We start from the raw sequence: 144,179 nt of genomic DNA, 5'->3' as shown, positions 1-144,179 counted from the left end.
GCAGCAGCTTTGACCACAGGACAGTCTGTGGCGAGATTTAGGATGGGGTCTTCAACTGTGCCACATTGGTTCCAACCTCAGGGGAAAGTGGAGACTGAGGAAGACTAGAAGTCAGTTCTGCCCAGGGGGGCAGCAGGTGATTGCTAATAAAAATGTGAACCCCAAAAGTGTAGTGAGCTGACTGGCTGGCAACACTGTGCACACATCACACCCGGGGTGGGGGGTGGGTAATGTCCCCACAGGGGAGAACAACTAGAGATCTGCCTTGGGACCCCTTCTTTGCCCTGGGAAGATTTCTACTTGTATCCTTTCTCTGCTGGAGAAGGAAATGGCAACCCATTCCAGTATTCTTGCCTGGAAAATCCCATGGATGGAGGAACCTGGTAGGCTACAGTCCATGAGGTCACAAAGAGTCAGACACGACTAAGCGACTTCACTCCACTTCACTTCCTTTCTCTGCAGCACACCAGTGAACACAATAACTTTCTGAGTCCTTCACAAGCTGTCACATATGAGAGACAGTCTGTGTACTTGATCTTGCAGTTTGACTCAGTACTCAAACAGGAGGCTGGACTACCAGTACCGGCTGGCCAGGAGAAGCAGGACCAAGGTGACAGTCTGAGGAGCGACTGCCACCTTAAAGGCCAAGATGGGGTCCAGGAGTACCCATCACCTGCAGGACAAGGACCAGACCCTACTGGAAGAAGGCTCAGACGGACCCCAGGAGGCCCCCACCTTCACTGTCTGCAGGGTGTGGTGTGACCATAATTCTCAATGTCAGAGGATGCTCCTTGGGGCGGCACCAACATAACTCTGGAAATCTACTCCTTAGCGCTTACTAAGGTTCCTGATGCTGTGCCCAGATAACTTACTGAGGCCTGCTCCCAGGAACTCGCTGAGATTAACTCTGGCTCGCCCGGTCACTCCTTCCGTGGGGTTGGCTCAGGGAAGCGGCCGCTCCGTCCCGGACAGGTCCAGGCCCCGCGGAAGCTGGAGCCTGCGGGGAAGGAACTGGAGAGGCCCCAGGCTGCAGGCGGCCGGATGTGCAGCACCCCCCTGGACCACAAACCACGGGCAGGTGCGAAGCCTTTCCTTCTATCTACGCGCTCTCCAGCGCCCTCTGCCGACCACCTCGCGGTCGTGCCAGCCGGAGGAGGAAAAGGACCCAAGGCCTCCACGCGGTTCGTCAAGGAGGCGGAGACCGTCTGTCCTGACGCACGCCGGTGAAGCAGCCTGGCCGTCCGCTACCTCCGCTGCTTGGTGGCCCCTGCAGCCATGGCCAGGACCTCTTTCCACAAGGGTCCATGTTTTAGCTTTCCTTGAATTAGACACTATTCTTTTAATTCATGCAATATGTGATTATTTGTGCTTTCTTTTTTTCTTTTATTTACGTGCTCTTTCTCTACCATGTTTCCTGAATGCCACTCTTCAGGTCTTGAGTAACATTCCTGCTTGTTGGCAGTACCTCAAGGATTAGTTCTCTCGGTGAGGGTCAGTGAGGGGAAAACCCCACAGTATCTGCCAGGGGAAGTGTTTGCTCTTACTTCTGAAGGGCTGTTTAGCTTTGAAGAGTTTGAAGTTTGAAGTTTGAAGAGTTTGAAGTCCACCACTATTTTCCCTCAGCACATAAAAAATACTACTGCATTGTATTCAGATGTGTATTGCACCTAATGAGAAGTTTATGATTATACTAATTTGACTTTTTGTATAAACACTTTAATTTCTCTTTTAGAAACTAGTTTTGTGTCTTAAATATTCTGTCACTTTACCATGATTGTTTCTGTGAGGACTTGTTTTAATTAACTTGTGTACAACTGAGTATGCTTTTTCATTCTGGAATTCATATCTTTCTTTAATACTGGAAAATTCTCAACTTTTTTTTCTCACTGATGAACTGTTTATTGAATTTTGAATGGGGTATGTATGGGGTGTCTCATTATATCTTAGGATCTCAGGATTCAGAGAGGTGGTAAAGTGGCAATGGTGAATTTGGGAATCTGGTCTCCCAGAAGTACCTGCCGCTCTACCCCTGGTTCTGCAATGGCTGCCAGGCGGATCACCCCTCCACTAGAGCCATCCCGCTCCATTGCCAAAGCGAGAGCATTGGCAGTGAACTGCAGGCATTCTTCCTTGGTCATGCCTTCCCGGTAGGTAGCATCCACATAGCCATAGATATAGGAGCTCCCAGAGCCCCCGATGGCAAAGGGCTGTCGTACCATCATACCCCCCATGGGCACCGAGTACACCTGTCCCCCTTCTTGGGGGTCCCAGCCAGCAATGATGATTCCTGCCATCAGGTCTTCTCGGTATCGGTAACACATCTCCTTAAAGAGACTGGCCGCTGTGTGCACCAGCGGAGGCTCATTCAGCTCAATGCTGTGGAAACCAAGCTGATAAGTGACCGCATCAGCTACTGCTTGGATATCAGCTGCTGAGCCTGAGCGGCAGCAGAAAATACTGTCGTGAATAGGGGTCAGCTTGTCAGTCACTCGATTGGCAATGTACGACCCAGTGGTTGTTCTGGAGTCGGCTCCGAGAACCACGCCCCCATCAAATTGTACGGCCATGATAGTGGTCCCTGTGGAAACTTCCCGGTTCTCCCAGTCGGGGGCAATAGCCTCAGGCCCCCAAGCTGGTGCCGGCCTGGTTCCCCAAGCTGCTACTAGGGTGGCCGCCATCTTCCTCGAGCATCAACTATTTAAAAAAATTCTAATTATCCCTAATTTTTCCTTTTGGAACTCTTAACAGACATGGACACAACTCCTATTAAATTTTTTTAAATTGTGGTAAAATACATATAACATAAAATTTACGTTTATATTTTGGCCACGCCCCAGCAGTGAAAATCTAGAGTCTGAACCACTGGACCACCAGGGGATTCCCCAAATTTGCCTTTTTTAGGTGTACAGTTCAGTGGTGTTAAGTACATTCATACTGTTGTGAATGTACATCACCACCATCCTGCCAGTATTTCAAAATCTTGTTAAACTGAAACTCTGCCCTCATTAAACATAATCTGTCCAATCTCCCCTCCCCCAGCTCCTGGCAACCACTATTCACTTTCTGTCTTTATGATTTTGACATATAAATGGAATTTATGGAATCTGTCTTTTTGTAACTGGCTGACTTCACCTAGCATAATGTCCTCAAGGTTCATCCATGCCTTACTTTTTTACTTTTTCTTGCCTAATTTATCTGGAAATTTGGGAAAAGAACAGTCTTTTCAACAAGTGATTTTTGGACTACTATCTATGTGGATATCTATGTGGAAAGCAATGAACTTTGTACATTTTTACAAGTGGTTTATACACAAAAAGAGATCTCTTCAAGAAAATTAGAGATAACAAGGGACCATTTCATGGAAAGATGGGCTGGATAAAGGACAGAAATGGTATGGACCTAACAGAAGCAGAAGATATTAAGAAGAGGTGGCAAGAATACTTGGAAGAACTGTACAAAAAAGATCTTCCCGACCCAGATAATCATGATGATGTGATCACTAATCTAGAGCCAGACATCTTGGAATGTGAAGTCACATGGGCCTTAGAAAGCATCACTACGAACAAAGCTAGTGGAGGTGATGGAATTCCAGTTGAGCTGTTTCAAATCCTGAAAGATGATGCTGTGAAAGTGCTGCACTCAATATGCCAGCAAATTTGGAAAACTCAGCAGTGGCCACAGGACTGGAAAAGGGCAGTTTTCATTCCAATCCCAAAGAAAGCCAATGCCAAAGAATGCTCAAACTGCTGCACAATTGCACTCATCTCACATGCTAGTAAAGTAATGCTCAAAATTCTCCAAGCCAGGCTTCAGCAATATGTGAACCGTGTACTCCCTGATGTTCAAGCTGGTTTTAGAAAAGGCAGAGGAACCAGAAATCCAATTGCCAACATCTGCTGGATCGTGGAAAAAGCAAGAGAGTTCCAGAAAAACATCTATTTCTGCTTTATTGACTATGCCAAAGCCTTTGACTGTGTGGATCACAAGAAACTGTGGAAAATTCTGAAAGAGATGGGAATAACAGACCACCTAATCTGCCTCTTAAGAAATCTGTATGCAGGTCAGGAAGCAACAGTTAGAACTGCACATGGAACAACAGACTGGTTCCAAATAAGAAAAGAAGTAGGTCTAGGCTGTATATTGTCACCCTGCTTATTTAACTTATATGCAGCGTACATCATGAGAAACACTGGACTGGATGAAGCACAAGCTGGAATCAAGATTGCCAGGAGAAATATCAATAACCTCAGAGATGCAGATGACACCACCCTTATGGCAGAAAGAGGAGCTAAAAAGCCTCTTGATGAAAGTGAAAGAGGAGAGTGAAAAAGTTGGCTTAAAGCTCAATATTCAGAAAATGAAGATCATGGCACGTGGTCCCATCACTTCATGGGAAATAGATGGGGAAACAGTAGAAACAGTGTCAGACTTTATTTTTGGGGGCTCCAAAATCACTGCAGATGGTGACTGCAGCCATGATATTAAAAGATGCTTACTGCTTGGAAGAAAAGTTATGACCAAACTAGATAGTATATTCAAAAGCAGAGATATTACTTTGCCGACTAAGGTCCGTCTAGTCAAGGCTATGGTTTTTCCTTTGGTCATGTAGGAAGTGAGAGTTGGACTGTGAAGAAGGCTGAGTGCCGAAGAATTGATGCTTTTGAACTGTGGTGTTGGAGAAGACTCTTGAGAGTCCCTTGGACTGCAAGGAGATCTAACCAGTCCATTCTGAAGGAGATCAGACCTGTGATTTCTTTGGAAGAAATGATGCTAAAGCTGAAACTCCAGTACTTTGGCCACCTCATGCAAAGAGTTGACTCACTAGAAAAGACTCTGATGCTGGGAGGGATTGGCGGCAGGAGGAGACGGGGACAACTGAGGATGAGATGGCTGGATGGCATCACGGACTCGATGGACGTGAGTCTGAGTGAACTCCGGGAGTTGGTGATGAACAGGGAGGCCTGGCGTGCTGCGATTCATGGGGTCACAAAGAGTCGGACACAACTGAGCGACTGAACTGAACTGATATACAAAAATTAACTAAAAAAACAAACTCACAAAAAGGGATTAATGACTTAAATGAAAAAGCTAAAACTCTAAAACTCTCAGAAGAAAACATAGAGTAAATTTTCATGACCTTGGATTTGCCAAGGATTTCTGAGCAATGAACAATTAAATAATTTGAACTTCATCAAAGTTAAATACTTGCATATCAAAGGCAATTACCAAGAAAGTGAAAAGACAGCCCACAGAATTCGAGAAAATAGTTGCAAATCATATATCTAATAAAGTCTAGTATCCAGAATATATGAAAAACTCTTAAAATTTGACCATCAAAAAGACTCTTGAATCCATCAAACAAGATCACTTCTTTTTATAAGAGCTACCAGCTTAATTAACTTATATGCAGAGTACATCATGAGAAACGCTGGACTGGAGGAAACACAGCTGGAATCAAGATTGCCAGGAGAAATATCAATAACCTCAGATATGCAGATGACACCACCCTTATGGCAGAAAGTGAAGAGGAACTAAAAAGCCTCTTGATGAAAGTGAAAGAGGAGAGTGAAAAAATTGGCTTAAAGCTCAACATTCAGAAAACGAAGATCATGGCATCCGGTCCTATCATTTCATGGGAAATAGATGGGGAAACAGTGGAAACAGTGTCACACTTTATTTTGGGGGGCTCCAAAATCACTGCAGATGGTGACTGCAGCCATGATATTAAAAGACACTTACTCCTTGGAAGAAAAGTTATGACCAACCTATATTGATAGTATATTCAAAAGCAGAGACATTACTTTGCCGACTAAGGTCCCTCTAGTCAAGGCTGTGGTTTTTCCTGTGGTCGTGTATGGATGTGAGAGTTGGACTGTGAAGACGGCTGAGCACTGAAGAATTGATGCTTTTGAACTGTGGTGTTGGAGAAGACTCTTGAGAGTCCCTTGGACTGCAAGGAGATCCAACCAGTCCATTCTGAAGGAGATCAACCCTGGGATTTTTTTGGCAGGAATGATGCTAAAGCTGAAGCTCCAGTACTTTGGCCACCTCATGCGAGGAGTTGACTCATTGCAAAAGACTCTGATGCTGGGAGGGATTGGGGGCAGGAGAAGAAGGGGACGACCGAGGATGAGACGGCTGGATGGCATCACGGACTCGATGGACGTGAGTCTGAGTGAACTCTAGGAGTTGGTGATGGACAGGGAGGCCTGGCATGCTGCGATTCATGGGGTCGCAAAGAGTCGGACACGACTGAGCGACTAAACAGCTGATCATAATGAGCTCATGGTTTTAAACATATCTGATATGTTTCAGTCTATTGAGCTTCTTTCATTTACTGCTCAGTTTGCCTTATCTTTGTCAAGCAGGAGCCTCTTCAATTTAGCTTTCAAGAACTTCAAATGTAATGCCGCTCGTGTCTTCACTACCTCGGTGACAAGATGCTCTGGCTCCTAAAGTACATTTCCCACCCAAGACGGGAAATCAGTCATCCAGCCCTGGCTCTTCAATAGAAGGAGCAAGGAAATCCCTGTCTCCATCTACATTCAGTCCCCTGCAAAGAGGAAACACTTCCTGAGTGCACATCCATACTGTCAGTTTAGGACTAAAGGTGTTCACTTAACCTATTCTATTGTATATCTGTGCTTTCTTTTTGTTCACACTGAAAATAATTATTCTAATAGATATTGGGAGTGATATAAACAGGCTGTAACTCTTCTTATGCTGTAGCCCATAATATTCATAAAACAGATTTAGAATGACAATAACATGGGATTTTAATAACAGCACTTTTAAAAAACATGTTTGTCTATGCTCTCCTTTAACCATTCTCTCCACAGTTTTGTTGTGTCTAGTTTGTTAGAGTGTATAGTCATTAAATAGAATTTGCCCGAATTTGCTATGGCATATATTCATTAAACACTATATTCTCTTCCTTGTATCCCAAATATATTCCTCGTTCTGTATGGAAATCCAGGCTCTTTTTAAGTCAATCAGTGTCATTCCTATTATTCTGATGCCCCAAAATAATTCTCCAGTAGACTTGGAAGAAAGGACTTGGGTCACAATATTCTCAGTTTTTTCCTTCAAGTTGTGGACAGTTTCTCTACATCCTTCTGATTTTAAAATTTCTTGCTGGCTATAAGATTCTTGGTTCATATTTTTCCCCTTGATTTCTTAACTATTTTAATTGTCTTCTGTCATAAAGTATTGCCGTCAAGAATCTCTGGTGACAGCTAGCTTTGTTTCATTACCTGTACTTTGGGACCCAAAGAATATGCTTTTTATTTTTTTTTTTTAAGTCTAACAATTTAGGGCTTCCCTGGTGGCTCAGTGAATGATCATCCAGTAAATGATCCTGGATTCAGTTCCTGATCCAGGGAGATCCCACATGCTGAGGAGAAACTAAGTCTGTGCATGGCAGCCCCTGAGCTTGCGCTCTAAAGCCTGCGAGCAGCTACTGAGCCCGCACCCCAGAGCCTGGGATCTGAACAAGAGAAGCCACTGCACTGAGAAGCCCACGCAGTGCAGAGAATAGCCCAAGCTCGCCACAACTGGAGAAATGCCAGCTCAGCAACAAAGATCCAGCACAACCAACACAGCCAAAAAATAAATCAATACATAAATACATAAAAATAAATGAATAGATAATTTATTTAAAAATCTAAATTTAAAAAAATATGTTTTTGTGTTTGTCATTCAGGGTCAATTTTCCTAGATGCAGAGTTTATCCTTTCAGTTTTAAAATGTTGGTACAAAATTTTCTTGAAATATATATATTTCTTGTACTTATTTTTCCTCTATATGTATATTTATTTTCAGTCACGCCATGTGGCATGTGAGATCCCTAACCAGGGATGGAACCCATAACCCCAGCATTGGGAGCACTGTTTTAACCACCAGTGAAGTCCCTTGAATTATATCTTAAAATATTTATTCCTTGCTCTAATTTTGCTTCCATGACTTTGGCTGCATTCCTACCTGTTGAGCCTTGTCTGACTGTTTTCTCTCCCAGCAATTCCTCTTAAGTATTTTCTGTCCTTCTTCACTATTTGTTTGTTCTTCCTCCTTTTTGTCTTTTTCTCTTCTCTAAGAACTTCTTACATTCATTTTTGTTCTAGTTCTTTTTTTGTTTCTGAAGTGATTCTTTTCCGAATTCTGTTACCTGATTCCTGATTTCTCTGGTTGTTATTTACATTGTTTTTCAATTGTTTATAATGTCTTTTATCTAGTTGTGAAATACTAGGCTGCTGTTTTTGTTTTGTAAGCGTGTAATCCTTTCATTTTCTGTGTGGAACTTGTCTTGTTTCTTCTCTATTTTTTAAAAATATTAACTTTGCATAAGATTCAGCATGGATATGTTTCAGTTAACTTATTTTTTCATTATATGAATAGAAGTTTCCCAAACTGAGAAGGGAGGTGTAATTCAGTATTGTTTTTCTAACTTTACAGCTCTATGGCGCCATCTTCTGTTGCCTTTCTACTCAGTTCAGTTCAGTCGCTTAGCCATATCCGACACTTTGCAACCCCATGGATGGCAACATGCTAGGCTTCCCTGTCCATCACCAACTCCCAGAGTTTACTCAAACTCATGTCGATTGAGTCGGTGATGCCATCCAACCATCTCATCTGTCATCCCCTTCTCCTCCCGCCTTCAGTCTTTCCCATCATCGGGGTCTTTCCAAATGAGTCAGTTCTTCACACCAAGTGGACAAAGTATTGGAGTTTCAGCTTCAGCATCAGTCCTTCCAGTGAATATTCAGGACTGATTTCCTTTAGGATGGACTGGTTGGATCTCCTTGCAGTCCAAGGGGCTCTCAAGAGTCTTCTCCAACACCACAGTTCAAAAACATCAGTTCTTCGGTGCTCAGCTTTCTTTATAGTCCAACTCTCACATCCATACATGACTACTGGAAAAACCATAGTTTTGACTAGACAGACCTTTGCTGGCAAAGTAATGTCTCTGCTTTTTAATATGCTGTCTAAGTTGGTCATAACTTTTCTTTTAAGGAGTATGCGTCTTTTAATTTCATGGCTGCAGTCACCATCTGCAGTGATTTTGGAGCCCCCCAAAATAAAGTCTGTCAGTGTTTCCATTGCTTCCCCATCTATTTGCAATGAAGTGATGGGACCATATGCCATGATCTTAGTTTTCTGAATGTTGTGCTTTAAGCCAACATTTTCACTCTCCTCTTTCACTTTTATCAAGAGACTCTTTAGTTCTTCTTCGCTTTCTGCCGTAAGTGTGGTGTCATCTGCATATCTGAGGGTTTTGATTTTCCTCCCAGCAATCTTTTTTTTTTTAATTTTTACTTTATTTTACTTTACAATACTGTATTGGTTCCTCCCAGCAATCTTGATTCCAGCTTGTGCTTCATCCAGTCCAGCTGGGTGAAGAACATCCAGTTTCTCATGATGTACTCTACTCTACATATAAGTTAAATAAGCAAGGTGACTATATAGAGCCTTGCCATACTCCTTTCCTGATTTGGAACCATTTATTGTTCCAGAAGTGCTTCTTACTGTTGCTTCTTGACCTGCACACAGATTTCTCAGGAGGCAAGTGAGGTGGTCTGATATTTAAGAATATTGGGTGGTCATCTCTTTAAGAATTTTCCACAGTTTGTTGTGATCCACACAGTCAAAGGCTTTGGCATAGTTAGTAAAGCAATAAAGTCTGTTGCCTTTATGAAAAGCTAAAAATTAAAAGGCCACTGACTTTCTGAGATCCCACCCTGCTTCTCATTCCACCCTGTTTTACCTGGGGTCTCTTCTTCCTTTTCATCCTTTGTTTCTGAGCTGCTTAAATCTTTAACACTCCTGTAGTCATTGTTGTTCAGTCGCTATGTTGTGTCTGACTCTTTGTGACCCCGTGGACTGAGTCGCACCAGGCTCCTCTGTCTTCCACCAACTCCCAGAGCTTACTCAGATTCATTTTCATTGAGTCAGTGATGCTATCTAACTGTCTTGTTCTCTGTCACCCCCTTTTCCTCCTACCTTCAATCTTTCACAGCAACAGGGTCTTTTCCAATGAGTAGGCTCTTGGCATCAGGTGGCTAAATTATTGGAGCTTCAGCTTCAGTATTAGTCCTTCCAATGAATATTCAGGATTGATTTCCTTTAGAATTAACTGGTTTGATCTCCAGCAGTTTAGTTCTTATGCAGCAGCTAAAGATCCCATGTGTCACAGCCAAGACCTGGTGCAGTCAAATACATACGTAATAAAAATAAATACTAAAAAGATAAAAATAAAACGTCCTCCAGTTGCTGAATTTCTTATGGCACTCACTGATACAGGATTCAGTACCAGGAAGTAGGTGCATCTCAGAAGGGTTGGAGGAGTAGAAACTAGGCTGTGATGGTTAATTTAACGCCTGAGCTTCTCCAGATAATGGAGTGCCCAAATATTCGGTTACACATTATTCTGAGTGTGTGTGGTTTTTTAAAATTTATTTGTTTTGGCTGTGCTGGGTTTTCATTGCTGCTCAGGCCTTTTCTAGTTGCCACCTGCTGTGCAGGGGTCTCATTGCGATGACTTCTCGTTTCCAAGCATGAGGTCTAGGGTGCTCAGGCTTCAGGAGTTGCAGCACGTGGGTTCAGTAGTTGTGGCTTCCAGACGCTAGAGCACAGACTCAGTAGTTGTGGTGCACAGGCTTAGTTGCTCCATGGCATGTGGAATCTTTCTGGATCAAGGATGGGACCCATGTGTCCCCAGCATTGGCAGGCGGATTCTCAACCACTGAACCACCAGGGAAGTGCTCTGAGTGTGTCTTGAAAGCTGTTTCTGAATCAGGTTGCTGTTTGGGCTGGCTGAAACATGTGGTTAAATGTATATTGTAACCCTGCAGACAGTCTGTAAAACAGCAGACCCTCCCCTCAGTGAAGGTGGATCTCAGCCAATGTGCTGAAGGCCCAGATAAATAAAAGGCTAAGTGAGGGAGGCTTCCACTTTCCAGACTGTCTTCCACTAGGGATATTGGTCTTCACCTGTCTTAATACTACGACTCAGAGTGGAAGTTACAGCATCTCACTGTTCCCAGGCCCCAGGATCTGGACTAGACTTAGACCATGACCTCTCCTCTTCTCAGGCCTGCAGCTGTCCTGTCCACTGTCTCTGGCTGCCAGCCTGCCGACTGCAGATAGTCACTGAGCCAATACCTTAGGATCTCTCTATCTCTGTTTCTTTCCACCTATCCTATTAGTTCTGTTTCTCTAGAGAACCCTGACCAACAGATTTTGGTATCCAGTGGTTCTATAGGAGAAGAATATTAAGGGTGAGTTTTTTGAGTGGGTTCTGGCGTTTCTGGAATTGGCCCCTAATCTAATTATATAAAGATGCTGTTGACTATTTCCTGTAGTTAAGAGTTTCCTAATAGTCCATGGTGTGATTTGGCAATAGAGATGCACAAAGTATCTCCAGTGACTACTCATAATTGACTGCTTATAATAAGCAAGGAAGTAGATGACTGTGTATGTGATATTTTAAGCATTTATCTCTGTAGCCTCAGGGCTGAGATGGCGGAAAAGAAAAGCACAGTCTCTTCCTGTGATTTGCAGCTTAGCACCCTGCAACCTGGACGGCCAGACTGGCAGTATGTTTGCTGTTGACCTGACAGCACTGCTTTGGGAGGATGGGAATGCTGCATGGTGGGGTGAAAGTGTGTAGGAAGACCTTGGGGAAACTGGGGACTCTGAGCCCCAGGTGCTGACAAGTCTTTTTGGACAGATGGAGAGCCCCCACCCCCCAGGGGATGTAACTCCCCCTACCCTACCTGCCACAACTTAGAGAAGCCTCTGTTCCACCATACAGAGTCTGTCCAGCACCCCCTCAAAAAAACCTGATTAGATCTCCTAACAGACTGATGGACTCTGATCAAAAACATTTGTAATAAAGAAAATTAGATGTCTTTTCTAGTGATTTCTTAATTCATTCTATGAAGCTACCACAATCTGATATCAAAGCAAGACAAAGACACACAAGAAAACTAAAGACTAATATCTTTTGTTGTTGTTATTTCCTTGTTAGTTTGTGTCTGACTCTTGCAACCACATGAACTGCAGCATACCAGCCATCCCCGTCCTTCACTATCTCGCGGGGTTTTCCCAGACTCGTGTCCATTGAGTTGGTGATGCTACCTAATCATCTTAGATATTATCTAACCATCTGCAGCACCCCCTTTCCTCCTGCCTTCAATGTTTCCCAGCAACAGGGTCTTTTCCAATGAGTTGGCCCTTGTCATCAGGTGGCTAAAGTATTGGAGCTTCAGCTTCAGCATCAGTCCTCCCAATGAATATTCAGGACTGATTTTCTTTAGGATTGACTGATTTAATTCCCTCCCAGTCCAAAGGACTCGCAAGTCTTCTCCAACACCACAATTTGAAAGCATCAATTCTTCTACACTCAGCTGTCTTTATGGTTCAACTCTCACATTCCTACATGATTAGTGGAAAAACCATAGTCTTGACTTTATGGGCCTTTGTTGGCAAAGTGATTACTTTGCTTTTTAGTAGGCTGTCTAGGTGTGTCGTGGTTTTCCTTCCAAGGAGCAACTGTCTTTTAATTTCATGGCTGCAGTTGCTGTTTGCCCCTTTTTTGGAGCCCAAGATTACTCTCCTCTTTTACCCTCATCAAGAGGCTCTTTAATTCCTCTACACTTTCTGCCATAGGATGGTATCATCTGGATGTCTGAGGTTGTTGATATTTCTCCTGGCAATCTTAATTCCAGCTTGTGATTCATCCAGCCTGGCATTTCTCTTGATGTATTCTACGTATAGGTTAAATAAGCAGGGTTACAGTATACAGCTTTGACATATTCCTTTCCCAATTTTGAACTAGTCCATTGTCCCATGTCAGGTTCTAACTGTTGCTTCTTGATCTGCACACAGGTTTCTCAGGAGACAGGTAAGGTGGTCTGGTATTCCCACGTCTTTAAGAATTTTCCATAGTTTTGCTGTGATCTGTAGTTTTGTTGTGATCCACACAAAGGCTTTATCATAGTAGGGGAAGCAGAAGCAGGTGTTTTTCTGGAACTCCTTTGCTTTCTCCATGAGAATGTTGTAGATTTGACCTCTCTTTCCTATGCCTCTTCAAAACCCAGAATTTTGGGTGAAGTAGAAAAGGATAGCTTTATCGCTTTGCCAGGGGAAGGGAGATGAAGGAAGACACTCTTGGCTTCTGCCTGGAAAACTATGCGTCTCCACCCCAGAGGGTGGAGGGTTTTTATAACAGTGGATCAAAGATGGAGTCTCTGACAAGACTAGGGTGTGACAAGACCATGTATGTGTATGCTCAGTCATGTCCAACTCTTTGCAATCCCATGGACTATAGCCGTACAGCCTCCTCTTGTCCATGGAATTTTCCAGGCAAGAACGCTGAAGTGGGTTGTCATTTCCAGGGGATCGTCCCAGCCCAGGGATTGAACCTGAGTCTCTTGTGTCTCCTGCATTGGCAGCAGATTCTTTACCACTAGCACCACCTGGGAGTCTCATCTCAGGTGATCAGTCTCCTAATGAGGAGCTTCTCTAGTTCCTTTTGTCTTGTCTCAAGTGGTTTTTTGGCTGCTCCTCCCTTGGTTAGCAACTGTTCTAATCCACCCTTTGAAACTCAAGGTAGGTCATGGAGGCTGGAGTCTTGCCTACAAGAAATGGGGAACTGAAAGGCCTCCATGCCTGGGAGCCTCACAAGTCTCCGCTGGGTTTCATATTGGCATTAAAATAGAACTATAAACAAGTGGAAGAAATAAACAGCCCAGTATAAACCCTCACCAATGCTGTCAAGTGACTTGCAAGGGGGCCAAGACCACCTCAGTAATATTGTAACAGCCTATTAATAGACAAAATTCTCCCAAAATTGACTTCAGTAGTGAGGGAAGCCAGCCTCCTGAGGTAGGCCCCATCTTAACAGAAATGCAATCCATCTTTTTCTAACTCCTTTGCAAGAAAGCTGCAAGTTCAAATGCCAGCAATTCCTGATCCCCCAAATGCTGACATTGCAACACAAATTATTGTCCATTTGGAGACACTCCTGCTTGGTAGACATTGGCTTATCTCACTGCATCCTGCATTGCAGCACCTCCATGGTGCTCAGAGAGGCAGGGATGCAAGCCCAGCTGTCCACTGAAAACCCTTCTACAGCAAGTCTCTCACCACCTAGCTTCACATCACATTGCATCCAGCCTAGCTGTAAAGGATGGCTGCTATACTGATATTTTCCTCACCAATTCTCTGGGCCAGAGTGGCTGCTCAGTAATTTTCCTGCTGTGGGATATGGAGGAATGTCCTAGGAAAGACTGTCAGATAATGTCCAAGTCTAGACATCTGTTCTAGAGCTACTTTTCAGTGAAGTAAAAAATGACTATTAGCAAACACTCATTAGCTATGTGAATGGCAAAGGTATTCACCTCACTGTATCCCTTTTCAGCTTCTATGTCAGGAATTAAAAAAACAGGAGGAGGGTTTCAAGAGAGTCTTTTAAAAATTCTAAGCATGATTTGTGTTTGTTAGATGGAATGAGGGCCTCTCCAGTGAGCAACAATAAGGTATTTGAAAATCTTAGTCTCTTCTATGATTTTTAATTAATTCTCAAAATCCAACATGTGCAAGTATAACATGGAAGAATGTCTTTGTAATATTATTTTCCAAATACTTTTCCAAAAAATATTTATCATGAAGATGGTTTGCTTCAGGCTTTTCCAGAATTAAAGGATTGTATCATATGCAATTTTTCCCATAATATGACCTCATCACATGGATCTTAGAAAGAACATTTAGTGGTTTTGGTACATATAATATTTCATTCTTGTCTGCTCATTTAATCATGGATTGTACTATTAAGAAGCTCATTTTTGCAGACGAGGGATTTTCTAAGTCAGGAGAAGTCATATAATTTTTTTTCAAAAGAAGAGAAAGAACTTGAAAAGCACTGATGAGTAGTATGCCAAGAAAAAAGGTTCTTAGTTTCTTTCCTAGTATCTAGTACTTGCTATAATTCATATATTTACTAGACTTTTTTTTTGGCCACACTGCATGCGGGATCTTAGTTTCCTGACCAGGGATGGAAACTGTGTCCACTATGCTCTGAGTCCTGACCACTGAACTGCCAGGGAATTCCCTGAAATCATTCTTTTGTTATGCACCTTATCTAGGGCCACTATCCTGTGTTCTCCATCCTGAATCCCTCAGGAGACAGGAGACCGTAGGGTGGGGGTGGGACTGCAGTTCCTGAGAACTTTATCACTACATCCTTTGTATACTAATATGACATTTTTTGACCACATGACCCAAGTTAACCTTCCACTTTGACACTTTGACAAAAGAAAAAATGTATCTGGATTAACTTTAAAACATTTTCTCATAAGTATTTAATTTAGTAGATAAAGTGAAGTTACTCAGTGGTGTAAAACTTTTTGTGATCCCATTGACTGTAGCCTGCCAGGCTACTCTGTTCATGGAATTCTCCAGGTAAGAATACTGGAGTGGGTTGCCATTTGTTTCTCCAGGGGATCCCAACCCGGGGATCAAATCCAGGTCTCCCATATTAGGCAGAGGCTTTACCTTCTGAGCCACCAGAGAAGCCCTTAGTAGGAATACAAACTGGTAGATGAATGCAAGTAAAATTTACATATACTATGATCTCATTCTTTTCTTTTAAATTTTTTAAAAATTAATTTCAAAAACTTTAAATTAATTTTAAAATTTCAATTAATTTCAAAAAAATTAAAAGAATGAAATCACAGTATATGTAAATTTTACTTGCATTTATTTACCAGATTGTATTCCAACTATTCATATATGAGAGTAACTAACTCTTTCCTCATAGTTCATCAGCACTGATTGTTGACAGTTTTTGCTGAAACAAAAAGTTAAGAAGAACTAAAGAGCTTCTTGATGAAAGCGAAAGAGGAGAGTGAAAAACTTGGCTTAAGACTCAACATTCAGAAAACTAAGATCATGGCATCTGGTCCCATCATTTCATGGCAAATAGATGGAGAAGCAATGGAAACAGTGACAGACTTTATTTTGGGGGGCTGCAAAATCACTGCAGATGGTGAGTGCAGCCATGATATTAAGAGACCTTCCTTGGAAGAAAAGTTATGACCAACCTAGACAGCATATTAAAAAGCAGAGACATTACTTTGCCAGCAAAGGTCTGTCTAGTCAAAGCTATGGTTTTTCCAATAGTCATGTATGGATGTGAGAGTCGGACTATAAAGAAAGCTGAGCACTGAAGAATTGATGCTTTTGAACTGTGGTGTTGGAGAAGACTCTTGAGAGCCCCTTGGACTGCAAGGCGATCCAACCAGTCCATCCTAAAGGAAATCAGTCCTGAATATTCATTGGAAGGACTGATGCTGAAGCTGAAACTCCAATAGTTTGTCCACATGATGCAAAGAAGTGATTCATCCGAAAAGACCCTGATGCTGGGGAAGATTGAAGGTGGGAGGAGAAGCGGATGACAGAGGATGAGATGGTTGGATGGCATCACTGACTCAATGGACGTGAGTTTGAGTAAGCTCCAGGAGTTGGTGATGGACAGGGAAGCCTGGCGTGCTGCAGTCCATGAGGTTGCTAAGAGTTGGACATGACTGAGCGACTGAACTGAACTGAACTGAAGAAGCAAAAAATTGTTAAGAAGTTAAAAATTGTGCGATTTTTGTTCCAGGATGCTCACTGAAGCTAAATTTGTGACAGCAAAAAATTGAAAATACCCTAAACAGTAATCACTGTATAAGTAATTGCAAATTAGGGAATATACTTATTATGAAGGTGAAAGTGTTAGTCGCTCAGTTGTGTCCAACTCTGTGTGACCTCATGGACTGTAGCCCACCAGGCTCCTCTGTCCATGGGATTCTCTAAGCAAGAATACTACAGTGGGTAGCCATTCCCTTCTCCAGGGGATTGTCCCAACCCAGGGATGGAACCTGGGTCTCCTGCATTGCAGGCAGATGCTTTACTATCTGAACCACCATGGAAGCCCATTTATTATGGAATACCTACTACTAGGTATGAAAAAAGAAAGAGATGGAACTACAGAGTTTTTTCCCCCAACCTCTGGTAGTACATAGGCCCTTGTGCCAGGACCGTATTGTAATAGTATATCAAGGCTTTTAACTCTGATTAAAACCCCATGTGATAAAAATGGACTATCATCATACCTAATTTGTGTTAAGAACAAAATTTAGCTGTGTAAATCTGGAGAGCTAATTGTTTTTTTCAGTGACTCATGAACTGGGTAGCATGCATTTTAGCAGACAGCAGGGCCCACTGAGGGAGCTGTGAAGAATGGAAGCTTCTTATAAGCTGTAGGGCAGGGCAAGGAAGTCATAGCAAAAGGAAAGAAAGGGTTATTTGGGGCCAGGACATCATTTTGGGGGGCAAAAGGACTGGTTTTTATCCTGCAGACTGCCTCTCCTTCCTCTGGGTGAGGGTGGGGAAAGTGTGAGGATTAGAGAGGACCCACATGAAAGTTATTTCATTGGTGCCAACCAGAAAACTTCAAACTGATTGATTAAGATTACATTTCTAGGGAAGGTTGAAACTGAAATTAGATTAGGTATTTAGTCTAGGTTGTACCATTGGCTTTAGCACAAGTGATGCCATTTTGGGCCTGTAATTGTTCCCTTTGACAGCTACAAATGAGAGAAGCAAGGCAGTATGGCAAAGCAGTAGTGTGGACTACAAAGCAGCAATTTAAAAGGATTAGGTGGACCTATTAATATTTGTACTGATCTGGAACATCTGTACTATATGGCTAGCTGAAAAAGCCAATATGAGAGTGAGAAATGAAAGGATTCCACTTGATATTTTAAGAATATGAATGTTTATGTAAACATACCTGTATAAACACAGAATCAAATACAGAATATTATTTAATTCATAATATGGACTTGAAAGATTTGTGAAGAGGGTTCCAACTGATGTCTTAGTATCTAATTTGTATATGTGTGTGTGTTAGTCTCTCAGTTGTGTCTGACTCTGTGCAGCCCTATGGACTGTAGCCCATCAGGCACCTCCATCCATGGGATTTTCCAGGCAAGAATACTAGAGTGGGCTATTATTTCCCTTTTCAAGTATCTAATTTACCTAATTTTAAAGGAAAGAAAGAAAAAAAAGAGAAGGAAGGAAAAGAAATAAAATAAATATATGAAATAGAGTTCACCCTTGGGACCTCTGTGGTGGCACAGTGGTTAAGACTCCACGCTTCCAGTGCATGGGGGCATGAATTGGATCCCTGGTTGGGGAACTAAGATTCCACAGGCTACAAGGCCAAAAAATAAAGTTCATCCTTAATGGTAAGCCAAAACTGGGGGTTACGCCATGTGTTAAGCAGTTGTTCTCTTCCATAGATGATACAGAGAAGAAAATTATTAATCTACTCAGATTTTGGAAGCAATTCAAAGCCAACGCTTTCCCTTACTTTATATAAATAAAGTCATTAATTTTTCTCCAGTTATGCTACATTACACACAGGTCACTACAACATCAACTTCCTGTCCATCCTTTACTTGCTGTACTAACTGGTCTCCAGATTTTTTTCTGAAAACAAGAAACGATTTTGTTTCTTAAGCCCATTAGTTTCTCTATAACATCTTCATTTAGCTTCCCTGATGTTTCTGTAAGAGAAGCCCACTAGACTATACTGCAAATGGCTTGGGGCCATTTACTCAGTTCCAATTAAATGTCTCCAGGTAGAAACAGACATTTTTTCAGTGCATTTGGGGATTGAAATGCATATTTTCCCAGAGGGATGCTATAACCTATTCCCACTGTAAACTGTAGGACATGCTTTGTATTAGGAAAAATTTTATGAACTATATTATAGAAATAAATGAGGAAGTCCCCTGGGGCTCAGTGGTAAAGAATCTACCTGACAATGCAAGAGACACAGGTTTGAGCCTGGAATCAGCAACCCACTCCAGTATTTTGGCCTGGGAAATCTCATGGACAGAGAAGCCTGACAAGCAACAGTCCATAGGGTTGCAAAGAGTCAGAAACAACTGAGCAACCAAGCAGCAGCAACAGCAGTGTATATATGTCAATGCTACTCTCTGAATACACACACCCTCCTTCCTCCACTGTGTCCCTAAGTTTGTTCTCTAAGTCTGCACCTTTATTCCCGTCCTGCAAATAGGTTCATTGGTACCATTTTTCTAGATGCCATATATAAGCATTAATATATGATATTTGTTTTTCTCTTTCTGATTTAATCCACTCTGTATGACAGGCTCTAAGTTCATCCACATCACTTCAGCTGAGTCAATTTCATTCTTCTTTATGACTGAGTAATATTTCACAGATGAGAATACCAGACCACCTTACCTGCCTTCTGAGAAACCTGTATGCAGGTCAAGAAGCAACAATTAGAACTGGACATGGAACAACAGACTGGTTCCAAATTGGAAAACGAGTACGTCAAGGCTGTATATTGTCACCCTTCTATTGTCACAAAGAAGATTTAACTTCTATGCAGAGTACGTCATGCAAAATGCCAGGATGGATGAAGCACAAGCTGGAATCAAGATCACTGGGAGAAATATCAATAATCTCAGATATGAACATGACACCACACTTATAGAAGAAAGTGAAGAGCCTCTTGATGAAGGTGAAAGAAGAGACTGAAAAACCTGGCTTAAAACTCAGCATTCAAAAAACAAAGATCGTGGCATCTGGTCCCATTACTTCATGGAAAATAGATGGGGAAACAATGGAAACAGAGACAGACTTTATTTTCCTGGGCTCCAAAATCACTGAAGATGGTGACTGCAGCCATGAAATTAAAAGACACTTGCTCCTTGGAAGAAAAGCTGTGACCAGTTTAGACAGTGTTTTAAAAAGCAGAGACATTACTTTGCCAACAAAGGTCCATCTAGTCTAAGCTATGGTTTTTCTAGTAGTCATGTATGGATGTGAAAGTTGGACTATAAAGAAAGCTGAGCACCAAAGAATTGATGCTTTTGAGCTGCGGTGTTGAAGACTTGAGAGTCTCTTGGACTGCAAGGAGACCAAATCAGTCAATCCTAAAGGAAATCAGTTAAGTTCAGTTCAGTCACTCAGTCGTGTCCAACTCTTTGTGACCCCGTGGACCATGCCAGGCCTCCCTGTCCATTACCAACTCCCAGAGCTTGCTCAAACTCATGTCCATTGAGACGGTGATGGAGTCGGTGATGCCATCCAACTATCTCATCCTCTGTTGTCCCCATCTCCTCCTGCCTTCAAATTTTTCTTTCCTAGCATAAGAGTCTTTTCTGAGTCAGCTCTTCACATCAGGTGGCCAAGATATTGGAGTTTCAGTTTCAACATCAGTCCTTCCAATGATATTCAGGACGGATTTCCTTTAGGATGGACTGGTTAGATCGCCTTGCAGTCCAAGGGGCTCTCAAGAGTCTTCTCTAACACCACCGTTCAAAAGCATCAATTCTTCGGTGCTCAGCCTTCTTTACAGTCCAGCTCTCACATCCATACATGACTACTCATAAAACCATAGCCTTGACTAGACAGACATTTGCTGGAAAGTAATGTCTCTGCTTTTTAATCTGCTCTCTAGGTTGGTCATAGCTTTTCTACCAAGAGGGGTCTTTTAATTTCATGGCTGCAGTCACCATCTGCAGTGATTCTGGAGCCTCCAGAAATAAAGTCTGTCACTGTTTCCATTGTTTTCCCATCTATTTCCCATGAAGTGATGGGACCACATGCCATGATCTTAGTTTTCTGAATGTTGAGTTTTAAGCCAACATTTTCACTCTCATCTTTCACTTTCATCAAGAGGCTCTTTAGTTATTTGCTTTCTGCCATAAGGGTGGTGTCATCTGCATATCTGAAATTATTGCTATTTCTCTTGGCAATCTTAATTCCAGGTTGTGCTTCATCCAGCCCAGCATTTCTCATGATGTACTCTGCATACAAGTTAAATAAGCGGGGTGACAATATACAGCTTTGTTGTATTCCTTTCCCTATTTGGAACCAGTCTGTTGTTTCATGTCCAGTTCTAACTATTGCTTACTGATCTGCATACAGATTTCTAAATAGGCAGGTCAAGTGTTCTGGTATCCCCATCTTTTTCAGGATTTTCCACAGTTTGTAGTGATCCGTGCAGTCAAAGGATTTGGCATAGTCAATAAAGCAGAAATAGATGATTTTCTGGAACTCTCTTGCTTTTTTGATAATCCAGTGGATGTTGGCAATTTGATCTCTGGTTCCTCTGCCTTTTCTAAAACCAGCTTGAACATCTGGAAGTACACAGTTCACGTATTGCTGAAGCCTGGCTTGGAGAATTTTGAGCATTATTTTACTAGAGTGTGAGATGAGTGCAACTGTGCAGCAGTTTGAGCATTCTTTGGCATTGGCTTTCTTTGGGAGTGGAATGAAAACTGACCTTTTCCAGTCCTATGGCCGCTGCTGAGTTTTCCAAATTTGCTGACATATTGAGTACAGCACTTTCACAGCATTATCTTTTAGGATTCGAAAGAGCTCACCTGGAATTCCATCACCTCCACTAACTTTGTTCATAGTGATCCTTCCTAAGGCCCACTTGACTTCGCATTCCAGGATGTCTGGCTCTAGGTTGGTGATCACACCATCATGGATAACTGGGTCATGAAAATCTTTTTTGTACAGTTCTTCTGTGTATTCTTGCCACCTCTCCTTAATATCTTCTGCTTCTGTTAGGTCCATACCATTTCTGTCCTTTATTGAGCCCATCTTTGCATGAAATGTTCCTTGGTATCTCTGATTTTCTTGAAGAGATCTCTAGTCTTTCCCATTCTATTGTTTTCCTTTATTTCTTTGCACCGATCACTGAGGAAGGCTTGCTTCTTCCTTGCTATCCTTGCTATCTCTCCTTGCTATTCTTCGGGACTCTGCATCCAAATGGGTATATCTTTCCTTTTCTCCTTTGCTTTTTTCTTCTCTTCTTTTCACAGCTATTTGTAAGGCCTCCTCAGACAGCCATTTTGCCTTTTTGCAATTCTTTTTCTTAGGGATGGTCTTGATCCTTATCTTCTGTACAATGTCATGAACCTCAGTCCATGGTTCATCAGGCACTCTATCTGAGCTAATCCCTTGATTCTATTTCTCACTTCCACTGTATAATCATAAGGGATTGATTTAGGTCATACCTGAATGATCTAGTGGTTTTCCCTACTTTCTTCAATTTTCTTCCCTACTTTCTGAATTTGGCAATAAGGAGTTCATGATCTGGCATAGTCAGCTCCAGTCTTGTTTTTGCTTACTGTGTAGGGTTTCTCCATTTTTGGCTGCAAAAAAAATAATCAATCTGATTTTGGTATTGACCATCTGGTGATGTCCATGTATAGAGTCTTCTCTTGTGTTGTTGTAAGAAGGTGTTTACTATGACCAGTGCGTTCTCTTGGCAGAACTCTCTGCCCTGCTTCATTCTGTACTCCAAGGCCAAATTTGCCTGTTACTGTTATGCCCAGAGTCCGAGTCCCCAAAACTGAGAGAATAAGACGTCCACAGCAATGCAAAAACATGAAGGGGTTTTATTTCTAGCTTGAGCTAGGGCTCCCACCACATCCAACGCAGTGGAGTGGAGCAAGGAGCCCCGAGCCCAGATTTACAGCAGTATTTATAGGTTTTAGAACAGAGAGTTGGCAAGGGCTGATTGGCTGCAGGGGTTTCCTCGTATTTACTAATTGGTTATTGGCTGCAGGGGGATGTCTTTTACGTCCTGATAAACTCAAACCAGGTTACGGGGAGTATGCTGATTAGACAAGTCCTGGCATCCGTGGGGATGACCTCACTGGGCAATGACTCAGCCTTTCCTGTGAGTCCTACCTTAGTCTCTGAAGCCTATCATGGCGTTTGTTAGGTCCCAACATTACCCCAGGTGTTTCTTGACTTCCTACTTTTGCATTCCAGTCCCCTATAAAGAAAAAGACATCTTTTTTGGGTGTTAGTTCTAGAAGATCTTGTAGGTTTTCATAGAACCATTCAACTTCAGCTTCTTCAGCATTACTGGTAGGGGCATAGACTTGGATTAGCATGATATTGAATGATTTGCCTTGGAAACAAACAGAGATCATTCTGTCGTTTTTGAGACTGAATCCAATCAGTCCTGAATATTCATTGGAAGGACTGATGCTGAAGCTGAAGCACCAATACTGATGCTAGGAACTGATTCACTGGAAAAGACCCTGATGCTAGGAAAGATTGACAGCAGGAAGAGAAGGGGGCAACAGAGAGTGAGATGGTTGGATGGCATCACTGACTCAATGGACATGAGTTTGAGCAACCTCCAGGAGATGGTGAAGTACAGGGAAGACTGTCTTGGTGCATTCCATGGGATCGCAAAAGAGTCAGACATATCTGAGCAACTGAAAAACAACAAATAAATGAACCACATCTTCTGGCATATTTATTCTTAAAAGCTTTATTCTGGCAATCATCCTATGATATTGCTCTGCAACAGAAATATGTAAGTAAGTTTCAACTGAAAAATGTCTATGCCCATAAAACAAAGTGTTACAATTCTTTAATAAATGACATATGGATTAAATTGTTAACTCTTTGATTAAACCAACACAAAGTATTACACACTTCAATTAATATTTTATAAAAAGTAGGACTTCCTTGGTGGCTAAGTGGTAAAGAGACACGAGTTTGCTCCCTAACATGCCTCGCAGCAACTAAGCCCATGTGCCACAACAGTTGAGCCTGTGCTCTAGCCTGGGACCTGCAACTGCTGAGCCCATGAGCCATAAAACCTGTGCTCTGCAACAAGAAAAGCCACAGCCATGAGAAGCCTCTGCACTACAACCAGAGAAAAAGCCCACACAGCCACCAAGACCCAGCACAATCAATAAAGAAATAATTTTAAAAATTTATAAAAAGTAGAATTTTATATTAACACTTACTTAAGGTTATTTTTGCTACCCCACGCCTGAGGTCAGGGACGGCAGCCGGGGGGAGCTACCCTACTCCCGAGGTCAGGGGCAGCGGCCGAGAAGAGCAACCCCACTTCCAAGGAGCGGTGGCTGCACGGGCGCAGGAGGGCTAAAAGGAGCTACTCCATGTTCAAGGTCAGGAGGGACAGTTGTGAGGAAATACCCCTTGTCCAAGGGGTATCTTGGACGGCTGTGCTCTGCTGGAGCAGCCATGAAGAGATATCCCACTTCCAAGGTAACAGAAACACAAGTAAGACTGTAGGTGTTGTGAGAGGCATCAGAGGGCAGACACACAAACCATAAACACAGAAAATTAGTCAGTCTAATCACACAGACCACAGCCTTGTCTAACTCAGTGAAACTAAGCCATGCTGTGTGGGGCCACCCAAGATGGCCGGGTCATGGTGGAGAGGTCTGACAGAATATGGTCCACTGGAGAAGGGAATGGCAAACCACTTCAGTATGCTTGCCTTGAGAACCCCATAAACAGTGTGAAAAGGCAAAATGATAGGATACTGAAAGAGGAACTCCCCAGGTTGGTAGGTGCCAATATGCTACTGGAGATCAGTGGAGAAATAACTCCAGAAAGAATGAAGGGATGGAGCCAAAGCAAAAACCATACCCAGTTGTGGATGTGACTGGTGATAGAAGCAAGGTCCAATGCTGTAAAGAGCAATATTGCATAGGAACCTGGAATGTCAGGTCCATGAATCAAGGCAAATTGCAAGTAGTCAAACAGGAGATGGCAAGAGTGAACGTCGACATTCTAGGAATCAGCGAACTAAAATGGACTGGAATGGGTGAATTTAACTCAGATGACCATTATATCTACTACTGTGGGCAGGAATCCCTTAGAAGAAATGGAGTAGCCATCATGGTCAACAAAAGAGTCCGAAATGCAGTACTTGGATGCAATTTGAAAAATGACAGAATGATCTCTGTTCATTTCCAAGGCAAACCATTTGATATCATGGTAATCCAAGTCTATGCCCCAACCAGTAACGCTGAAGAAGCTGAAGTTGAACGGTTCTATGAAGACCTCCAAGACCTTTTAGAACTAACACCCAAAAAAGATGTCCTTTTTCATTATAGGGGACTGGAATGCAAAAGTAGGAAGTCAAGAAACACCTGGAGTAACAGGCAAATTTGGCCTTGGAATACGGAATGAAGCAGGGCAAAGGCTAATACAGTTTTGCCAAGAGAACGCACTTGTCATAGCAAACACCCTCTTCCAACAACACAAGAGAAGACTCTACACATGGACATCACCAGATGGTCAACACTGAAATCAGATTGATTATATTCTTTGCAGCCAAAGATGGAGAAGCTCTATACAGTCAACAAAAACAAGACTGGGAGCTGACTGTGGCTCAGATCATGAACTCCTTATTGCCAAATTCAGACTTAAGTCGAAGAAACTAGGGAAAACCACTAGACCATTCAGCTATGACCTAAATCAAATCCCTTGTGATTATACAGTGGAAGTGAGAAATAGACTTAAGGGACTAGATCTGATAGATAGAGTGCCTGATGAACTATGGAATGAGGTTTGTGACATTGCACAAGAGACAGGGATCAAGACCATCCCCATGGAAAAGAAATGCAAAAAAGCAAAATGGCTGTCTGGGGAGGCCTTACAAATAGCTGTGAAAAGAAGAGAAGTGAAAAGCAAAGGAGAAAAGGAAAGATATAAGCATCTGAATGCAGAGTTCCAAAGAATAGCAAGGAGAGAAAAGAAAGCCTTCCTCAGCGATCAATGCAAAGAAATAGAGGAAAACAACAGAATGAGACTAGAGATCTCTTCAAGAAAATCAGAGATACCAAGGGAACATTTCATGGAAAGATGGGCCCAATAAAGGACAGAAATGGTATGGACCTAACAGAAGCAGAAGTTATTAAGAAGAGGTGGCAAGAATACACAGAAGAACTGTACAAAAAAGATCTTCACGATGAAGATAATCACGATGGTGTGATCACTCACCTAGAGCCAGACATCCTGGAATGTGAAGTTAAGTAGGCCTTAGAAAGCATCCCTATGAACAAAGTTAGTGGAGTTGATGGAATTCCAGGTGAGTTCTTTCGAATCCTGAAAGATGATGCTGTGAAAGTGCTGCACTCAATATGTCAGCAAATTTGGAAAACTCAGCAGTGGCCATAGGGACTGGAAAAGGTCAGTTTTCATTCCACTCCCAAAGAAAGCCAATGCCAAAGAATGCTCAAACTGCCGCACAATTGCACTCATCTCACACACTAGTAAATTAATGCTCAAAATTCTCCAAGCCAGGCTTCTGCAATATATGAATCTTGAACTTCCAGATGTTCAAGCTGGTTTTAGAAAAGGCAGAGGAACCAGAGATCAAATTGCCAACATCCACTGGATTATCAAAAAAGCAAGAGAGTTCCAGAAAAACATCTATTTCTGCTTTATTGACTATGCCAAAGCCTTTGACTCTGCGGATGGATCACAATAAACTGTGAAAAATTCTAAAAGAGGTGGGAATACCAGACCACCTTACCTGTCTCTTAAGAAACCTATATGCAGGTCAGGAAGCAACAGTTAGAACTGGACATGGGACAACAGACTGGTTCCAAATAGGAAAAGGAGTACATCAAAGCTGTATATTGTCACCCTGCTTATTTAACTTATATTCAGAGTACATCATGAGAAAAACTGGGCTGGATGAAGCACAAGCTGAAATATCAATAACCTCAGATATGCAGATGACACCACCCTTATGGCAGAAAGTGAAGAAGAACTAAAGAGCCTCTTGATGAAAGTGAAAAAGGAGAGTGAAAATGTTGGCTTAAATCTCAACATTCAGAAAACTAAGATCATGGCATGTGGTCCCATCACTTCATGGGAAATAGATGGGGAAACAGTGGAAACAGTGTCAGACTTTATTATTTTGGGCTCCAAAATCACTGCAGATGGTGACTGCAGCCATGAAATTAAAAGATGCTTGCTCCTTGGAAGGAAAGTTATGACCAATCTAGATAGCATATTCAAAAGCAGAGACATTACTTTGCTAACAAAGGTCCGTCAAATCAAGGCTGTGGTTTTTCCAGTGGTCATGTATGGATGTGAAAGTTGGGCTGTGAAGAAAGCTGAGCGCTGAAGAATTGATGCTTTTGAACTGTGGTGTTGGAGAAGACTCTTGAGAGTCCCTTGGACTGCAAGAAGATCCAACCAGTCCATCCTAGAGAAAATCAGTCCTGAATATTCACTGGAAGGACTGATGTTGAAGCTGAAATTCCAATACTTTGGCCATCTGATGCAAAGCGCTGACTCATTGGAAAAGACTCTGATGCTGGGAGGGATTGGGGGCAGAAGGAGAAGGGGATGACAGAGGATGAGATGGCTGGATAGCATCACCGACTGGATGGACATGAGTTTGAGTGAACTCTGGGAGATGGTGATGGACAGGGAGGCCTGGCATGCTGCAATTCATGGGGTCTGAAGGAGTTGGACACCACTGAGCGACTGAATTGAACTGAACTGAAGGTTATCCTTTAAATTCTTGTTTTGATTTCTTCCTTGACCAATTTTTTTTTTAGGAGCAAGTTGTTTAATTTCCGTGTAAACATTTTTCTCGATTTTTTTTTTAATGTGATTGATTTCTGGTAATAGTTTCATGCTGTTATGGTGAGAGAAGGTGCTTGGCTTCAGGGGAGATGGCTCCGAAGATCATGCAGGGCAGGACTGCACAGCTATCAGGTGAGAGCCCCGGCTCTCACAGGTGGGGTGCTGTTCTGGCCCCTAAGACCAGAGTGATGCAGAGGAAGAAAGCTGACCTGCTTCTGCCCCTCACGTCCACTCACCCCAGCCAGCATTCAACTAACAGCACCCTGAGCAGAGCACAGGGCAGAGAGGAGCTAGTGTGGCCACCCGGGGGAGCAAGCGAGGGAGAAGGGCCAGCGGCTCAAGAGAGGACAGAGGGTCCTCTGGTCCACGATGGATGGTCGGGGAGGTCTGCAAAGAACCAGGAGGGCCCAGTCCTCGCAGGATCCCGGTGAAAAGGGTGGTGATAGATGGTTCGGTCTGCCATTTGGTACCTTCCCATCCTGGAGGTGGTCTCCAGCGGACTCTCCCACACCCGCACCCGCCCGAGAAGGGCCGAGCCCCGACTACCAGGAAGGATCGTCGTGGAGGGAACAGAAAGGCCCTCTGCTGTCCACCCGCCCGCTGGGGAGGGCGGACCCGGAGGAAGCCGTCTATGGGGTGCAGCTCGGGGGCAGGACTGGGGGTCCGTGACCTAGCCCGGGGGAGAAGGCGTGCGAGAGAGATCCAAGGTGCAACCTGAAGCCGGAGTTTTGGGAGCGGAGCCGCCACCCCTCACCTGGGATCCAGCCGCTCACCACGCCTCCAGACGCGTTTCAACCCCCGAGGCCGCGAGGTCACCTCCGCCCGGGACCCACGAAGCTCCGCCGCCACCGCCCCATGGTCGGACCTCCCCAGGTGTCCCCTCCTCGGCTCCCCCAGTTGTAACACCCTCGGTCGCACCCCGCCCGCTGTCCCCTTCTTTCCTGCTCGGCCCTCTCATGTCCCCCTTCGTCCCTCACCCCCCGCTTTCCCCACCTCGTCCCCCCAGCTGTGAAGCCCCCCCCCCCCCCCGCTCTCCCCCCGGGCTGCTTCCCGTGTTAACCACCCCCTCCGGCTGTCCCACCTGGCTCGCCTTCTCAGCTGTCTCCCCCAGCTTTCCCCTCTCTCGCCCCCACAGCTGTCCTCCCCGTCCGCTCCCCTCAGCTGTACCCCGCCCCCCCACTAGCTCCCCGCCCGGCTGTCTCCCCCTCCGTTCGGCCCCCCAGCTGTCCCCCCCGCGGAGCTCCCCCCAGCGCGGCCTCGGCCTCCGCGGGGACGTCCAGGAGACAGGGAGACTACACTCCCCCCGCACTCGGCCGCCTCGTCGCGGCTTCCAGCTTTGCCTGGGCGCCTCCCTCCCTCTTCCAGCGTTAGGTCTCCCTCCACCCGCCTCCGCTGGGGGGGTCCTGCAGTGCGGGCTGCGCCTTGTCCTCGGAGGCTACCCTGAGCCCTGCCCCGTTGTCCACGCGGCCAGGTACCTCCCCCCAGGTCTTATTTCTGGGACACCCGGGCAACTGGATGGTTATCGATAGACACCTGGGCAGCCTGTGCTGTGCTCTGTCGCCCAGTCGTGTCCGATTCTTGGCGACCCCACGGACTGTACCCGCCAGGCTCCTCTGTACATGGGATTCTCCAGGCAAGAACACTGCAGTGGGTGGCCACGTCCTTCTCCAGGGGATCTTCCCAACCCCGGGCAACTGGACGGTTATCTATAGACACCTGGGCAACTGGGTGATACTGTCTACGCTCCTGGGCAGCTGGGCCGTTACGTATAGACTCTGAGGCAGCTTGGTTAACTGGAAAATAAGGGAAACAAGAACAGAAGGAAAGAAAATCCGCTTCACTTTTTTTTCATACTGGGTTATTTCTAATATTAAAAAGAACTGTTGTGGTGTTATATGAAAATAATTAAATTAGAATAACAGTCATTTATTTGTATTCAGAAGCATTTATGTATTCTTTTTTTTTTTTGCATTTATGTATTCTTAACTGCTGTTTTTCGGAGAAGGCAATGGCACCCCACTCCAGTACTCTTGCGTGGAAAATCCCATGGATGGAGGAACCTGGTAGGCTGCAGTCCATGGGGTCTGGAAGACTCGGACAGGACTGAGCGACTTCACTTTCACTTTCATGCATTGGAGAAGGGAATGGTAACCCACTCCGGTGTTCTTGCCTGGAGAATCCCAGGGACGGGGGAGCCTGGTGGGCTGACATCTATGGGGTCACACAGAGTCAGACACGACTGAAGCGACTTAGCAGCAGCAGCAGCAACTGCTGTTTTTCCACCTAACTGCTGTTTTTCCAAGTTTGTGAAAAAAGAAAGTAAAAAGCATTTGTAAGTAAAATGCTCAATAATATTTTACTTACAAATTTTGGACTCTCTCAAAAATTCAATCAATTCAAATTAGGATTAATTTCTTGTTCTATTTAGGATGCCTCCAATCAGCTGTCCTTGTTGATAGAGAGCTTCTGTTTTTTTTTAAAAAAATGTACTTATTTGCCTTTACCAGGTCTTAGTTGCAGCATGCAGGATCTTCAGTTGTGGCATGTGGAATTTAGTTCTCTGACCAGGGATTGAACCCCGGTCCCCTGCACTGGGAGCATGAAGTCTAAGCCACAGGACCTCCAGGGAAGTCCCTAGCTTCTATTTTTTTGTGAATCTTCTCATCTGTTCTTGAACAAAATTGATCAGATTTGCTAACACTTTGATATCAGAAAGTCTTTGCATATAAATTTCAAACTAGCTTCTCAGTCAAAGATTTTTGCCTCCCCTGCCCCCTGAAGTTAGGGATCTTACTTCCCCCACCAGGGATCGAACCCACACTGTCATTGGTGATAGCACAGAGTCCTAACCACTAGATCACAGGGCAGTCCCTTCCAAGTCTTGGTACCTCACACCATCAGTCCCCTCTACTGACTTCACAGCAGAGGCTGGCCTGGCCCAGACCACTCTGGCCATCCTCGAGCTAGCCTCCCAAAATGCTCAGGGTTATCTGCTTAACATGTACAATGTCAGTTTCTTATCACCTTTTCACTTAAAAACCATCTTTGTAGCTTCTCCATGACTTCCTTGGTGACTCACACTGTAAAGCATCTGCCTACAATGCAGGAGACCTGGGTTCGATCCCTGGGTCAGGAAGATCCTCTGGAGAAGGAAATGGCAACCCACTCCAGTACTCTTGCCCGGAAAATCCCATGCATGGAGGAACCTGGTAGGTTACAGTCCATAGCATGGCAAAGAGTCAGACCCGACTGAGCGACTTCACTTTCACTTTCATGCAGTAAAATAAAATCCGGACTCCTCAGCAGGCCTACTAAACCCTCCTTGAACTATACTCTTGCCGGCTCTCCTGGCACCTGTGGTGTCACCCTTTCACTTGACCCTCTACTGTCTACCCGAGTCATCTCCAGATCTTAGGAGGATGAGCTTAATTCTTATTTTTCCTGCTGTCTAGAATAGAATAATATTTCCCTTGTTATTCTTTTTTTTTTTTCCCACCTTGCAAACTTAAAACTTTTTATTTTGTATTGGGGTAAGCTGATTAACTGTGGTAGTTTCAGATGGGCAGCAAGGGGACTCAGCCACACATATCCATATATCCATTCTCTCCCAAATTCCCTTTCGTCCAGGCTGCCACATAACATTGAGTAGAGTTCCATGTGCTGTACAGTAGGTCCTTGTTGGTTATCCATTTTAAATATAGCAGTGTACATGTCCATCCCAAACTCCCTATCTCTTTCCCCCCATCCCCCTGCCCCTGCTCCACAACTATAAGTTCATCCCCTAAGTCTGTGAGTCTCTTTTTGTTTTGTAAGTAAGTTCATTTATATAATTTCTTTTTAGAGTCCACATATAATTGTGCTGGAGAAGACTCTCGAGAGTCCCTTGGACAGCAAGGAGATCAAACCAGTCAATCCTAAGGGAAATCAACCCTGAATACTCATTGGAAGGACTGAAGTTGAAGTTCAAATACTTTGGCACTTAACTCGAAGAGCTGACTCATTGGAAAAGACCCTGATGCTGGGAAAGATTTAAGGCAAAAGGAGAAGAGAGTGGCAGAGGATGAGATGCTTGAATAACATCACTGATTCAGTGGACATGAACTTGGGCAAACTCCGGGAGACAGTGAGGGACAGGGAGACCTGGTGTGCTGCAGCCCATGGGGTTGCAAAGCGTTGGTTACGACTGTGACTGAACAACAACATAAGAAAGGTCCTATGATATTGCTCCTCCTCTGTCTGCCTCCCCCTTGTTATTCTAATAGCTGCTTCTAGAGCAGGTCTCTTTGGGCTTCCCTGGTGGGTCAGCTGGTAAAGAATCTGCCTGCAATGTGAGTGACCTGGGTTTGATCCTTGTGTTGGGAAGATAACCTGGACAAGGGAAAGGCTACCTACTCCAGTATTCTGGCCTGGAGAATTCCATGGACTGTATAGGTCATGGGGTTGCAAAGAGTAGGACACAACTGAGCAACTTTCACTTCACTTTCAGGGCAGATCTCAATGGAAAGACCACTTGCTCAGAAAGGTGTACCATGGTCATTAGTACAGGTCCTGTACTAGTGGAAGTCATTAGTACAGACCTCGATAGGTCTCCAATGGTACTCCCTAATAACCAGCTCTGTTCCCTTACTAGCTCTCCACTGTAATTACTTTATTAATTTCGTAGATTCTTTGTTTGTCATGTCTATCTAATCTAGGGTAGACTATACTCTCCCTGAGGCCAAGGATTGTATCCGTCTTATTCTGTGTTCTAGCCCTCACACTTATCATATTATCTGGCATAACTTAGACACTCAGTTAATATCTGTGGAATGAATGAATATACAGGTCTTAAAAATTCCGTATTATGCTAACAACAATGACTAATTTTTGTTACTACCACTAAGCATTAGGTTTTTCTTACTCAATTTTATTGAAGTAGAGTTGACTTACAATTTTGTGTTCATTTCTGCTGTACAGCAAAGTAACTCAGTTATATTTATACATATTCTTTTTCCTCTTCTTTTCCATTATGTTTTCTCACAGGATATTGAATACAGCTCCTCACTAAGCATTGGTTGATAAAACTTTTCTGTCTTATCAAACTTGATGACTCTAACACTGGTTATATTTCTTATTTCTTTATTACATTTAAAAATGATTGAATTCAAAATTAGTTTCTTATCAATACAGCTATGGTGTCTCAAATGCATTTCCCACTAATTGTTTTATGTCACATCACATAAAAAATAAGCTTTTTTTTTTTAATCTCCCTACCTGTCATGAGTATGCAGCCAATCTTGGTCCTGCTTTTCCATAGGTGGGTTCTTGGACTTAATTTCTGTCTTAGAGGCAGAGGGAAGTCAAAGTATAAGTCTTCCGTAGCTACATATTTGTCTCCACTGTATGCATCTCATCTTAAAATCTTTTTATTTATCTGACAACAATAAAGATGATGACTCTGTTCTCAAGGACAATTTTATTCTTCTAGGTATCACCAGATTTTTTTTTACTGAATCTCTTTTTCACTTCTATATCACATAATAAAAAATGAGCAAGATATACTTCTTAAGGATGATATAAATTTTTGAAAACATTCTGTGGAAAAATACTGATACATCAAAATGTTAACAGCAAGTAGAAACCACCTTGCTGTTACACACCTATTAAGTGGTGAGAAACCAGAACACTGAAGGCACCAAATGCTGATGAAGACATGGACATCAGGAACTCTCCTCATTACCAGAGGAGATGCAGAAGTTCACTGTGAAGACAGTTTCTTACAAAACTACACATACTCTTAACATAAGATACAACAGTCATGCTCTGTGGTATTTATCCAAATTAGTTACAAACATATCTATAAAACAGCCTGAACATGGATATTTATAGGAGTTTTATTCATAATTGCCAAAAATTTGGAAGCAACCAAGGTTTCTTTCTGTGGGTGAAAGAATAAATAAATGTGGTATGTCCAGACAATGGAATATTACTCAGCACTGAGAAGAAATGAGCTATGAATCCACAAAAAGACATGGAGGACTGTTAAATGCTTACTGCCTAATGGAGGAAGTCAATCTAAAAAGGCTGTTTACTATATGATTCCAACTATATGACATCCTGGGAAATATAAGACTATGGACAGTGTAAAGGTCAGTGATTGGCACGAGTTACAGAGATGGAGAGTTAAATAGGTGGAACACAGGATTTTTAGGGGAGTGAAACTATGCCAACATGCATTTGTTAAAACCCATAGAATGTATATACTAGCATAACCTTTGTAACAGAAGTGAACCCTAGTGTAACCTGTGGACTTGAGGTGAGAGTGTTATGTCAATGCAGGTTCATTCCCTGTAGCAAATGGACCACTTTAGAGAGGTCGCTGATAGTGGAGTGGGCTGTGCATGTGTAGGGCAGTGGGCCCATGGCAATTGTGTATTTACTACTCAGTTTTGCTGTGAACCTAAAACTGCTGGGGAAAAGCATATGACCTGTTACCAGGAGCCAACCTTGGGTGAAGAATTACAGGTAATTTTTTTTCTTTTGCTCTTTTTGCACTGGTTTTCCAATTTTTGTTGTTGTTATTGTTTGCTTTTTGTTTTTGTCACTGTGTGTTTGTTACCTATGGAAGTATGAAAAATATTTTTTTAAAAAGTATGCTAAACTAAAAGTTGTTGGATTTGCTTAATTTTAGATCTCAGTCTCTTAGAGAATTGTAACCTAGTACAGAAACTCAAAAAACAATAGTTGATAATATAAGGAACTCTTAAATGGGCAAAAATTAAGCTTTAAATAATTATTTTCAGCTAATGATTTTATGAAAATCATATAATTTGATTACTGGAAATGACCTCCATAATCAGGATACAATTTTCTTTTTAAAAATTTGCTTCTACTGTAGTCAGGACCTCTAAAGTTTAGAAGGCAGTTGGGTGGGCAATGATGCCTGGGAAATAAAATGAGAAACATGGTGGGTCCTTGCATTCTAGCATGGGGGAAAGTGTATACATATATATATGTAGTAAATATACTGGGTTATTTAATAATTTTTAAAAAGCCACAGGAACTGAGAGGAAAGCAATGTTCATAATAAGTTGGGAAAGTGAGAAGAGATGGAGGAGACATTGGGATCCTGAGGGATGAAAAGACTGAAGAGACAAGTGGACTTTTATTCAAGGGCACATTATGTACAATTCCTTCATTTTATTGACTGAGATACTGAGGCTCTGGAAGGTCTAGGGTCACAGAGCTGAGGAATGGTGGAGTCACATCCATGTGACTGCATGGATCTGCATTCTCGTCCAGATCAGAAGAGAAGGAAACTTTCTCAAGGGTTTGAGTGGCCAAACAAGTATTTAAAATACAAGTCCTCTGCTCAGATCTTCATGTTGCGTTCTTGCAAAGCTTAGTCTGCTTTTGTGATTAGCACAGAATAACACCGCACACACACACATTTTTGTAAAATCATTCTCAAGTTATAATTTCATGCGTGTGTGTGTGCTAAGTTGCTTCAGTCATGTCTGACTCTTTGCAACCCCATGGACTGTAGAATTCCATACCATATAATTTATCCATTTTTTCAATTCATCCATTTAAAATGAAAAATTCAATTTTTTTTGCATATTCAGAGCTGTTGTCCAATTATTACTACAATCAATTTGCTCCAAAAAGAAGCTCCCTACACTTTAGCTATCATTCCCTACCTCCCCAGGCCTAGGGAACTAACCTACTTTCTATCTTCACAGATTGCCTTGCCTGGACAAGTCACATAAATAGAATCATACAATGTATAGGCTGGCTTATTTTTCTTAGCATAGTGTCTTCAAAGTTCATCCATATTGTAGCATGTCAGAGCTACATTCCTTGTTATTGCTGAGTAATATTCCATTGTATGGATCTACCACGTTTGTTTATGCATTCATTAGTTAATGGACATTTCAGTTGTTTCTACTTTTTGGAAATTACAAATAATTCTGTTGTGAACATTCAAATATTTGTTTTTATAAGTGCTTTTCTATAAAATTAAATGTAGCTTTTATGTAAATTATGACACAAAATGTTTTCCCCCATTTTCAAGTCTCAACTAAAATTCTCCCTGATATCATGTAGGTAATCTAGTGAACATTTTCACAGACAAATGGATTTGAATGAAGACAAAATGTGACATATATACTAATAAGCAATTATTACTCTTAATTATAAAACAGCAATACAGTTAGATAATTAGTGTCAATATAGAGCTTCCTTAAATTAAACGGCATGCAGTAATCCAATCTGTCACTAAAGTCTGTGACAGAGCTTATTTGGAAGTATCTCTACTTAAGAATCCCAGGGACAGGGGAGCCCGGGGGGGCTGCCGTCTATGGGGTCTCACGGAGTCGGACACGACTGAAGCGATTTAGCAGCAGCAGCAGCTACTTAAGCCATCTAATTATAAACTCAGTGAAGAGAAGTTATTGCAATGGTTTGTGGTAACAGAAAGGGGATGATGTAAGTTTTCATGGACTGATTACAATGTTATCGCGCATTTTGTAATAGCGGACGTTTCTGTTGTGAAAATGGTGACGTGAAGAATGTCAATGTAAAACGGTACTGGGTAATACACAGTCTTACAAGGATATTTTGTTTTTACTGAAAACTGAAAAACTTTATAATTAAGAAATAAAATGCAGAAAAAGAAATCGTACCATTTTGAGGAAGTGGGTTAAAATGCATATTTAAATGCATATCTTTCAATTTAAATAAAGACCAGTATATTCATTACTTGATTTATACACAATGAAACACTTTCTACTAGACTGTGCTCCGTAAGTAGCGTCTCTTAAAGTTCAGTCTTTTCTGAGACCTTCATGGATGATTATAATTTCATTAGAAAGTTCATGTTGTCCACCATCGTGTTGAACTTTAAAGTTGAACAACACGCGTCTATTTACACTAGCAGGCGGTGTGTGAAATTAGGTCCACTGTATCCATCCATTTACGCCCCAACGGCGCCGGCTGCAGTCCCACCGACGGCCGCCAGGGCGGCCTCCCCGCCCGCCTCCTACGTGGAACCTCCGGACCCGCAGAGCCCGTGACGCGCGCCCGGGACGTAGGTGTAGACGGCGAACAAAAGCCGAGCCCCGCGGCCCAGGTGGCTCCTCGGTAGGAGCTCGCTCGGTCTCGCCCGGCAGACATCGCACCTGCGCACCCTCCTGCCCCGCGGCCTTGTACGCCGCGAGGCAGACGAGCGCAGAGGTCGGGGTCCGGCGGGCCCGGCCCAGCCCTTCCGACAGGCGGGCGCCGGGATCGAGGACCCGCAGTCGCCTCCATCTTGACCGGCGGAGGCGGGAGCGGCGTCCGGGCCGGACCCCGTCACGTCGGCCAGGCCCAGGTTCGCAGCCGGCAGCGGGCGCCGTCTCCACCGCGGGGCCCAGCCCCGGCTTCTTGGGACCAGTCGGAGTTGCCCCCAGTTCCCCCCGCGGCCCCGACAAGATGGAGGACGTCGTCTCCTCCCTCAGCCATGACGGGAGCGGGGGACGCCTCCCCACGGGGCTGAGGAGAGGGGAAGCGCCTCCAGCCCTAGGAGCGCGCGGGGCCCCGCCGCCGGCCTTCCAGACCCCTGCTCCCGCCCCCTTCGCCGAAGCCCCTGCCCTTCCAGCCCTCACGGGGCTCCCAGACACTGGACAGGGAGGGCTTGGGGGACATCGAGGCCGCGGCGCTCCTGAGGAGGCGGCGCTCGTAGCCGTTGCGAGGGCAGGTGGCCCGGATCAGGTCTTCGGGCCGCAGGGCCCGACAGCGCCCAGCCCCAGGGGCCGAGCCGCGGCCGGTGCTGCGGGAACCTGAGTCGGCTGCCCGACCCTGACGGGCCGGGCCACGGTGGGGGCGGGGAAGGGGGGGGGTATGGAATGGAGGCGCGGGGGTGTGGTCTGCGGCTGACGGACAGGGCATCGGACCACCCCCTCAAGGGGGGGTCCTGAAGGAAGGCGGACGCAGCCAATGGGCATCCCCGAGGCGCCCAGGCCGCCCTCCCCGGCCGCCAGTGAGGGCGCAGGGGGCGGGGCCTGCCGGGTCGGGCCGCGCCGCCGCGGCCGCCGCCTCCGCCTCCTCACCAGCGCTAAAGCCGGGACTGGACCGAGCGGAGTTGCGCGTGTTGCCGAAGGGGGGTGGGCCGGGGGCGGGGAGGTTCGTTCCGCGGAGCCGCAGCCAGAACCGGGTGAGGCTTGTCCCCGCCGTGTTTCCAGCTCAGGGCCGCCGACAGTGGGGGTGGCCGGGAGCGGCGCAGCCTCCGGAGGCGGAGGCGCCGGGAGGCGGAGATGGGTGAGGGCGGCCTCCGAAGCCTCCCACCGACCCGGGACGAGCGCCCCGCGGCGCGGCCGCCGTCGCCGCTGCCGCTTCGGGGCCTCAGGCTGCCGGCGGCTCCGCTGATGTCCCAGGCGCGTTGGCGGGCGGCCCGCGGGCTGCGGGAGTGCGGGCGCGGCCGCGAGGGCGGAGTGAGGCAGCCGCCGGCGGCCGGGGTCGCCCGGGGCCGCCCGGGGCGGGGGCCGGCTGTGGGGGTCGCGCCGTGTGGGGGTGGGGTGGGGTGGGTGGGGGAGGGGCGCCTCCGTGGGGGCTCGGGGTCCCGTTAGCGTTCTCCCAGCGACGGCGCGAGGTCCCCGAGTTTGAGGGCGAGGGCGCGGGCCCCCCGCGCCGGTCCCCTCCTCGGCCGCCCCGGCCCCGGCGCGCGCGCGGCTCGGCTCCGCACGTATTGTTTGGCTGGGTCTCTAATGGCGGACGGGGAGGCAGCGCTGCCGGTCGCTGACTGCGGGGGGGCAAGTCTCGGGCCCGGGGCAAGAGCCGGGGGCACAGGCGGGGGGTTTCCGCCCCGCGGCGACGCGGGCTCCCCCCAGCCCGGCGTGGGTGCGGGCGCGGCAGAGACGGCGCTGGGCGGGCCGATCCCGGGGATCGGAGTCTCCGCTGGCGTCGAGGCTGCGCTCGCCCTTCCCTTACCCCTCCCCCTCCCCGAGCAGGCCTGCTGCCCTCCGCCTCCTCCCCCCAGGGTTTGCCTTTCACGTGGGTTTTGGTCCCAAATAAAAATTTTATGCCGTTTTGCTCTACTTTACGTTGGAGGGGATTGTTGATGCCTGGCTAGGGAGCAATAATCGAAGGTCCGAACCTCCTTGACCTCTTATTCCGTTCTGTGCCTCCTTCTGGTGGAAAAGACTTGGTTCTTCCACCTGGTTAGATGTTGTTGATCCATTTTTTCATTTTTTCTCTTATCCCAGGACCAGGAGTTGAATTCATCCCTACCTGGTGCATCTTTGGCTGAGCGTGAGGAGGACAACACCCCGATTGTGAGTCTTTCGCCCCTTATTTGATGCTCCTGGAAGACGTTGGCAGGTTAATGTAGGGCCTCGGCCTGGGGACCGGTGCGTCCCCGTTGTTTTGAGGGGGAGGAGCTTCCCCCTGGGTGGCACTGCCCCCGGGGCGCAGCCTGGATAATGGCTGGTGAGGCAGCTGGGAGTGGGCGCTGCTGTTTGCACCGCTGCAGAGAGCGCTCCTGCTGCAATACCAACCTCAGCAACCAGACGACGGGCTCCTGCCGCTGCTCACGTTACCCGGGAGGAGGGGTGGAGGAAGGAGGGCATATTGCTGGCGCCCTCTAGAGCTCCAGGGTGGGAATTGAAGTCGTTTGGTTTGACGCCTGGTCTGCAACCATCTTTTAACACTTTCTCTTCCTTTTCAATGGAGAATTGGTTGAAAGGGTTGGAGAAGCAGAAAGGCAGATTTAGATCTGAGTGTGTGATGTAAAACATGAATTTTGACTCTTAGGGTTCATGAGTTGGTGGATGTCTTTGACGTGTTTGTTTAGGAAAGGCGTGAGGCCCCCTCCTCCTGTTGTCTTACTTTATCACTTAGTTCCCTGCTCTGGTTACTCTTAGCCCCAAATCTTTCGTGATGCTGAGTGTTCCCTTGAGTTGTTCCTGACGTGTTACCTGAGAGTAATTGTTTAATGCTTGCAATTTGTCGGTTTTAAAGTAGCCTTGTAATATGCTAGACAGTAAGGTAAACATAACAGGTCATTTTCCATCCGTTGTAATGAGTTACAAAATATCAGTGAAGTTACTGTTCTGGACACATTATATCTCTGGAGCCCACTGATAGTTAACTTGCAGATCTCTGTCAAAGGTGAGTCATGAGTATGGTTGCTTATACTTAAATATTAAGTCTCAAATGGGCCAAAAAATAATAGACGATGAACACAAACTGAGTACTGATTGTGAAGGATGATGTGAGGATGGCAACTTGTATTAAGCAAATGCTACTTTAGGCAGGTCCCCGATACTTTCATGTATTATTTCCTTTAAGGAAATCTTGGCAAATGGCCTGCAGGGTCATAAAAATAGCATGTATTGAGCCTGTATTGTATGCCAGCATAAGTTTTTTTTTTTAAGTTACTATGGCAACTATCAACTTTATGAGGGAGAATAGTATATTGAACCTCTGTGTACCTATCATTTACATTCCATAATTATCAACACATGTCCAGACTAGTTTTTAACATATTAAATAATTTAATCTTTATAAAAACTTAGTGTTTTTATTCCTAATTCTTAGAGGAGGAAACAGGCATAAGCAGATAACCCAGGCAGTAGTATTCATTTAAACAGGAACCAGTTTTGGTTACAGGCCTGAGTTCAGCAGCTTCGGTGTCCTGTTTCATTTGTAAATTTTCATTTATTTTATTTATTTATTTTTTAATCTTTGGGCCACACTGAGGCCTATAAGGTCTTAGTTCCCTGATAAGGGATCAAACCTGTGCCCCCTGTATTAGCAGTGTGGAGTTCTAGCCACTGGATTTCTAGGGAAGTCCTTTGTGTTGTCCTGTTTTAAAGTATATAATATGCTTATTTCACAAATATAGAAATTGAAAAAAACTGGAAGTTACAACCTTTTCAGCCTGTATTCCTTTCCTGGAAACCAGTGGGTAAACAAATATGGAATGTTAAATCTTACTGAATACCTTTAAGAAAAAAAAGTAGTACCACAGTTGTCAATTAGATAACTATAAGATAATTATTTGACTGTTTTTAAACTAATAGGGTCTATTTGAATCAGAAATAATATACTCTCTTTTTTTCAGTGTGTATGTGTGCAATTTAGTGTCTGTTCCTTAAATACTGTAACTTAAAATGAATATAACTTCTGTAATGAGTTTAAAGGTCTTTTCAGGCATTAAATCATTCAGATATAGTGGATCAGGGATTAGATCTTTCAGCTATCAATAGATGGGTAAAGCTTATATTATCACCACATACTTTCCCAAAAGATTTACCATTCTAAAATTTTTCTTTGTACTTATTTGTGATGTTGGTGGAGGAAGGTTAATTGGTTAAATACACATTTGGAGATGAGGACATACAAAATGTATAATCAGGACTTGCCTGTAATGTCAGCATATGTATACTAATGAAAGCTTAAGATTCTTTCAAATACAGTTGACCCTTGAACTACATGGATTTGAATTGTGGGTCCACTTATGCCTGGATTTTTTTTAATAGTGCTGCAGGCAGTTGGATCTGCTGATATGAAGGAACTCAGTAAAAAGGAGGCCCAACTATAATTTATACACGGATATACTTTTTTCTGACTGCGCTGTGCATCATGTGTGATCTTAGTTCCCAAACCAGGTATTGAACTTGTGACCCTTGTGGTAGAAGCTCGAAGTCCTAACCACTGACATCAGGGGAGTCTCACTTTTTGAAGGGATGTGGTTGTTGTTTTCCTTAACGATTTAGCTCAGAATTAAAAATCTTTTACTTTTTACTGAAAAGCATGGTGCTTTAAACTAATGGTGCTTTAATGCACCAGGCAAAAAGATAACCTGACAATTTTAAATTCACTTTGATTAAATCAGAGTTCTTGATTACATGTGAATTTATTGTGCACTTAATGTGAGTTAGGTACCTTTAGTTGTACTTATGAAGTATTTTGACATTTAAAAATACTTCACGTTTATGGTACCTTCTTTAGTGCATCCTTAATAGTGTGTGTCCCTCCTGTTGTCCTTTGTCAAACAGTTGAGGGAAAGGGAGAGTGGCCCTGCTTTTCTGAGTTCTCCTCTAGGTTCTCTTGCGCTGGACTCTTGTACCCCATGTGGTGGGACAACTCTGAATATTCAGATGTCACACCGATGCTGACAGTGAACATTTCAGACCTTTGTGTGGTTATGGAGCTTGACATACCATCTTTGTACAACAATGTTCCTATTTTTAGAAGTTTTATTGTATGTTGCCCTTGTTTGAGGTGCAGAGTGCCTTACTAATGCATTTGAGGCAAAGTGAATCTTTACTTTTAGTCAGATGCTGTGTTGTAACTGTGATGAAAAGAATATATATGCATGCTGGAGCTCTGTTGTTGTCAAAAGGTGTGGTATAATTAGAAATTTTGTATCTCTTTTTAGGTATTCATATCTGTCTACTGGTAATATTATTCACACATATATTATTATGTTGAGTAACACTTACTATAAGAGAACATTGACATGTTCACCTTTCATGTTTTATTTCAGCAATGCAAGATGAGCCTAAACCCAAATGCTTTCTCCCATTGGATTAACAGTATTTTATGTAGGGCATTTTAAGTTAGGAAGCAAGTATGCTGAGACAGTGTGTTGATTCCATGTATTTTCCATTTTTTATTTCAGTTGGTTAATTTTTTTCTATTCCTGTCAGAGCACAAATTGGGATTTTAGAATTGAACAGAACTTTTAAGATATTCCCTGGTGGCTGAGATGGTAAATAATCCGCCTGAAATGCTGGGGACCTGGGTTCGATCCCTGGCTTGAGAAGATGCCCTGGAGAAGAGAATGGCTACCCACTCCAGTAGTCTATCCCAGAGAATTCCATGGACAGAGGTGCCTGGGCAGGCTACATACAGTCCATGGGGTCACAAAGAGTCAGACAGGACTAAGCCACTTTGACTTTCACTTTAAGATATTCAAATCTCAAAGTTCTTATGGACAGCTCCAATATGTAAAAACTATAAATTGTCATTGAGAAAGTTACTGTTGGGTAAATAATTTTCAACTATGAGGCTCTGGGTAACAATTGTAGTTTTTAATTTTTTATTTTGATTGTTTACCTGCAAAAAAAAATTGTTTTACATAATCAGAATCGCTAATTTTTATATGTGCAGCTTATTTTTTAAACAAGCCCATTTGTAATCTTAGGTTTCTGTTATTAAAATAGTACTGAGAAGAGAATTTTGAAGACCAGCACCAAACACTTAACTTGGGGTAACAAGATAAGTTGGTGATCTTAAAGTGTGTTAAAAGTTGGATTACAACACATTTGAGTATATCTGTTGTTTTATTGCATATTTTAAGATGTATTTTTTGGATCAAGTTTTACACAACACTTGAAGGACTTTGTAACTGCAGAATAAGTTTTTGTGTACTATTGAAGTCTAGGGGATTCCCTAGTGGCTCAGAGGGTAAAGTGTCTGCCTGCAGTGCAGGAGACCTGGGTTCGATTCCTGGCGCGGGGATCCCCTGGAAAAGGAAATGGCAGCCCACTCCAGTACTGTTGCTGCTGCTGCTGCTAAGTCGCTTCAGTTGTGTCCGACTCTGTGCAACCCCATAGATGGCAGCCCACCAGGCTCCGGTCCCTGGGCAGGCAAGAACACTGGAGTGGGTTGCCATTTCCTTCTCCAATGCATGAAAGTGAAAAGTGAAAGTGAAGTTGCTCAGTCATGTCCGACTCTTAGCAACCCCATGGACTGCAGCCTACCAGGCTCCTCCGTCCATGGGATTTTCCAGGCAAGAGTACTAGAGTGGGTTGCCATTGCCTTCTCCGCACTCCAGTACCCTTGCCTGGAAAATTCTATGGACGGAGAAGCTGGTAGGCTACAGTCCGTGGGGTCACAAAGAGTTGAACATGACTGAGCGACTTTACTTTCTTTATTGAAGTCTAGAGTTGTAGTGTGTAACAGTTGTTGTTCAGTCTCTTAAGTCATGTCAGACTCTTTACGACCTCATGGATGGCAGCACGCTAGGCTCCTCTGTCCTCCACCATCACCCAGATTTTGCTCAGATTCATATGCATTGAGTGGGTAACGCTATCTAACCATCTCATCCTCTGCCACCGCCTTCTCCTTTTGGCTTCAGTCTTTCACAGTGTCAGTGTCTTTTTCAATAAGTCAGCTCTTCACATCAGGTATCCAAAGTATTGGAGGTTCAGCATCAGTCCTTCCAATGAATACTCAGGGTTGATTTCCTTCAGGGTTGACTGGTTTGACTCTCAGGAGTCTTCTCTAGCACCATAGTTCGAAAGCATTAGTTCTTTGGCATTCAGCCTTCTTTGTGGTTCAGCTCTCACATCCATACATGACTGTTGGAAAAACCATAACTTTGACTGTATGGACCTTTGTTGGCAAAGTGATGCCTCTGCTTTTAAATATGTTGTCTAGGTTTGTCACAGCTTTTTTCCAAGGAGTAAGCACCTTAATTTCATGGCTGCAGTCACTGTCCACAGTGATTTTGGAGCCCAAGAAAGTAAAATCTATCTGTGCTTCCACTTTTTCCTTCTATTTTGCTATGAAGTGATAGGACCAAATGCCATGACCTTAGTTTTTTGAATGTTGAATTTTTAGGCAGCTTTTTCACTCTCCTCTTTCACTTTCATCAAGCATCTTAATTTTATGAAGAGGCTCTCTAGTTCCTTTTCACTTTCTGCTATTAGAATGGTATCATCTGAATATCTGAGGTTGTTGATATTTCTCCCAGCAGGCTTGATTCCAGAATGTGATTCATCCAGCCTAGCATTTCACACGATATACCCTGCACGTAAGTTAAAAAAACAAGGCAACAGAATACAGCCTTGTCACACTCCTTTCTCAATTTGGAACTGGTCAATTGTTTCATGTCTGGTTCTAATTGTTGCTTCTTGACCTGCATACAGGTTTCTTAGGAGACAGGTAGGGTGGTCTGATATTCCCATCTCTTTAAGAACTTTTTCACACTGTGATCCACACAGTTAAAGCTTTGGCGTAGTCAGTGAAGCAGGTGTTGAGGTTTTTAAGTTAAGTATTTTAAGTAAGATTGTGATGCACAGCTAGAGGTTTCAGACAGAAAAAAGTTTATAAGGTCCCTCAAGATTTGTATTTTTAAAATAATGTTGATTTTTTTCATTCTCAGCATACTACTCATTTTGCATATATACTATTATCAACAATTGACATTTTGGGAACTTCTTTTGTGGTCCAATGGCTAAGACTCCAAGCTCCTAATGCAGGGGCTCAGTTTGATCCCTGGTCAGGGAACTAGATCCCACATGCTACAACTAAGACCCAATGCAGCCAAATAAATACATAAATAAGCAATTGACATTTTTGATAATCTCTTTCCTTATGTTGCAAGGGTCTTCAGCAGATTAATGTGAGTTGTACTGACCAGTATGTTAGGCTGGTCCACAAGTCTCAGTTCTGTGTGATGGTGGTAGTGCTAGTTCAGCAGAAGTGTGAGGAGCCTGTTTTCAGCAGGGTGAGGTCAGGAGGAGCCTTAGAGTGTCAGGGCCAGGGCATGTACGCACATCTTCAGTCCTGTCTGACTCTCTGCCACCTGCGTGGACTGTACTCGCCAGGCTCCTCTGTCCATGGATAGGGATTCTCCCACAAGTTACTAGAGTGGGTTGCCATGCCCTTCTCCAGGAGATCTTCCCAGCCCAGGGACTGAACCCAAGTCTCCTGCTTGACAGGCGGGTTCTTTTCCACTGAGCCACCTGGGAAGCTTGATACATTAACTTCTCCCAAATGGCAAAGATTGGAGGAGGGGTAGATAAATGGTGAAAGGGAGTTCAGATGACTTGGATGTGGGAGTAGGTGGTTTGGGGCTTTGAGACACCTCAGCTGAGACGAGTTAATCAGTCTGGGCATTGAGGTTTTATTTAAAATCAGGGGAGTGGATGAGATCCCCAGAGAAAATTAAAATTATTTGAAATTATCTTGCAGTTAAAGTTTGACCCTATGGAAAAGAAGAGATTATTCCTTAACTTGGAAATTCTACGCTCTAGAGGTAACTTGAATCAATTAATTGATTTATTTGTTTATTTACTAGATCAAAAGAGATTATTTTTTAGATGCTGGCATAGCCCTTGAATGGATTTTTAGTATGTTAATTAAATGATTCCTATCAGCTTCTAAAACCAGAGTAGCATTGTCTCATATCTGATAAAGATATTAAAAGAGATTTTCTTAAAAGAGATTTTGTGGCTAGATGGTAAGCAACATGAAGTCATAATCTGTGTTCATCTGTCATTGATCTCCTGGCTCCTTTCCCCAGAGATGAGTAGTAGTACCAATTTAGTGTGTATTACTCTAAATCCTTCTTGGGCATATATTAACATGTACCTGTAATAATAAATTATATGTGCATGTTGAAAACATGTATGCTATGTGCCATACTTTGGCCACCTGATGCAAAGAGCCAACTCATGGGGAAAGACCCTGATGCTGGGAAAGATTGAGGGCAAAAGGAGAAAGGAGCAGCAGAGGATGAGGTGGTTAGATAGTATCACCAACTCAATGGACATGATTCCGAGCAAAGTCTGGAGATACTGGAGGACAGAGGAGCCTGGTATACCACAGGTACTGTCCATGGTGCCTCAAAGAGTCGGACACAGATATGACTTAGTGAGTGAACAACAATAAACAACTATATACATCTTCCTGCATCTTGGTTTTTTTACTTAGTAGTATGTCTTAGACATTTTTCTGAGTTAGTATGTAAGGATTTCTTTTTAAAATGCTGTGTGGCACTTAATGACGTGCACTTTTTTAGCAGTTCAGATATTCTGTTGGTGGACATTTAATCTATTTGGGTTTTTCTGTTATTTACAGTGCTGCATGAAATATATATAAAGTAGTTCCTTTGGGTTCATGTGTGTTTTCTCTGGGGGAGATTCTGGAGAGCCAGTCAGCATGTGGCTCCGTGGTAAAGAACCTGCCTGCTAATGCAGGAGACAGAGGAGACAGGGGTTCTATCCCTGGGTCAGCAAGATTTCCCGGAGGAGGAAATAGCAACCCACTCCAGAATTCTTGCCTGGAAAATCCCAGGACAGTTGAGCCTGATTGGCAATAGTCCATGTGGTCCCAAAGAGTTGGACATAACTTAGCGACTGAACATGCACATGTGCATATTACATACATGTTTTTATAGACACTGCCAGATTGCTTTCCACTGGACCACAAAACTCACTGCCCTTTCTACTAGTTATTCTATGTTCTTGCCAACACTAAATATTATCAAATAAATAGTTAAAGTTTTGTCCGTTTAATTTGTCTTCTTTCTAAAGTATGGAATGTACACATTATATAGCATGTATCTTTTTCATATTTTTGACCTTATTGTGTTTCTTTGCTATGTAAACATTTTATGATGTAATGGGAAAAATCCATTTCACTACTGCAAGCAATGGGAACAACTGTAACATATGCAAGAATTTTATGAAGGAAATTGTAAAATAATACAGTAAGACATGCAAGAAAACCAGAATGGACAGATTTACATATATCTGAATGGGAAGACCTGAATCATATAAAAGATTAATTTATTTTGTCTTCAAATATGTCTAAATTCAATGAAATGCTGACTAAATCCCTTAATATTGATAGATACATATGGTACCATACAACAATGATTAACTATAGAGAAAATATTTGGATATAGTATACCTAGAGTGGCACTGCCGAATTTTATGGTAATTCCATTTTCAATTTTTTGAATAACCTCCATTCTGTTGTCTATAGTGGTGGCACCTTTTTACATTTCCAATAGCAGTGCACAAGGAATCATCCTTTCTTCAATCAGCTAACCAATTTCCCTTCACTAATATTGTTACTTTTTGTTTATTTTGATAGTAGCCATCCTGATGGATGTGATGTCTTTCCTGGTTTGATTTGCATATCCCTAATAAATGATTATGTTGAACATCATTAGAATTTGAGAAAGAACAGTGTTAATTCTTCTTTAAATGTCTGGCAGACTTCACCTGGTTAGTCCTGATTTCTTTATTGGGAGATTTTTGATTACTTATTCAGTCTCTTTGCATGTTATAATTCAGATTTTGTGTTTCTTCTTGAGTCAGTTTTTGTAGTTTGTGTTAAAAATTTACCTGTTTTTAAAATTTTTTTATTTTGGGTTGTCCAGTTTTTTGGCATATAATTGCAAAATTATATTCATTCATTTCTATAAAGTCACTAGTGATACCTTATTAATATTTCTGATTTTTTTAAAACAATTTTATATTTGTTCTGCTAGTCACATGTCAATTTCTTTCTCTTTTGTTTGCACTCCTTGGTTTGTGTGATCTTAGTTTTGGACCGGGGATCAAACATGGGCCCTGGCAGTGAAAGGGCAAAGTCCTAACCACGAGACCACCAGAGAATTCTCTTTGTTTCTGATTTTAATAACTTTAGAGAGTTTTTTCCTTGTCAGTCTAGCTAAAGGTTTGTTAATTTTTTCAAGGAGCCACATATTTGTAATTTTTTGTTTCCTCTGTTTTTTATTAAAATTTTTTTTTTCATTCCCCCTCCTTTTTATTTTGTACTGGAGTGTGTGTGTGTGTGTGTGTGTGTGTGTGAGTGTGTGAAGTTGCCTCAGTCGTGTCCAACTCCTTGTGACCCTATGGACTGTACAGGCTCTGTCCATGGGATTCTCCAGGTATTTTGTACTGGAGTGTGTGTGTGTGTGTGTGTGTGTGTGTGTGTGTGTGAAGTTGCCTCAGTCGTGTCCAACTCCTTGTGACCCTATGGACTGTACAGGCTCTGTCCATGGGATTCTCCAGGTATTTTGTACTGGAGTGTGTGTGTGTGTGTGTGTGTGTGTGTGTGTGTGTGTGTGTGAAGTTGCCTCAGTTGTGTCCAACTCCTTGTGACCCTATGGACTGTACAGGCTCTGTCCATGGGATTCTCCAGGCAAGAATATTGGTGTGGGTTGCCATGCCCTCCTTCAGGGCATCTACCAGACCCAGCAATCAAACCCATGTCTCTTATGTCTCCTGCATTGGCAGGCAGATTCTTTACCACTAGCGCCACTTGGGAAGCCCTTCTTTTATTTTACTGTTCTTTGTTTTGTGTATCTGTGCACTGATCTTTATTACTGCATCCTTTCTGCTAGTTTTAGTTTATTTAGCTCTTTTTCTGATTTCTTAAGGTGTAAACTTTATTGGTTTGAGATTTTTAATGTAGATGTTAATAGCAGTAAGTTTTCTGCTGAGTAAAACTTCCACTGCATCCCTTGTTTCAGTATGTTGTGTTTTTGTTTTCTTTTGTCTCATGATTATTTTCTTATTTCCCAAGTTTCTTTTTTTAATCAGGGCTTTAAAAATTATTTATTTATTTTTGGCTGTGCTGGCTCTTTGATGCTCCGTGGGCTACTCTCTTAGATGTGGTGCTTGGGCCTTCTCTTGTTGTGAAGTACAGGCTTTAGGTGTGCAGGCCTCAGTAGTTGCTCTAGAGCTAGGCTCAGTAGTTGCTTTGTTGCTTTGAGTCATGTGGGATCTTCTTGGATCAGGAATTGAACCTGTGTTCCCTGTATTTACAGATGGATTCTTTACCATTGGGCCACTGGGGAAACCCTCTTGTAAGCTTTTTTGACTTAAAGTTTATTTTGTCCAATATCCACACATCCACTGCATTTCTCTTTTGGGTATTATATACATGGGGTATCTTTTCTATCCTACTTTCAGCCTCCTTGTATTTTTTTTTATCTAAGATGAGTCTCTTCTAGATAGAATATAGATGGATCATGTGTGTCTTTTTATCCAGCCTAAGCTCTTTCAGTAATTTAGTCTATTTACATTTAAAGTAATTGTTAGTAAGGAGAAGTTTACCTCCACCGTTTTGTGACTTGTTTTCTGTTTGTCTTAAATCCTCACCCCCCCACCATTTCTTTTATTATCACTTTCTCTTGTGTTTAATTTTTTCTAGTGTACCATTTTGATTTTTTCTCTCCTGTATAGTTTATAATTATTTTTATAATGGTTACTTTGAGGATTAAAATAAGAATCAGTATTACAACAGCTTACTAGGAATGATACTCTTCATTTGAACAATCTGTGAATGCTCTGTTACACATCTCTGTCCTTCCCTTTACAGTAGGTTTGTTGCCAATAACATCTTTATATGTATTCATTAACATATTGATAATTATTGTTTTATGCTTTTGCCTTTTAAATCATAGGGCAATAAGTAGTTATAAACCAAAGGTATATTAGTACTGGCTTCCTGTTGCCTTTTTTTTTTAATGTATTCATTTGTGTTCTGTATTTCTTACAGCTTCAACTTACTCTGTAGTTTGTATTTTTGCTTGAAGGATTCCCTTTAGCATTTCATATTGGGTAGGTCTGCAGGTAATAAATTTGCCTTTATTTTTTGGGGGAATGTCTTAACTTCTCATGTTTGTTGGAGGAATATTTTGTTGGATATGGAATTTTTGGTTGACAGATTTTTTTCCCCCACCATTTTAAATGTCATGCCATAGCTTTTCACATCCATGATTTTGGACGAGAAATCTGGTGATGAGGATCCATTGCATATGATGAGTCACTTCTCTCTTACTTCAAAATTCTCTTTTACTGTTGGGTCCACAGTTTGATTATTACTGTCTTGGTATGGCCATCTTGGAATTGAGCTTCTTGGGTGTATGTGTTTATCCTCATTATATTCATCATATTTGGGTAGTTTATAGCCATTATTTCTTCAAATGTGTTTTTTGTTCATTTCTGTCTCTTTTTGTTACATATATTGGTGCTCATAGTGGTGTTACACAGATTCTTAGGCTCTATTCATTTTTCTTCATTCTTGTTTTCTTGCTCTTCAGACTGGATAATTTTAATTATTCTGCTTTTCATTTTACTGATTCTTTCTTCTGCTTGCTTAGATCTGCTGTTAATCCCCTTTAGTGACTTTTTTCATTTCTGCTATTAAATTTTTCATCTCCAGGACTTTTGTTTGGTTAATTTTTTTTTAGTTGAAGTATAATTGGTTTACATTGTTGTGTTAGTTTCAGGTGTACAGTGAAGTGATTTTAGTTTTATATATATATATTCTTATTTGTATTCTTTTCTATAAGTTATTGTAAGATATTGACTGTAGTTCCCTGTGCTTTATAGTGGGTCCTTATTTATATTATACATAGTAGTGTGTATCTGTGTGGTTTTTTTTTTTAAGACTTTTTTTTCTGTGGACTATTTTTAAAGTCTTTACTAGATTTGTTACAGTATTGCTTCTGTTTTAATATTTTGGTTTTTTGGCGAGGAGACAGTGTGGGATCTTAGCTGCTTAGATTCCTAACCAGGGATTGAACCCACTGCGTTGGAAGTTGAAGTCTTAAACCACTGGACTGCCAGAGAAATCCCAATACTGTGTATTTGTTAATCCCAAACTCCTAACTTATCCACCCCCACCCCCCTTGCCCTTTTGGTAACTGTAAGTTTATCTTGTGTCTATGAGTCTAAATTGGTATCACTTTTTAGATTCTACAAGTGATGTCATATGACATTTGTCTTCATCTGACTTCCCTCATTTAGTATGATAATCTCTAGGTCCCTCTATGTTGATGTGAATTCTTTCTTCTGACTGAGTAATATTTTATTGTGTATGTATCCACCATATCTGTATCCATTTCCCTGTCAGTGGACACTTAGATTGCTTCCATATCTTGGCTTTTGTGAATAGTGCTACTATGAGCATTGAGGTGCATATATATTTTTTCTAGTTTGAGTTTTCATCTTTTCCAGATATGTGCTCAGACGTAGGATTGCTGGATCATATGATAGCTCTTTTTTTAGTTTTTTTTTTTTTAAGGAACCTCTATACTGTTCTCTATAGTGGCAGCACCAATCTGTATTCCCACCAACAATGTAGGAGGGTTCCCTTTTGTCCACACCCTCTCCAGTTGTTTGTTTACTTTTTTGTGGGTTGTACCACAGGCCCTGCAGGATCTCAGTTCCCTAAGCAGAGAGTAAACTCATGCCCCCTGCATTGGAAGCACAGGGTTAGATAGTGGCAGTGGTTAGGTGTAAAGTTCTAACCACTGGACCACCAGGGAATTCCCAGGGATTTTTATTTTTAAAAAGTTTAATTTGTCATACTGTCTCAGAACTATTATAGATGCCATAAACACATACTGAATAATAGCCTTTACTATTACTAGAGGTGAATTTACCTTAGCTTTCTTTGCCCCTCCTTTGGTACCTAGAAAGCTCGGGCTAATCAGTGAGAAAATGATGAATGAATATTTTTCTTGAATCATTTTGAAATGCTTTCTTTGTGATTTTCATTGAAAGTTCACTAGCTTTTCTTAGCAACTACTAATACTTTATTGTAGTGAATGTCAACATTTTATTTATTTATTGGCCATGCCATGTGGCATGTGGGATCTTAGTTCCCTGACCAGGGATAGAACTGATGTCTCCTGAATTGGAAACACAGAATCTTAACCAACTGGACCATCAGGGAAGTCCCAAACATTTTATTTTTTAACTACCTTTTCTTTTTTTCATGAGAACGTCAAGTATTGGGGTTAATTGATTCTCATGGAATCAAAGACCAAGTAAAGCTGTGAAAGCATTTATAATTTATGATGATTGTCTCAGTCCACTTGGGCTGGTATAACAGAAGTACCAGAGATAATAGACCTTCATGAATCAGAGTTCTGGAGGCTGGAAAGTCCATGGCTGGGGCTTCTGCAGATCAGGTGCTGGTGAGGGCTTGCTTCCTGTTCACAGACAGGCTTCTCTCTTTGTGCTGGGTCCTCCTGTGGTGGGAGAGGGAGCTTTCTGATGTCTTTTATAAAACAGTCACTCATCTCACTCATGAGGGCCCCACCTTCCTGACTTAATCGCCTCCTTATACCATCTCATGGATTTGAAGGGGGACGCAAGCATGTGGTCCGTAACAGTGAAGCAGTATCACAAGGAAGCCTAAAAATGAATTAGAAACTTAACCGAAATCTTCAGGTACAGACAAAACTGCCTGGTGATTGTTAGGAGTTAACAATGTGTTAATTGATTTTCACATTCAGTTATCTTTTTAAATTCTAAGAAAAACTGCAAAATAAATGCCATTTATTTTAGGGAAAATTGAAGCCCAGAAAAGTGAAGTTATTTACTTGGTGTTAAATAGATAATTAGAATTGATTTAGTATAGAAAAGTGGCTGAAGGGAATAGATTTTATTTGGATAAGGTAGAAGAGACCAACTTGAATTAGATTGTGTTTTCTTCATAGGGCTCAGTGAGTGGTAGTTGAAGCATATTCTCTCTGGTGTATAGAAGTGACCACATTTATAATCTATGATTTGGAAAGAACTGTTATGGCTGAGTAATTACTCTGTTTTGAAGCGTGGATTTACTGCAGAGAACTGTGCATTAAGAGAAGTCTTCTCTCCCCATAGTTACACTGTTAGGAGAAATGAGATGAGAACTGTGCAGCAAGGGAAGTCTTCTCTCCCCACACACTCATGGCCACCAGAGGGCACTGGGGATTCAGTTCTGTCTTAAGCCCCAGAAATTGTCGTCTTGTTTTAGGTATGCTGAAATACAGAAAAGATCCAAGAAACTCGTGCTTTAAAAGCCTTTGCATTCCCTAAGTTCAGTGGATTTACACCACATTCTTCTGAAAATTGCTATGTTGATAAAGATCCTTCCTTGCCACTGACAGATAGATGTTAACTACAAGTCAGTTCCATTTGTGTTACATCTCATCTTACCCTGGCACTTTGGGCTTGATATTTCTTCCTTTTGATACTTGTATGTTTCACATACTGATTTGGTTATTTTTTTATTGAATGGTGTGGTCTTTTTTTTTTTTAATTAATAAGAGTTGTGCTCTATTATTGTTTAATACTTAATAACATATTATATAGTAGTTATGAACATTCAGATCCTGACCTCTCCCATTTTCTCACTGTGGTCTTGGCAGCTTACTTTTAGGGTTTTTTTGTCTGTGGTATGTGGGATCTTAGTTCCCTGACCAGGGGTCAAACCCATGCCTCCTTCAGTGGTGTCTCTTAACCACTTGGCCACCAGGGAAGTCCTGGGCAGTTTACTTTAGATGATTGCATTTTTTAAAAAATCTGTATAAGGGAGATAATGATTTTACTTTTCATTGGGTTGCTTGAATGTTTAATCATCATGAGTATTTGGCTCATAATAAGTATTAAATGCATGTTAACTATTACTGGATGAATGTACTTGTATTTTAAGAGAACCTAATTGAATCAATTATTAAAAATTTGAATCAAATGTTATTCAGCTTATTTCAGCATTTAAAACTTTATGTAGTGAGGTTAAAAATTTTTTATGTTTACTTAAAGTTAAGTGAAGGCCTTGATGTGAAGGTTTCTCCCAGCACATGCTGTTGTTTTATCATAAACAAGTCTTCCTTATTAGGTTAATACAGTATATATTTTAATATTTGAAAGTGTATTTAAAGTGTCTTAGGGAAATTCCTTGGTGGTCCAGTGGTTAGGATTCTGCACTCCTACTGTCAAGGGCCTGGGTTCAATCACTGGTTGGGGAACTAAGATCCTGAATGCTGCATGGTGCAGCTAAAAAAATAATAATAACAGTTAAAGTGTCTTAGAGCTTAGAATGATAATTTTTAGGTCTTTGAGTAAGGCAAAATAATCACCCCTTAAATTTTTAAATGAAATTAACTATTTTTCTTAAAGCAGATATAAATGTATTTTTTCTCATTTTCTAATATTAGCATGTCTTCCATGCTGAAACAAACAGCTTAAACAAGAAGAATGAAGAGAGTTGTAGGATCAAGCTTTTTAAAAAAATAAAATAAAAGATTTATTTATTTTTGGCTCTGCTGGGTTTTCATTGCTGTGTGGGCTTTCTCTGTTTGTGGTGTGTGGGGTTCTCATGGTGGTGGCTTCTCTTATAGTGGAGCATATGCTCTATAGTGTGGACTTCAACCATTGTGGCTTGTGGGCTCTATGGTGCCGGCTCAGTAGTTGCAGAGCATGGGCCCAGAATCTCCACCGAACGTGGGATCTTCCCGGACCAGGGGCCGAACCTGTGTCCCCTGCATTGGCCGGTGGATCCTAGCCACTAGAGCACCAAGGGAAGCCTTGGAGCCAAGCTTTGTGCAGTGTGTGTTGAGTCCTGACATTGTCTTGGAACCTTGGGCACTTTTGATTTATATATCTGAGCTACTGCTTTTTCTTAATTGAAGTATTGATTCATGATATTCTAAAAGTTTGAAGTGTGCAACATAGTGATTCACACGTTTGTGTTTTTTTTTTTTTTTTTTTTTCTGGCTTGTGGAATTTTAGAATAGTTCCTGGTGGTTGCTTGAATCCGGGCCTTAGCAGTGAAAGCCTGGGGTCCTAACCACTAGACCATCAAGTGACTCCCAGGTTCATGATTTCTGATGGCAGGGGTGTTGACCTGTTTGGTTTATTGATTTTTCTCAATGCCTCAGACTGTGTCTTGTATATACTGGGTGCTCCATAAATCTTTGTTGACTGCAACTATTAACCTGACTTGCTGACTTTGGTGAGTTCTTTGCTTGTTTTTGTATCTCCTCTTGTCCTGTTCCCTTCCATGGACCTGGACCTTGTTCCAGCCATGTTTGGCCTTCACCCTAGTGCTGGAAGTGTCAGCCTTGTTCCTGTTGGGCTTCTCTGGGAGCTGCCCTCACTCCAGTTTCCCAGTTAGCTCTTGCTCGTCATTCCAGGTCTCAGTGAAGTGTCCCCTGCTCACAGAGGTCTTTGGTCTTTTTCCTTCATCCTGTTACCCATTGTTTTTTCTAAAAGTCAATTTTACCTTAATAAGTGAGAAGGCATGCTCACAAATTCAGAAAGTGCACCAAAACACACATTGAATAGTTTTTCCATCCCAGTCAGCCGTCTGTCAGCGTGATAATTATTTATATTACGGTAGTTGTCTTCCGTTCAGAGGCTTTTGTTGCGATGTAAGCACACGGCCGTATAGATGAGGCAGTGTTTGTAAGCTTCTGTGTTTTCAGACTGGGCTGAGTGGCCTTATGAGAGAAGAAGGGTTACCAGGCAGTTCAGAGTTTCCACTGGGCCCTTAGACCAGGTTTCCACACCTGCAGAGCTGTAGTCTTGTCTCCTTTGAAGGTGTAGGGTACAAACCACTTCACGGTCCTGTCTGTCTGTCTGCAAATTGACCTGCAGTCTGTACTCACCCTGCATTTTCCCTCCTTGTTGTTTTTTTCCAGTTTAGCCTCTGAGATGAAGGTGATCCATGTTCAGGACTGGGTCTGCTACCATCCGTGCCCATCACCTCATCGTCTATCTGCTCAGTAACTTATTTTTCTCCTTTCTGACTGTTTTATTGTTAACTTGCTGCTGTCTCGTTGGCTTTGGCACAGCTCTGCCTGTGTAGTAGGTGCTCAGAAATACGAATCGACTGTGGCAGAGTCATGAGGAGTTTGGACTGTTGCGGTGAAGACCTGGAGATGCATTCTAGCTGTGTGACTTGGTTAATTAGTGTTTCTAAGTCATGAACATGGGACAGATATTACAGCTGTATCAGGGTTATTTTGAAGATGTAACCAAGGGGCAGATAATATTTTCCTAGGACTATTGTAACAAATTACCACAAACTTGGCAGTTTAAAACTGGAAGTCACAAGTCAGAAATTGGTGGCCTGGGGCTCAAGCCAAGGTGTCACCAGAGCTGAGCTTGCCCAGGAGGCTCTGGGGAGGGCTCGCTCCTCACCTCCTGTAGGTTTCGGTGCTGTGACATGCTGGGCTGTGTCGTTCCCTCTCCGCAGCCGCCTCTGGTCTCGGTGCCTGTTGTCTCCTCTACCTCTTAATGGGGTACAAGAGAGGTATGTACAGGGCCCACCCAGCTAAGCCCATTTTGAAGTCCTTTCTCCTCGTCATCTCTGCACAGACCCCCTTTCCATGTGAGGTAACAGTTACAGGTTCCAGGGCTTAGTATCTGATGTTGCCAGGACTGTTACACAGCCCAATAGATGGACACGAAGGGCAGAGCAGTGGGCATTTACGGTTTGTGGGTACAGTTGACAAAAGTTTCGGATTCCCAGAAGGATTTAATCACGCAGCTACATGGGAGCCAGGGAATGTGAGAATAGTGGATTTAAAAAAAGATAAGGAAAGTTGGAGATTAATCATGTCATTTTATTCAGTACAGTGAATAAATGGGATAAATATCAAGAGGAGATTGTCATGATCAGATTTGTTATTTTGTTGTTCACGTGTGTGGAACGATTTATGTATGTTTTCAGTGTTAATTTATAGGGTAGGCAGTGGTAGAGATGAGAAGGTTACAAATATACTGCATATTCTTTGAAAATTACATAATTACCTGTATTTTTATATTACAAGTTATTTTTATATCACATGTTAAACTATATGAAATGATTAGTGACTGAGGGAAGATCACAGAATGGATATCAAATTTTTCCTGGAAAATGGATAAGAATTGTTGTCACTTAGAGTAAGAAAGAAAGTAAAAGTACCTTCAAAAAATTCTTTGAATTTGAGTTGCATCAAAAGCCACATACTGACATTTGTAACGTGTGTCTTTTTTCCTTCTCCTTAACAGGGTCTTTGGCATGGACACAGGTTCAGCAGGAGGATTGGAAGTGACTGATCAGACTCCTGTTCTGTTGGGGAGGACGGCCATGGCAGCTAGTCTCACGGATGTAGGAAATTCATTTAGTGGGCCACCTAATCCTTTAGTGAATAGATCTAATAAATTTCAGAGCTCATCAGTGGAAGATGATGATGATGTTGTGTTTATTGAACCAGTACAACCACCTCCTCCTTGTGCACCAGTGGTGGCTGATCAAAGAACCATAACATTTACATTATCAAAAAATGAAGAGATGCCAGGAAATGATTCCAAAATTCTTCCTTCCTCAAAAGAATTGGCTTCTCAGAAGGGGAGTGTAAGTGAGACAATCGTCATTGATGATGAGGAGGATATGGAAACAAATCAAGGGCAAGAGAAAAATTCCTCCAATTTTATTGAACGGAGACCATCTGAGTCTAAAAACAGAAACAATGATGTGGATTTCTCCCCTTCCAGTTTTTCAAGAAGTAAGGTAAATGCAGGAATGGGTAATAGTGGTATCACCACAGAACCAGACTCTGAGATTCAGATCGCTAACGTTACGACCTTAGAAACAGGCGTCGGCTCTGTGAGTGATGGCCAGTTAGAACACACTGACGGGAGAGACATGAACCTGATGATCACACACGTAACATCTCTGCAGAATGCCAGCTTGGGAGATGTCTCTAATGGACTGCAGTCAAGTAATTTTGGTGTTAATATGCAAACATACACCCCGTCTTTAACTTCACAGACCAAGACTGCAGTAGGACCTTTCAATCCTGGTAGAATGAATGTGGCAGGAGATGCATTTCAGAATGGAGAGTCTGCAGCTCATCACAACCCTGGTAAGCAGTGAGGGTCCTCTCCCGCTCCCCCTTTAGGGGTTGTTTACAGGCAGGTTCTTCTTTCATTGTCCTAATTGGTGCTACTTTGGTTAGTTTACTCATGTAAGGTGTGTTAATTCTATTGACTTTCAAGTTTCAAATTTTAACTAATAAGAGATGTAAACTATGTATGTAATATTTCTCTGTAGAGTATTAGAAAATTAATCAGAACAAAATACTCTTTATATTTACTATGCTCAAATCTAATAATTTGGCATCCTGTTTGTCATGTACTCATTTTATGCTCTTGTGTTTTTAATGGTATGGTTTTAATGTGCAAATAGAGAATGAAAAGATACTTAGTACATGTGAGGAACAATATAATGTATAGTTGCATTTAGATTTGTGTTTAATTTTGACTGCCTGTCTGATTTTAATTTTTACTTTTTAGCACTAATTTTTTTTTAATATGTAAAGATTGGTAAATTTCTTGACTATTTGAAAATACTTTCTGCAGGCAGCTTTACTCTGTGGAAGCTGTGAGAAGAGTTCTGTGGCTTTTCCTGACCATGTGAGGCCTGCCTGTCTCTCGTGTACCTTCTCTTCTTAGGCTTCATCATTTTAAGCTTGTTAGCAACTTTATCAGCCTAGGATTGTGGGGAATAATAAGAAATGACTGAAACCGAGGCTGTGTAGAATGTTTTGTGAAATGCTAGTTGTTTTTCTTACTTATTCTTTTCGGTTATGATAGTAATGTCTAATTACTGAAGAATATTTGGAAAATCCATAATTAAAAAATAGGGGGGAGAAACCCATATGAGGTGATTAACTGAAGGTTACCTACCACTGTTGATAATGGTTTGAGTGGCTGGTTCTCATTCTTTCTCCTTTGTATTTCTTAACTTGCTTGAGTGCACTTCTTCATAATGTTCCTTCTTGTTTTCCCTCCATGTAATGTGGCTCTGTATTTTTTCATAACACTAAAATTGTTTATACACGGAAGTTGTAATGACTGCACATTGGATTTTGTTATACCAGTCGCCATATTTGGCTTTTACACCATTTTCCTTTTTTGCTGTTGTTGGTATATGATGAACTTTTTTCCCCTCAAATTTCTGATGATTTCTTAGCATTTACTCCTAGAAGTAAAGTTACTGGATCACAGAGTGTCACTGCTTCCATCTGTACAAAGATCATTGGTTATAAAAAGGTTCTGGTTTATAGTGATTTTGAAAAAAGTATGTTTCTTAATACTCAGTTTTGAAAAATTCTAATGTCTCCCAAGACCATTTCCCCTTGTATGTATTTACATATATTTGTTGGTAGGTCATTGATGTGTATATGTGTATGTGAACTTGTGAGAGCATTTTTAAGTTGTGGAAATAGTTTGTCATGCTGCCTTCTGGAAAGGTTTTACCAATTTAAATGGCTATCAGCTGTATATTAGAATATCTTTCTTTCTGGCTCACATAAAAGTTTAAGACATGATAATAGTCAAATTAGTTTCAAACAGCTATTTGTCTCTCATAATTTTAAATATATTAAAAATGTATGAAAAAGAACATAGTGTGCAATCTTTACTGTTGAGGATGGTACATTTAATTGTAACCTGGGATTGCAGGATAGGTCTAGCTTTGGACACTTTCCCTTCCTCCCACTCCTTTAAATAAACAGTAGATCTTTTAACTTTTGACCATATCAAGAGTATATGTTTGATTTTGTTAATTCTCTATTGAGTTCAATTCCAGTTTTTAGTATTTAAATGACTCTTCAGTTCAGTTCAGTCACTCAGTCATGTCCAACTCTTTGCGACCCCATGAATCACAGCACGCCAGGCCTCCTTGTCCATCACCAACTCCTGGAGTTCACTCAGACTCATGTCCATCGAGTCGGTGATGCCACCCAGCCATCTCATCCTCTGTCGTCCCCTTCTCCTCCTGCCCCCAATCCCTCCCAGCATCAGAGTCGTTTCCAATGAGTCAACTCTTCGGATGATGTGACCAAACTACTGGAGTTTCAGCTTTAGCATCATTCCTTCCAAAGAACACCCAGGGCTGATCTCCTTCAGAATGGACTGGTTGGATCTCCTTGCAGTCCAAGGGACTCTCAAGAGTCTTCTCCAACACCACAGTTCAAAAGCATCAATTCTTCGGCGCTCAGCTTTCTTCACAGTCCAACTCTCACATCCATACATGACCACTGGAGAAACCATAGCTTTGACTAGATGGACCTTTGTTGGCAAAGTAATGTCTCTGCTTTTGAATATGTTATCTAGGTTGGTCATAACTTTTCTTCCAAGGAGTAAGCGTTTTTTAATATCATGGCGGCAGTCGCCATCTGCAGTGGTTTTGGAGCCCCAAATAATAAAGTCTGACACTGTTTCCCCATCTATTTCCCATGAAGTGATGGGACCAGATGCCATGATCTTCGTTTTCTGAATGTTGAGCTTTAAGTCAACTTTTTCACTCTCTTTCACTTTCATCAAGAGGCTTTTTAGTTCCTCTTCACTTCCTGCCATAAGGGTGGTGTCATCTACATATCTGAGGTTATTGATCTTTCTCCTGGCAAGATTCCAGCTTGTGTTTCTTCCAGTCCAGCGTTTCTCATGATGTACTCTGCATATAAGTTAAGCAGGGTGACAGTATACAGCCTTGACATCCTCCTTTTCCTATTTGGAACCAGTCTGTTGTTCCATGTCTAGTTCTAACTGTTGCCTCCTGAAATGGACTGGAATGGGTGAATTTAACTCAGATGACCATTATATCTACTACTATGGGCAGGAATCCCTTAGAAGAAATGGAGTAGCCATCATGGTCAACAAGAGTCCGAAATGCAGTACTTGGATGCAATCTCAAAAATGACAGAATGATCTCTGTTCGTTTCCAAGGCAAACCATTCAATATCACAGTAATCCAAGTCTGTGCCCCAGCCAGTAACACTGAAGAAGGTGAAGTTGAACAAGCGTATGAAGACCTCCAAGACCTTTTAGAACTAACACCCAAAAAAGATGTCCTTTTCATTATAGGGGACTGGAATGCAAAAGTAGGAAGTCAAGAAACACCTGGAGTAAATTTGTCCTTGGAATATGGAATGATGCAGGGCAAAGGCTAATACAGTTTTGCCAAGAGAACGCACTGGTTATAGCAAACACCCTCTTCTAACAGCATAAGACTCTACACATGGACATCACCAGGTGGTCAACCCCGAAATCAGATTGACTATATTCTTTACAACCAAAGATGGAGAAGCTCTATATAGTCAGCAAAAACAAGACCAGGAGCTGACTGTGGCACAGATTATGAACTCCTTATTGCCAAATTTAAAACCAGTAGACCATTCAGGTATGACCTAAATCAAATCCCTCATGATAATACAGTGGAAGTGAGAAATAGACTTAAGGGACTAGATCTGATAGATAGAGTGCCTGATGAACTATGGACAGAGGTTTGTGACATTGGACAGGAGACAGAGATCAAGACCATCCCCATGGAAAAGAAATGCAAAAAAGCAAAATGGCTGTCTGGGGAGGCCTTACAAATAGCTGTGAAAAGAAGAGAAGTGAAAAGCAAAGGAGAAAAGGAAAGATAAAAGCATCTGAATGCAGAGTTCCAAAGAATAGCAAGGAGAGATAGAAAGCCTTCCTCAGCGATCAGTGCAAAGAAATAGAGAAAAACAACAGAACAGGAAAAACTGGAGATCTCTTTAAGAAAATTAGAGATACCAAGGGAACATTTCATGCAAAGATGGGCTCGATAAAGGACAGAAATGGTATGGACCTAATAGAAGCAGAAGATATTAAGAAGAGGTGGCGAGAATACATAGAAGAACTGTACAAAAAAGATCTTCACGATGAAGACGGTATGATCACTCACTTAGAGCCAGACATCCTGGGATGTGACGTCAAGTGGGCCTTGGAAAGCATCACTACAAACAAAGCCAGTGGAGGTGATAGAATTCCAGGTGAGCTATTACAAATCCTGAAAGATGATGCTGTGAAAGTGCTGCACTCAATATGCCAGCAAATTTGGAAAACTCAGCAGTGGCCACAGGACTGGAAAAGGTCAGTTTTCATTCCACTCCCAAAGAAAGCCAATGCCAAAGAATGCTCAAACTGCCGCACAATTGCACTCTTCTCACGCTCTAGTAAAGTAATGCTCAAAATTCTCCAAGCCAGGCTTCAGCAGTACGTGAACCGTGAACTTTCTGATGTTCAAGCTGGTTTTAGAAAAGGCAGAGGAACCAGAGATCAAATTGCCAACATCTGCTGGATCGTGGAAAAAGCAAGAGAGTTCCAGAAAAACATCTATTTCTGCTTTATTGACTATGCCAAAGCCTTTGACTGTGTGGATCACAAAAAATAACTCTTAAGAATACTCTTATCCATGTGTATTGGGACCCCTAGTACTTTAGGACTGTTGCTGAGTCAGGGAATGTCAAGTGCACATCAGAAAGCCAGACAGATACACCTTTTGCTCCTGAGTTTACGGATTAGCTCTTGTGTGTATCTGCGGTCTTTGTTTGTAATGGATAATTACAACATCCTAGCTGTTTATGCTGGCTCTTAGACTAATGATGACTTTGGCAAATTAACCTCTGTTCCTTGATGTTCCTTGTGTAAAACAGAGGCTTCAGACAGAATGCTTAAGTCCCTTCCATTCCTAAAAGTGTGTTGACGTTGGAGGAGGTGAAAATTTGAAAGTAGGGGAAATGTAAGAATTGAACTATAGATTAAAGGAGCTACTGTGTGTTTAGTTTACAGGGCCTAAAACTAAATTGAAAAAAAATTGCCGTTTTTCAATGTCAAGTTAATAGATGATTTTAGGTTTAAATAGGTTCCTTTAAGTATATATTCAAATGAGAAGCCTACAGAGTTGAAAATTCTAAGGAGCCACTTTATGTTGTAAAAGCTATTCCTTCTAACATATATTCAAATAAAATTTTTGTCTGATGGCCCTTCATGAGATGGAACTGCCATTTCAGTGATCTGCATTCTTCGTGTTCATTAGTATTTTTACCTCTTCATTAAAACTGGCCCTCATGGTATCAGGGTGACAGGATTCTGGAATGCACTTTGTTTACTCTCTGTATCAAGTATGGATTTATTTGGAGGGGTTTGTGGATTAGGTAAAATTTGAATAGCAGTGTATGTAGCCCCTGGAAACCATTATGTCCGTGGACTGGTCAGAACCAGGAACTTGCCCTCTTTAAGGTTTTGGTAGTAAAGAAATGTCCTCATACTCTGGATATATTTGTATTTGTTTTTCCTATGAAAGGACATCTTTTTTGTATGGAAGTTCAAATTTCATAAGGAGCTTGAAACGAAAAATATTACAAGAGGACAAAGTAGTAGAAGTTAGAAGCAATATCATGAAAAGTTTCAAAATGCAAAACGTTTGCAGTATTGGTGACTCAGACGGTTAAGCGTCTGTCTACAATGCAGGAGACCTGGGTTTGATCCCTGGGTTGGGAGGATCCCCTGGAGAAAGAAATGGCAATCCACTCCAGGACTATTGCCTGGAAATTCCCATGGACAGAGGAGCCTGGTAGGCTCCAGCCCATGCGGTCGCAAAGAGTCGGACACGACTGAGCGACCTCACTTCATGGGGTTGCAAAAGAGCTGGACACAACTGAGCAATGGAGCACGCACACACACAGTGGTGTTGCGTCGAGAGGCTGTGGAGCGGTGACCAGTGGTCGGCTGGAAACTCACTGCTCATCCCACTGAAGCAGACTGTGAAGGAGAGAGGGGTGGACCTCTGCTCCCCAGCATTGGGCTCCCAGCTCTCAGTGCCATGCCCAGTAGGCTGTGCTGCTGGCAGGGGCAGCACCCCTGGGGATGGTGTATTGGTCCCCATGTCTGTGTAACACTCTGATTTCTTTGATATTATGTGATGTACTTGGAGGCTATAGAATGAAACATGTATATGGAAAAGCTGTTCTCAGAAAGATTTATTTTAAATTTTTTATTATTTTTAAATTTTTTTGGCTGTGCCATGCAGCATGTGGCATCTTGGTTCTCTGACCAAGGATCAAACCCATGCCCCCTTGCAGTGGAAGCATGGAGTCTTACCACTGGACTGCAAGGGAAGTTCCTAGAAACATGTTTTGAGTATAATCATTTGTAACTTTATCCAACCTATGTTATATTTGTCAAAGGTTCTGGTTGGTCAAGATTTTGTTACACTTTTATGTTGATATATGTGTTCCTTGCTTAAAGTCATATTCTGTAAGTTCTTCCTGTTTAATAACTAAAGGCTAATACTTTCTAGTGCTTCCTATATGTCAGTCATACATGGTTTTTAAACCATGTATTATCTTGTTTAAAGTTTCCATTTGCAGTTGAGAGACGAGTTAGGTGCCAAGTGAGTAACTTCCTGGGCTGGTAGGTAATGAAGCCTGCATGTCACCCTTGCTGACTCCAAAGTCTATGCCTTTGACCGTCCACTGTACTGTACCTTCCTGATGTCTGAAATGTACAGAATGTTTCTCTGATACAAATTTCAATGTATGTGTGTGTGGTTTTTTTTTAGATTCTTGGATCTCCCAGTCAGCATCCTTTCCCCGTAATCAGAAACAGCCAGGGGTGGATTCTTTATCACCAGTGGCCTCGCTTCCTAAACAGATTTTCCAGCCTTCTGCCCAACAGCAACCCACTAAACCAGTTAAAGTCACTTGTGCAAACTGCAAAAAACCTCTGCAGAAGGGACAGACAGCTTATCAGCGAAAAGGATCAGCTCACCTCTTCTGTTCTACCACCTGCCTTTCTTCCTTCTCTCACAAGCCTGCTCCAAAGAAACTTTGTGTTATGTGTAAAAAGTAAGGTTTACCTTTAAACATGTTTCCATGTGGTTGAATATTGGTGATACAAAATTTGAGAAAAATTGTTTTAGAGGTGAATCACCATGTTTTGAAAATGCAGAAGCTAAGCCAGACTAAAATTTGTAGAGCACTAGAGTGTTCTCTGTCAAGCTGAGGTGGTTTAGGAATAAGAGCCTCCTACTTGGTTGGGCTTTGGTTTGGGGTTGATTTAGATCCTTGATCCCTGTAATAAATATATCTGTGATCTCCATTGGACTTCTTGAGTTTGTAAAAAATACATACATGCTTATTTACATTACTAATTATAAGAATTTAGTTCTAGCCCGATAAAATTCTTAAGCAATTTATGTGTGACTAGTTTTGTATTAAAATAGGTCAAAATTTAAAGTACTTTCATGTTAAGATTGTTTAAAATTGGCAAAACTTTGGTTATTGTATGCATTTATTTATGTTTATCTTAAACGTTAGGTCATTTTTTAATACTCAACTTTTGTCGATTCAGGTGCCAATTTTTTGACAGCCTTGTAGTGAATCCTCTCCTGCTGTTTCTATGTCTGGCCTCACTAGTTAAAAATAAGATGAATATGGCATGTTTTGTACAAGGTCAAGCAGATGGATTTTCTGTACCATCTCTTGAGCAGCCCATGTTTGTGAAGATATTTTAGATCTCAGAAATTTGGAAAGGGCTGAGTGCCCTGTGTAAGCTTAGTAAATTCAAATATTGGTGCAATTGTTACACATTTTTTGGTTGCTTTACAGTAATAAACTTGCATACAGTAGTATAAGACCTGAAAATTCAGAATTAAAGGAAAATTTTGAAAGTCATCAATGTGGTGATTTCTTAACATTTTAATTGTAGTTGAGATCTGTACAGAATGGTCAGCGGGGTTATTCTGGGTTATGGGATGTATTTAAATTCACTTTTGCGCTCTAAAAGAATGTTGTATTCCTGTGACCTAGATACCTCATGCTTTCTGCTTACCTGGAGAGGAAAATTGCCTAGGTATCATAATTTATACCTCAATAAATTAGGCCTTGACATTAAACTCCACATTTATAACAAAAAGTTTTTTTTAAAGTGTTTCCAGTGTCTGAAAGCCAGGTTAAGGAGCTTGAAGATGAATTGAGTGGTGGCTGGGGTTTAATAGTACTGCTTCTCAAGCTTCTGTGTTCATCATATTTTTCTGAACCAAGAGTTTTTACATAGTAAAGGTGATTTAATGAATCTAAAAATGGTTCCAATTTATGGAAGTTAAAAATGTCACTTTTTTTGTATTTGATTTATTTTTAAGTGGAGCTTGACTTTGCTGCTTTTCAGAGATATAACTACAATGAAAGGAACCATTGTTGCTCAAGTGGACTCGAGTGAATCCTTCCAGGAGTTCTGTAGCACATCTTGTCTGTCTCTCTATGAAGACAAACAGAATCCTACTAAAGGAGCTCTGAATAAATCAAGATGTACAATTTGTGGTAAACTAACAGAGGTTTGTATTTCTGTGCTTTATCACTTAGTTCTGATTAATAGGAATGTTTTTTACTTTAACTGTTAACGATATGTCATCAGTGTGTGTTTTCTTAAAAGTTAGGGTATATGAAATCTGTCTTACAACTATCCCTTTATGCAGTTATGAAAAAATTGAAATATAGCATCAGTTGACTTTTTCCTTGATGTTGGGAGCACTCACAGACAAAACCATAGTGTTTAAATGGTGCTAAACTTCAAACAAGAGGCAACAGTCATGTCTAAGCAGTGAAATAAGTGGTGGGGATATTTTGGAGGATTTCATTAAAAATATATTATGGTTTTGGCATTTTATGAAATAAGAAATCTGTGTATCCATCCTTATTTGAATTATTTATAATAGTTCTCCCTATTCTGTATAGCAATGTACTTTATATTTCCGTTTGGATTTAGCTAAAGATTTCCAATCTGTTTTAGAAGTTTAATACTACCCAGCCTGGGTTGCTTCCTATCACTTATAAAGAACTCTTAGAGAAGTTTGTATTATGATCCTGGTGGTCCTCCCTGCTTCCTGCCATACGTGTATTCCATGTGTTTGTTAAAAAAAAAGTTTAAAAATAAAATGTACTTTGTTTTGCCCTTTTCCTAAACAAGCCTTACATAGAAAAAGAGGCATTTTCTTTCTGTTGGAGCACCTTGTGACTTAAGCTACATGTTGTGTATTAATTTGTGTTTTAAAATTTTGCTTGTTGTTTTTCTTTTAGATTCGCCATGAAGTTAGCTTTAAAAACATGACTCATAAGCTGTGCAGTGACCATTGCTTTAACAGATACAGGATGGCTAATGGCCTTATAATGAACTGCTGTGAGCAGTGTGGCGAGTACCTGCCCAGCAAAGGAGCTGGGAACAATGTCCTGGTCGTTGATGGTCAGCAAAAGAGGTTTTGCTGCCAGAGTTGTGTCAGTGAATACAAGCAGGTAATTCACCACTGGTTTGAGTGTGTTTTTAAATTGCTATGATAGTTTTACCCTTAATAGCATTTGATAACTAGATTTATCTTGGGATCTCATTTAATTCCATTATTAACATCTTAGAGATAACCTTATCTCAGATAAATGTGGAAATATATGTAGATGGTTGGAAATAAGGTTGTGATTTTACCATAGGTAAATGCTTACCAAAGTGATTCTGGTTTTGAAATTTTTTGGGGTGGTGGAAAGGGGTCATAAATATGATTTTTTAGATTATTAATGCTTAGGAATGATTATCTTATTTCATTTGTAATATTAATTTGAAATTTAAGATGTTTTGATTTAGTTTATTTTTTAATGATTTCAAAAGTCAGAAGTTGGCCCCCATTTTTTTCGTCTGTTGGTTCCTACTTATTCTTTATACATATCAATTTTTGATAGTATTCTATTTTCTGTTCTTTCTGAAAAATTAAGGAAATAATTTGTTCTTAGTTTCTCTTTTTTTCCTGTACAAAAGGGAGCATACTGTATGTGCTTTACTTGGACGCATCCCCTGTCAATATATTCCTTATTCTTTTTTTCATGGCTTAGTTTTTAGGTATTTTGTGAGCTGGTTAAAAATAAAGTTTGAGAAACTTATAAATTTCATTTGTATTAATCTGCTAGGACTGCCATAACAAAATACTGAGGAGTTCAGACAGCCAAGAATTTTCTTTCTCACAGTTCTGTCGGCTTAAAGATCAAGGTGCCCTTCCAGGGTGATTTTGGTGAGGCCGCTCTGCCAGACTTGTAGGGAGCCTTCTCTCTGTGACCTCATGTGGTCTTTCCTCTGTGCTCAGGAGAAAGAGTGTCCTGTAGGACTTCATTTAGTCTTGACTGCCTCCCTAAAGCCCCTACTCCAGATACAGTCTCATTGGGAGTAAGAGCTTAAAGATAATATATTTGGGGTGGAGGGGGAGACAGAGTATTGAAAACAAAATAAATAAACTTAAAACTTAGAAATTCCTAATTATTTTATTATATTTTAATGTTATCTGTGCTCTTGAAGTTATTTCCATGACTGTATTTGTGTGTCTCCCTCCCCAACTTCATGTTCATTTTATGCTGGTGCCGTGTGGATTATGGTGTTTCCTCTCACCTCCCAAAAACCAGTGATCACCAGTATACGAGACAACACTGGGCTGACTGTTGTTTATTTGGTTACTTTGCTGTGGATGGTATTGCATATTATCTCCATTGTTTTGCTGCTACAGATAACCGATGGTGAATAACCTGGCACAGGCACAGCTCAGAGATGTTTGGGTTCAGTTCCAGACTACTACAGTAGATTGATTGACTGACTGAAAGTCGCTCAGTAGTGTCCGATTCTTTGCGACCCCAGGGACTGTATAGTTCATGGAATTCTTCAGGCCAGAATACTGGAGTGGGTAGCCTCTCCCTTCTCCAGGGGATTTTCCCAACTCAGGGATCGAACCCAGGTCTCCCATATGGCAGGCAGCAGAATGAATATTAAAGCGAGACTTTTAGACTACTAAGTGTGCAAATAGCATCAATGTCTAAATAATGTACATACCTTAGTTAAAAATAGTGACCATCATCTGGGCCTTATTTTTCTATAGGAACATTTAAGTTATGTAATAATTATTCTGTAAGCTGGGCATTGGCACTAGGATAGAGCAGACAGGCGTTTGTAAAGTTGGATGAGGTTGTTTTAAGTCACGAAATAGGTAATTAAAAATCAGCTTTTACAGGTTGCTGGTTGACCTTTCAGTCTGGGAGCCTTTCTTTATATCTTTTTATATGGACCTAGAATCTGTTAGACAGAGTGAAGTGAGTCAGAAAGAAAGATAAATGTTGTATTCTGATGCACATATATGGAATCTAGAAAAATGGTTCTGAAGAATTTATTTGCAGGGCAGCCTTGGAGAAACAGACACAGAGAATAGATTTATGGACATGGGGAGAAGGAAGGAGATGGTGAGATGTGTGGAAAGAGTAATGCAGAAACTTACATTACCGTATGTAAAATAGACAGCCAGTGGGAATTTGCTGTATAGGTCAGGAAACTTAAACAGGGGCTCTGTATCAACCTAGAGGGGTGGGATGGGGAGGGAGGTTCAAAGGGGAGGGGATATATGTATTAACTATGGCTGATTCACGTTGAGGTTTGACAGAAAACAACAAAATTCTGTAAAGCAATTATCCTTCAATTAAAAAAATAATTAAATAAATAAAGCCTTTTAAAATCTTCTTTTAGGTAGGTAGCCATCCAGGCTTCCTGAAGGAGGTTCGAGATCATACACCAGACTCTTTCCTCACGCAGCCTGAGGTAAGTGGGTGGCCTGGCCATGGCCTCCACATGACACATGCTGCTGCTGCCTTACTGTGTGTCTGAGAATCATGTCCATTTGGAAGCATATTAACGTTTCTGAACTTAAAATCTGTCATGATGTTGATCGTTTTCTTTATCTCTTCAGACAAACAAACTTTCATTTCACTAAATATTATGTGTGTTTTCTTGTAATGTATTCTATTGATTTTAGGTATTTATGTTATTAAACATTAGTTTAAGATACAGATTTTTAACTCATAGTCCTTGACCACAGTAAGCATTTAAATGTAGAATATAAAAGTCCTTCTCTTGGACCTACCTGAAAGAGGGGAAAAAAAACCCCTTTCTTTCAAAAACTGTTTCCAAATCTATATTTGTTAAGCTGCATGAGTAAATTAGTATTTGAATAATAAATGTATACAATTAACAGTAATTAAAATTGTAGTACAGCAATCAAATAAGACATTTTTAATTAATACTGCTGTTTGGTTCATCTATAGACTTTATTGAAAATTTGTTTGTTAATGTCTGTTATAGCAAATTGGAAAAAAGATTTATATAACATCTAATCCAGAGTCATAAGCCATTATTTAAAGAAACCCTTTTTTCAGTTTCTCCCTCTCTCCTCCTGAGACCCTAGTTCCAGGTGTGCTAGACTTCCTGCTCCTGCTCCTGGTCGCAGTGGCTCATTACTTATTAAGATTTTTAAGTCTTGTTTTCCTTCTTGCTTCCTTGTAGAGACTTTCTTTGGTTTTACTGGTTTTACTCATCATTTCTAACCAACTGTTAGTTCCGTGTGGTGTAGTTTTTGGCTTGGCCTTTGTGTCATCTCTAGAGGTTCTGTCTGGGTCTTTTTTATGTCCTCTATTTCTGGCCTCATTATGTTCATGTTGTTCCTCCATTGGTTTCTTGAGTATATCAACATATTTATCATAGTAGCTCTTTTAATAGCTTTGCCTACTCATTTCATATGTCCTTTTTATATAAAATTTCTATGTTTTAGAGGCCCTTTATTACACAGATTCTACATCTAGTGGATTCAGTTGACTGAAAATGTGTTGGGGGTGAGGGTGTGGCAAAAAATTCCAGGAACTTCCGAAAATCACAAGTTAAATTTGCTACACACTGTCAGCTGTTTACATATCATTTACATTGTTTTAGTTATTATACATAATTGAGGGAGATGTGCATACTATACCATTTTATATAAGGGACTTCTGAACTGGTCCCTGGTCTGTCTGGTTCCAAGGTCTTTTGTGACCTTGATATTTCTGAGCACTGCAGGACAGGTGGTGAAGCGCCCTTGAGTTAGGTTTGTCTGCTGTTTTCTCAGGATCACACTGAGGTGGGCATGGTGGGCACGAATACCTAGGCAGCAGTACACATCCTTGTGCAGCGTCAGACCAGCAGGCACGTGATGTCTGCTGTCCGCTCTTGTGCATTGGCTTGGCTCACTCGGTCAAGGGGGCGCTGTCCCATTTCTCCAGGGCAGTTGCTGTTTTTCCCTCCATATATAGGTTATTTTGATGGGATGTATTTTATACTATGTAAATACCATGTTGCTCAGCAAACTTTTCACTATTTTTAACATCTGTTGTCAAATTAGAAAAATTCCAAAAATTGCAAAACTAGTATATAGGTACTGAAAGAAAAACTGTAAACTATACAATAGTGAAGAAAAGTCAAGCATGATGGTGTGTAAATTTTTTAGATCTTTATTTTTCTGCACAAACATCTTGCAACATGAAGGAAGAATTTCAGGGTTTTTTTTTGAACGAATGAAGTACAAGGTTTGCTTGAATTTATCTCTTAATCTTCACTTAGTATAGAAATTAGTATAATATCATGTCATCGTTGACAGTTTACCACTGCCTCTCTTCCACAGATTTAGTTCTTCACTATTCTTACGCTTTGGACTCCTTTGGTAACATGGTTAGATGGATTCTCAGAACGCTGTTAGATGCATAGATAAAATATCTATGATTACAAATAGGACCAGTTATTCAAAATATAGTTTTAAAAGTATTAAATGAAATGTGATTTATGCACATGGTATTAATGCATTAAGTAGTAAGGTATAGTGTTTAATAACTAATTTTTTTGAGGTTCACATCTGTGATACATTGATACACCTGCCAGTATAGATAAAAAGTTGGGAATTTTTATTTTTGACAAAGTCACGTGTCCTGCTAACTAGTGTGGTTTATTGCCTCTAATAGGAATGAAAAACAAAGCTGCATGTCGTTCGGTTGGATGTTAATGAATTTGAAGGGGTATGTTTCTTTATGCGGTGTTGTGGACACAAGTTAGCTTTCAGTTGTTTCTGGATGTGGCCAGGAGTTGGTTTTGTGCAGCTACACACATGCCCATTTCCTGGGTTAGATTCGCAGTTACAACTCCATCCAGCCTTTATTGCTTGAGCACCTATCACTGCTGTCCACTCACTTGGTTAAAAATGTAATAAATGAGATGTTTTGCTTACATAGTAAAGGAAAAAATAGGGGAAAGTTTTGGAATCGTGTGATGGATTTTTATATTCATGTGGAGTTGGTTAATAAGGCACTTTTTTTCAGTGAGTAGACTGGAAATGAGTCTATTTGCCATAAACACCCCATTATTTTTACTTTTTACACCAGTGCTGTTTCAATCAGATCTACCTTGTACTTTTTTTTTTTTTCAACTGAATTTATAAATAGGTTTCCCCCATACCTGAATGGGGAACATAGTAATTGTGAATTTATTTCACTTAATTTTGTTCTTAAACCATTCAGTGCATATTTATAGAAGCATGAGGTTTAAATATGATTATGTTGATTGTTTACATCGGAAGCAGAGAAAATGCGGCATGACAGTATATGTCTTTTTCGCTAATACTCGCCTGTTAGGTGGAGTAGTGGCAAATGTAAAGGTTATAGTGTTCTCAGTATTGATGATTCTGTCTTTCTTACTGTCTTCACACAAAACTATTTCTTAGTGGGGATCAGTTGCTTAGCTTCTTGTTTACTTGACCCAAGTTAATTGGTTTACTTTTTTTTGGTATGTCTTAAAGTTACTAATGATTGATACTTAGCCATTCTGACAGTGAACTCATTGTCAACTTGAAGGATATTTCTGATAAGTTAAAACATGTAATGTAGGTTAGAGTGGATGATTGGGCCTCAGTTATGTTGGTAAGACAGTTCTTCCTAGGAGCTGCCTTGTGGAGGTCTTACGTCCACTGCTGAGAGCCACTGTGCTTTTCTCTGTGTAGATCTGTGACACAATGGCAGGTGTCTGATATTTTTAGTATTCCTTATTTGTGCTGTGGTGCCAGATTTTAAACATTCTTTCGTTTTTTCCTTGTCTTACTGATTTTTTTTCCTTCCAATATAAAATGTATATATTAGGCTCCAGGAAAACATATTTTGTTCCAAACAAAAAACCAGCCTTTTCCTCTATTGTCCTGTAACCTTGGGAGAATCATAATCAGACTTAACAGGTTTGCAGTTTTTATTTTTTTTCCATGTTAGCATTCTTTCGTTGTTGATAAGTTTTTCTGGGTGGGTTGTTTTTTTTTTTCAGCCTTTCAGAGATTGAATAAGGAGATGAGTTGGTTTCCACTTGGAGAAGTAATGTTTATGGCTTCCTCTAGGTGTTGTTCGAGTAAATAAGGAACCAGTATGAATATGACATGCATTCCTGGAATGTAAATAGCTGTTTTCTCATAACTTTTCCATTTATTGTATGCTGAGGAAGTTTTTCTCTTTTATCAGTGTTGTTGTTTTTGCCTAATGTTTTTACCTTCAGTTTATTATTTTGTTTTCTCAAATCCTGTGGCATTTGTGAGATTTATCCATGCAGTTTGCTCACTTTTTGTTATTTTTGGCCTGATTGTCATTTTCCCCTGACATCTCTTATTCATTTGTCCATGGAATGTCCTGAGGCCTTCTTATATCATATTGTACTGCATGGTGTTGGGTGCAAAGAAAAGGGAAACAATCTAAACATCATGTGGAAGGACGGATGCTCAAGTCCCTTCCATGTGATGAGCTTGTGTCTGCAAATGCAGAGGACTGAAAAGATGATTACTTTGCATGGTGAAATGTGACATTTGATGTAACTGATTATGATAGTTCTGTTACCACTCAGAAAAAAACACCAAATAAAAGTTACACTTAAAGGTTTGCTTTTAGGTTTGTTTGACTTCAAGGTGATTCTTGTATATAGACACACCAGCCTCTGGGTGTGTTGGAGACTGTGCAGTGATGCTGCTTTTGTCCAGTAGATTCCAGAGTGGGCCTCCTATGCCTTCCCTCCTTCACTCTCTTCTTGTTCTCTCAACTACACAGGGTTGGCAGTATTCACGTTTGTCCCAATTGACTTTATTATTAGCTATCAACTTAATTATTAGCTCTAATAACCAAAAATAATTTTGAATTTTTTAAATTAAAAATGTAAATATTTCTGTGTTTTATGTTGGTTGAATGAGGTTTTAATGTAGTAGAAGCATGGTAAATCAGTTTTAAGGGAAGCATCAGAGTGCTTGAAATAGCAGCAGCTCAATGGAAAAAGTATTTAACATCTTCAGATTATTACTTTGAAGGACTGTAGTTGATTATTAGTATTCATTAATTTCTTCTACCATAAGACGAGGAAGTGTGTCATGGTGAACGGGTAAACAGTTTGCCTTAAATTTTCAGTTTCTGTTTACTTATGTGTAACGATTTAGTTTAACTTAATAGGGAAAACCACTATTTTTGAAGGAGACTTGGCTTAGATCATGCTTTTGTTTGACCCTAATATAGCTGCATTGCAATAAACTCAGCCTCAGATGAAGACTTTTGACCCACTAAGCCTGATGAGAAATGAACAAAATTGTTTTACAGAGAGAAAAAGTATAATGAAAAATACTTTTCTAAATTCTTAAATTTTCTTTTTATGTTTCAAATTTTAGAAATATGGAAAACTGACCACTTGTACTGGTTGCCGAACACAGTGCAGGTTTTTTGATATGACTCAGTGTATAGGTCCTAATGGGTATATGGAGCCATATTGTTCAACTGCTTGCATGAACAGTCACAAGACAAAATATGCAAAATCACAAAGTAAGTTTCAGGTATTTGGAAAGTTTAAGAACTTTAATAACATTAATAATTTCTTAATGATTTCTCCTCTTTTTATGCTCATTTTAAACCACATAAATGGTTTAATTTTATCGTCACGCTAAACTTTGTTAATGTAAAAAATTTTTAATGGTTTTGATCATTTAGTTTTTAAATTATTGGTGGAGTTTATCCATGCCTGTGTTCTTAGCTAAAATTGTTTTTCCATTTAAACATTATCTAAAATGAGATTGTTTCATGTATCTGTGTATGTTTTGGAGACATGGTATCAGACTCTTTTATGACAGTATTTTTTTAAGGTGCAATTAATCTCAGAAATTAATAATAGTATATAGAAAGTTTCATTAGTAGACTAGTCTGAGAGGTCAATTAAGATTTTTAGGAAAAACCTTGGCTATTTCATAAAAAATCTGATATATACTTTTTCTCTCTTAGGTTTGGGAATTATTTGCCATTTTTGTAAGCGGAACTCTTTACCTCAGTATCAAGCCACAATGCCTGATGGAAAGTTGTATAACTTTTGTAATTCCAGTTGTGTGGCTAAATTCCAGGTTTGTTCTTTATTTTGCTTAATGCTTCTGATAAAATATAGGTAGAAAATGAACACTGTGACATGACTTCATCTGTATTTAACATGCTAATCTACTTAGTGTGGGTACTCAAATTGACTTAACTGTTATTTGTGATACTGATCTTGAAGGAAAATATATTTTAGTTATCAACCTTTAAAACAAAAGGGTAGGTGGTCTAGCCAGCAAAATCGAGTTCATTTAGGAATAGCCAGCCAGGAGGCACCACAGACAAGTCTGGAGAACAAAGGAGGGTTAGGGTTGCCTTGGGGTTGGTTTTGAGCCCAAGTTACCTGGATGCTGGTGAGAATCTGAGTTCTTGCTGTCCATGGAGACAGTCTCCCTCCTGCTAGGGTCTGTGGGGTGAGCCGACCAGGCTTCTTGGCTCTGTTTTTCACTGAGATTTTTCTTGATTCACTTTCACACAGTGTCATTGTGCTCAGTGCCTGCTGTGCAGTGTGTTCTTAATAGATGGTTTGAGTAACATCGGACTCTTAAAGGGAACGTTTTATTTTGTGCTAAGTGGATGGAAAAGTAGGATGTGAAGAGGTACCTGGAATAACACTCAAGTTTGGCCTTGGAGTATAAAACAAAGGCTAATAGAGTTTTGTCAAGAGAACATGCTGATCATAGCAGACACCCCTTTTCCAAAAACCCAAGAGATGCCTGTACACATGGACATCACCAGATGGTCAATACCGAAATTAGATTGATTATATTCGTTGCAGCTTAAGATAGAGAAGCTCTATACAGTCAGCAAAAACAAGATCTGGAGCTGACTGTAGCTCAGATCATGAGCTCCTTATTGCAAAATTCAGGCTCAGTTTGAAGAAAGTAGGAAAAACCACTAGATCATTCAGGTATGACCTAAATTAAATCCCTTATGATTATACAGTTTAAGTGACAAATAGACTGAAGGAATTAGATCTGATGGAGTGCCTGAACAACTATGGATGTAGGTTTGTAACATTGTACAGGCAGGCAGTGTACGTTCAAAAGAAAAATAAATGTAAGAAGGTAAAGTTGTCTGAGGAAGCCTTACAAATAGCTGATGAAAGCAGAGAAGAGAAAGGTATACCCTTCTGAACTTGAGTTCCAAAGAATAGCGAGGAGAAATTAGAAGGCCTTCTTAAGTGAACATGCAAAGAAATAGAGGAAAAAAATAGAATGGGAAAGACTAAAATCTCTCCAAGAAAATTGGTGACATCAAGGGAATATTCCGTTCAAAGATGGGCATGATAAATGACAGCAACAGTAAAGGCCTAACAGAAGCAAAAGAGATTAAGAAGAGTTGGCAAGGATACACAGAACTATACCTAAAAGGTATTAATGACCTGGATAACCATGATGTGTAACTCACCTTGAGTCAGACATCCTGGAGTTTGAAGTCAAGTGGGCCTTAGGAAGCGTCACTGCGAACAAAGCTAGTGGAGATGATAGAATTCCAGGTGAGCTATTTCAAATCCTAAAATATGATGCTGTTCAAGTGCTGCACTCAGTATGCCAGCAAATCTAGAAAACTCAGCAGTGACCACAGGACTGGAAGGGGTAAATTTTCATGTCAGTCTCAAAGAAAGGCAATGCCAAAGGATGTTCAAAGTACCGCACAGTTGCGCTCATCTCACATGCTACCAAAGTAATGTTCAAAATTCTCTAAGCCAGGCTTCAACAGTACGTGAACCGTGAACTTCCAGATGTTCAAGCTGGATTTAGAAAAGGCAGAGGAAACAGAGATCAAATTGCCAACATCCACTAGATCATAGAAAAAGAAGGGAAATTAAAAAAAAAAAACATTTACTTCTGCTTCATTGACTATGCTTAAAGCCTTTGACTGTGTGGATCACAACAGACTGTAGAAAATTCTTAAAGACATGGGACACTCATGTTTGCTTATCTCACTCCAACCTGTAAATCCTTTTAACTCTTTAAAGTGTAATGAAACTGAAATTCCTGGTTGTCCATTCATTGTTGTTCAGTCACTCAGTCATGTCTGACTCTTTGTGACCCCATGGACTTTAGCACGCCAGGCTTCCTTGTCCTTCACCATCTCACAGTTCGCTGAAACTCGTGTCCATTGAGTTAATGATGCCAGCGAACCATCCTGTCCTCTATTGTCCCCTTGTACAAATCTTTTCCTCCCCAACATTGCATGTAAAAAACATTGAGAAAAATTAGGAAAAGACTATTTTCATGGATCCACTTGGAATGAAAATGATTGCAGTATCAGCTGTTACAGGCAGAGTTGGGAATTGCGTTCTTCCTGTGTTTCGTTACTGGTTCAGGACTTGGTGGAGCAACCTCACTATTTATTATTTGTTTATATTTTCTTAAAGAAAAAAATCACAGTTGAACTAATTTTTCTTTTTTCATTTTTAATAGAAATTGTGTGGTAAAAAATGAAATTCAGTTTCATCAAACTAAACTTAGTATACTAGTATTTTTAAAGACAAAATTCAAAAATATCATTTTATATGTTGAGATAAGAACTTAAAGATGTGTATTATTTTCTGGATCTAGTTGATACTCGATGGTTGTCACAAATAAAACTTGTAAAACCGCCTCAGACTTGTATCTTGTGCTCTGTTTTAGGCTCTCAGCATGCAGTCGTCTCCCAATGGCCAGTTTGTAGCACCAAGTGATATTCAATTGAAGTGCAACTATTGCAAAAACTCTTTCTGTTCAAAGCCAGAAATCTTGGAATGGGAGGCAAGTCATGTTTTTTTATGTATACTGTCTTCTGCTACAGTGAAAGTCTAGTATAGTAATCATGGCATTTTCATTTGAGCAGCTATTTCCTAGTGAATAAAGGTTCGTTTTTCAGATTTAGTAAAGATTGGATTATTTGCCTTTTTTTTTTTTTAATGTGGGAATAGCACCAGGGAAGGACCTGTTTCTTTTTAAGTCAAAGAGCACACTGAAGTCATGCTCCACATTGTGTTCATGGTAATGTAAGGAGTCTTTGGCCACCTACCTACAACGTCTTCTGTGTGGAGTGTTCCTGTTCCCATCTCTCTCCCCACCCTGTGTTTATAAGCATTGTCTGTGAACTGTAGGATCTTATACTGCCTTAGGTTTATGTTGTGTTTTATCAAAGAATCCAAATACGAATTTTTTTTCCCTTTCTTAACCACCCTTCTTTGTCTTCACCAGTGTATTAATTTACTTTGCCATATCTTTTCGCCAAAGCAGAAACTCTGAGCATTAATGTTTGTTTTGGAAAGGGGCAGTAAGGAGTGGATGGAGGGAGGCAGGGAGGGAGGAACAGGGTGGCCCTAGCTAGACATAGCTTCTTGAGCTGTGTTCACCTGCAGTCATTCTTTCATGTTTTCGAGGGCATGGAGTGTGTGATAAGATGGTCACAAAATGTAATGCTAAGAGCTGCTGCCCTTGAGCCAGACCTACTAGTGGCTGTTGGCTCATCCCTGGTGTCTTAGTCTCAGGCAGAAGGTGCTCCCCAGAACGGGACCATGTGATTTCTGAAGTACTTTGGAAATCCGAGGTTGCATTATTTTGCCCCTAAAATTTTTTTTGTATTGCTATTTCGTTTGGTGCTGTCTTAAGAGCGTTTTAATTGGTCATTCTTTGAGACTGTTATGGGCACCAGTGATGGTTTTCAATGACTGTTCCCCTCTTTAAATCACAGCAGGAAAGTTATTAGGCCCGTAGGAGGGAGTGAAGGGGTGCCAAAGAAGGCGGTGGGTGCACAGCATAGTGCACACAGGAGCCAAGGGCCCTGCACACACTGGGCCTGGCCACCCGGGTGAGCAGGGTCCCCACAGCAGCCCCAGGCTGGTGCTGCCCATTCTGTGTTCCCAGCTCTGGGTCTTTACACGAGGCTGAGTGAGCCTGTCCTGCAGGCCTCTTGCTTCTTGTCCCATGGTTGACAGTGAGGCTTCTGGGAGGGCTTGTCCTCTGTGGGCCAGCTCGTCTCACTCCTGGGGTGTTTCCAAAACCTTGGCCTTTGTCCCCTTGGTCTTCAGATAGTGCTGTGACTGTCAGGCAGATGGTTTGGACCTTGTCTCTGTGCTCTGTAGTAAGAGAGTGAAGGCTGCCGCCCTGGACATGTTACCTTACCCCTGCTCAGCTGGCTACTTGCGAAGTCACTCTGGCTCTGGTGGGTTTGGGGACAGGAGACACAACTCTGTGATTATTAACCTGCTCCACTCAAGGGAACCAGCTTAGACTGGGCACACACCATGCAGTGGCCCCTACTAGGGCTGTTACTGTTCATGCTGTGGCAGAAATGCAACTGAGCCTACTTGACTGTACTCCACAAAGAGTACTTCTTTTTGAGTGAAAATCATATTATTGTATTTGTTCTTACTTGTAGCTTACCCATGTTGTACCTTCCTTTGTTTTCCCATTTCTCCAGTTCTGTTAGCAACACTGGACTGCCACCTTTTCTTAGTGATACTTGCACTTTTATTCTTTGAGTAATTTTAGGGTAGTTAATGGTATTGAATTTTGTGGAGCTATGTCTAAATACAGCAGTGAATTAGTTAAATTAGGTGTCTGTGGTCTATTATAGGAAATGTATCACTAAGGATTGTAACATTAAGTAGATAATGATTTAACTTTGTTTCTGTAAAAGTGGCTTGTTTATTTCTTAAACTTGTTCTTGAGGTGGTTGTCATATACTTACCAAGGTTCCCATTGTGCATTTAGAACAAAGTTCATCAATTCTGCAGCAAAACTTGTTCAGATGACTATAAGAAGCTGCATTGCATAGTTACATATTGCGAATACTGTCAAGAGGAGAAGACTCTTCATGAAACAGTAAATTTCTCTGGCGTTAAGAGACCTTTCTGTAGTGAAGGCAAGTGTATATACAGTGTTGTTCATAACTTTCATTAATATTTAATGTTAATTTTTTGCCAAAATATTTTTGAACTTTATCACTAAATATGTTCAGAGTAGCGGTACAATTTTAGTATAGCTGAACAAAAACATTGCTTTTCTACTGTTACACAATACTATATAGATAGATCGATCGATTGATCGATCTCTGGGCCTCAGAGTATTTGATCTCTAAGAATTTGATAACATGTTTTTCCATTACAAGGAAGTTTTGAGGGTGAAAGAAAAGAAAAGCATTGCCACACCAAGTCATTTCTAAACAGGCAAATAGTGATCTGAAAGTTGATTTTCCAGGTGGATTAGTTACTGTCCACTGGCTCCATTCCCTGCCCAGTTGACTGCTGGTCTGCAGAGGTACTCCCTGTATCAGTGCGGGCATCACCACAGCCAGAAAAGACCTCCAGGTTTTCAGTCTGGGAGGCCAGGGAGATGCTGGCCCTGGTTACAGTACATCCAGAAATCCTCTTTGAATATATAGTTCTTGCTGCTCTGGTGCCAGGCGGCTGGTTATAGAGATGAACTCCGTTTCTCATTCTGATTCTCCAGAGATAGGAATCAGGATTGTAGCTATGGGCTTTGGACTCTTTATTATATGTGGCTCTCCCTTCGATTCTATGGCCCCAGGCACTGGACTCTGCTTTCCTACCTGCTGTCCTAATCTATTATTTCCCAGTTTTTTTTTCCCCTTCTTCCTGGATCCTCTTTTTCTATCAATATCTTCTGCTGGTTAGAGGCGAGAGCAAGGTCGGGAGATCCTAAGTGCAGTAGAGTGACAGCAGTATCAGAAGACTCTTAGTCCATCATCAGGCGTCTTCAACACACGAAGCCATGACTCCAGGCAGTGCTGCCTACAGCAGGCATTCCTGCACATGTGGGTCCAGCACCCTGGAGAAGAGCAGTCACGATTACTGTGAAGGTTTTAGCTTAATGAAAACTGACATATGCTTCATTGAAAAGAATGACTAAATTAATTTAGCTCTTCTACCTGAATTTTTGTGCAGTGGCAGTCTCAGTGATTCACAAGTTGGAACATGTCCTTGTCAAGGGCTAGCACACACATTAATGGTCTTGTACCATTTGGATTATGTGGATTTTATGGAAATGAGGGACAATTAGCAATGAATAGATAATTGACATTGAAGAACATAATTTTCAGTTAGAGGAACTTATAGCTTTGGGCAATAAAAGGTTAAAAGGGATTTTTTTTTTATGTTTAATAATATATTTTGTGCTTTCTCTTAACTACACCTAGTTCTCTGCTGGAACCTGTCAAAAATAACAAAACATGTAATACCTGGTACTCCCATCAAAAGCTAGTTAGATAAAGCTTTAATAAAGGTAAAATATTAAACATGTTTTAAAATATTGTTCATAGTAATAGAAAAGAAGTCATAAGGATGGTGTATAAGTAATGGCCTAGTAAATTACATAGGAAACAGCTGCCATCCTTACTAAAGAGTGGGTAGGATTTCATCGATACAACAGCAGAAGTTCATTCTTACGTGTGCATCATGAGTAGAAGTATGAAGGTTATTTAATTCTTATAAAGATACAAGGAGTAAATAAGATTTAAATATAAGTTAAAATAATGCAGTTATATAGTAGGTAAAGGAAGTGTTTTAATAAAAGAATAGAGTAACACTGCTCCTTTGGGCAAGTCATTAAACCAGTTTTACTTACCTGAAGGTCCTTTAGGGTGACAGACACTTGTAAGGTTAGAGACTTGAGCTAAAATGCCTATTTAGCTGAATGTCTGCTCAGTGCCTCTCAATAGTCTCCATGTTTCAGTTCTCTAAATGCCCATTTGTGCTGTGTTGATAACACTCAAGCAGGATTATATTTGCACAGAGCAGGTATAACAGTTCTGAGTCATTACCACATTTGAAAGCCTTACTACATTAATTATTTGAACCTGCATGATATTCTAAATCTAATATTCCACACTCTGTTCTACTGTTCAGAGGCTGGTGTTGATCATACTAGATTTCATAGTTTTGATCAGAAGAGAAAGAGGACTTTATGTGTGAATTTATAAACACTTTCTAAAGCCAGTGATCTATTTGACATGTCAACTCTTTCTTACCTTAAAAATCAGTTTTTGTTTTAATACTAAAACCTTATATTTTTCAGGCTGCAAACTGTTATACAAACAGGACTTTGCAAGGCGTTTAGGACTGAGGTGCGTGACTTGCAATTACTGCTCTCAGCTGTGTAAGAAGGGGGCGACAAGGGAGCTGGATGGCGTGGTACGGGACTTCTGCAGCGAGGAGTGCTGCCGCCGGTTCCAGGACTGGTACTATAAGGCAAGTACCCCTGCCAGCCTCACTCCATGCCTTGAGGCATCACTCCCTCAGCAGGGTGTGTCTTTGTTTGCAGGGTCGTTTAACAACATGGAGTATTTATCTAAAGTTTGTGTGTCGTTAGTTCACTAAATAGAAATATTTTTGATGGCTTTTTTATCAATTATGAATAGTGACAGGTTATTGTTTTAGATACTTAGGATGTGTTTTAAAATATTACTCTCCCCCTCTTGCCTCCCCCTTTAATTGTGGATCTTTGAAGAATTTCAAATGGAAAGGACGCTATGGATGAATAGAGACTAGAAACATTTACCTTGAAATTGTGAATACATATGTAAGTGTCTTAGAAATATCTACTTTTAAAAAAGTAGAAGCCCCTTTTGGTCCATTGCTTTGATTTCTTTTCCAGTAAGAAAATGAGTATAAATTTGGGCTTTATTTAGTCAAATAAAAACAAACTTGTATTACCTGATGAAAACCATGTTAGTGCTAAAGCTTTGCTTTGAATACAGTTCTAAAGCACTTAAGGCCAGATGTCATTGTAACCTCAGATCTGTGAAATGCTCCTAAAGAAATCAACAATAAAATGGTTGAAACATGTACAGTACTAGTGGTAAAGTGACACTACTTAAGAGAATTGTAGGAATTCTCGATGTAGATCTTGAATATACAGCTTGACATAGTAACAAGCATCTGTTAAACAGAGAAAAGTAATACTTTACAAGTTGTCATAGGTGAAGATTTTGTTGTAGTTTTAAAGTTAGTTCACTATTTTACTGTTGTTTCTATTTTTTAAGCCTTAGAATTAAGGTTCAGATTTTAGAAACACGCAGAGTAAGTACTAACTCACTTGAACACACATGCCTTTCCATCTGAAGCAGCACCTTGTTACAGGTGAGATGTCACTCAGAAGATGTTTCTTCAGTGACTTTAAATGCTCAGTTTCAGTTTAGCACACACAAATACTCCTTTTCTTACATCACGTAGAGGTTTTTAAAATCGGTTTTGGATCATTTGAAAACAGTGAAGGTGTTTAGTGGCACAAATGTGGAAACTCCATTTTATTCTTACTGTCACCTTTTCCATCATCTGTTTTATTGTTTGAGACAGAAGTTGTTACCATGTGGTACTAAGGATTTCCCTGTCATTATTTTATTATACAGATCTGCTGAATTGTGTAATTGTGAATTCAAAACTTCAATTTTAAAAAATATCCTAGAGGATATTGCTTTCTATTCAGAGCACATGAACTGTATTTCTCTGTGGCTTCTTTCTTTGATTTGATTCTTTCTGTTCTCTTTATATTATCTATAACTTAAATATAGAAATCCTTTGGTTTCCTTTTTTCTTTTTTGGGAAGCAAAGAAGCATTCCTTGGCAGAAGACCAAGTTATTCACGATGTTGTCTATTTAAAGGATAATTGTAGCTCATGTTTTTATGTGCTCAATAATGAAATTTCAGTGAGGCAGTACATTCAGAAAGTTGAATAATTAATTAGTGACAATTATGTTTAATGTCAGTATTCTGTACATTAAACATTTCAATTATTTCTTGCTTTATTTTAAGCCCAGCATATCTTTGTATAATGTATGACATAGCTTTATTATAAACTGTGCTAATTGGAGGAGTAAAGGTACTTGATATAGAAGTTTGTGAGGCATGCAGCAGTGATGATTTTAATGTAATCAGTAGGATTACAACCTACCAAATGAGGAGACTGTTGCCCCTCCTGATCAATCACTGTGCCCCTGTGGAGGCAGCCGGTACTGATTCAGAGTCGCTGCCTGTGAGTTTTCCCTCAGCCATCTATGTTTTCTGCACTTACCATGAGTCCACTTTATTCACTGTTACTGTCATGTGGTCTTGAAAAAATGTGTTAAATTGAGTCCCAACCAAATTACATTTTCCTGAACCTCTCTCTGTTTCCAGTTTTTAAATTTAAGATCTCAAAATTTTAGATTTTAGTTAATTAAACAATGTGACCAATAATCCATAAAAAGTGCCTCATTAGGGAATGTTTACTAACGAGAGCAGGTAGCCCGGCAGAGCACACATACTGAGTTTCCACCTTTTCTCATCTTCCTTCTTCAGTTTGGGAGACCGCCTAGAGTATAAATGGCTTTACATTTTTGTTTATTTAAGTATTTGATACTATATTTAAAATTTTTCTGCCTATGTTTGTTTAGCTAGACAAGGCATTTTGAATAATCTGTGCAGGTCTGTATAGTGGTTTGCTTTTGGATTTAAGATAGAGGTTAATTAAGTACTATCTCATCTAAATTAGAATTCAGAGACCATTGAAATCATGCAACCAGGAAATGCTGAGAGTAAAATGAATGTTTTTTCTTCTCCCAGATAATTCTTTAGAAGGAAGTAGGTTTCACTTTTCCTCAAAGTTATTGTTTCCAGACATAATGTGAAACCAGGTGAGAGGATAGGTCTTTTCATTCCTGTAAGTTTTACATTTTTTGGAGAAAAAGGATTTAGTATTATAATAAAATGATAGCTAGGTGTTTGATATACAGTGAAGATAACTCAAAAGTCCCATGGTTTCCCAAGAATGCTTTCCTAGTACTCTGTTTAATAGAACTAAGGAGCTTTTCTGAAACTTTTTTCAAGTTACAGGTTTTGATTTGTTTTAAAAACCAGTAGGGAAGGGTGACAGTGTTAAATTCTTTAGCAAATGTCTTAATGGTTGAGTAGTGGGACTTTGAGCTGTAGTCAGGTTAATACTTAGATTTTAATAAGCCTTAGTTATGAAAGGATGACTGAATGAAGAATATTTTGGGCTTCTATGTTTTTCTTTTTTGTCTATAAACTGCTAGAAATACTGATTTAAAAAATTATTTATTTTTTGACATTAGATTTAGAAAGGAAGTGCCTAATATTCTTGCTTTTAATGTGCCTTTGGGTATAACTGATGAATTCTTAACACTTTTGTGCTTTGCATAGTACCCAGTGCCCAGTCTTTTATTTCTGCATTCTTTTTTGAAATAAATGACTATAAAATTCTCTATTTCCGTTCCATTCATGGTTCCCCCTTAGAAAATCAGGTGTGGTTGGTGAAGTAGGGAACAAGAGGGTGGAAGGTTTCAAGGATGTGGGTACATCAACCCAAACTGTCCACGATAGGTCACAGGCTTTTTGAGTGTAGTGTCTGTCCAGTGGTCTTCCCTGGCTTACTGAAGAGGGGCTCCTAGATTAGCTGAGAGGTGGGATTAACATTTTTGAATTAAGAATTTAGTTTCTGCCTATTATTTAGATTGCTTGAAACAGTAACTTTTTTTTCCCCCTAAAAGTAATATACAATCCTTGATTTTCTACAGTGACAGGAAAACCATGAAGTGAATGATGATACAATATTTGTTAAAGCAGAACCACGTCATACTTCAGTTCTTAGCTGTAGGCATGTTAAGCTTTCCTAAGAGTTCTGTCTCATGAGTGCGAGGCAGTGGTATTGGTGTTGGTAAGGAATGATGGTCTTTCACAAGGTTTTCTATTGACGCAGGTTCCACACAGTTTACCAGGAGTTTGTTTGAGTGGCTGAGTAAGGGAGAAACAGCCCAAAGCAAGAGGCTCATAACCTCTAAAATTGTGATTTTGGTATTCAAATTAGTATTGAGTTCTATTATTATCCTTTATCCTGAAAAAAAAAAAACATAAGTATTTTGTCTCCTTTTGAGCATTAATCTTGCTCCTTTTTAGGGGGAAGGGGGGTAGAAACATTCTAAATTTGTTTTGAATTTTCTGGAAAGGAGCTTAAGGTGATGTTAGGACAAAATTCCAAATGTCTGTAATTATAAAATAATGAAGTGAGTTTATTGTTCAGATTCTTTGGGTGGAATGTGCTTGGTTGTTGGCACTAGGCCTATGGAATTACTGTGTAACTGGAAATATTACCGTGTACAAGAAGTCAGTACTTTGTGTGTAAGTACAAATTAATGTGGGTTTTAGGTGTTATTGAGAACCATCTTACTGCATTTCACATCTGTTAGGATTTGTGTTTCTGGTTGGCCATAGTAACTCACTTGGATTTTTCATTGTCTCTGTATTGGGGTGCCCTACAGAGAGCCTTCGTTCAGACTTGTGTCTGCTTGGACCCTGCATTTACTTCAACATTGGGCCCTAGAAAGTCACTCACTGCTCTGTGTGTGGAGGGGCAGTCAGGCCCTTGTCTCAGGTCCTTATCTTCACTTTTGCTGTGTTCTTGACATATAGCTGGTGCTTTGGCTTTTCTTTGAGTATAAAGCATAAAAGGGAAAAACCCCAGAAACCTGGAGCATGTCAGTGGTTAAAGAACAATCTCTGCTGGTGAGAGTTTTATGTAGGGACTTTTTTATTATCAAGTAAACCGAGACCTGGTTGATAGTGCTAATGTTACTGAGGTTACCATGTAATATTACCAGTATAGCATTTAAGCTCCCAAGTTTGTGGACGGGAGATGTGATATTGACATCACTTAATAGTCATAACTTATACTGTACATCTTCATTCATTTAACATGTATTCAGCAGGAGAAATACCAGACCTGGAGAAATAAAGAACCCATGTTCTAACTTGGGGTATGTTTGTTATATAAGACCTGTTTACCCACACAGTGCTTTGTTCATGTGCCAGCTAGAATTTGTCGTGTTATGCGTGGGACTCCCATGGAGGCAGGGAAAGGCTGACTCAGAGTAGTGAGGGGAGCTCCCTTGGGCCCGTTACCCACCACCAAGTACTTGGCATTTACTGCTTTGTCAAAACTTCTAAGTTGATGGCTAAACTAAAGGGTAATTTCTTAAATTACAGTAATTTATTTCTACTGTAATTAGATAACTAAATTATGAAAACTATTATCTTTAAAATTAATTATTTGTGCCTTTGGTCTACTCATTGATCAGGGTATTAAGAAACAGTGAAAATGAGTAAAATCTAGGCAGAATGGACTGTCAAAAAATTCTGTCCCTAGGTTAATTGATTGGCCATCAAAAAGTACAACTTGTTTATGTATGAATTCTAGTCTGTTTTATTTTGCATATTAAGTTATAGACTAGTTAGGACTGATTGTTTTCCTAGATGTAGTTCAAATTTGTGGTCTTAAAATTTAATTGGTTTTTAATTAATTAAACATTGAGTGTTTTAAAACAAAAAGTTGAAGTTCTAGCTGTTAAAACAGGATATTTATGAAAGCCCTTCAAGTTTATTAAACTATTGAAATAAAACTCTTCAAAATAACATCCATTATTTTTCTTAGCATACGTGCTGGCTTCAAAATTATTCTGGCCTGTACAGTTGTATAAATTGGTCTACTATGAGTTAGTTGATCCTGGGAAGTCTATTCACTAATCAAGAGATTTCCGGTGTAGTGTGACTGTGGGAGACTTGGACCTGTGTATCAGTGTGGCTCTTGGTTATCTCGTAATGTTAAATCTCACTGGACCAGCCTGGTCCACCATTGTGCATTTGTTTTGGTAATCCTATCTTTGTAATGCTGGTCTTTGACTTCTGGTAAGTATAGAAAGGGATTTTGACAATTAGCTAAACTACTACTTTTAAAATTTTTGTTGATTTTACTCTTATGATTTATAGTACAGTTTTATTTTTTCTTTATCAGACATTGTTTTATCACATTTGGCAATAATCACTGAAATGCTAGAACTCTTATAAAACTCATGTCTTGTAAAACATGTCTGGCTTTGTAAACCTTCTCCTGAGAGATGCTGACCCCTTCCTTGCTTCATTAAGGCTGCCAGGTGTGACTGCTGTAAGTCTCAAGGAGCCCTTCGGGAGAGGGTGCAGTGGCGTGGCGAGATGAAGCACTTCTGTGACCAGCACTGCTTGTTACGCTTCTACTGCCAGCAGAGTGAGCCCAACATGACGACCCAGAGGGGACCTGAGAACTTACACTACGGTAAGGGTCCCTTCAGGTAGTGACCTGAAAAGCCTGCTGAGCAGACCTGGATTCAGGGTGGTGGTAATGAACAGTTGATTTCAGGGTTAGTTTAACATCAGCTTCTGTGGTTTCTCCAGGTGGAAGTGCCTGCAGTGACATTTTGCATTTTGTTTTTTTACTCTCTTAAAAATTTAATGGTAGTTGATAAAAATAGAGTCTAGTTGGGTTAGAGAGAATCTAAATAGAATTATAATGAAAATTGTTTTTAAAAAATTTCATCTGCCTTGAATAGATAAGTTTTGGTACATACATGCAATAGAATATTACTCATCCATAAAACGGAATGCATTTGAGTCAGTTCTAGAGAAGTGGATGAACCTAGAGCCTGTTATACAAAGTCAAGTAAGTCAAAAAGAGAAAAACAAATATGTATAATATTATTGTAATATGTATAATAATACATATATATGGGATCAATAAATAAGGTACTGGTGAACCTGTTTGCAGGGCAGGAATAGAGATGTAGACACAGAGAACAGACTCTGCACACAGCATAGGAGGGAGAGGGTGCAACAAATTGCGAGAATAGCATTGAAAATGTGACCATGTATAAGATAGACAGCTAGTAGGAAGTTGCTGTCTAGCACAAGGAGTTCACCCAGCTTCTCTGTAACAACCTAGAGGTTCAGGAGAGAGGGCATGTATGTATGCACTTATGGCTGATGTATGGTAGAAACCAACACAACATTGTAAAGCAGTTATCCTCCAATTAAAAAAAAATTTGCCTATTCACTTGCGATTTAAATGAAAACGTTTTTCAGCAAATTGTATGTGCTCCAGGGTCGATAGGACAAACAGCAAAAACACTTTAGACAATAGGACCTATTTAAGAGTTAAATCTAAGATATTGCTCCCAAAGCAGTATATACTTCGTAATGGAATGAAAGGGGGAAAGAGTTAATTCCACTACTTAGCTCTGTATTTCAGCTTTCAGAAGAATATGAAATATTTCCGTCAGTGACTATTTCAAAAAAACCCATAAAAATTAATGAGAAATATGGATTTAGAAAATCCTGAAGAAAGTGATATTTGTCTTATTTTAAATTTGTTTGTTTTTAGATCAGGGTTGTCAGACGTCCCGAACCAAAATGACAGTAAGTATTGCTTAAGTAAAGTGCTAAATATACTGACTTTTATAGTGTGGGCATAAAAAGTAATTAGTCCATTTTAATCTGATTATAATAATAAAAGATTTTTTTTTTACTTACCTGTTGAGATGGTTGAAGTATTCATATTCTGTTGAATTACCCAAAATAAAAACAGGTCTTTTTCTGCCTGCTGAGGGACACAAAGGTGGATTAGTTGTGGCCCTCACCCACGTCGGGCGAGATGACACATGAATACTCGTGTCCCTGGGCAAGAGTAGTGGAGCGTTTGCAGTGGGCGAGCGTGTGTGGTCCGGCGGCTGTGACAGAGCTTCTGAACAGCCAAGCAGAAGGTTGCCAGTGGACGACGATGAGCCGGAGGAATGTGGTGTGCAGAGGTGTGCACGTTTGTCCAGACTGCTCCCTGAGGCCGAGCTTGGAGGGGCCTGAGGTGGAGTTCTGGGGAGCCGGGGCAGGGTGGGCCGGCCGGCGCCCCTCAGACAGGATGGGGTCTGTGCTGGGGGCCAGGACAGCACAGTCAGTGGAATCGTCCCATGCTCACCAGGCACTTGGTCCACATTGAAGAGTGTAGAGATGGTTGCTTCCTGTTGGTCCTCTTCGTGCAGCCATAAGGCAATTCCAAAGCTTGTTTCCAAGCTTTTGACCAAGGTTTCAAGACACCCCTTCACCTGCACTGAGGCGAATGAATACTTGTGTCTTCCAACAGCCCTGAGACCTCCTCATGGGAAGATGGGAGGACTGGGGGGTGTGACCTGGGGGGAGCCGAGCCTCTCCAGCGTCATGCTCCACCGTGTGGAGTCCTCCCCACCTAGTCCTGTGAGCTCTAGGAGCCTTAGTTCCCTGCTGAGTGTCGGAGGATGAGAGTCAGCTGTGTAGTTGGGGGCGAGTCACTTCATGGTTCTCTGTGTGACTTTGCCCTCGTTTGTAAGTGGGGCTTTGCTCCTTGTGGTGGAACCTCCTCAGGGTCATTACAAAGAGCACTGAGACAGAGGCTTGCATCAGGGAACTGCTGAGGCCCTGACTTCAGAGCTCTTCACTCTGTCACCTCTCCTGGCCATGCATCGTCTGAGCCTCAGTTCCCTCATCTGTAAAACGGGAGGAGAGAACACCTGCTGCCCATGTGGTGCTGAGAGGGTTAGAGGGCTCATGTCCGAAGGTGCTGCAAGGGTGCTATGCATGGAGTCACGCCCATCGGAGCTGTTGTATATAACAGGAGCATGTAACAGGAGCTGCAGCCAGAAGCTGTACCTGCCAACAACAGCACGTGTTTCTCAGAATTCTGGGGCTTCCGGCAGACCCAGGGACTAGCGAGGGCCTCTTCCTGCTTCCTCTTCCCATCTTGCCATGTGTCCTCATGGGAGGGGGGGGCTGTGGGGGCTCTTCTGTGAGGACCCCAAGCCCATTCATGACCTTATCGCCTTCCAAAGGCCATACCTTCAGGTGCCATCCAGTTGGTGTTCCATCTCAGTGTGAAGTTTAGGGGACACAGACACCCAGCTCTGCAGCAGACACTCTTGAGGTGTGGTGGCTGTCGTCATTGTAGTCTTCATTATTGGGGGTCCTTCAGCATTCCTTTTCGATAGGTATAGACCTTGCCTGTTGACTCTTTTACCAGGTGACCAAGTTTAGTTGACATGGTGCCCTGTTCGTAGAGTGACAGGAGTGGAGCACGGGCAACCAGGATGTCTTGACTTGGACCCCTGGTTCATTTTTTCTGTCGCTCTCCCCATAGCACCTTTGTTTCTGCCCTTAGGGACAGGGCTTCAGCTTCCTTTACAGAGTGTATGCGTGTGTGTGCGTGTGTGTGCATGTATGTGTGATGTGAACAGGCTGAAGCATCTGATAGACTATTGAGATATGTTTCTAAAATTACCCTGAAACACACAGCTTAAGGTTTAATAGCATTTATGGTAATTCTTTTCATCATTTTTCTTTTTAGAGTTAGTACCACATTAATAGTTTATGCATTAGAAAAAGCCAGAGTATCAGAAAGCCGTAATAATTTCAAAATACTGGGTTAACAACCTTGCTTTTTCACTTAGGAGTGAGACTTGTCTCATGTATTTTTAAAAATTTTGCTGTGGGGACTTACTGGCAGTCCAGTGGTTAAGACCCCACACTTCCCAATGGGGCAGGCGCAGGTTCACACCCTGGTGGAGAACTAAGACCTCGCATGCTGCAGGACCAGACAGTGTGCTGTGGTGTCTTGACGAACAGATCTGTAGAGGGGTAATTACTGCGCTTTGCCGATAGTTGGGGTAGGTTCACATTGGTTCCGTGTGTGCTCCCTGCCCTGGAACACACTGGATATTTTTTAATAGCAAAAGCAGTAAAAATTCGAGGCAGAAATAAAATGTCTCTCTTTGTTTCTCTGTAGGGCTCAGCACCACCCCCTTCTCCAACCCCCAACAAAGAGATGAAGAACAAGGCAGTTCTGTGCAAACCTTTGACTATGACCAAGGCGACCTACTGCAAACCCCACATGCAGAGCAAGTCCTGTCAGACAGGTGACCCAGGCCCTGCCCTTGAGTGACATCCATAATCTTTTCAGCAGTGGCTTCAGAGTAGACTTGTTGGGTGTTTTGTCACTTTCTGTTGATTTTGCTTCTCTGGTTCTAGACATTCCTTCAGAATACAGCATATCATTTACAGTCATTAATAAATATCAGTCTCTACAAAGGCGTGCAAGTTATGTTGCCGGTGGTCTGGTATCCTTGGGGGCCAGGGCCCACTGAAGTTAAGTGATCTCCTCTAAGAAAACCATCTCTTTGAGTGTGGTCTGTAACCATAACTATTCTGTTTCCTTGTCAGAGTGAGTTGAAATCATTCAAACCTGTATTTTCACCAAATTTAAGTGTTAGCTGTATTCTGTTGTTTAAGTAAAACCTTTGTGAGGGGAGTGTGAGGGGAGTGTGCCGGGGTGTCTGGAACCATATTATATTTCAAAAGACGTTTTCTTTCTTTTAAAAAAACAAGTCTAGCGACTTCCCTTTGGTCCAGGGGTCAGGACTCCCCACTTCCACTGCAGAAGCTAAGATTCCCACATGCAGTGTCTTCTATAAGTTAGAACAGCTACTCCATTCAGTTTGTTGTTTTTTAACTTAACTAATTTTGTGAAAACTGGGCATTTTTTAAAATGGTACTCAGGGCACCTTGAGCAGCTGGGTGGGTGGTGGTTGAAGCTGGTTGCTCCCTGACTGCCTTCTGTGTCCCCAGATGGCGACTGGAGGACGGAGTACGTGCCTGTGCCCATCCCTGTGCCCGTGTACGTCCCAGTGCCTATGCACATGTACAGCCAGAGCATCCCCGTGCCCACCACCGTGCCTGTGCCCGTAAGTCTCCCCCAACCAAATGTGTGAGCTCAGGGGGCAAGGATGAGGCTTGGCTGCTTCTGACCTTCACTTGGATCTGGTGGAGGCTCTGCCAGGGGTTACTCTGTGTTTAATTAGGTATTAGGTAAATGGTTCCAACCAATGTCTGTGTCTGCTTTACATATACTATATTTTGTATTCACGTTTGTTTTAGAAGAAAGTAAGATTTGTGAGCCAGAAGGTTCACACATGGTATGGAGCCACATACAGATGTCATCACGTGCGCTGCTGGGTCCCTGTGTCAGGGCATGGCTGCTGGAGGCCTCTGGTGATGGAAATACCTCAGAAATTAAATTTTACTTCAAAAAGTAGCTGCTTGTATTTGGGGCTTTCCTTGTGACAGTTAACATACAAATTCTTTCCAAAGCTTCTAGGAAATCCAGTATTATGAAGAAGATCACATGTCAGAGTAATTTTTAATTTGGAAAAATACCTTGTAAGCAAGTGAGCCTGATGGTAGGTCCTCTGTTCCCTTAGGTGCCAGTCCCTGTGTTTCTCCCTGCCCCCATGAACAGTGGTGAGAAGACTGCTGTGGCCGAAGAGCTGAAAAGTACAGGTTCTTCAGACGCCCTGGGCACAGAGCTGCTGACCATGACGGACATGACTGAGGACGAGGGGAAGGCGGAAGGCGCCGACCTCCACAGTGAGCTCCTCACTGCCTGGGGTGGGCAGAGCGGGTGGGGGGGTCTGCGCTGGCCCCTCACTGAACTTCAGCCTGGGGGGGGTGTGGGGGCCGCACTGCTGCAGAGGTGATTGCAGGTTGAGACCCACGTCAGATTTGTAGTTGCTCTGTGATGCCAAGCCCACGTTCAAGCCCAGCAATTTATAACCTATTTCAAACAGTCTCTGTTTTAATGGTTGACAAGATTTGGTTTTTAAAATCAAATCTAAATTTGTTTCAGTGGGTGAGCTCAGACACAAAACTGACTTGTAGTAGGTTTTATAAATATCCAAACTATTATTTTATGATGGTTATCCCCAGTTTTGTTTTATTCATTTATACTAAGAAAGTAAGTTGGATTATTTAAACCAGGGCTTGTGTTAGGGCAGTGCTGGCCAGATGGGGTAGCTGGACACATGTGTGCTGGATGCTTCTGTGTCTGAGCACGTTTCTCCACGTTCGACCTCCCGTTCCCCCTCACCCAGAGCGGGGCACTGTCAGCATGAAACCCTCCTAGAAAGGCTTTTATTTTGTGCAACTTTTGTTTCCATTGTGCATGTCTGTTTCCCACCACACCCTGAACTCAGTAAGATGCCTTTCTCAGTGGGTTTTAGTACAAAAGTGTTTAAAACAACTATTCAAAACATTAGAAGGCAATAGTAAATAAGCATATATTGAATGATGTGGAAAACCTAGGTCACAATTCAAAAAGAATGTTGAAAATTCCAGTTGTCTGTGTTCAAAAGTTTATTTTTGACCAGAGATTGTTCTTAGAAATACTCTATAGAGTTGTTTACTCTTAAAACATGCTTTTTCTCTTGGTGGAGGCACAGTGAAAACTTACAGGATTGAAAGTTTTTGTGTATTCATGATTATCTAATTCAAAGCTTATAGTAGCTTACATTTGAAGGTAGATGCATGCTCTTTCCTTTCGTGATGAATTAAAGATTCTTATTTTGCATTTATAATTAAGTAGCTTTTCCTAGATTAAATATCAGTATTCTGCGGTTTTCTGTTTTGTTTTCTGATGATACTACGGCTTGATTACAGGTGTCATTATTGAAACGGACATAATTGGTTCTGACCTCTTGAAGAGTGCTGAGCCGGAGACCCAGTCCAGCATGCCCGATGTGCCATATGAGCCAGACTTGGATATTGAAATAGACTTTCCCAGAGGTACTGAGCGTGAAGTTTTGCTCTTGGAGTATGAAGTGTGTTTCTAGACTTTAGCTATGGGGTCATCATTGTGGTTGGGAAACAATCTCATGTTCGTGTAAAACTCAGCATTTTTCTTCCAAAAGGAAGCGCATGTTGAATTGTAGGAGCTTAATTAACAGGATTTCCCAGAGCCTTAAAAACCTTAAAACTAAAAAAAAAAAAACCTTAAAACTATTTCATTATAGGAACTTCTGGAGATGAAGAGTAAAGAAGTGTTGGCGTCTTTTTAAAAATTTAAGTAAAATATTGATAGTATTTTTCTTAAAACCTTTTTGAAAATTAAGTTAACCTTCACAGGGAATATTTTTAGATCTTTTGTGGTAAAAGAAGTGTGTCCTGCTTTTCATTATTTTCTTAATCTACTTCCAGCCAGTAAGCGTACTGAACAGGATGTAAGGTGTTTTAACTTCAGAAAAGATGTATTAGCTTGAAATAGATTTGTGCTGAGATCATGTAGATCTTGTAATTGAATTTCAGGTTTTAGTAATTTCACATTCTGTGAAATTCCATGTTGATGTGCATTATATGTGTGTTTTAAGAATCTGAACAGATGTTATCAGATGTCATAGATCAGGTTAGGTAAAGAAATGGTTGGTTCTTCAGCCAGCACAGGCTGCCCTGTGCGTGGTATTGTGCAGAGTCAGGGATTGGTCCTTTTGTTGGTTGAGTTTATGTGATGCAAGCCTGTGCTATTATGTTTGGAGTGAAAGTTCTTCTGATTTGATTGTCAGCTGCTGAGGAGCTTGATATGGAAAATGAGTTTTTATTACCACCTGTTTTTGGAGAAGAATATGAGGAACAGCCTAGACCTCGATCTAAAAAAAAGGTATGAATCGTGATGCTGTTCTTGTACTCACATCACATCTGTGCGATCAGTGAGCTTCAGTTGTACACCAGAATATGGGAAGATACTTCCTTTTCCAGGATTAAAATGGCTTAAAGGTAAAGTTTTTATTACTTCATTTCTAAGTAAAGGATCTCCTGTTAATAGTTGTACCTTCATAGAAGAGTGGGTATCATTGCAACTTAGCTTTTATTTTTAATTTTTATCTTGATTAAAGGCTGACATACTTTCTACAAAAGTAAATTCACTACTTTTACAGCAGTTGAAGCTGTTTTTCCCCCTGTGACTTTGGTGAGGTTGAGGTTTACAGTTGGTTATGTCTGGTCTCTGTGAAGCCTTCCAGCACATAGGAAGACGTGCTGGAGAATTCGGTCATTCGGGGCTCTCAGACCTAAACAAACGAACAGGTATCATTGTTCTGAAAGTTTTATTAACAACTTTCTGTATTTCTAGTTTCCAACATAAAGCAATATCTAAATAAAAGAAAAAGATGACTTTCACAAATTTCTCCATAAAGAAAGGAAAAATTGAAAGTGAAGTGAGACCTGTGGTAGAATGAAATGGGACTTTTACTTGACACAACGCACAGAAATGAACTCAGAGTGAGTCAGAGACCTGGATGTAAGAACTAGAACTCTGGGAAGAAAACAGGGGCCTAAATCTTTTTTAACTTGTGTCAGGCATAGTTTCTTAGATCTGACACCAAAAGCTCAGGAACAAGAGGGAAAATAGGAGAATTGGATTATGTCCAAATTTCAAGTTTTTGTGTGGCAAACAGTACATCAGGGAAGCAGGAGGAACTGAGTTATTCCCTAAGGTGGAGTCTGGGAGAAGTTCTTTAGTTCTCTCTTACATGAATATTTGGAATCCTCTTACTTCAGATCTTTAGTTTATTATTTGTGTCTTTATTATCTCATTATTAGTCACTCTCACAGCAAAAGTTAATATGATTTTGTTATACAAAGTAATTTGGGCAGAAATACAGCATTCCTGGAGAGAGATTTCATGTTGTAGGTAGCTGTTCTCAAATCAGAAGTTCCAGTCAGCTCTCTGTCATATGCATTTGTTGAGAGATGGCTTACTTAAAGTCATGAGATAAATAGGCTTAAGGAAGAGAAGATGTGACTATGGTGTTTCATGACCAGGGCACCAAGAGGAAGGCGGTGTCAGGGTACCAGTCTCACGACGACAGCTCTGACAATTCTGAGTGCAGCTTCCCTTTCAAGTACGCGTATGGGGTCAATGCCTGGAGACACTGGGTCCGGACGAGGCGGCTTGAGGAAGACCTTCTGGTGTTAGACGGGCTGACACCTCGTAAGTGCTCTGGTTCTGTCTTCACTGGTTACTGTTTAAAATCAGGCTTTTTGTTATCCACCTTTGAAAAGGATGACTGGAACTTAAAATACATTTGAATTCTTATAGAATAAAATGATTTCAGAAGGTTTCTTAATCTTCAGACAGTAAATAGCAATTACTTTACATTTCTTTTCTTAGCTAAGTCAGTGAAGTTGAAAGAGGATCTGCTCTCTCACACCACGGCTGAGCTGGACTACGGCCTGGCCCACTTTGTCAATGAGATCCGAAGGCCCAATGGGGAAAACTATGCACCTGATAGCATCTACTATCTCTGCCTTGGAATTCAGGAGGTCAGTAATTCCACAGCTCTGAAATATAATGTTGTTAAGGAAGGTTGTTATGGCAGTTCTTCTAGAGAAAAATGTTTTCTTCTAAGATATTATGTAATATAAGGATTTATTGGCTTACCAAGCAAGGCAAAGATAATTTACTTGAAATAGGGTTTTTGTTGTTCAGTTGCTAAGTTGTGTCCTCCTCTTTTCAACCCTGTGGACTGCAGCCTGCCAGGGTCCCTTGTCCTTCAGTATCTCTAGGAGTTTTCTCAAATTCATGTCCGTTGAGTCAGTGTTGCTATCTAACCATCTCATCCTCTGCCATCCTCTTCTCCTTTTGCCCTCAGTGTTTGCCAACATCAGGGTTTTTTCCAGTGAGTCAGCTCTTTGCATCAGGTGGCCAAAGTATTGGAGCTTCAGCATCAGCCCTTCCAGTGAATATTCAGGGTTGATTTCCTTTAGGATTGACTGGTTTGATCACCTTGCAGTCCAAGGGACTCTCAAGAGTCTTCTCCAGCACAATTCCAAAGCATCAGTTCTTTGGCATTCAGCCTTCTTTATGGTCCAACTCTCATATCATGACTACTAGAAAAACCATAGCTTTGTTCGCAAAGTGATGTCTCTGCATTTTAATAGATTGTCTAGGTTTGTTGTAGCTTTCCTTCTAAGAAGCAAGTGTCTTTTAATTTCATGGATGCAGTCACTGTCCATAGTAATTTTGGAGCCCAGGAAAATAAAATCTTGTCACTGCTTTCACTTTTTCCCCTTCTATTTTGCCTTGAGGTGATGGGACCAGATGCCGTGATCTTACTAGATTTTTGTATGCTGAGTTTCAAGACAGCTTTTTCACTCTCCTCTTTCACCCTCATTAACAGGCTCTTTAGTTTCTCTTCACTTTTTGCCATTATAGTGGTATCATTTGCCTGTCTGAGATTGTTGATATTTCTCCTGGCAATCTTAATTCCAGCTTGTGATTTATCTACCTTGGCATTTCGCATGATGTACTCTGCATATGATTTAAATAAGCAGGGTGACAATATATATAGCCTTGATGTACTCCTTCCCCAGTTTTGAACCAGTCACTTGTTCCATGTCCAGGTCTAATTGTTGATTATTGACCCCCATATAGGTTTCTTAGGAGACAAGTAAGGTGGTCTGGTATTCCCATCTCTTTCAGAATTTTCCACAGTTTGTTGTGATTCACATGATCAAAGGCTTTGGTGTAGTCAGTGAAGCAGAAGTAGATGTTTTTCTGGAATTCCCTTGCTTTTTCTGTGATCTAATGAATGTTGGCAATTTGCTCTCTAGTTACTCTGCCTCTTCGAAACCCACCTTGTACATCTGAAAGTTCTTGGTTCACATTCTGTTGAAGCTTAGCTTGAAGGATTTTGAATATAACCTTGCTAGCATGTGAAATGAGAGCAATTGTATGGTAGTTTGAACATTCTTTGGCATTGCCCTTCTTTGGGATTGGAATGAAAACTGACCTTTTTGAAAATACTAGGGAATTGTAAAGGATTTTCTTAGCTGCTCTGTATACAGTATTGTATATATTTACCTCCACCATTGGTTTATTTTTTATACATCTTAGATGATTTCTAATGGATTTACAACATGCATCTTCAGTGACTTATTATTGCCCTTCATGTCTTCGTGCCCCGTTATACACATGACACTCTCATGCTGTGTATGGTCCTGGTTCCCGGGCTTTGTGCTCTTATCCCATGTTTCCCTTATACTTTATTTTTACTCATTGGAGATGGACTTTGGTGTTTACATCATTCTTTAACAACCCTCACTGTTAAGGATTGTCATAGGAGGCTATAAGATTCATAAGTTTGCACTGACTTGAGGAGAGTGGAGCATAGAGAGCCACTTGGGCCGCTCGGCGAGGCTGTCATGGGTGTGGGAAGCCAACCCCTGCCCCGAGCCTCACCCTGCATCCCCTGGACCCTGTATGTAGCAGTGGAGCCACCTGCTCTGTTCTTATCTGACAGACTGAAGGCTCTCATCCTCTTACATCCTGAGCTCTTAGGTGTGTACCTCAGCTTGGAGTGTTTTTAGGAACAGATTAATTGGTAACTTACGTTTCTTTCATTTTCTAAGTATATAGATAGAGATAATTTCCCATTTTATAAGTGTGCTAATAGACATAAGGCATTTATTTTTTTCTTAGGAAATAAAGAGTATAAGTGATATACAATTAGTTGATTTTCCTTCAAGGTGTATGGTTTTTGTTTTTTTTTTTTTTAGTACTTGTGTGGTAGTAATCGAAAAGACAACATATTTATTGATCCAGGATACCAGACATTTGAGCAAGAATTGAATAAGATACTCCGAAGTTGGCAACCAAGCATACTTCCAGACGGTAATGCTCCTTTAAATACAGTGGCAGTGACTTTCTGCTGGGATCGCCTTGTTTTTATAGAAATTGTGCTAAAAATAAGAAATAATTTAAATTAGAGAGTACTTATTTATGAATGTATCAGATCGTCCTTTGTTGAATAAGAACTGAATGTGATTGATAACTAGTGTTTATGAAGAACTTTGTAATAAATGTGACTCAATTTCTCTGGAATAAGAAAAAAACTGGATGTTTGTTTCTTAAGCCCTTTAGTAGAGATTCTGATATAAATTTCTCTTAGAAACCTGTTTCAGATGTATAAAGAAAATTTGTTTGAATGGAAATGACCTGTTGTTTTTCAGGATTTCTACAGATTTAAATCCCCTTCTGACCACAGTCTGCTGTCACCTAGAAGACCAGGAGCAGCCCCCAGGCCTGGCTCCAGGGTCTAGTTGTGTAGTGTGTTGTGGTTCTGGCTCTGTGTTGTTTCAGAGCCACGTAGGGGATGCTGAAATTCATTCTAGTTGCCCTGGAGTGAATGGAGGATTGGATTAGGTTTGTTCTTGAATTAACTATCTGTTCCTAGACGGTTACAGGAAAACTGTTCATTGTAATTCTTTAAAAATATTTCTCTCTGTTTAAGGGTCAATATTTTCTCGAGTTGAAGAAGATTATCTCTGGAGGATAAAACAGCTAGGATCACACTCTCCAGTAGCTCTTCTGAACACTCTCTTCTACTTTAACACTAAGTATTTTGGCCTGAAAACAGTGGAACAGCACTTACGGCTTTCCTTTGGCACTGTGTTTAGGCACTGGAAAAAAAACCCTTTAACCATGGAAAATAAAGCCTGTCTTCGGTACCAAGTGTCTTCCTTGTGCGGAACAGATAGTGAAGGTAATGTAACTGGTCTTGTTTGGGATTGGCTGTGGTAGGGATAGCTGCTTCTTGCCTGACTAGAGGCCACATAGGTCCCTTGTTAGGAACTCAAGGACTGTCACTTCCATAAGATAAGACAGCCCATGTCGTGTTAAAATTAGGAATTACCAGAAGCCACAGCTTCTGGCTCTGAGCACACCCGGTCCCATCCTTTGGTGTAAGAGCAGTGGGAATGAACACAGTTAGTCGGGTCACCTTTCTTGAAGGCTGGTCATAGAGAGTTTATGTTATTTTTATTTCTTAAGATAAAATTACTACTGGAAAAAGAAAACATGAAGATGATGAGCCAGTATTTGAACAAATTGAAAATACAGCCAATCCTTCTAGATGTCCTGTGAAAATGTTTGAATGCTACTTGTCTAAGAGGTGAGTATTTATGATTCTTGATTTTTTTAAGTGGTAGTAACAGTTAGGTGCTGTGAATTTATCATTACCAAGAGGTGACTTTTTTTCATTGATCCTTTTAAAAATTTTTCTCTTTTCTTATTTCAATTATAATGTTTTTAGTCCTGTTATTATAAAGCACCCAGCTTGTATCTCCTCAGCATATGTTAAGAAATTGCTTTCTACTAAGGAAATCATTGCTGTTGTAGAGGGTCAGACAGTAAACAGTGTAAGGTTTGGGGGCTGTGAGTCTTGCAGCCAGTGAAATTTTTAGAGATCACAAATTTTTTATGCTAGTTCATTATTTTATATATGCACCCTCTAATTTTTAAAAGGTAAACATGAACTCAGAGTGTATTTTCTTAGGTAATCAGTTTTATAAACTGTCTCCAGGTTAGCTGTCAAGAACCATAAAAACAGTAATGTCACCTCTAGGATGATTGTTTTTAATAATTAGTATTTCAAGTGGTTTTGGGTAGCCCTGTGTGGCTACACTAGTATTTGGATCTTCCAGTCATATTTTATTCTGTCTCTGGAACTGGGATGAATCTTGAAGAATTATAATTGGCAGTGCTTTACTTGTTTAATGGCAGTATTAAAATAATGATTAAAAATAATGTTTCTATTGATGGTGTCTTAGATTCAGTGAAATACAGAATTTAAATTATGGTGGGAAAATAATCTTATTATAGAAATTAACTTTCAGAATGTCTCAAGTGATAGAATATTTAATGTAGTTAATCATGCGTGTGGTCTGCCTATGTAATGTGGTAATGGTAGCAGAATTATTCTTAAAAGAAAAAAATAAGTTGTGAGGAATTTTGTATACATACTGTGAAACTGACTTCCTTCTTTCTTCCAAAGTCCACAGAATCTTAATCAGAGAATGGATGTTTTTTATTTGCAACCAGAATGCTCTAGCTCTGCAGACAGCCCTGTCTGGTACACGTCCGCCTCACTGGACCGAAACACCTTGGAAAACATGCTCGTACGGGTTCTTTTAGTAAAAGATATTTATGATAAAGACAATTACGAACTGGATGAAGACACAGACTAAAAAAAGGAAGGATTCAGAAGCAGTCGGGATAACAGCGTTAGGCAGTCATGCTGCTAGATCTTCATTATGAAAACATTTCAGGTTTACTCCTCCTGTTCTGGGTTTTGTAGCAGTGCACCCACACCGGGTACTACCGTGTAAATAATCTGTGAGTGAAGTTGCCATTATTCTATGTAGTGGTTTTAGGATACTTACAAATACATTCAAATTCTTTTTTTTTTATTATTATTTATTTGATTAGGTATGTTTGTAACTTTTTACATTACAAAATATGAATGAGAATGTGCCATGTATAATTTTTTCTTGTAGTAAGAAACATCCATATTGCACCACTCTGCTGTTGCAAAGCTTCCTGGAAAGGGGGCTCTTCTGCTGGGTTTCTGACCGGATGGTTGTGTGTGGGGAGCACCTACTAAAAGTTTAGAACTTGCAGTGTCTTTCAGAATTTTTAAAATAAACTGTAAACTAATGGGCTGGGGTTTTTGTTTTGTTTTTCTGGGGGTTTTGTTTGTTTGATTTATGCTTTAGTTCCTAAAGCCTTATAAGCTTGTGTAGAGAGATACCATCTTTTGTACCAAAACAGATGAGGGAATGCTGTTGATCCTGGTGTGGATGCTGTTGAACTGTTTCGTGAGTCCATACTGCAGGCCGACCTCTCTATTCCCCGTATTAAAACCTTGGTGTCCTTTCCTCACTGGTGGCTTTCCGTAGCATCCCAAACAATAATAGTTTTATATATATACACACATATATACATATATACACTTGTATATATACGTGTGTGGGTGTATGTGTGTACATTTGTGTACACACACACACATATAAAAAATGATGTTAATACGTCATAGAGACATTTTCTTTGTAAAAACATCTGATGAAAATATAAAATTCTGTTTTTTATGTTAACCCTAAGTACCCCTTCACTATATAGCCATTGGTTTTCCTCTGCCCTTGAGGACAAGATCACATTTGGGTCCCTAGATAGGACTCCGTAGCTTTAAAACTTTATGAGGATTCTTATACCGGCTCTCATGCTAGGTAAAATTATGTTCAGAAACGCCACTCCTGAGACCGTCATTAGGGAAGAGAGTGAGGTGAAATAAGATAGGAGCCATTTCACTCTGAGGATTAGCAGTACAATGACTGCCAATTCAGGTGATTGGAGGGCAGAGGAGGAGACTGATGGATTAACTGTATCTCGAAGGAAATCACGTTCCATGTTAGATTGTTTGGCTTTTACGTTTTAGTTACTTCTTATAGAAGATTGCATCAAAAAACTTTATACTGCCGCATGTTGATTTATCCATTCAGACCTTTTTTTTAGAACAAGGAAGTTTACATAAAATCCTACTGTCTAGACTGAGAAAGTGCCAACTGTGATTATCTTGAAGGAATCCTTTGGCTGACTTCATAGAGCTTGAGTGTGATCACATGGTCTTGTTTCCAGTTCTTGAGTCACTTCAATGATGTTCATTATTAAAACTGTTTGGGGGAAATTGGGCTACTTTTCACAGTGGTTAAGCAGTGTCTACACATCCCTTAAACATTTCTCTCTTCCTTGGGATAAATGTTAGCATTCAGAAAAAAGTCTCCTCAGTCATGATTTGGGAAATTTCATGAGTGTATTCAGCTGTATATTTAAGCAATAATTAACAAATATTTTTGGCATAGAAATTACTCTATAAGGTTCTAACTTGTTTTATAAGTTTGAATAACATTTCTGTCCCTTAACTGGTTTTATATTGTGGATTTGATAGATTGACAGCAAATCTGATATTACTTAAATAGATACAGATTGCTCATTGTTTAATGAAGTAGGTAACATTTACAATAATACAAAAATGTTCTCATCCTCGCCTTTTTAAGAACTATGGCTTTCAGCACTTTTCCTATAAACACATGTTGATTAAAGGTGATTAATCCTAACCATCTTTTATTCTTTGAGCTGGTGCTGTATATTCCACCCAGAGCAATAACGTTTTCCCTAAATGTCACCTCGTGTGTTTTACCAAACGCCATACATCCTGCTGTGGCCCCACTATTCATAGCACCTTGTCTTGCTACTTTCTTTCTCTTTATTATGAAAAAGGCTTCCCCCTTTTCTCAACAGAAATGTCCGCATAGTTCTGATGTTGATATGATTGAGGATTTAGAACTTTGTCTTGACTGCAGTCCAAGGACTGGTTAACTTGACTCTCAGGAGCAAAAGAAGAAAATAATCCTATTTTGTGAGGACTGTTTGTTCTGTGAAACCACTTCATCTGGAGCACATTTTGTTGCTTCCTGGACCTCCTTGGTTTGTGGTCCTACATGACCATGAGAAAGGGGCAATGAAATGATAGTTCATTTTGCTCCTCAGTGGTTCTGATGACAGTGCCCTATAACTATAACGTTGCCTTCAGATTGCTGTTGAAGATTCTGTGTTTCTGTTCTGAAGAAGATTTTGCCATTTAAAATGAATTAATGAAAAAAATTTTACTCATATTGAGAAAAGTGAATTTCCCATGCAAAATTGAATCTTCATTAACGCTTTTCTTTTTATTTAGACTTCTAACTGTATTGGGTAATGTAAGACATTAAAGGACTTTTCTAGGCAAGAAACTCAACTCTTCTTTTGGCTATAACAGTACATTATTTTAAATAGTACCTAATGTTTCTCTGCTGTGTGGAGTTGTTACAGCAGATTACACACACTGTGACAGGGAGAGGAGGCTGTGAATTGTGTTGTGCATCACACGTCTTGTTACTGCCTCCTGATGGGGTCTCGTTCTATCCTGGGCGACTGTGGCTTGGGTTAGGGTGGTTGTATGTGCACCATGTTAAGGGTCACAGTGATGGAGTAGTGATAACATTGTACAGTTTGGGTTTGTATTACTCTTAATACCGGTCCGTTTAACCTGAGATCTTAAATGTCTTGCAGTCTTAAATCACTATAAAAATTTACACTTTTTATTTTTCCAGTTATTTCCAGAATGTACTATAACACACGTATCACTTACGTTCCCAAGTGGACACTGCCTGCATGGTCATCTTATTTCCCTCAAACAATATGGTCATGAAAGTGTGTGTGAAAATGGTTTTTTAGAGAGTAAATTTCTTTAATTATAATACAGTTGGATTTTCCCCCTCAATAAGCCCCATACTCATTTTTAGAGCAGTTCTTTGGATTTCAGTTATTCCATTCTGCTGTGTTCTTAGAAATAGACAGTTGTTAATGGTTTTTTTCCCCAATATTAAGTACTTTTTTTTTTTTTTTTTGCCATTCCTGAGTATAGCATGCTTGAAAATGATACCGCTAACAAAATCTTACAAATTAGAATTTGATGTCCAGAACAGGTTAATTGTGTCAGTGTGAGTAGAAATACTTAAAATGGTGTCTCAGTTTGTACTTTACCCCCACGTCATTACTTAGAAGCTAGATCTTAGAGGGGTACTGCAAGTAAATTGCTGTTACGTCTGAAAATGATACTGGACAAGAGAAAGTTCTTAATATCTGGACACATAATGTCCTAATTCATTACTGAGTTAAACAGTCCATGAGTTTAGGCCTTTTGAGGAAAAAAGAACTAAAGAGAAACCAAGATTTAATCTGTGAATAAAGTGTATATTAGGAATAGAACCAGAAGGGCCCACAGACCCTGTGGGTATATCATTGGAGGGCCCTGTTTTTGTTGAATGAAGCAGATGTAGATCCTGCCGGGTTCCAGGGGAAGAGCAGTTGGCTCCAGGAATAAATAAAGGAGAGGGTCCTTTATTCTGTCTGGGTCTCAGTTTATTTGTAAGATGAAGGCTTTGCCTTGGATTTCTGATTGTGGAATTTCAAATTAAGTGTGGTTAATATTATACTTAAGAGACTTTGTATTAAATTTTTGCAGATTTATGTTTGCATCCATATGATTTATTTAGCAACATGTTTTTTTTGGAGAGTGGAGCAATCTCTCCTAAAATAGCCTGAACAGAAAGGGCATTAGACCTAGTTTTGTGAATCCTGTTACTGTTAGATAACCTGTCCGAGGTACACTTAGCACGTGGAAATTGGTTATCATAAAACCTAAACCACAGATCTTCGTTTCATATTTTCTCTGTGCCAGAGAGCTACTGCGAACTATGGTAGTTAGGAAGAGAAAGTAAAAGATGAAGATAGGGTTCCAAAGGTTACAATTATGAGGGTGAACAAGATATACTTGTAAGGATATTGAACTCCTAAGGAGCACCAGGGAATGTATCCATGATAGTTTAAAGCAGAGAAGATTGTGGATACTTAGACATCGTCTGATAGTCTGTTAAGATCTAGTGTAGTCTTCATAGACTTCAGCCACCACCTGTAGTTTATTTAGATTCCTGTAATCTTGACATTGCTCATGGCTCTGTAGCAGATGGTCAGGAGCCATTACAGGTTAGTTTGATGTTTCCATTTTGGTGGCATCCCTGCTCACCTGTGGCTTCCAGACCAACTTCTAACAGTGCCTAGAGGGGCAGCTAGCGCTGGTGAGTCAGAGGTGATACCAAACTGTGGAACCACATGCAGCTAAGGTAACAGCTTCTAGGTTGTGTGATGTGCATGGAACACATAATATCCAATATAGTGCTTCAACCACTGAGGATTTATTTCATAGCAGTTGGTTTTGGAAAAGAAAAAAAAAAACCACCTCAGATTTTTTTTTTTTAAGTCACCAGTGTGCTGTTCATAGCCCTGTGTGCAAGATTCAAGTTTTCCATTTTGATTATGTCTGTGCTTCTAAGCTACTGTCAGCAGGTGGCAGTAGTGTGCAGCCCCAGGCTTCAGTTGCTCTTTTTTGTTTATACAACTGTAAATATACTGTACCTCTTTATCAGAAATTTTTGGGGATTTAGGATCCAGAATTTTCCTTAAAAAATAAATGTGCCATGGGACTTCCCAGGAAGTTCAGTGGTTAGGACTCCACACTTGCAATGCAGAGGGCACAGGTTTGATCGCTGCTCAGGGAACAAAGATCCTGCATGCCGTGCAGCAGGGCCAAAAGTACAAAAGACTTTTGGGGTCTCAGAGTGGCTGATGAGGGATTGCAGGTCTGTAATAAAAGTAATGGCAGATCTACTGTTTTCATTCAATGAAACGTATTTTTTTCCTCTTGTGGTAACAGGCATAAATACAGTGGCAGTTGTAGAACCATCATTGAATTCTGAAGCTTAAGAACAACTGCTTTTGTTTTCCTTTTTCCTCAGAATTTGTAGCATGACTGTTCTGCTCAAAAGCCTTTCTTGAGTGGCTCATGTTATGTCCCAGAGCTGTTTATTCATCCAACACATACTCTCAAGTGACTATTATTCTCTCAGGTGCCCTAAGCAAGGTGCTGGGAGCACAGTACCTGTCCTCAAAAGATATGGTCTACCTGGGGAGAAGGGAAAGTGTGATGGAATGCCAGAATAAGATGGAGCCATGGGCCTTACTGAACACGATCACCTGTATTAAACAACATTTAATACACAGGTCAAGCAATTTATACACACTGCTCTTAGCCCAGCTTTCTTACCCTGACTAGGCCAGGCCAGGTCTCTACTGTGCTATTGGCTTCCCAGCTGCCTGCCGCAGTTGTGGCCTCCCAGGTTCCCAAGGGGGCCGTGGGGCAGGAGCAGGTGTCTCACCAGAGATAAGGTCACAGGCAGGGGTGAGTATGCATCCCGGCTCCATCCCAGCACCTAGAAAAACCCTGCACAGGGAAGGTGTTCATAAACATTTGTTGAGTGAATTACTGATTGTAAGCACTTCCAAAGTCAAGCACCTAGAATGTGATCTGTAGGAAGCTTGACCCACCATCCATGAAATAGCACATGCTTTGCGTTCACCTCTGAACACTGGTCTGCATCTCCAGGAGTCAGTCTAATCGGCCCTGCGTTCATTCTCTGGAGCTGCTGGTTGCCCATGACCTTGTGTCTGTTAGGGCTGAGGGCGTTGAGATGTAGGTCTTGGTGGTTCATAGTTAACGTTCAAAATAGAAATACTTAGAAATCACTAGTGAAGCTTAAAATGCAGATTTCTGACCTGTCTCCTGGAGGTTGATTTAATAGATTCAGAGTGGGTCCCAGAGAGCTGCATTTTTAACACCTGGGTTCAAAACCCAAGACCTACAGTCACAAAACCTCACTAACATTTCCTTTAGAAGAGATGGAAGAATTGAATGGAAGAGAAGCCAATACAGGCATTTTTCTTATGAGAATTGTTTTGTACTTGTGTATTGGAACATGCTTTTCAAAGTTTGAAAGCCTGCCTTTGGGAAACCGAGAGGAAGCCTACGTTTGTGGAAAGACTCATTGACCAGAGTCTCCCGTTCACTTACATCGAGCTCCAGAGAACTGTGAGCTGTTGTAGACAGCTTTTACGTATTGCCGTAACCAAGGGGCATGTGGCTCATTTGAGATGGGCCTTTCTCTCCTATTTCCATTACTTCGAGGATATTGTTTCTCAAGAGTGGCCATGGGGATGAGCTGAATAGTCACTGGCCTCCTTTCTGTGGGAAAGCCCACAGAGTGGTGTTGACACCGGCTCAGTAAGGGGTGCAGCTGGGCCCAGTTTAGGTCGTCTTGTGGGCAGTGTGCCCCTTCACCCCTGCTGGCCACTTCTGGTCTACCCCGGTCATCTGGGAGCTGCTGCTGTTGATAGAACAAGTATTTTGTGAGCAGGTACCCAGGCAGGAGTAAGGACTGAGCTGTGGGATGTTCTGGAAGGTAGGGAGACAATTGGGGCCCCAAACACCCCCCCCCCCGGAGCAGGTGCCCGCCCCCCACCCACTGCTCTGTCCACTCACTGTTTCCCTCTACCAGACCTTTTCCTCTCACATCTCTAATACTGTCCCCCATTTTTAAGCTCAGAGGTTAGTAAACCCATGTAAATAGGACCAAAGGGTCAATATCTCAGGCAAAGTGGAGCTTACTGTGTAGGTACGTACAAGAGAAATTTCCATACAGTTTTTACTGACAAAATTCAAAATATAATTGAGAATAAGATTTCCTAACAGCTACAATGAGGGGGATGGAAGGTTTTGGGGGAGCGCCCACTTTGCTTAGTTGGGTTTCAAAGTCAGTGGTTCACTATCATCAAAGTTGATTGCAAAATTCATGTTAGGTTTCATGTATTTTACTTTGGGGGGAGGTGTTCTTAAAAAAAAATATTTGGCTGCGCTGGGTCATAGTTGCAGCATGTGGGATTCAGTTCCCCAACCAGGAGTTGAACCTGGGCCCCCGACATTGGGAATGTGGAGTCACATTCACAGGACTTCCAGAGAATTCCACTTTTTTCTTTTTTTCCAACCTTTTAAAAATGTAAAGCCATTCTTAGCCCACAGGGTGTATGACACAGGCTGTGGGCCAGATCCGGGCTGTGGGTTGCTTAATGGCCCTCTCTATGAGCCACTGTAGGGTAGCTGTATTATTACTTCACTTTTCAGATGGAGATACTGATGTACAAAGGCTGAATAACTTAGCGAGCTCAGCACCCAGGAGGTGACAGAACCAGCGTTCCCATGGGCAGTTCCAGACACCACATGTTCAGTCACTGCACTGTGGTGTCCACACGCTGAACATATCCAGCAGAGCTAGTGATTTACACCCCAGCATCTCAGAGTTGGAGGAGCAAGATAGCCTGAAGATAGGATATAGGAGTGATCCCACAGACTTATAGCCCTCCAGGCTCCTCTGTCCATGGAATATCCCAGGCAGGGATACTGCAGTGGGTTGCTATTCCTTTCTCCAAGGGATCCTGACCTGGGGATCAAACCCAGGTAGCCAGCATTATGGACAGATCCTTTACCATCTGAGCCACCAGGGATGCCCTGGTATGTGGTTTAAGAGTCTGTAAAAGAAGCCATTCCCCTGCAATGCACTTTCTGCACACCCATGGGGTCTGGAGGTTCAGGGGAGGGTGAGACCCAGGGCCTCAGGCACCATGTGTGACAGGTGGAGGCTGGAGGGAGACCTGGTCTGGCCCCTAGAAGGCTGGAGGGCAGGCTAGCCCAGGATGGGAGGCAGAGATCCCACAGTGTGCACCGTGAGCTGCCCCTGAGCCTGGCAGGAGCCTCCACTTGTGTCTGCAGCCTGCTGTCAGGTGTCTTCTCGTTCTAGAGCAAGGATGGAAGCTTTCAACAGGGAAGATGGACATCAGAATAAAAGGAAGGTGGAAAGAGAAACTGCAGTGGAAGACGAAGAAAACCGGAAGTGATATTCAAGGAAAGATAAACATAGTAAACAGAGGCTATGGAAAAGGAATGTCAGACAAGAAAAGAAAAATATTGGAATACCAAGTAAATAACAAGTTTGAGAAGATCTTCATAAAGTCCTGCAAGAAGATGAAAGGCAAAGAGAAGAAAACTAAAGGTTCAGGAGGTGCAACGTGAAACAGGCAGACTTCGAGAAAGAATAAAAGTGCAGGGGAGGAAGAAGAAGCAGGTCACCCCGGGTGAAAGGCCCCCCAGCCCACAGGGTGATTACTTCAGGGGCTCAGACCAAGACACACTGCTGGGAAAAAATCTGCATGTGAAGAAAAGATTCTAAAGGGTTCCCCAGAGGCAGGAAAAAAAAAAAAAATCCAACACCACAAACAGAAGCTAGGGCGTGTGAGTGTCATCAGGTTTTTTAACAGCAGTGCTGCGAGTTAGAAAACGATGCCCCAGTGCCTTTAAGATTCCGACAAAAAAAATGATTATTCCAGTTTGGAATTCGTTATCTCAAACTACCAGGATGTGTTCAGATATTAAAGTTCTCAGAAAGTTTACCTCTTAGGTGCATTTGTCAAGGAGTGACTCTTCTCCCCGAAGTGAGGTGACTGAAGGAAAGGGAGACATGGGTCCAGGGACAGGACGGGAGGGAGCACTGACTGGAGGTGGAGGATCAGGACCGGGTGGTCTCTGCCGGACTAGCTTGGACCCGCACCCTTCCCTTTGCGATATTGGTGTGGGGCCTGGGCGGAGGGAGAGTAAGGAAGGGGCTGGCTCCTCTTGAATTTCAGGCCCCAGGCCACCAGGGTTCTAGGAAACCTCAGTGTTGGCCCCTCACCCACCTCTGCCCTCAGCAGGCCAGGTCCACCTGGGTGGGATGGGCAGTCTCCCTCCATCCTGGCGACAGCAGCTGATCCCCACCACCCCCACTCCCCAGCATGGTTGCATACTTAAGAGTCATCTTTATGGCATCCCACTCCAGTATTCCTGCCTGGAGAAGCCTATGGACAGAGGAGCCCGGCGGGCTAGTTTGTGGGATCTCAAAAGAGTAAGACAGGAGTGAGCTACTCAGCACACATGCAGTTGAGTCTCAGCTGGAGCGTGAATGTTAATTCGCTATTTTTTGTGCCAAGTCAAGGTGCGCCCCTTCCTCACCTGGGTTGTGATTTCGCCCCAGAGAGGAACGAGGTGTGTCCGGAGTTGCTAGTGGGTCTCAGCCGCCCGTCCTCCAACCAGGGCGCACCTGGGGCTGCAGGGAGCGGGTGTGGACAGCAGTCCTGGTGGAGTCCCCGCGGTCACACAGGACGGACTGCAGAGAGAGAGACGAATGGGGAAGGAGAGGGACGGGACGGGGGCGCGGGGCGAGCCTGCAGACAGGGACTCCTGTCTCGTGTTCAGTGGCCGGGAGGGGGAAGGGGGTACGCCTTTCTCCCGCGGTTCCGCAGACGACCACCCGAGCCCGAGTCTGGCTGAGGGGGGCGGGCTGAGCACGCTGTTGGCACGGTTTCCACACAATCTTTTTAAACATCGGATCGCTCGTGTTTTAACGAGGTTGCTGACCCAGAAGTGGCAGCGACTCGAGAGGCTTGGACGGAGGACCAGCCTCTCTGAAGTCCGCCGGGGAGGCCTTGGTTTGTACCCAGTCGGCAGACAGAGGATCTTCTAGAGGCGACGGCATCCGTGCCGTGTCGCTTCTCCCGGGGGCTTCCCACCAGATGGCTCAGGTCAGCCGCACCTGCTGCCCCTTCTGCAAAGTCCATCTTTCTCTGCCTGGTTCCGTTCTGGTCGTGTTTTGTGCCTGTAGACTGCGCCCCCACCCCCATCACAGGCGGGCCAGCCCCCGCCTCCCACCCCAGTACAGAGGGGCTGGCCTTGCAGCCACCCTTGGGCACAGTGGGTCTTGTTACTATTATTAGGGTGGTCCTTGTTACTATTATTACAGGAAGTCGACTGACAAAATTCTTACAAAATTTCAGTTGACAAGCTGCAGAAGGAAAATCATGCCCTTTCCCCAGAACTTGAAAGGAAAAAAAAATCTGTATTGAAGTACTAGCTGTTGTCTGGGTACACTTGAGCTCACTCCTTTGGGTGAAAAAACTGTGTTCTGACAAGCTGGTAGCTGGTGAAGCAGCTCCAGGCCCCACAGTTTGGAAGTCTAGTGTTTGTTGGTTGGACACATTCACAAACGCACACACATACATGACCCGGTGTGCCAGAAGGGACCAGGTTTACCCGCTGGCAACATGAGGGACATTTTCAGTGACACGGGGGAGTATGAGTCAGGAAAGAAGCAGGTCGCCTTTGTAACTGAAATCAGCTTTATGGTAGATTATGTGGGTCCCTGCTAAGTCATGTCCAACTGTTTGCGATCCCATGGACTAATAGCCCACTAGGCTCTCTGTCCATGAGATTTCCCAGGGAAGAATACTGGAGTGTGTTGCCATTTCCTTCTCCAGGGGTCTTTCTGACCCAGGGATGGAACCTGTGTCTTCTGCATTGGCAGCTGGATTCTTCACTACTAGCATCACCAGGACAGATTATAGAAGCTCTCAAATCTAGATATTTGTGAAAAAGCAAACCTTCTGAAATAAGAGGTGTTTATTTAAATCCCCGTTTGTCTTTCTCCTTCTCCTCTAGCCTGGTGATGTGGCCCAGAACTCCACCTTGTTGAACTGAATCTCTGAAATAATCATGTGGTCAAACTTTCAGTCAGCATGTAACAGAAGGCCACAGCCACTCAGTGACCCTGTGGGGAGAGGCTGATGGATGCACGCGGTAACACGCAGGAAATGGGGGAGGAGGCAAAGAAGATTCTAGAGAGCTTTTTAGAGGTGGTAGAAAGTGACTACATTTTGGAATTAGGATGTATAAGTAATGGCTTTCTGGACAATTCTCATTCTTTTTGGTAAATATTCTGCTTTAGACTTGAAAAAATATTTTGGGCCAGATTATTTTGTGAAAAGAATAAAGAATACTAAATTTCTCCCATAAGGGGGAAACATCTTAATACAACAAATATATCTGAAAGTTCATCTTCTTGGAGTATTCACATTCTGCCCACCTGGTCCTTACCCGTACGTGCACATAACTGGTATATAAATACAGTTACATTCATATTCCACTCTTGCACTGATAGAGCATAAGTATTTTTTATGTAGTTCCTCTGAGGATTGTTGATTACATAAACTATTTCTGTAGTTTACTATGACTTCTTAAATTTTTTTAAGCATAAGGCCACTGGGAAAAGGCCTCCCTTGTACTTTACTCATTGCTGCTGATTTTTTTAAGATTAAGACTCGCCTATAAAATATGTATCTGTGCCAGTCTTAAAAGAGAACAAAACAAAACCCCAGCCCCCAAACACAAAGGATCCTCTCCCCAGGAATGGTAGAAACAGCACCATTCCCTCACCCACGCTTCTTCACGTGGTCAGTATTGATTGGCATCAGCAGTGGACAAGACAGTTCAGGGGACACATGGTCACAGAGCAGTCAGGGAGCCTGGATACCGGCAGGCGCACCTCCACCTTTGGGTGACATGTGACCCAGGGGACGAGAGGGCTGCAGACTCAGGGCTCTGGTGCAAGGAAGCTGAAGGAGCTGCCGTCCACCTCGGTGGTGTGGGGAGACTGGAGGGGTTGGACTTGAAATTGGGGTCGAGAATGGTTTGGGAAAGACAGAAGACATTCAACTCTCAGAGACTAAGAGGAGCAGTTCCTGAGGAAGGACCTGCATTGGGAGAACAGTGGGTACTGTGGGTGGTCTCCTTCAGTGCAGGTGCAGAGTCCACGCAGGGAAACGGTGCCCCAAAAAGCCAGTAACAGCTGGAGCTGGATCATGCAGCCTTGAAGCTTTATTTAAATGGGACTCACAGATGGTTTGTAAGTAGGTGTGTGACTTCAAAACTGAGCTTTAAAATATAAATCTGAGAGGTTTTGTTCCAGATGGGCTGAACAGGGCCCAGCCTGCAGGCAGAAAACACAGTTGAATGGGCAGGGAGCAGGTGGCAGAAACAAATGTGAGAGTTGCCAGCGGAGAAACGGGCTGAAGAGGGGACACGATTTGGGATCGAGGGGAAGGGAGCTGGTGGTCGTTCTGAGGTTTTGAAGGAGGCCCATCAGGAGCAGTGTCCAGCCCTGGCCAACCCTCTGTCAGCTTTCGCTGTGCTCTGTCTGGGATCCAGGTGGGGCCCTGAAGACCAGGGGTACCTCCTTGATCACCGATCAGACTAGGTGTGGACAGGCTCTCAGGAGAACTCTAAAGGGAGGAGAGAAAAGGACAGGGCCTCTGGGAATGGCCACGTGTAAGGAGAAGAGAGAGAAGGACCAACAGGGCATGTCTAGGAGCCAGACCACGGGGCTGCAGGGGTCCATCTTTGCATACCAGCGGGATTTCCTTTGCCTCCACCCTCAAATCCCTACACCAGCTGACATGGGACAACCTAACTCCAAATGCCGAATGCCAAGCCTAGTGACAGATTCAAAGAATCTCAGGGCTGGAGGGGACCCTGGAGGTGACAGTCAGGTGAGGACCAGGGGAAGCTGCTGTCTGCCAGCCAGGTCATTCCCTGGATCTCTGGGGAACTGGGATGGTTCCTGGCACTCAGGCCACAGGGGCTCAGAGTCTGCCTGCCTTCAAGCAGTGGTGAAACAACTGAGCAGTGCCACAGAGACTGTCTGGCTTGGAACATCTAAAATGCTAGCTATCCTTCCCTTCACAGGAGATTGGAGGAAACCTGGCAGATACAGCTGGCTACCTAGCTAGCTGTGCTCCTATTGTGAGCCGTCAGAGCTTTCTCTTTCGACCTGGGCAGATTGCGATGCTTTAAAAAAGCACCAGGAATGCTTTTTTTGGGAATCAGAGTTTTCCATCATGTGACTTGGCCAGATTCCAGGGAATTTATTCATCGACGGAGGAGTTGGATAGGGGACAAGCATAAACCCAACCCTCAGACCTCACTTTTGTCCCTGCTCATCTCTTGTCCTTTGAGCCAGCACAATGAAAGTGCTTCAATAAGCAGGGTCAAGTAGGATGGACCAGAGAGAATGTGAAAGCGAGATTACGGATGTGATTAGAGGTTGAATGCCCTTGGTCACGCGGCTTGAACTAAGACCACCTTTATTATAAACAGCCGCCTGGCTCTTGGAGGCATAGAATAGATGACGACTGCATTTTAAACTGTTTTGTTGAAGTGAATGAAGCACAGTCGTTTTGGAAAACAGGGAGGCAAAATTTTGAAAGAGCTGAAAAGGTTTTCAAATGCTCGTTATTTTTAACATTCCTGAGGGACTTGGGTCACTTTAGTCCCCACGCAGTGTAGGAACTGATGTCCTTTTACTAGTTTTGAAGCATTGGGTTGTTTGGCTTTGGATCCATGTGTAAGTGAGAGTTAATTAATTTGGGAAGTGTGTCCACCAAGCTGTCCGGAATTTGCTGAAGTGACCTTGGGTGGGGAGGTGTCCTCCCATGGGAGTGCTGGTCTCTTTGGGAAGCAGAGGGGCAGATACATCACAAGTCTCAGTGCCGTTTGTGTCTTTGATCAGTAATTCCACTTCTATGAATGTGTCCTAGTGAAACAGGCATGTGGAAGAGATTTATGTATAACATATACTATTTAAAATAGTCAAAAACTGGAAATAATTTACATGTCCAACATAAATTCTGCTTAAACAAACTATCATATATTTATATGGTAGAAAGGAAGCCTTTAAAATTATGAATTTGAAGAAAATGTATTAACCTGAAGAAATGTTCATAATATAGTAGGAAAAAATATCAGAATAAATATGATCATTTAGAAAATATCTATTAAAAAATTAAAATGTTAGCAAAGATTTATCTCTGGGTGGTGGGATCTTAAATGTCCTGTACATTTTTCTTCCTGCTTTGATCTTTGTACTTTTAGTGTCACATGTCTTGGTATAGATTTTTTTTTCCTTTGACTTGAGCTTTATTGGGATTTGGAAGCTATGGGTGGGATCTTCGATTAATCCTGGCAAATTCTCAGCTGTGTCTTTTCAAATATTGTCTCTGTTCCTTTCTGTTCCCTGTCCTCTTGGTTACTGATTAGGCATACCTGGGACCCTCCCTCTCTGTCCTCATGACATGGAACCTCTTTTTCATGCTTCCCATTTCTGTGACTCTCAGAGCAGCATTCTAGTCATCCCTTCAACTGTACCTTTAGTATTTCTTCAGCTGTGTGTTAAATCTATCCATTGTCTTAAATTTCAACTATTGTTATTTTTTAAAATTTCTAGATCTCCTGTTTGGTCATTAGTTTTATAATTTCTTGTTCTCTGCACTTATTATTAACCTTGCCTTTTAATTCTTTAGACATAGTAGGCATAATGCAATTATACTCTGATAAGTCTAGAATCTGAATTCCTTGTAGGTCTATTTCTGCTTTCTGTTGTTTCTGTTTAATCTCACTCATGGAACTTCATTTCATTTCTTTTTTAAACTTTTATTTATTTATTTTTTTGCCACATAGCTTGTGGGACCTTAGTTCCCTGACCAGGGATTGAACCTGTGTGCCCTGTCATGGAAGTGTGGAGCCCTGGGGTGAGGAGCTGAAAGAAAGGTGACCGGAGGGGCACAGGAGCCCATGGATGAGGGGCTTAGCCCCAGAGCTGGTGGCACTTTGGCCCACTCAGAGAAACTTGAGGTCTGTCTCAGTAGAGCTGGTTTTACAGAAGGAATCCACCAGCCTGGCCAGGAAAGAGTATCTCTGAAACCATACCCTCCACTGCTCCAACCTGCATCAGAGGAAGTTTAGACAGTCGCAGAACCCAAGCTGGACCCAGCCCATCTGAAATGCAGAGGCGGGGATCAGGGGGTGCCCCTTCCAGGCAGCCTTGCCCGTCCTGCCCGTCCCTCAATCCATGGGGGACCCGGCAAGACAGAGGCTGGGCAGGACAGTCTCAGGGTGTCCATTTCTGGCCCTCAGGCCTCCTGCGGTCCCACCCATCTCCATCCAGAGGCCACGGACCACTTCTCATCAGGGATAGTGTCCCAAGGCAAAGCTTAGATGGTAAGTGGAGAAAATCTCGAGGCCTGGAACACAGGGGAACAGGGAAGGACTGTTCCAGCTTCAGCTAGTTTTGCCAAATGGGTCAACTCCAAAATGTGAGGGTTCCTGGTGGCTGTTTGGTGTCTCATCCAGACTAAATCATCTGAGTATGGAGGTGGTCTCAGAGACCTGGCTGCGCAGACATGCCAGATGGAGATTCTCCTGTAGTGTTAACGGTTAAATAGCTAGTTTCTTAACCATGCCTTCAGCGAGGTTGAGAAGGGATGTGCCTTCCGAGCAGGTACTACCAGCCAGCTCCACACAGTCATCCTTTCATCATATTGTCAGTGGATCACTGTTTATGATATAAAACACAGTCTGCCGTGGAGTGTGGCCCCCCATACATCATCAGGAAGGTAAAGTTATTCGTAAAAGATAAACCAGGTGGGACAAGGTACAGTTTTTGGGACAAGGACTGATGAGATGCAGAGGAGGTGCGAGGTGAGGTGTGACAAGCACCGGGCTCAGCATTACCACTGTTCACTGGCTTATAAACAAGGAGCTACTGGGGACCCTGTGCTGTCGTCCAGCCACGGGTGCACAGAACCCGCCTCTGCAGTCAGTGCAGGAACAGTGTGAACACCTTATGGCCCCGTCCCAACCAGTACCCATGTGGGCAACCATGACACTGTCACTCACACCTCCAAAAGCAAACAGGCTACCCACAAAGAATGGTTAGGAGACTTGAGGAGTTTTATTTTGTACTGTTAAAAAAAATGTAGGTCATGGATTCATCTGTATAAATAAATTTTCTGGCAACAGTAGTTAACTTTTAACCTCCCATTCAAAAACTTCACAACTTCAAGCATTTGAACTGCACTTAGAGATTTCTGAACACTGGCTTCGGTTGTATATGGTACATTTTCACAGTAATTAACTGACTCATAAAGTCGAAGAATTTCTTTTAAAGTTCAAATCTTTACTAGTATGTAAAGGAAAAATTTGCACTCTTTTGATCAGTATCTATTTTAATAGGACTATTTGCTTCATTTTTCCTGAAAGATAGTAAGTGGGGAAAAATAGGCATATCTGTACAATTCATATCAAAGCACAAAATGCCATTTAAAAAATAAATACCTAAGGCATACTTGTCACACTTTTACTCAGTTTCCTTGGCCATTCAAACATCTCAAGGGTCTGCCTCTTGCAGGCTTTCCTGCCTGCCCACCACATCTCTGACCCTGGAGGGTGGCTGCTCCTCAGTTGTCATGAAGGGTGTGGTTTGATGTCCTGGGCTTCAGAGACCTGCCAGAAACTCAGTGACTGTATGGAATCTTTTCTTAGTACTGTTTGGCAAATATCCCAAATGAAATTCAACTCTAAGTTAAATTCTCAAACAGAGATAAAGCTAAGAGCTTCTAGACTTGCTGGGCGGTCCAAAGCCTCCGGGGGGCGTAGGGCTGGAAAACCGTTGACCCCAACCTGAAGTGACGCAGACCTTCTGCCTTCCCACAGCAGACACCACAGCTCCCACCGGGCCGCAGCATCTCTGGGAAGGCCGCCGGGCTCCGGGCGAGCAGGCTGCTGGGAGAATCTTTGGAGGCCCCCGGCCCCTGTGCCCCCTCCCGTCTCGGATGCGCCCCTCACTACCTCACAGCGCTAGGAACAGCAAGCACCGACACACGGACCCGACCCTCGCTCGCCCCCTCCACCCGCTCCAGCCCCTCCCGCCTCCAGGCCGCTACCCGCCGGCGAGCGCCCTGGGCCTGGACGCCGGGCCGCCGCTAGATGGCCAAGTCGCCGGCCCTGGCCCGGCCGCCGCTGGACTTACTGGCCTTGCTGGACCGGCCGGGGTCTGCGGGGGGCTCAGGGGGCGCGTGCAGCTCCACGGCCGTCACCGCCCCCTCCCCGTCGCTGTCGCCCGAGCTCCCCGCCGCGCCCTCCGGAAGGGACTGCTGGGGGCCACCCGCGGGGGCTGCAGGCAGCGTCGACGCGGGCGGGGAGGCCTTCCTGGCCGAAGTCTGCGGCTCGGCCTCACGGTTGGCACAGTTCTGCGCCGGGGCGCGCAGGCCCTGGTTGCCGCCGCCGCCGAGGGTGCCGGGGGTGCCGGGGGTGCCGGGGGTCCCAGGCAGGGCCGCGGGCGGGGGCGGCTCGGGGTAGCCCGGGGCAGACGCCTGCCCCAGGGAGGAGGCAGAGGGCGCGTAGTAGGGCGGGAACCCGATGGTGACTGCGGGCGGGGCGGAGTTGGGGGGCAGGAGGAGGGGGCTCCCCCCCATCGGCTTTGCGGACCCCGCCCTCGAACCAGGGGTGTCCGGGCGGAAGGGGCTGGTCATCCCCTGTTTCAGCTTCTTCCAGCCCAGGTGGTAGATCTCCAGCACGTTGAGGAGCAAGGACACGCAGGCCACGGCCAGCATGAAGAGGATGAAGATGGTCTTCTCCGTGGGCCGTGAGATGAAGCAGTCCACCGTGTTGGGGCAGGGCCAGCGGTCGCAGCGGTATAGCGGCTTCAGCTGGAAGCCGTACAGGAAGTACTGCCCGGCGATGAAGCCCACCTCGAAAAGCGTCTTGAAGATGATGTTGAAGACGTAGGTGCGGAGCAGGGCGCCGGCGATGCGCACCTTGCCGCGGTCGTCGCGCACCGGGGCCGGGTCCTGGTGCTCCTCGGCTGGGCCGGCGGCCTTCGGCGGCTCCTCTTCACGCTCCTTCCGCTTCTCCTCCATGCGCACCAGGTGCAGCACGTGGCCCAGGTAGATGAGCGTGGGCGTGGACACGAAAATGATCTGCAGCACCCAGAATCGCACATGCGAGATGGGGAAGGCGCGGTCGTAGCACACGTTCTCGCAGCCGGGCTGCTGCGTGTTGCAGGTGAAGTCCGACTGCTCATCCCCCCACACCTCCTCGGCCGCGGCCCCCAGCACCAGGATCCTGAAGATGAACAGCACCGTCAGCCAGACCTTGCCGATGACAGTGGAGTGCTCCTGGGCGTTCTCTAGGAGTCTCCCCAGGAAGCTCCAGTCGCCCATCGCTTCAGACTGCTAACCTGCAGGGGAACAGGCTTGTTACTAGGCCGGCTGGCTAGGCGAGGCGAGGGCACGGTCCCGGGCAGCCCTGGGCCCCGATGTGCGTGGGATATGCTGTCATGGGGAGCTGTGCTACCCCCTCCGGAGCGGGAACCCTCCAGTAAAGGTTGTGAGTGTCCATGCAGGTATGCAGGAGCAGGTGTGTATGTATATGCACGTTTGTACTTGCACAGGTGTGTGTGCATGCCCAGCTGTGCATGTACATGTACACGTGTGTGTGCAGACACAGATGTGTGTATACATATACAGGTGTGTATGTACATGTGAAGCATAGGTGTGTGTATGTGCACGTACAGCTGTATGCACACATACAGGTGTGTATACACATGTGCAGGAGCAGGTGTGTATGTACAGGTACAGGTGTGTGTACATGCACAGGTGTGCACACACATGTACAGGTGTGCATTACATGTATGGGTGTTTGTATGTACACACGAATGCTCAGGTGTGTGTATGTGCATGTACAGATGTGTATGCACACATACAGGTGTGTGTACATGTACAGGTATGTATATGCACATGTGCAGGTACAGGTGTGTGTATGTGTGCAGCACAGGTGTGTTTGTATGTGCATGTTCAGGTGTGTGCACATGCACAGGTGTATGTTCATGCAAGGTGTGTGTACATGTACAGGTGTGCATGTGTGTGTGCAGGTGTGTGTATGTATGCAGACAGGTGTGTGTATACATGTACAGGTGTGTGTGTACATACAAAGGCACAGGTGTGTGTATGTGCATGCACAGGTGTGTGTGTGTACATGTATAGGTGTATGTGTGCAGGCACAGATGTGTATGTACATGTCCAAGTGTGTGTATGTATATGATGCTGCTGCTGCTAAGTCGCTTCAGTCGTGTCCGACTCTGTGCCACCCCACAGACAGCAGCCCACCAGGCTCCCCCGTCCCTGGGATTCTCCAGGCAAGAACACTGGAGTGGGTGTGTATGTATATCTATGGGTACAAATACAGATGTGTGTGTGCCTGCATGGATGCAGGCACAGGTGTAAGCATGCCCGTGAGTCCCTCTGAGCAGGGTTTGGTAACTGTCCCCAGCACCTATGGCCCTGAGCAGAGGTCATGCTACACTGGTGCCAGCAGGAGGGAGGCAACCACAGGCCACGAGGAGGGCTGCCTGAGGGAAGCCCCCGCCCCCTGCCGGCCTCGTCTGCCCGACGGCTCTCTGGCCCTGTACCACAGCTGGGCCGATTCCCAACCTGACCGCTGGTGTCCTTCAGAAAGAAGGGCCTCGTGACGTCTTGGGTGACTGCCGAAGGCCGGCGGGTGATAGGAGGGTCGACGGGTGTGGGGGAGGACAGAAAAGGACAGTCGTGAAAACGAAACAGAGCAGCACTGGTGTGCGCGCAGAGGCAGGGAGGACGGACTGGGGGCGCGGGGCCCTAGCCTGTCCTTCCCTAAGGAAGGGGTCTGTGTCCCGCGCCCGTAGGGCCGAACTGCGGGCTGCAGTGCTGGGGCGGGGCGGCCGCATGGCCCCATGTCCTGCGGAAGGGCCGGCTGGAAGGAGACCGGCTGGAGAGGTAGGGGGTCCAACTACGGGGGGAGGGCCAGGGCTGAGCCTTGACGGAGGCAGGGCCCTGGGTGGGGGCCGCGGGTGCTCCAGGGAGCGTATGCTCTGAAATCTTGTTTTATCTGTTACCTGTATTACTGTTTTCCCCTGAGTCTTCTGGAAAAAGTGACTTCTAGGAAATTCTAACCTTAGGGGTAGAGAGTCAAGCAGCACCCCTAGCTTCCCCAGACCAGACCCCGTGGGGCAGCAGGTCCGGGGGGGCGCACCTGTGAGGGCCCCCCCCAGAGCCGGAGACCAGAGAACGGCCCGAGGGGCTGGACCCGCGGAGCTGGGGACGCCGGCGGGCTTCAAGGGAGCCGGTGACTAAGGCGTCCACTCCGGGAGAAGCAGCAGAGAAGAGGCCCTTTGATCTCACACGAGGAGGCCACGGACGCCCTTCCAGTGACCCGGCCGCGGGCCAGGCCCGGGGAGCACGTGGCGGGGGTTGGAGACCAGAGGGTGAGGGGGACCTGTCAGTCTGGGCCCCGGAGGAGGACGGGCGGTGGGGGCTCCTGTCGCCCGGAGGAGGGTGGGGGTGGGGGCGGGGGCGATAGGGGAGGGGCGGGGCAGCTGCGGGGAGATGAGACTTCTCTCCCGAGTCAAGAGGGCGTCTTTCAGGCCAGGACAGGCCCTGAGCTGGAGAAGAATTTGGAACGTGGGAACAGAGCGGTCAAGCCGGGGTGCCCTGGAGAAGCCGAGAGCTGGGGGTGGAGGGGGCGGGGCTTGAGGAGAGCCGGAGCATAACAAGGCTCTCAGAGGGGAGCAAGCCTGCTGGGCTGGGCGAATGAGGACGGAGCAGAGGACACCCCAGGGGGGAGGGGGAGGGGAGTTGGGGGTAGAGGTGGGGTGGGACTGGGTGGAGCAGGTCAGAGATCCGGTGAACCGGAGGCAGGTGGACCACAACGGTCAGTGACCAGAACCTGGGCTCTGACTCTGGGTGGGTTGGGAAGGTACTGGGTGGGGGGCGGGGGTTGAACAGCTGTGATACAATCCCACGTCTTTATGGGACCAGTGGTACTGGTGATGAGAACTATCTTCGGGGCAAGGGTGAAAGCTCAGGGTCAGAGGGTGGAGGATGGAGGGTGGAGGGTGGAGGGTGGAGGGTGGAGGGTGGGGGGTGGGGGCAGAGGACAAACAGTTTTATTTAGGAACGAACGTTCAGACTGAAATGTCTATTAGACACGCATTAGAGGTCAAGTCATCACGGAACCCTGAGACAGCACTGAGGTCCTCTAAGGACTGGGACGGGCGCGGGGGTGGGGAGGGCAGTGCAAAGGGGCTGGAGATCAAGCCAGAGGCTCCAGCATCCAGAGGACCATGAGCTGCCCATGTGGAAATGCCAGTTTTAGTTGAGACCCTAGAATGAACAAGAGCAAAATGTACAATTTGCATTGCACTAGATTTCCTTTTGTAACAGACTGACACTAAAAACACTCCTACTTGGTTTACAAATTGGAGGCAATAGAATGACCAGGCATATTCATTCCACGTTTTCTTGTGATTTCCTGGAACACCGCAGGTAGGATCTGGATACTGACCTGAAGGCTAACCCAGAAAGAGTTCTATGTTTAACTAGTAATGTTTGCCAGGGTTTGGCATGGGCAGTGGTGGCCCTAATGCTATTTTTTTGTAATCCCTGACTTGGTACAAAGCTAAAAGGACTTGGTAGGCTGTGAAAAGTGGGTTTGGTGTACTGAAAAGTGGCATTATCTGGGTATCTTTTTAGCCATTGGAAAGACTGTTTCTTTTGCTTTTTTTTTTCTTTCATGTTTTACATGCCTATTTCCAGCTCTCACACTTAAGACAGTAATTTCTAGATGCCAAGAGACCTAGACTATGGTATTACGTACCTGCATGCATGCTGACTCAGTGGGCATCACCGACTCAATGGACTTGAGTTTAAGCAAACTCCAGGAGATGGTGAAGGACAGGGAAGCCTGGGGTGCTGCAGTCCATGGGGGTCACAAAGAGTCGGACATGACTGAACAACTGAACAACAACGCATGCTAAGTTGCTTCAGTCGTGTCCAACTGTTTGTGACCCTATGGACCATAGCCTGCCGGGCTCCTCTGTCCATGAGATTCTCCAGGCAAGAATACTGGAGTGGGTTGCCATGCCCTCCTCCTGGGGATCTTCCCAACCAAGGACTGAGCTTGCATCTCTTATGTCTCCTGCATTGGCAGGCGGGTTCTTTACCTCTAGCACCACCTTTATCATACTTATCACACCTTTTTATAATTATGGTCTGACTCTTTAAAGAGGAAATATAACTGAAAATAAGTTTCTTAACAAAAGATTAATTCTTTTTCTGCTCTTTGGAGATGACCCAAACACGTAGCTTTGGAATCCCAAGAGCAAGATGGAAGCCAGGCCTGTAAGAGCCTGCATGGAAAAGATCAACCACAAAGACAAGCATGAAAGAGGGAAAAAGCCGACCCTCCAAAGTTTCACACTGACTAACAGGATACTTATTCTCCAGAAGAAAGGGACTGACCACAGCAAGAGGCAGGACACCCAGCGGCAGTGGCTGCAGACACACTTCACGCCTCAAAGGACAAGTCCTCCAGCTTCATTCTTCATATTTGTCACAACAATTTATTTTTATTTCTTCCATATGAAGTTTAGGCAGAACTTGTCAAGTTCCACAAAAATCTGAGACACAGTTTTGATTCGAATTGCATGGAATTCACAGATGAATCAAATTTACCTCTTTACAATCTAATGCTCCCACTGCTGAACACTACTGCTCCATAGATGAAGGGCATCTTTATGCCGTTAGGATGCTGTCCCAACAGGTCTTACACATTTTTGTTAGACTTATTCCGAGATAACTTTGTAGTTGTTCTAATTCTTCATTCTAAATAGTTGTTTTCATTATAATTTCTGAGTAGTTGTTATTGGTACCTAGGAACCTTATTCCGAGAAGGCAATGGCAACCCACTCCAGTACTCTTGCCTGGAAAATCCCAGGGACGGAGGAGCCTGGTGGACTGCCATCTATGGCGTTGCACAGAGTCGGACACAAGTAAAGCAACTTAGCAGCAGCAGCAGGAACCTTATTTTGTATATCGATCTTGTATTTAGCAACCTGGCAGAAAGCCCCTCCTAGATGGACCAGTCAGGAGATTCCTTTGGATTTTCTGTGAAAGATGCAGGATCCTATCCTCTTAAGGAGAGATGTGTCTCTTCCTCTTCTAATTTGAATCCCTGTTGTTTTTTTTTTTCCCCTTGTCTTCTTACATTGGCTTGGACTTCTGGTACAATGTGGAATGGTGACATTTTCCCTGGTTTCAGTCTGAAAATGATGCTTCTGAAGTTTTATCATTGAGTGTGATGTTTCAACTTGTATCAGGTGGAGAAATTTTCCTTCAGTCTTTGTCTGCTTTGTTTTCTAAATCATGAATGAATATTGGATTTGGTGGAGTACTTTTTTCTCTGAATCTGTGGTGACTTTTTCACAGCTATTTGTAAGGCCTCCCAAGACAGCCATTTTGCTTTTTTCCATTTCTTTTCCATGGGGATGGTCTTGATCCCTGTCTCCCGTACAATGTCACGAACCTCCATCCATAGTTCATCAGGCACTCTATCAGATCTAGTCCCTTAAATCTATTTCTCACTTCCACAACTGATGGTGACTTTTAGATGGTGAAGCATCTTTTGGGTCATGACTTTATTTTTAATATACAATCAAATTAAACTGGCTACAACTTTATTTTAGATTATGTTTTTGTTCATACTTGAGATTGATCTTATTGTTTTTTGTACTGTCATTGGAGTTTGAAAAGAAAGTTATTTTAAAATTCTCTGTGTAAGAAGCTGTATAAAATGTTCAATAGGCTGCACTTGCCCTCTGTGATGGCCCATACTCTGTCTCTGGAGTGTGCTTCTCTCTGAATCTGAATAAATCTACTTCTTACCTAAAAAAAAAAAAAGAATGTCCCATGAAAGCTCTTGCTTGGGCCTAAAGTCTTTTTGTTTATTTTGAGTGGTTGGGAGGACCAGATCACAAATTCAATCTCATTAACTGTTATTAACAGAAGTAAGTTTGCTAAAGTCATTTTTGATCATTTATATCTTTTAGAGAATTTTCCATGTCATCCAAGTTTCAAATTTGTTGTCATAAGATTATTCATGGTATTTTTTTTATGATGCAAAGACTCCATGATATCTGTAGTTAGATTCGTTTGGTTCCAAATATTGTTTGAGGCTGTTAAAGTATTAGTCATGCTAGAAATGTTTCTTTTAATAAAGAATCGATTTTGATATGCTTGAAAAAGAATGAGAGTTTGTTATTTTTTCCAATGTCTTATCATGCATACTATATTCACAATGCATAGAATACATCTACCAAAAACTCCTAAGGATCTTTTAAATAGATAATGAAGATTTTAGTGTTTACTGATGGCTTTGTAAATGACACATATGCAATTTAAGAGTATCCTTGACCTTACTGTAAAATTATTTCTTATTATATCCAAGGGTTTCCCTTCCTAATTTTAAATGGAAATTTAACTTTTCAATAATATGAATCTCTGGCAGGAAATATCACTCTCACTCAGAACTGACTGATTTAGTGGAATTATAAAACACTAACTTTCCAACTTCTTTATTAGTAATTCTAAAGCATTTCTAGGATTGTATATTTTACTGTCAAAGAAAAAATCTCCAGAAACATGAAACTGTTTTAAATTCATATTTTAATTTCATTATCTTATTTATTCATTAAGAATGTGTGAAACATTTATAATAGTTCCTGCCATCCATGTATTATTATTCTCATATCTTCTCTTTCATGGAATTTAATTACTTATGAATATGCAAAAAATCATATGCTCCTAAATCTTTATTTGGTGAAGGTAAATATGGGTGACACTTTGATTTTTAGTCAAAGGGAAGGATTCACCAGTCTTTGTTTTTGACCTTCTATAACATACAAACTTAGTGAGAGCTAATTTTAAGTCAAAAGCAATTTAAACGACTATGTCAAAGAACAAATGTCTTCAAGCTTGTATATTCAGGAATGGCAAAATTAAAAGTACACTTAAGATTTTAGCCACAGTATTTTTTTTCTTAAAATACTTGAATAAAATAAATATTCCCTCCAGATAGGAGTATCACATCACAGTTCCACAATTAGAATTCTAATATTAAGCTAGAAAGTTACCAGCTGGTCGTGCTTCAGTTCAGTTGACAGAAAATGTAGATAGTCTGCAATGAAATTAGAAACATGACTGTCTTCCAAGGCTATTCATGCCACGCTGGGCACCCTCTCCAAGCCCTTCAAACAGTCCCCTACCCACTGCCTTGTCAGCTCCTCCCGCCCTTTATTAAACCACGTTGCACATTTCTAGAATGAACTCTGCAAAAGACCTAAGAACACCATTAGTAATTTTCACTCACTCAAACGTTTTATTTAGACATTTTAGTGATGTGTTACTTTTAATGTACTTCCACATTAGCCCTCAAGGTTTTAATAACTGAATAGTGAAAAAATAAAGTTGTCTCCCTCTTGACAGCACACAATCTTCTGAAGGCTGGTTTGGGCCAAAATAACAATCAAGAAAACTATAGGGTGTGACAGCTTCCTGTGCTCTGAGCAGCTCATCATGCCTGAAACACAAGGTCAGGATGTCTCAACAGTACACCAGAATGCAGTTAAAAGGTAATTTCCCTATGTAAATCCCAGTGACACCTTTCAGGAATCTTATTCATAATCCATGAAAGGAACATGGAATTACAGCATCTTAGAGCTGGAAGGACCTTAGAAGTGGCCCTACTGTCATTTTCACTTTACAGATCAGAAAATGGATGCCCAGAGAGGTTCTGTGATTTCCCTGAGGTTGCACAGCATGCAGGGCTGAAGTGGGCGCAAGAACTCCTGACTTTCTGCTCTGGGTCCCCGTCCATGTGACCTCATGGGATTAAGCACCAGGCACATGGTCCAGATGACAACAGGTGCCTTTTGAGCTGTTTCTACCACACTTTAAAAGAAACGTGTAGAAACATGGGTTAGACTATGTTTTAGGCTTTGCTCTTTTCTTCCAGTCCAGAATGTCTAAAATTGTCAAATATTTTTGATTGCTAACAACAACAAGCTACCTCATCATATAAATTGGAATTGTCATTTTAAATCAAATTCAGGTATTATCTTTACTCTTGCTTAGTGAACAAAACCTCACAGCCTTATAATTATGGCATTTTATTGTTCCATTTATATTACAGACATAAATTACATCTGTGAAAATGTTTTCTATGTTCTGCAGAAATAATAATTTCTATAGTATAAATAGAATCTGAATTTTCTTATTTGGATCAATTTCTTATTTGAATTTTCTTATTTGAATCTATTTCTATTAGTACAAAGCAGAACTCTCTTCTCTGTTCTAGAATAAAAGATTCATTTTAAAGCTAAGAGGAAATGGAGTTTCACGAACAGATGAGCATTCAGGAGCTAATCATGTGATCTGAATGAAAAAATCAAGTGATTTTTACATTAAGCATCATTTATCAATAGTCTGTTAACAGGTAACTTAAAGCAAGCCACAAACTTCAAATTAAAGAAAATATAAGAATGCAGAAACCTTACATGAACCATTCGTGTCACACTTTTGAAGACACAGAGATCCCCAAAAGCAAGCAGCATAGTACTAATCTATCTCTTGAGATAAATTTTCCACCATTGTAGGAATGAAAAGTAACATGAAAATCTATGGCTATTTATTGCTTTTAAGAATTACATTGAAATTGCAAAAACATAGTGTTTTTAGAGACATGTGTATGCTATTTAGGGCCACATGTATTAGATTTTTTGCACTTAAAGCACTCTTTAAGTTAGTTAGTGAAGTGAAGTTGCTCAGCCGTGTCCGACTCTTTGTGACCCCATGGACTGTAGCCTATCAGGCTCCTCCATCCATGGGATTTTCCAGGCGGGAGTGCTGGAGTAGATTGCCATTTCCTTCTCCAGGGGATCTTCCTGACCCAGGAATAGAACCCGGGTCTCCCGCATTGCAGGCAGACGCTTTACCGTCTGAGCCACCAGGGAAGCCCCTTAAGTTAGTAAGTGTTTATCAAATGCTTATTACATGTGTGGGACTGTGATACACATGGAGTGACCAAAATAATCCAGACCCAGTCCACCCTCTCATCCAGCAGAAGCAGGCTTGTCAAACTGCTCAAAAGGTAGCACCACACGCGTTACACAGCTCTGGGCATGGCCTTGGAGGGCGGGGAGACCTGACACAGCACAGGGAGAAAGAGGGTGTACATCAGGATAGCAACTGAGTTTGGCTGAACTTTTTCCCATACAGACCCTGGGCAACCTCAAAGGCTTTCACACTGTCTAGAATGTTCTGGGAATATTTCAGTACATTACAAAGACTATGTGCTTCTTGATATATTTATGTGCTGTACTGAGGTAAAATCCTCAAGACATGTATGTCCTATTTATCCTGTGTTAGGTGTGTGTTCAAGTAATGGTAACAAGTGAGAGGCAAATTAGATTTAAATTCTTGACTCGTGTGAGACTGTGTAAAATGGCTGTGACTATAATTATATTAAAGTTTCAAATGTGCAGGGTAAAAGTTATCTTAGTTAAGAAAATGAACACAAAATGTAAGAACATTCAAAGAAATTATTTCAAAATTCTCTTTCTCGTTGGCCAACAATGAAATTCTGTTACACGCCATTATTATAAGGCAGCTTTAAGCCAGTTAAGCATTTGCTGGTTGACACGAACAGCATTGTCTGTTACAGTTGTAAAGTTTCTGTGAATTACTTTTCACTACAAAACACGTGCACTGCCCTCAACAGATGCTTATCTCGGCAAGAACCAAACTGCTGAACCAGTGGAATCCCCGCCAGATTAGCTGAGGTTTACTTTGAATACACTGACCTTCGGGGAATAAGTCCGTTTTCCACTCTAATCTTTTAATGTCTGACTTGCAATACATTTTCCAGCACACGGAGGGCCTGCCAGCGAAGTGAAGCACATGTCATAACCCATCATTTTGAATTCTTGCGTGATTAAAAACCAAAGCACCATCCACTCCCCTGCTGTTTGCATATGAACATTATTAAATGGCACATTTGGGCGAAACCTTGCTTAAGCAAACCCTGGCGGACTGCCCTGGTCGCTGAAGTCCGTGTCGCAGCTGCTCTGGACCGAGGGGTCTGCCCATTGGGATGGAAGAGTCTCACCCGGCCGGACAACGAGCACGTGCCAGCGCCCGCAGCCCCAGAGCGCGGCCCGAAGAGCGCAGACGCGGGACCAGCCCATTCTCCGCAATTTCTGCTGAAACCCGCCGCCACGCGCACACGCGGCAAGAAACGAGGACGAGGCGCTCAAAGCCAGTCAGTCTTTAAAAAAACTTTGAGAGAGTTTCTTAAAGGAGCGCAGGCGAGCCAAGACCTTGGGGAAGAGCGGCGCGCGCCCCGCGGGAGTGCCGGCGCCCACAGGGTCTCAGCGCAGGTCCGGCGCCCCACAGGGGCGCAGCCCAGGGAAAGGTCTGAAGCCATCGCCGGCCACCCCCCACACCCCGAAAAAGCCATCGCCGCGCCAAGCTCCAGAGTTCCCCAGGGAGTGCCCAAGCCGCGCCGACAGGCCCGCTACTCCCAAACTTGCCCGGACCCCGAGGGGTAGCCCGCAGCCCGCGCTTACCCGCCGCGCCGACCCGGTCGCTCCTCCCGCGGGCAGGGCTCGGGCCTCTCTGCTGGACACCCGGTCTCCGTGCGCTAGGCTCGACGCGTGCGCCCGGCAACCCGGGCTCCCCGCCCCGGCGCCATCCCAGCGCCCTGCGCTGCGCCCCGCGCCCGGGCCCCGCGCCCCGCCCCGCGCCCCGCCCCATCCCCCGCCCACACCCCCACAACCCACACTCGCACCCCCCATCCTACACCCGGCTCCAGGGCCCCGCGCCCCGCCCCGCCCGGCCCCGCCCACATCCCACATCCCACTCTGGCACCGCATCCTACACCCGCATCCTGCTTCCAGCCACTAGTTCACACGCCTAACTCCCGCATTCCACACCCGCATCGGCCCGCTTCTCCCCGGCCAAGCTGTGGCTCCACGTCCCGCACCCCCTACCCCGCACCTCCCGGCCTCTCGCTTAGGGCAGTAGGGGTGCGGGTGTAGGACGTGAATGCGGGGTGCAGGATCCACGCCGAGTGCGTGTTGCCTGATCGCAGCGGCCCACGCTGTCGCGGGGGCGGTAGTGGTGTCAGGCCGGGGGCTATAAATAGCGCAGCGAGCCTGGCTCGCGTCAGACACACTTAATTCAGTCCAGGGCACTGGGATTCCTATTGGTTTTTTTTTTTTAAGAACAACCGAGTCTCTGGTTGCTTCCAAGGTTGCTTGATTAGCGCTCAGATCTGACGAGCAAGCTGCGCTCCCCGCAGAGTTTACCTGTTCGGGTGGGATCTGAACTTGAGGGTAACCCAGGGGGAAAAAAAGCTGAGCTGCTAAAGGCTTGTCTAAAACACCTTCCCTTGTAGAACTCGGACGTGTGTGTGTGTGTGTGTGTGTGTGTATTTAGTAGGTGGTGGTTACCTGGATCTAGGTTTTTTCGGTTGTTAGGGGTTTTTTTGGTTTTGTTTTTAAATGGAGAAATATTACTATAGAAGCCTTCCCTGGTGGCTCATACAGTAAAGAATCTGCCTGCAATGCATAAGACCAGAGTTCCATCCCTGGGCCAGAAAGATCCCCTGCAGGAGGGCGTGGCAACCCACTCCAGTATTCTTGCCTGGAGAATCCCAAGGACAGAGGAGCCTGGCAGGTAACAATCCATGGGGTCACAAACAGTCAGACATGATTGAGTAACCAACACACACACACACACTCACACACACAAATAGGTCTTTAGATATTTTCTCACTTTTTAATTCTCTCTGAGAAGTACAAAAATAGTTTTATTTTTTCTTGATCATAGAAGAACTAAAATGTCTTAATATTTATAGTCTCTTTGCAGAACGCTTATTGGTATTCCAAGGCTGAAACGTGTAAATACAACATTGCAATGATTTAAAGCTTTTCATTAAAAATGCAGATTTAAAATGATGTTGTGTCACTCAATTACTTGCACACCTTGTCATAACAACCTGATTCACAATCGCCAAAATGTGGGGACAACTCCATGAATGGCTTAAAAAATGTGCTTCTATGTAGAATGAAATATCCACCCTAAAAAGGGGAGGAGATTCTGACACAGGCTGCCACACAGATGACTCTTGAGGACTTGATGATGATATTAAGTGAAGTCAACAGTCACAAAATACAGTATAATTCCACCTATGAAATATCTAAAGTCGTCAGAAAGTAGGGTGGTGAGTGCAGGGGCAGGGCTGGATGGGAGTTAGTGTTTAGTGGGAGCAGTTTCAGTTTGAGAAGATGAAGTTACGATGGTGGTTGCAGAGCAGTTCTAACACAGAGAGCTGAAAGATTAAAGTGGCTAAAATGGTAAATTTTATATTATGTAGGTTTTATTACAATAAAAAATTTCAGTGACATTGTGTAAAGACTACCAAAATTAGGAAACAGTGGTTTCTTTACACTTATATTATCTAGGTAGACAACTAAGATGCTAATCGTATGGTTTCAGTTTTAGATGTAAAGACTGCCCATTTGGTTTCAAGAGAGATTGTGTTTAGGATAATTTCAGGGGAAAATACATATATATACAAATACATACGCATATGCCAACCTGCTTAGAGCTGAATCCTCAACCGATAGACCTCATTTCCACATGCTATTAATATGTATATCTGAAAGAAACGTGCAGTGAAGACAGCCCGGAGACCCCCCGCTCGTGGTCCCGCGAAGGTGTCGCCCACTCTGTTCTTTCTCGGAGACCGCGAAGATGCGCTCGCCTCTGCTGCCCTCTGGCGGTCAAAGCCGGAACTAACCTTCAGGGCCTGTGTTGAATCTGGGTGCATCTGCGCTTTATATACGAAGAGAAGTTCAACAAATATTTGTTCAATATAGATACTCTTCCCTGGTAGCTCAGAGGTTAAAGCGTCTGCCTGCAATACGCGAGGCCCTGGTTCGATCCCCGGGTCGAGAAGATCCCCTGGAGTGGAAATGGCAACCCACTCCAGTACTCTTGCCTGGAAAATTTCATGGACAGAAGAGCCTTGTAGGCTACAGTCCATGGGGTCGCAAAGAGTCGGACATGACTGAGCAACTTCACTCACTTACTCGCTCCTGAACACAATCGTCCAGAGTAAACAGTAACCCTGCTGTAATCGTGGACAGTAGAATTTAATGGTGCTTTTCTTTAAATAGCCAGATTTAAGGTTCATAAAAAGTTGTTACTTGGTTTTTTCCTTTTAGTTTAAAATTCATTATATGCTTATACTAATAGGTGATGCATGGTCTTTTAGTTACTTGTGAGGTGTACATATCTTCTACTGTACTTTTGAAAATTAATTCAACTACTATTTTTATAAAACATCTGCTCATTCAAGGCCATGGATGAGTGCTGGAAAAGATGTGAAGATCCCCGCTTTCTCCACTCAAAGAATTTCTTGTGCTGAGCTCTGGGCCCTATCCTGCCCACTGGAGGAATTTGCAGCCTATTCTGACTTGCTGTTGTTGTTCTGTCGCTAAGTGGTATCTGACTCTGTGACCTCATGGACCGTAGCCCGCCCGGCTCTTCTGTCCATGGGATTCTCCAGGTAAGAATACTGGAGCGGGTGGCCACGTCCTCCTCCAGGGGATCTTCCCAACGCAGGGATCGAAGCTGTGTCTCCTGCATTGGCAGGTGGATTCTTTACCACTGAAAGAACCAGGGAAGCCATGGTAAACAGTATGGAAGTTCTTAAAAAAATTTTTTAAAATAGACTTACCATATGATTTAGCAATCTCACTTTTGGGAATTACCAAAAAAATTGAAAGCAAGGTCTCAAAGAGATGTCTGTACACTGGTGTTCACAGCAGTGTTAGTCACGGTGGCTTTAAGGCAGAGGGAACCCAGTGTCCATTGACAGATGAGTGGATTAGCAAAATGCGGTCATAATTCAGAATTCAAAAGGTGGTCCATGCATACAGTGGGGCATAACTCAGAATTCAAAAGGGAGGAAGTTCTGATGCAGGGTGGAGGCACATGGATGAATTTTGAGAACATTACCCTAAGTGAAATAAGCCAGTCACAAAAAGACAAATACTGAGTGATTCCTCATTAAAGAGGCCCTTAGATTAGTCAGATTCAAGGAGACAGAAAGTAGGATGGGTGGGGGCAGGGAGGGAGGTGGGGAGCTGGTGCTTAAACGGGGGGCAGAGCTTCAATTTTGCAAGATGGACAGAAGTCTGGGGACAGATGGTGGTGGTAATTGCACAACATTTTGAATGTATTAAAACCATTTCACTGCACACTTAGAAATGTTTACAATGGCACATTTTATGTTACATGTATTTTACCACAATAAAAAAGTGAAAAAAGCCCTCACACTTAATGTATGACCCTAAAAGAAACGTGAACAGAGGGGTTAACAGGGAGGTTATTCCGGCAGCTGAATTCCATCTCCTCAAGTTGAAGAGTGTGATTTCTAAAGCAAGTAGAACACAGCTGATAAAACAAGTGTATGGGAGGCCCTGCTTGCTGGGTTATCACCTCAGAGCACAGGCCTCTTCCTGGCGTTTCATGCTCTTCAGAAATAAAGATTGTTTTGGTTGAAAATGGTCTTCCCTCTGACAATAACAATGCAGCTGCCTATAGCTGCTCGGTGGTTTTTAGTTTTCAAGCTGCTTGATCAGACTTGAGCCTCACTGCACAAGTGTGAGGACAGGGGCACTTCCCCGTGTTATGGAGAAAGAAGCTGAGTTGCAGGGAGGGGACCTTTACCACCGCTGGTAAACAGCTCAGCAGCTAACACTTTGGACTATGAATCTATTAATAGTACTTTTTGTATAAAACCACAAGCCTTGTGAGGCCGATGAGGAAAAGAACTTCGTCGTTTATGAATAAGGAAAGTCCTGTAACACCAGGGAAAGGTCAGGCCACGGGCTGTGATGCTGGGCTGGTATTTCCGGGGTCCTCAAGCACGTACATCTCTCACTGTCTGCAGAAGCTTTATCCCCTGTCATCGCCTGGGGAGATGTTATGTTGTCTATTTGAGAACTGGGGAAACTAAGACAGTGCCATGAAATTAAAAGATGCTTGCTCCTTGGAAGGAAAGCTATGACAAACCTAGACAGCATATTAAAAAGCAGAGACATCACTTTGCCAACAAAGGTCCATCTAGTCAAAGCTATGGTTTTTCCAGTAGTCATGTATGGATATGAGAGTTGGACTATAAAGAAAGCTGAGCACAGAAGAATTGATGCTTTTGAACTGTGGTGTTGGAGAAGACTCTTGAGAGTTACTTGGACTGCATGGAAATCACACCAGTCTATCCTAAAGGAAATCAGTCCTGAATATTCATTGGAAGAACTGATACTGAAGCTGAAACTCCAATACTTTGGCCACATGATGGGAAGAGCTGACTCATTGGAAAAGACCCTGATGCTGGGAAAGATTGAGGGCAGGAGGAGAGGGGGATGACAGAGGATAAGATGGTTGGATGGCATCATTGACTCAATGGACATGAGTTTGAACAAACTCTGGGAGATAGTGAAGGACAGGCAAACTTGGTGTGCTACAGTACATGGGATAGCAAAGAGTTGGACACGACTTAGTAACTGAACAACAAAGACAGTACATGTGTACTAAGTCACTTCAGTTGTGTCCAACTCTTTGAGACCCTAAGGACTGTAGCCTGCCAGGCTCCTCTTTTCCATGGGGTTCTCCAGGCAAGAATATTGGAGTGATTTTATTCTTCTCTATTTTTATCTTGATGAGTCTGGCTAAAGGCTTGTCAATTTTGTTTATCTTCTCAAAGAACCAGCTTTTAGTTTTATTAATCTTTACTATTGTTTCTTTCATTTCTTTTTCATTTATGTCTGCTCAGATCTTTATGATTTCTTTCCTTCTACTAATTTTTTTCTAATCAACAAAACTAGAAGTGAAAAAGGAGAGGTTACAACAGACAATGCAGAAATACAAAGGATTATAAGAGTCTATTATGAACAACTAAATGGCAATAAAATGTATAACCTGGAAGAAATAGACAGATTCTTAGAAAAGCTCAATCTTCCAAGACTGAACCAGGAAGAAATAGAAATTATGAACAACCCAATTACAAGCACTGAAATCAAAGCTATGATCAAAAATCTCCCAAAAAACAAAAGCCCAGGACCAGATGGCTTCACAGGAGAATTTTATCAAACATTTAGAGAAGAGCTAATGCCTATCTTTCTAAAACTCTTTCAAAAAATTGCAGAGGAAGGAACACTTCCAAACTCATTCTATGAGGCCACCATCACCCTGATATCAAAACCAGACAAAGACAACACAAAAAAGGAAAACTACAGGTCAGTATCACTGATGAACACAGATGCAAAAATCCTCAACAAAATTTTAGCAAACAGAATTCAGCAACACATCAAAAAGCTCATATACCATGATCAAGTTGGGTTTATTCCAGGAATGCAAAGATTCTTCAATATATGCAAATCAGTGTGATATACCATATTAACAAATTGAAAGATAAAAGCCATATGATAATCTCAATAGATGCAGAAAAAGCCTTTGACAAAATTCAGCACCCATTTATGATTAAAACTCTTCTAAAAATGGGCATAGAAGGAACCTACCTCAACATAGTAAAGGCCATATATGATAAACCAATACCAAACATTGTTCTCAATGGTGAGAAACTAAAAGCATTCCCTCTAAGATCAGGAGCAAGACAAGGGTGTTCACTCTTATCACTATTATTCTATATAGTTCTGGAAGTCCTAGCTACAGCAATCAGAGAAGAAAAAAAATAAAAGGAATCCAGATCAGAAAAGAAGAAGTAAAGCTTTTACTGTTTGCAGATGACATGATATTTTACACAGAAAACCCTAAATATAGTATCAGAAAATTACTAGAGCTAACCAGTGAATTTTGCAAAGTTGCAGGATACAAAGTCAATAGACAAAAATCACTTGCATTTCTATATACTAACAATGAAAAATCAGAAAGAGAAATTAAGGAATCAATCCCATTCACCATTGCAACAAAAAGAATTAAATATCTAGGAGTAGACTTACCTTCTTGAGAAATCTGTATGCAGATCAGGAAGCAACGGTTAGAACTGGACATGGAACAACAGACTGGTTCCAAATAGGAAAAAGAGTATGTCAAGGCTATATATTGTCACCCTGCTTATTTAACTTATATGCAGAGTACATCATGAGAAACGCTGGACTGGAAGAAACACAAGCTGGGATCAAGATTGCCAGGAAAAATATCAGTAACCTCAGATATGCAGATGACACCACCCTTATGGCAGAAAGTGAAGAGGAACTAAAAAGCCTCTTGGTGAAAGTGAGAGAGGAGAGTGAAAAAGTTGGCTTAAAGCTCAACATTCAGAAAACAAAGATCATGGCATCTGGTCCCATCACTTCATGGGAAATAGATGGGGAAACAGTGGAAACAGTGTCACACTTTATTTTTTGGGGACTCCAAAATCACTGCAGATGGTGATTGCAGCCATGAAATTAAAAGACGCTTACTCCTTGGAAGAAAAGTTATGACCAACCTAGATAGCATATTCAAAAGCAGAGACATTACTTTGCCGACAAAGGTCCATCTAGTCAAGGCTATGGTTTTTCCTGTGGTCATGTATGGATGTGAGAGTTGGACTGTGAAGAAGGCTGAGCGCCGAAGAATTGATGCCTTTGAACTGTGGTGTTGGAGAAGACTCTTGAGAGTCCCTTGGACTGCAAGGAAATCCAACCAGTCCATTCTGAAGGAGACCAGCCCTGGGATTTCTTTGGAAGGAATGATGCTAAAGCTGAAACTCCAGTACTTTGGCCCCCTCATGAGAAGAGTTGACTCATTGGAAAAGACTCTGATGCTGGAAAGGATTGGGGTCAGGAGGAGAAGGGGATGACCGAGGATGAGATGGCTGGATGGCATCACGGACTCGATGGACGTGAGTCTGAGTGAACTCCGGGAGTTGGTGATTGACAGGGAGGCCTGATGTGCTGTGATTCATGGGGTTGCAAAGAGTCAGACACGACTGAGTGACTGAACTGATCCCAGAAACATGGAATATCTCTCCATCTGTGTGTCATCTTTGATTTCTTTCATCAGTGTCTTATAATTTTCTATGTACAATTATTTTGTCTTGTTCAGTTCAGTTCAGTCGCTCAGTCATGTCCGACTGACCACAGGAAAAACCATAGCCTTGACTAGACGGACCTTAGCCGGCAAAGTAATGTCTCTGCATAGGAATAATCAATATTGCAAAAATGACTATATTACCAAATGCAATCTACAGATTCAATGTGATCCCTATCAAATTACCAATGGCATTTTTCACCGAACTAGAACAAAAAAGTTCACAATTCATATGAAAGCACAAAAGACCCTGAATAGCCAAAGCAGTCTTGAGAAAGAAGAGTGGAGCTGGAGGAATCAAGCTTCCTGACTTCAGATTATACTATAAAGCTACAGTCACCAAGACAGTATGGTACCGGCACAAAAACAGAAATATAGACCAATGGAACAAGATAGAGAGTCCAGAGATAAACCCATGCACCTATGGGTACCTTATTTTTGACAAAGGAGGCAAGAATATACAATGGAGCAAAGACAGCCTCTTCAATAAATGGTGCTGGGAAACTGGACAGCTACATGTAAAATAATGAAATGAGAATACCTCCTAACACCATATACAAAGATAAACTCAAAATGGATTGAAGACCTAGATGTAAGACCAGAAACTATAAAACTCTTAAAGGAAAATATAGGCAGAACACTTGATGACATAAATCAAAGCAAGATCCTCTGTGACCCACCTCCTAGAGTAATAGAAATAAAAACAAAAGTAAAGTGAGACCTGATTAAACTTAAAAGCTTTTGCACAGCAAAGGAAACTATAAGCAAGGTGAAAAGACAACCCTCAGAATGGGAGAAAATAATAGCAAATGAAACAACTGACAAAGGATTAATTTCCAAAATATATAAGCAGCTCATATAACTCAATACTAGGAAAACAAACAACCCAATCAAAAAGTGGGAAAAAGACCTAAACAGACATCTCTCCAAAGAAGACATACAGATGGCTAACAAACACATGAAAAGATGCTCAGCATCGCTCATTATTAGAGAAATGCAAATCAAAATCACAATGACATATCACCTCACATCAGTCAGAATGGCCATCATCAAAAAGTCTAAAAACATTAAATGCTGGAGAGGGTGTGGAGAAAAGTAAATGCTCTTGCACTGTTGGTGGGAATGTAAACTGATATAGCCACTACAGAAGATGGTATGGAGATTTCTTTAAAAATTAGCAATAAAACCACCATATGACCCAGCAATCCCACTCCTAGGCATATACCCTGAGGAAACCAGGGTTGAAAAAGACACATGTATCTCATTGGTCATTGCAGCATTATTCAGAACATGGAATCAACCTAGATACCCATCGACAGATGAATAGATAAAGAAGTTGTGGTACATATACACAATGGAATATTACTCAGCCATAAAAAGAAACGTATTTGAGTCAGTTCTGATGAGGTGGATGAACCTATTATACAGAGTGAAGTCAGTCAGAATGAGAAAGATAAATATGGTATTCTAATGCATGTATATGGAATCAAGAAAAATGGTTCTGAAGAATTTATTTACTGGGCAGCTATGGAGAAACAGGCATAGAGAATAGACTTACGGACATGGGGAGAGGGGAGGAGACGGTGAGATGTATGGAAAGAGTAACATGGAAACTTACATTCAGTTCAGTTCAGTTCAGTCGCTCAGTCGTGTCTGACTCTTTGCGACCCCAGGAACCGCAGCACGCCAGGCCTCCCTGTCCATCACCAACTCCTGGAGTTCACCCAAGCCCATGTCCATTGAGTCAGTGATGCCATCCAACCATCTCATCCTCTGTCATCCTCTTCTCCTCCTGCACTCAATCTTTCCTAGCATCAGGGTCTTTTCAAATGAGCCAGCTCTTCGCATCAGGTGGCCAAAATATTGGAGTTTCAGCTTCAACATCAGTCCTTCCAATGAACACCCAGGACTGATCTCCTTTAGGATGGACTGATTGGATCTTCTTGCAGTCCAAGTCACTCTCAAGAGTCTTCTCCAACACCACAGTTCAAAAGCATCAATTCTTCTGTGCTCAGCTTTCTTTATAGTCCAACTCTCACATCCATACATGACCACTGGAAAAACCATAGCCTTGCTAGACAGATCTTTGTTGACAAAGTAATGTTTCTGCTTTTTAATATGCTGTTTAGGTTGGTCATAACTTTCCTTCCAAGGAGTAAGCGTCTTTTAATTTCATGGCTGCAATCACCATCTGCAGTGATTTTGGAGCCCAGAATAATTAAGTCAGCCACTATTTCCACTGTTTCTCCATCTATTTGCCATGAAGTGATGGGACCAGATGCCATGATCTTTGTTTTCTGAATGTTGAGCTTTAAGCCAACTTTTTCACTCTCCTTTTTCACTTTAATCAAGAGGCTCTTTAGTTCTTCTTCACTTTCTGCCATAAGGGTGGTGTCATCTGCATATCTGAGGTGATTGATATTTCTCCCGGCAATCTTGGTTCCAGCTTGTGCTTCCTCCAGCCCAGCGTTTTTCATGATGTACTCTGCGTATAAGTTATATAAGCAGGGTGACAATATACAGCCTTGACATACTCCTTTTCCAACTTGGAACCATAAAATAGATAGGCAACAGGAATTTGCTGTTATGACTCGGGAAACTCAAACAGGGACTCTGTATCAACCTAGAGAGGTGGGATGGGGAGGGAGATGGGGGAGGAGGTTCAAAAGGGAGCAGATATATGTATACCTATGGCTGATTCATGTTGAAGTTTGACAGAAAACAACAAAATTCTGTAAAGCAATTATCCTTCAATAAAAAAATAAATTGAAAAAAAAGAATACTGGAGTGGGTTGCCATGCCATCCTCCAGGGGATCTTAACCCAGGGATTGAACCTGTGTCTCCTATGTCTTCTGCATTGCAGGCAGATTCTTTACCGTCTGAGCCACCAAGGAAAGAAAACGGCTTTTGCTTCAATCCATCACAAGTGCCTGGAGTCCTAGAAGGGGGTGGTTCCCACTGCTTGAAGCCCTGCAGGGTCAGGTTGGGGGGGCAGGAAGGACACAGTGAAAGGAAGGATGCAGTGAAAGGTGCCAGGACTGCACCTGTGGAGAGGTGAGAAGGACAGCCTTCCACAAGGGAGGAATGAGTTCAGATCCCATCAAGGCTGGATACCAGCTCGGTGTGTCAGTGGGTTAAATAAAACCTACTAGGTGCCCTAGCTGACTGGACATTTGTCAGAAGGACATCTGAGCCATCTTGTGTAAGGGCAGGAGGCGGGGGGCTTCCTCATCCGCTGGGAGCCTGGGGTCCTCTGAGACTGAGCGTCCAGGGCACAGAGTGAGAGGGGCCAGAAGAGCAGTGGCCGCCCTGGGCCCCCTGAGACAGCTCCTGATGCAGCCTCTGCCCTGGGGTGCTTTGGGGAGACAGCAGCGTCTGAGGCTCGGCTCCACTGCAGCCAGGCTCTTGATTAACAGGACTTTTTTTTTTACTGATCACCTGTTTCAACTGCTTTCTACTTGTTTCCTTCTTGACTTCTACCGGATACATTTTCTTCTTTGTCACCCTCTCATTTTAATTTTACTTTTGCCTAACGTGTCATTCTTGTTTCCCTCCCCTGACTCCTCGGGGTGGACGACTCCCCCTCCACACCCCACACCTGTGATGGGAATGAGCAGAGGTGGGTGGGCAAGTCCCCCTCCCCAGCTGACAGAGTCCCTACCCTCAGCAGTGATGATCAGATAAGAGCTAAGTATGTTCTTCAGATAACTGAGAGGAAGTCTAAGCTCAAATCATAGACCTGACCCTCATCGGCTCCCCATTCGTTAAGGTTCACTTGCCCAAAATGACACGAAATAGCATCTATGTAGTCTGTAGTTTTCTTTAAGAGGACAGATTTTTTTTTCCCCCTTGATTAATTAATTTATTTGGCCACCTTGCATCTTAGTTGCAGCATGGGCTCAGTAGTTGTGGTGCACAGGCTTGTTGTCCCATGGCATGTAGAGTCTTCTCAGATGAGGGATTGAACTCATGTCCCCTGCACTGATAGGCGGATTCTCTGTGCCACCAGGGAAATTCCTGTGGGATTGTTTTGAAGATGAATCCAGGTGGCCCGTGTATGAAATAGTCTAATACAGTACACAGCTGCCGCCTCCAAATGGCTCTTATTATTAGTACTTGGAAACCTTTCCAGCAATTTATCATCATTGCTGCGACATTTATATTGTAATTTACAAGAGTATCGGTCCCCAAGAGATGAGGGGGAAAAAACAATCTTTCACTGCAGACAGTCTGAGAAACACTGGTCTGCACATCATGATTCCTGTTCTCGGAGAAAGCTCCTTAGAGTGACCAGAGGTGCATCTATGATTAGTGAAGTCCTCAGAAAGTTGCTGAAAGAAGCAACTGGGGACTAAGTGTCACAGGTCAGTTCTGAGTGAACAGGCAGACACAGGACACTCTATTACATCCTTTTTCCTTTCTGTTCCTCCACGGCCCCCTGGGGGCCAGCAGGGCAGAGGCTGAAGGGATGCTGGGCACCTGGCTTGACCCCTGCCCTGAGCATGCACACCGAGGCTCCCAGACCAGGAGCCCCGTGTGCCCACGCATGGGGACAGGCTTACTTTTCTGCGTGTTCCAGATTCATTTCACTTGATGTGTGGGAACGTGTTTGTAAGTGGCTTGCAGTTGCCGGGAGTATACAGATGTGTCATTGTCTTCATATCGCCAACCCTCTGGAGAGGAAAAAAACACTGACACTGCTTTCAAGTGATTCCCGTGTAACGTCCCCAAGGCAGAGTGTTGCCACAAGGGCGACAGGAAAGATCATGTGTGCAGGTTTCAGGAAGCAGCACTCTCTTTCCAGAGGCTGGGCTGGCTGTTGGCCAAGGAAGAGAACACACAGGCCGTGTGCACTCTTGCCAGCACTTGTCCCTCGAGAAGAATGAGGCATGTTTAATCCTTTCCTTTCTCTCAATGAGCACAGGCCTGTTGAGGGTAGATAGTCTCCATCCAGCTTGAACGCCGTTCACTCAGCAAGTGCTTAGTGCGGGCAGAGCCGTCGCAGGGACTCTGAGCTCTGGTGGAAGCGGAGAGGACTGTCTGCTCCCCGTGAAGGACCTGCCACCCGTCTGCCAGCGGCCCGGCAAGACATCCACCAGGCTGCGGGCGCGGCCACGGGCTGAGCCGGTCACTGTGTCCTGGAAACTCGAGGTCCAACACGATGGCCACTGAACAGTCACCTCACCAGCACACACGCTGAGCTCCATCAACCTCAAAGCACAGCTGATGGTAAATGGGCACGAAGGCAGGTCTTTGGTAAAAGCAAAGCCACATAAAGTGAAGTTTTGAGAGGCAGGGATCCCTCTGCTTTCTTCCACTAGAATAAAGGCTCAGTCATGATGCTGAGATGTCACCAGTGGTAGGACACAGCTCTCTGTTTCAGGGATGGTCAAATGCAAAAGAACCAAGGAACTTTTTGTCTTAGAATCTGCGAGTGAGCGCCATTCCCTTCCCAGCGCTGTCCTCTCTAACTGAAGGACTCTGAGGCCTGGCCAGCCCACTGCCGCCTCTGTCCTGGGGGCACCACTCGCCTTCTCCCTCCGGCGCTGTCCCCGGCTGTGAGGAGGTGAGCAGTCCTTTCTCCTTCTGCAAGGAGAGCCATGTGAAGCCAGCCTGGATGAGTCTAGAACTGTTCCCTCTTCATCCCTGGGGTCAGCTGGGTTTCCTCGTCGGCCTCTTGGCTTTCCTGAGCATGGAAGTCCAAGTGCTGAACATCCGTCAGTTCAGGTCTCTTCCCCTCCTTCCGACGGGACCACGTCTCCACCCTCTGCTCTGAGCCCCGGTGGAGCAGTGCACGCAGTCTGGACAGTGACCTGGGAGTTAAGAGAAGCTGAGGACTTGATGGTGATTGCAGCCATGAAATTAAAAGACGCTTACTCTTTGGAAGAAAAGTTATGACCAACCTAGATAGCATATTCAAAAGCAGAGACATTACTTTGCCGACTAAGGTCCATCTAGTCAAGGCTATGGTTTTTCCAGTGGTCATGTATGGGTGTGAGAGTTGGAATGTAAAGAAGGCTGAGCGCCGAAGAATTGATGCTTTTGAACTGTGGTGTTGGAGAAGACTCTTGAGAATCCCTTGGACTGCAAAGAGATCCAACCAATCCATTCTGAAGGAGACCAGCCCTGGGATTTCTTTGGAAGGAATGATGCTAAAGCTGAAACTCCAGTACTTTGGCCACCTCATGCGAAGAGTTGACTCATTGGAAAAGACTGATGCTGGGAGGGATTGGGGGCAGGAGAAGGAGACGACAGAGGATGAGATGGCTGGATGGCATCACTGACTCGATGGACGTGAGTCTGAATGAACTCCGGGAGTTGGTGATGGACAGGGAGGCCTGGCATGCTGCGATTCATGGGGTTGCAGAGTCGGACACGACTGAG

At 42.5% G+C, this 144,179-nt stretch overlaps 2 protein-coding genes, 1 long non-coding RNA gene and 1 pseudogene across 24 annotated transcripts; 2 read left to right on the top strand and 2 right to left on the bottom strand.

The window, feature by feature from the left end:
* Positions 1-1,874: 1,874 nt before the first annotated feature.
* Positions 1,875-2,682, bottom strand: LOC138446775 (proteasome subunit beta type-6 pseudogene; annotated as a pseudogene).
* A 34,806-nt stretch (positions 2,683-37,488) lies between these two features.
* Positions 37,489-102,229, top strand: ZMYM2 (zinc finger MYM-type containing 2). Of its 19 annotated transcripts, none has more exons than XM_069601716.1 (28): positions 37,543-37,654; positions 38,703-38,771; positions 44,207-44,263; positions 45,427-45,490; positions 57,027-57,528; positions 57,790-57,883; positions 64,393-64,678; positions 66,000-66,165; positions 66,908-67,120; positions 69,372-69,443; positions 74,380-74,530; positions 74,984-75,099; positions 77,707-77,823; positions 79,783-79,933; positions 82,105-82,277; positions 88,003-88,168; positions 89,270-89,304; positions 91,694-91,823; positions 92,533-92,648; positions 93,165-93,330; positions 94,399-94,524; positions 95,298-95,392; positions 96,556-96,724; positions 96,905-97,056; positions 99,292-99,406; positions 100,026-100,277; positions 100,565-100,685; positions 101,568-102,229. In XM_069601716.1, exons 5-28 carry the CDS (start codon positions 57,037-57,039, stop codon positions 101,758-101,760), a joined length of 3,867 nt encoding a protein of 1,288 aa, XP_069457817.1. In that variant the 5' UTR covers positions 37,543-37,654; positions 38,703-38,771; positions 44,207-44,263; positions 45,427-45,490; positions 57,027-57,036; the 3' UTR covers positions 101,761-102,229. The 19 variants fall into 19 exon arrangements, with proteins under 19 accessions (XP_069457804.1, XP_069457820.1, XP_069457807.1 ...); XM_069601715.1 differs by having other exon boundaries at positions 37,647-37,874; XM_069601706.1 differs by having other exon boundaries at positions 37,508-37,654; positions 57,027-57,883.
* A 15,463-nt stretch (positions 102,230-117,692) lies between these two features.
* Positions 117,693-130,434, bottom strand: GJA3 (gap junction protein alpha 3). 3 transcript variants are annotated; one of them, XR_011259592.1, is made up of 4 exons: positions 130,255-130,434; positions 129,490-129,566; positions 126,763-126,806; positions 124,175-125,515 (listed from the first exon to the last, which is right to left on the bottom strand). XR_011259592.1 is itself a non-coding variant. In XM_069602306.1 (2 exons), exon 2 carries the CDS (start codon positions 119,978-119,980, stop codon positions 118,742-118,744), a length of 1,239 nt encoding a protein of 412 aa, XP_069458407.1. In that variant the 5' UTR covers positions 119,981-119,997; positions 130,255-130,432; the 3' UTR covers positions 117,693-118,741. The 3 variants fall into 3 exon arrangements, 1 of the variants encoding a protein (XP_069458407.1); XR_011259593.1 differs by lacking the exon at positions 126,763-126,806; XM_069602306.1 differs by lacking the exons at positions 124,175-125,515; positions 126,763-126,806; positions 129,490-129,566 and adding an exon at positions 117,693-119,997 and having other exon boundaries at positions 130,255-130,432.
* Positions 121,228-125,874, top strand: LOC138446901 (uncharacterized). Of its 2 annotated transcripts, none has more exons than XR_011259594.1 (3): positions 121,228-121,295; positions 121,480-121,570; positions 123,921-125,874. It is a non-coding gene; the product is annotated as an uncharacterized lncRNA (long non-coding RNA). The 2 variants fall into 2 exon arrangements; XR_011259595.1 differs by having other exon boundaries at positions 121,269-121,388.
* Positions 130,435-144,179: the final 13,745 nt, after the last annotated feature.

Source organism: Ovis canadensis, chromosome 10 (assembly GCF_042477335.2).
Source record: "Ovis canadensis isolate MfBH-ARS-UI-01 breed Bighorn chromosome 10, ARS-UI_OviCan_v2, whole genome shotgun sequence".
Classification (NCBI taxonomy): domain Eukaryota; kingdom Metazoa; phylum Chordata; class Mammalia; order Artiodactyla; family Bovidae; genus Ovis; species Ovis canadensis.
Note: the sequence above shows the minus strand (reverse complement) of the source record. Positions and strands in the feature narration are given on the sequence as shown.

Bases quoted from the DNA above. Each gene is read 5' to 3' on its own strand.
- ZMYM2 (XM_069601702.1), top strand. From the start codon at position 55,686: ATGAAGGTGATCCATGTTCAGGACTGGGTCTGCTACCATCCGTGCCCA. The intron at 57,884-64,392 runs GTAAGCAGTGAG...GTTTTTTTTTAG, and splicing joins TGCAGCTCATCACAACCCTG to ATTCTTGGATCTCCCAGTCA. The intron at 93,331-94,398 runs GTGAGCTCCTCA...GCTTGATTACAG, and splicing joins GGAAGGCGCCGACCTCCACA to GTGTCATTATTGAAACGGAC.
- GJA3 (XM_069602306.1), bottom strand. From the start codon at position 119,980: ATGGGCGACTGGAGCTTCCTGGGGAGACTCCTAGAGAACGCCCAGGAG.